The sequence below is a fragment of the Pelmatolapia mariae genome, linkage group LG8, assembly GCF_036321145.2.
Source record: "Pelmatolapia mariae isolate MD_Pm_ZW linkage group LG8, Pm_UMD_F_2, whole genome shotgun sequence".
NCBI lineage: Eukaryota > Metazoa > Chordata > Actinopteri > Cichliformes > Cichlidae > Pelmatolapia > Pelmatolapia mariae.
In genome coordinates this window covers 13409342-13536432 of record NC_086234.1, presented here as the reverse complement: position 1 = coordinate 13536432, position 127091 = coordinate 13409342, and the positions used below count along the sequence as shown (strand labels likewise).

At 42.8% G+C, this 127091-nt stretch overlaps 1 protein-coding gene across 37 annotated transcripts; it reads right to left on the bottom strand.

Annotated features, from left to right (window-relative positions):
- Positions 1-29586: 29586 nt before the first annotated feature.
- On the bottom strand, positions 29587-118557 carry tcf7l2 (transcription factor 7 like 2). 37 transcript variants are annotated; one of them, XR_010094789.1, is made up of 17 exons: positions 117862-118557; positions 117596-117662; positions 117271-117395; positions 87234-87335; positions 80744-80803; positions 47355-47487; positions 44810-44912; positions 43780-43866; positions 39303-39443; positions 39055-39217; positions 38730-38837; positions 37027-37090; positions 36196-36246; positions 34906-34978; positions 34295-34367; positions 33715-33775; positions 31793-31895 (listed from the first exon to the last, which is right to left on the bottom strand). XR_010094789.1 is itself a non-coding variant. In XM_063482955.1 (16 exons), the coding sequence occupies exons 1-15, from the start codon at positions 118048-118050 to the stop codon at positions 34325-34327; spliced, it is 1509 nt and encodes a 502-aa protein (XP_063339025.1). In that variant the 5' UTR covers positions 118051-118556; the 3' UTR covers positions 31786-31895; positions 34295-34324. The 37 variants fall into 37 exon arrangements, 36 of the variants coding, with proteins under 36 accessions (XP_063339006.1, XP_063339007.1, XP_063339010.1 ...); XM_063482955.1 differs by lacking the exon at positions 33715-33775 and having other exon boundaries at positions 31786-31895; positions 117862-118556; XM_063482954.1 differs by lacking the exon at positions 34295-34367 and having other exon boundaries at positions 117862-118556.
- Between the last annotated feature and the right edge of the window lie 8534 nt (positions 118558-127091).

Here is a 127091-nt window from a genome sequence, read left to right as displayed (position 1 = left end):
GAACAGGGAAGAGTTGGCTACCCTAGAAGATAAAGGTATGTCAGCCCTTCTTGATGTTCAGGACATCAGAAGCAAGGTACAAATGGATAAAAAATTCCTGGATCAAACTGGGCAGGAACAGCACCCAGAGGGAGGTAGAAGCATTAAGGTTGGTACTGCAAGAAAAAAAGAGAATGCAATGCATGACCTGATGAGGAATAACCTTCGTGCCTGTTACTCCAACACAACCAAACAGATATAAGGCCAAATAAGGAAGTCCAGACAAAAAGATAGGCTCACATCTGGCCAGTCAAATTAAAAAATTGGCCCAGTAAAGACTATCCAGAGTCAGAGATACTGTAATTCGTGCCAGACTCGCTTGTAGTTTTGATAGAATACACAAAAAAAGTTGTTTTGAAAGCTTGATATTTACTGCCCTAAAAATTTACGATGTTATTCCACCGTCCTTGCTGTAATTGTCATTTTCTAACGTCTCCCTGCTCAGTGGAATTTATACCTCATTTCTGAGTAACGGCTTAGCAGACGTTCTGACGTCTTTCATAACTGACCTTAAAATTCTTTCTTTCCTTTGGCTGCAGGTATTGTGACAGAGCTAGAAAAGGTGTGATAAATTGTTTTCACATCGCCGCTAAATAACAAATCCAACGCTTCTCATGAGATCCTTTTCTTTCGTTTATAGCGCACTTTTTTATCTGTATTTTCTGATGTGTGCGATCAACATTCCTCACTTCCCCTCTTAGCCCCTCTCGTCTGTTAGATACACTCAAGACCAAAGGTAGAAATTAACTAGTTATTTCATCTCTTATTTTCCTTGAAAAGCTATATTGAGTGTAACACAACCTTTTTTTTCCGCCTACTTCTCCGTGATTCATTTAAAAGCACTTTTCTATCATCTCATTCAGCTCTGACTGAAGCCAGCCTTGCGACACTATTCAAAAGGGCCACTTCCTGAAGTTGCAGTGATTGTACTTGAGTAAAATATTGCTGCACTCTCTCCACCTCTGTTCAGCAGTTTGATATGTGGTGGTAGCGAGAGGCCAAGATCCTCTATGACAAGCAGGAGGCACATTTCGAGAAGCAGAAAGGAGGGCTGCAGGGTGAAGAGGCTACAGCTGTCATAGCTCATCTTAATGGCATACTGGAGTGTGCGCAGACATATGCACGTCGCCACGCGAAAAACCTACACACACACAGACACACACCTACAAATACGGGGTAAATGAGGAAGCTTTGGATGTATGGGTCGGCCTCGCGCGCATAGAAACTGCAGTCTCTCGTTCTCACACGTATACAAAAATATGCAGGAAATGAGGAGGGGAGGCTTTGGAGGTACATGCACAAGTACCCATGCGTGTGAATGCATACTCCTGCAGACATTCAGATGGAATCACGTAAACACACGTTTGCTGGATACGTACACAGATGTACACGCTCTTGCGCGACATGAATATGTATTCCGTTCGCATTAAGGAGCAAAAACACAGCCATACACACGGATGACACATACTGTATAGCGCACAGACACACCTTCACACAGCCAGCATTGCCTGTGACAGATGTTGGCAGGAATATTGCCAGGAAGAAAGCTCTTTCATTTCTTTTTATTCTCTCTGTATTTTGGCATGCCTATCTCTGTACACACAGTGTGGCCATGTCACCGAAGCTGTTTCTTTTTCTCTTCCAGTTCCTCTGTGCACGTTTCTTTTCTCTTCTTTTTCCCCTCTCTCGCTCTCTCCTCCATGTTATCATCATGAATTTGAAGTCACTTGTGCCAAGAGAGATTAGAAGAGAAACGGACAAAGCGAGGGGGACATTAGCAAAGATATTTTTGTCAGTAATGAGCTAACTCTTTGTTATGCGCTGGGCTAAGGAGGTCTAATGATGACGTTTGTACCAAGAGGAAGAAACTGAGTCTCCAGAGTCCACACACACACACACGCGCGCGCCTGAAATCATGGGCTTTGGTGAAACTCTTAGCTCTATTCAATTATGCAGATGAGCCCATTGGGCGAGTGTTGGTCGTCACTTTAATGATGACGTGGGTAAACAGACAGCTTCCTTTTCTGTCTTTAAGAGTCCCAGCCCACCCCCACTGCAAGCCCCTTATTGCTTATTTTGCACCCGCAAGAAAGTTAATTGTCTTAGTCTTTAAAGGGGTATCAGCTGTCATGCCACTGACAAAGACATAAAGAGAAGGGAAGACAGAAGAATGTGAAGAAAAGAGAGTTAAGAGAGGTTTATTTTTTTGCCTTCCAGGCTGATGGCTAAGAATCTCCTAAGATGCAATCATGAGATTTTGATGCAGGATGAGACATGATCAACCTCTCCAGGCAAAACCTCTTTGGAGATTTTTCTCTGTTCTCCCCAGTGGCCACCGGGTGGCAGAAGAGCACAAGGAACGCAGAGCTCTTTGAAACTGCTCGTCTTCTCACACCACAGAGGAATAGAAGAAGCTTTTCCCCCTATGAGGAAACCAACTGCAAAAATAAAAAATAAACTACCCCAGCAGCCCAAAATTATTGTTAAAGTTACAGATATGGTTCATGATCACATGGCTGCAGCTGTACACATGCAAGCGCATTAAAAGGCAAACCCTTTATTCTTCTTAAAAGGGCTCTTTGTGAAAAACGAGTTGGTGAATTGCTATAATGAACTAAAGTAAAGGCAGAGTCAAGTAAAAGTGTTGGAGGACTGAGATGATGAAAGGCATAATTTAAAGAATTTGCAATATTCAATAACAATTCAGTGCATTAAGGCGAAAACAAAAAATAGACTGGCTTGCTCATAGCAGGTGAGGATAAAAGTTATCTAAACTATCTCACATTTCCATTAATTTTTCAACTACCAAGTGTTTGTTTTTTAAACAAACACATTGCACATGGTGTTTTATTTGACTCTGTGCAGTTATGTGCACGATTTGCATCTGAGATCTAGTTAAATGTCTTTAGATTCAGCCATATTTGTCTTACACATTTATCTAAAAAGAAACTGCCTGAATATTAACGCTTAGAAACATAACAGTTAAAGGCACAATTTGATGACACTGACAACATGTAACTTGTTCCCTTTCAGATAGTGTAGATATAGTGTAACATTGTGGATGCATCCGCGTGAGTATTTGTGTGAAGTGTGTGTGTGTGTGTGTGTGTGTGTGTGTGTGTGTGTGTGTGTGTGTGTGTGTGTTTCCAGGAACAAATGCAAAGGAGAGACATTAAAGAATGGTTACATATTGCATAATAATTGTGTCTGACTGATGCATTGTCTTGATTTCTTAAATTTTCATCCTCGCCTTTAGGTAGGCACTGATCAGCCAGCATATCAAAGTGAGAACATTATTTGGAAAACATCTTCTTCTATAGTGATTCTTTGTCTTTCTACTGATTGCACACTAGATGCCCTGAGCGCTTGTGACTGAAGACAAATTAACTTGGGAATGATTGTCACATCAAAGTCTCTCTCCATGCTATTCATTTAAGACTCTGGGCATCGAGACCAAAGTTGTGTCCTCAAAGTGAGGAGGGAAAGAAAAAATAACTGGCGTTGGTAGTGGCTTCATATTTTTTTTTTTTTTTGCTTGTTCCAATTGTTTGCCCACTTGTATTTTTCCAGTCTGCCCACAGGAACTATGGCCGCTGAATACCAACGGTCACCACAATTCACCCCTTTTAGACGTTAAGTAGTCAAAGATGAAGGCCGTGCATTTTTCCCTACAAAGGCGCGCTGTATGACGGTGTTGTCAGCCTTTGTGCTCGCCAGTACAGAGGATTCTGGGTAGAATAAACTCCTTGAAAACTGTCCTCATGTTGTACTTTGGTGTAGTGTCAGATCAGGCACAAGCAGGGATTATTTTGCAGCTCAAAAATACCTCCTTTCTCTCTGGTCGTTTGCATCTGTTACTTTGGACATTAAATTTTACACTACTCTTAGGTGGTAGATGTGAAGCCATACACAACACCCAGATTTGCATCACACACATACTATCCCCCCACACATTGAAAACAAGCCTCTAGGGAACAAATACTAAGTGAAAACATGTAGGTAAGCTAGACAAACTGCAGGAGAGTTGTGGCCATTGTGAGCCTTTATTGGACGCCATCTTCTTGTGATGTGACAGGGGGTCCATGCCTCATCTCTACACCGTGCATCTCAGCACACTCAGCGGGGGCCTCGCGCTCCCCTTCTCCCTGGTGCCACTGCCAGCCGTCTCTGCCGAGGTGGTGTGCTAATCATTTAAACAGCCCAATCAAAGGCAATGCGATGTTTCACACAAGGGAGAAAAAAGGAAGGGAGGAAAGTGATTATTAGTGTTTGGGAGAGGCAGCCAGAGTGATTGAGCTGAAGGGGGACTTTGATTGTAGGGCCTCTTGTTGTTTTTTCCGAATGGCATTGGGTTTAGCCACCAGGCTTCAGGAATCTGGTGAGCTGTCAGCGAATGATGGTTAACTTTTGTTTTAATTTTAATTTTATTTTTTTTAATATACCAAAAGCCACGCACAAAAGAGATTCGGTCTTAACAATTTATTGTACTAAGAAAGTCACAGAGTCCGTTCTTTTGAAGGGAAGAAATTAGGTTTGGTCTTTTTAGGATTTTGTGTTTAAATTTTATTTTTTTCATTGTTTTTGTTTTTATCCGGCACCGGTTTAGAAGAAAAGTCCAAATTTTGGAGGGTAGAATTTGAAAAGAAAAAAGAAAGTGACTTTGAAAATCACTTCTAACGAGTAGTTAAAATAGTTAATGCTGGGATTTCGGTTTGTTGTTAGGCTACATTCAAATCAGTATCTGGGATGAGAACATCCGCACGTGCACGCGTGCACACACAAAGACACACACACACACACAGAGGCAGCACAGTAGAGATGAATCACCTTGGCTTGTCAAGAGGTTGGTTAATAGACACATTTGATGTCACTCAAAGCCCACTGGTGTTGAAAGGGTTTTGTTAGTGTGTTGATATCACCTCCTGTGCATAAAGCTCCACTTAAAACAATAAATAGCAATGAGTGCATCCAAAGCCCCTGCAGTTTAGACTATATTCCTTTGATACTGGATACCTATTACTGTTGGCTTTATCTAATGGATTGGATTCCCACACCTCATCCCTCCAGTGTTTCAAAGCACTGAAACCTTCAAATGTAATGTGTTATCAGCACATTAGCTGCTCTAAAACCACTATCAGTGGCTAATGTTTCTGCAGGGGACAGTGTAACACAGTTTGAAAAACAGCAGCGACCTATCAACTCTGCTTACTGCCCTCACTGATTTCATACCATGCACTTTTTTCCCCCCCTAGCTTTTTTTTTTTTGGACACTCAGATTAATTAAAGAGTGCATCTCTTTTTCTGCCAGAAAATATTAATCCATCTTAAATTTGTTATGTGTGTTGGACAATCTTTGCAAATTTTTTTTTTCTTCCTTTTTCTAAGAAAACTGCAGGATCCTCATCCCACGAAACGCACGTTCTGATCGGAGAAACCAAATGAAGTCCCTAAACAGCAGTTTGACACACATAACAGATTCCTCACATAGTTTGAATTTCACATGCTTTTTTTTCTTTTTCTGCTGGCCCTGCTCTTTAGTTTATTACCTGCCTGTCCCTCTGAAAAGAAATACAATCCAGCAGTATTAAGATGGTCATACCAACTTCTCACTTTGACAGTTCATCAATTAGTAGCTGGGTAGTTGTAACAAAAAACAAATAAATAAAAGAAAATACACATTTTGGAAGCCGGCAGCTTTAAGAATTCACATCTGCAGTGTCCATTCCCCAGGACAGTTTCCAAAAACTTTCACCGGAAAGCATCTGGATTAACTGGAGGAGCAGCAGTAACTGTTTTTATGGTCGGTCCTGTCTCCTCTCCTTCCATATCTTTGATTGATCAGATGGTCATACATTGGCTTAAGTGCTAGCTATAATTACTGCTTGGTTTGACAATCGGTTGCTCAACTCCAATTTCCAGGAATTTAAATTCGCTTTAGTGTTTCTTCTGTTCTTGGCCTTCAGTGAATCTGATTATTTGTTTAAAAAGTGGTTTAATTGGAATATATTTTAATTGAAAGGTGACATATCAGATAAAAACAATAGCAGCTTTGGCAATAATCAAATTTGAGTTAAAAGCCTGTTAGCATTTTAGCATAAAAATGCTCAACACAGGTTCTTTTTCCACTAAAATATCAGTACTTTCTGTATGTCTAAATATGGCACAGGTCTTACCAAATTCAAATATGAAGTTATTCTCTGAGAAAATCCCAAAAAACAATCCAAAGATAGACGTCGGAGCAGATTTGTAGTTGTCTTTTAAAATAACGTTGAACAAACAAGGCTGTCAGTTTGTGCAAACTGCTATACACAAGTGTTCTCTTTTCATCCGACGTGTCACACCAGATCATAGTTTAACATCATATTAGTCGGAAGCATGCTCACTTTTAGTTTCTGCTCCGGATTCCAGCTATTTAAACTCTGGGCCCATTTAAACTGTGTCAGCTGTTAATGACCGTCTAACGCCGTGTCATCCGCTGGTCTCAAACACATTTAAGTACACAGCACGCAGATTAAATTGTTCACCACCTGTAATTTTCCCCGAAGGGAGGCAAATGTTTCACATGTTGTCTGATTTTGTCGCGGTTTACCACAAATATGTTTCACTGAGACGCCGGAGCAGGTCTCAGTTTGGCTCTCGACTGTATGTATCTATATGTCCCTCCTCTTTATGTCTAAAAGAGGAGAGGTGGAAAACAGCTCTGCGCCCTCCAAGTTTAGCACCACTCTGTACTTTTGGTTAGGCCTGAGTGGGCCCTCTGATTTACTTTGAAATGCTCCAATTAAAATAAAGGCTAATTGTTAGTTTGTGCCTTCTTTTTTCCTCAGACAGGAAAATCCTCTCTCTCCTCTCTATAGGGCGTCACATCCCAAATTACGCATTGTGTACGTCTGAATGTGTGCATTATATACATATATATATTTATCCCTGTGCTAGAATTGTCATTAGGCGGTATGGAGTACATGTCAGTTCTTGCATGATAGCAGGGTTAGTTCTGCTGTGTGTATGTGTCTAGTGAACTGCATATAGAAAATGTCTGCGATTGTGCTGCAGCAAAGCAGGCGTGCATCTCCGGCAGCAGCCACCAAACAGCTCCTGAAGGGGCAGTCAGGCTGCAGCTGTTTGTTTATTTAGCTCTAACTTGTAATTACGTCTCCGACAGACGGCACCACGTAGAAAAGACATATTTGGCCCCACTCAGCAGCCAGTCGTCAAAGGGCGGTCGCTGTCCCGTTTGATTACAGTTGTGCATTGTAGCCGTGCCATCCCGATGGCTTTGGGAGAAAAGAACCACAATATCACTTAAGAGGCAATTGTAAGTGACTCCACTGTTCTGAATGTGTTAATATGACGTATTATTTCACATGACAGAACAACACTTTCATTTTAAATGGGTATCTGTTAAGTTTAAACTAAAGCGCACAGCAGAAGCGCACCAGAGTAAATGTGGTTGCAGGCTAGGTTGACGTATTATTCTGTGTTTTCAAAATGCCAGCACAGGTCCAGCAATTTGAAAATGCTTTGTCCGGGTCAAGGATGATTTCTGCTTATCATGCAAACTATATGGAAATGTCCCCCTGGTAGCACGGATGCTTGCTGCGCTTCTTCATTTGGCATTCATAAGCAGTTGTGACGACCTCATCAGTTAGATGGAGCTGACTCCAAGACGGAGACAACAAAACCGCAGACCTCAAAATGAGAGGAGCAGGAAGACAGAGACTCCACTTCACAGGAAGCGTGCAAACTGAACCGAATTCTCCCTCCCTCTCTCTCTCTCTCCCTCTCTGTCTCTCCTCCTTTCTTCCCTCCCTTTTTCTTCACTCGCTAGTTTAAAGTTGTCCTGGCTTTTATTTTGAGAAATATTAATTTGGTAGAAGAGTGGTGTCGTATCTGAAACACAACACAGAGAAAGAAAAAAGAGAGAGGGAGAGTGAGAAAAAAGGGGGGAAAGAGGGGAGGGGGGGGGGGGAAAAAGAGGCGCAATGCGTGCACATTTCTCTCGCTTGACGTTTTGCTGAAGTTTGTACGCCACTTGAGCCCGCCGTTTCCCTCGCTAATGATACCAGCGGAGCCTCTCTGGGGAATGGCGTCCGTCGTGCGCCTGGCTTTCACATTTCCAGCACCAGGTATTTTGGGATACGAAAGCGGGGACTATGAGGCACATCATTCCAAGAGCTCATCTGGTTCTTTCTCTCTGTCTCCCTCACTCTCTCCTGCTTCCTCTCTCCTCTCCAATCGGCTTCACTCCTCTCCTCTTTCTTGTTGTTGTTGTACTTCTGCATACGCAGACATTCTCTGTCTCACTGTAGTTCTCTGTCTTTCTTTCTTCCTCCCTCCCTTTCTCTTTCCCTCTTACTTTTTGATTTGGTAAGGATGATTTCAAGTGTGGAGGGGAGGAAAAAATGCATGCACAGGAGAGGGAAGAAATCTTTTTATTAACTTATTCATTGTATGTGAAATCAAGAGGATTTTTCCTTTCTCCCCTCCGCTCCCTCTCCCCCTTCCTCTTGGTTAAGGCAAATGAATGTTTAAAGAGGTAATTTACTGGGCCCTGGCAGGATCTACATTGTGTATTACACAAACAGGCAGCAACAAAAGGAAATTCTAATCTAGACAGTAACACGACTGCACAGAGGATCCTCGGCGGGGGGTCTAGATGAATTATACAACAATCTGTGTTCTCCCTCGTTTAATTTAAAGGTCTGTTTTCAAGGCTATCACAGCTCCCACTTCAGAGGAGAGACTTGGCCCACTGAGGTCAAGCCTATATTGACAAATATCAAGAGGCAAGAAAGGAGTGCCCAAAACGCAGATATGAATAAGTAAAGGCAAACAGATAAGCAAATGTAAATCTATAAGGCAGAGGGGAGGCAAACAGACAGGCATGCACACAACGTCTGCCTCCCAGACGAGGCATGTGAAAGCACTCGTTTATAAATGGGGGGGAAAAATTGTTTGTTTGATGGCGCTGCTTGGCTGTCAGGGTCTCTTAGTTTTCATGTGGATTTACTGTAAGGAAGGTGTCATCGCTGATGGTCTGCAGCGCTCGGAGGCCGATCGCCTCCCCTGCCTGCCTCCGTGCATTAATTTGTGGAGATGCTGCTTCCAGAGATGGACTGAGGCAATATCGTGAATTTTGGTTACATAATAGCCATGTGATCGTGCCAGGTACCTCATGGTTCTTTTATTTTTAACCTCCACTGATGTAGTTTCAAGTAACTCTGAATGATGTCCGCCTAAATCTTTGAACTAAAATATCCTTAGAAGAACAGCCCCCCTGCTGGACATATTTTCCTCTCTCTTTCTCCTCCTCAACCGTCTCTTTTTCCTTTCTCGCGTTTCAAAAACAGCGCCAGGTGGTGACAAAATTGCCCAACCACCCAGTGTCACCTCGTGTCGCCACTGATTTTCCTCATAGGTCAGTGGGAGCCACGTACGGCAACCTCCCCCTGCCCTCTCCCAGTCCATCATACCTTGGACAATCAACAGGTCACAACCCCCTAACCCTTCCCCGTGGCTCACCACCAGCCTCCTTCTGACAGGATGAGTTTGACCTTTGACCCCCCGAGCAGACAGCTCAATCTGCTTTTTATGGCACCAGTCATAGCGAAGAAAAGAGACCACAGCCACATCAGATGGTCCCAGGGAAATAAACACTGGCAGCTTCCTTCTTTTTCATTGTAACCCTTTCTCAGTCACATGCACTCAGTGTTAGGCTTTGAATTAACAGCGTGACATTGCAAAGCACTTTGGGCATTTACACGTTGTCCTTACATATTATTCGCTTCCTTTATTTTCCCAGCTCATCATCAGTGTTCTTTAATAGTCTGAAGCTTGTGGAGCTTTTATTTTTGCGTGCTCGTACCTCGAAAGTCATAACCCAGTGCTGAAGAATGTGATCTGATTGAGGAGGCATTTAAAAAAAGAAGAACTCTGATGCAAATTTGGCCCCTAGTTCACAGCAGAGCTGCCAGTGATGTTTGCTCCCTTACGTCCTCTGTGCTCCACCGCTGATTTAACCTCCAGGGATGAGCAGCCAGTGATCACAACGCTCAGAGGAAGTTAGCGGCCTCCACTCTCCAGAGGCCAGCACTTCCTCTTGATTTCGCCTGTTCTGTCGAGAAAGAAAAGGAAGGTAAAGATAAAAAAAACACCCCTGCTAAGCCGTGTGTGTGGGCTTCACACAACTCTAAAACTGCGTCATCAGCACAAAAGATGAAACTCTGAGTATGTGTGTGTCTTTGCGCGAGTGCATGTGTGTGCATGTGTGTATTTTAGGCAAGGTGCCTGCCCTGGAGCTAGATAATGTGAACAGAAGCAGATGGGGAAACTTAAACGCACACCCACTAGGGTATAGCAGAGCTGGCACAAAGTGAGAAGAGGTCTTAGAACATCTCCCAGCCCGAGTGGATGCCAACACTCTCGCTATCACTGAGACTGGATGACAAAGAGAGTGAAAAAGAGAGTGAGAAAGCGAGTAAGTGAGAAATAGAGGATTTGTGGGGTGTGTGTGTGTCTGTGTGTTTTCTACAGTACCTCTACTTTTTGTTCTTTTTGCATATTTGTTCTTTTTGCATATTTATTCCTTTTACGAAACTACTGGCCCTCTGTCCTTCTGTTTCGTGTCTCATCTGCTGCGCACCAACACTAGGTGTGTCGCACTTTGAGGATGCCTTTCTGCATTCCACATATTTTGCGTATCGTTTTATAACATTTAAAATAAAATGAATTAAAAAGTGGACGTGCTTCAAGGCCACAATCGTTTGCAGGACGGAAACAAAAAAAGGCAAAAGGAAAGACACATAAAGGGTGTCCCATGTTTGTTTACAGTGCCACGAAATTCTGGATCAAAGGAACTTACGTTTTATAATCGCTGATACTCAGGCGCTTGATTGATTAACCCCACATGAGAGAAGTAATAAGATTTCAAACAGTCCATCATTGCAAACATAAGTGCACCAAACACTTGGGCCTTGCAGGAATTCACCATCTGCCTTGTAGATATTAGCAATTAATATGCAATAAAAACCCTCCCATGCAAACCCGATGAGGAATAAATGTGTCAGTGAAGAAATGCATTCAAAAAGAAACATGCAGGCTTAGTTATATTTAAGGTTATGGACTTGATAGATCAACATCCATTAAGTTTTCATCATTCCAGCATCCACAAGGGTTTACAGACACTCAGAAAACACTACTAAGGGTTTAATATTAGTAAATACAAGTTTGTTATTTCTCTGAAGATTCTGAGTGTCTTTACGTAGGATTTTAAAAAAATCACAGCTGGTACTGCAGTAGATAAAGATTACAACATAACAGTGCTGATTTTTTTTCCTCTTTTTTTTCTGCACAATTTTTTAAAAATCATGACATCCAGACTCTAAAAAGGGAGACCTCCTAAATCACTCCGACTCCGCCTGTTTGACAATCACGCAAGAAGCACTTGTGCCAAACCTTAGTCATGCGTCACATTTCGCAAACCATCTAACTCACTTGGGACCAATCTGCTTAGGCTCATAAATCAGCTCTGGATCTCCGCATAAGCCAGTTGGGGAAGGCCAGGGTGAAAAACGGGGCCAATGATTCTTCCCCGCCGCAATGAGATGCACATGTTGCTGCCTGGTGGGTGGGAGCTGGAAAGGTCAGAGGGGGTGTGTAGGTTAATAATGAGGTGAACTTGATCTTCTCCAGTCCCAGAGAAGACCAGTCACTCTTTCCCCCCAGAGGGGAGCAAGACCATTATCTCAGCAATGTAAGAAGAGGAAAGTGATGAGGGAGAGAGTGGTAGTGGTTCTAAACTGCTGGGTCAGATCATGGTGGTGAGATTACAGATAAATGGTTTATTAGTATTGATAGCAACGGTAGTAAAAATCCTAGTTGTACTGGCAATATTAAGAGGAAGACGTTAAGGTGGACTATACATATGCTGATCAGTGATCAGTGCTAAAAGTGGCCAGTGTTTCAAATAATGAGGTCAGCACACGGAAATCTACAAGTGAAGACTATTTTGGACTACATTGACTCATGGAAAGCTGCTCATTCAACAGTATGTACACATTATGGTGCCAGAACTTGCCTTTTCTTTCCAACACCTCATTACAAACCCTTTTTAATACTTGACACGCTTAACAAGCATTACAGTGGACTCAAATGTCGCACAACCAGCAGCTGTATAAGGGCTGTCTGCACACACTTGCTGTAAATAAAAATGTTGTATATATATCTTTAAAACTTATAACTATATCAAGCTCATACTGGATTTATACTGAATTTATTGTCAGGGATACAGATTGCACCTGACAATTCAAGTTTAAACCATCTTAATCAGGACATTATGTGCTCCTTAATTATTTCGTGCTTGCTGTTGATTTTTCTGCCATGCATGGTAAAATCAGAAGCCAGCTGAGCATAGTGCTAAGTAGGATTTAGGAAACTAGATCCTGATCCCCTCGGGCACACTGTTCCAAAGCTTAATGGTCCTGACAGAAAAGACTTTTAACGCTCTTGACCTCAAGTCTAGACTTTGGAATGACCAAAAAGGTCTCAGAGTTCCTCTTGCACGTGTCAGTCATTAAAACATTAAACGGGAGCAACTCAGGTGCAGCTATTCTTATCCCCTTCATTAGATAAAACTAAAAATATGTGAATATGCATCACTGAGCCACAGTATTAAAATGATCTTGATGTCTTGGACCATTTAATCGCAATGCATTGTAGCACCTTTGGTCATTAATGTGGACTTTGACACCTACCACTTGTCTAAAAAGCATGAAGCTGTTCCATCAGTAGGACAGTGTACCCTGTATTTTCTCAAGAACTGCTCAAAGAAGGCTGGAGGAATAAGACAAAGAGGCCAAGTGGTTGTACCAGCCTCCAAGCTCTCCAGATCCCAGTCAGATCAATAAGCCACAGTATACACCTAAACAAGTCGGACATACCCAATCCCCACCAACCAAGCAACCCACAAAACCCAAAGGGTCCCAGTGCTATACAATGACAGGTCCGGTGTCTACCTCCTACAGCTCAGAGCTGTTACACTTCAGTCACAATAGAGTAAAAAAAGGACAAAACCTCCCTGTAACTAAGAAAAATGGGTGGTTGCCCGATATTTACACAGAATTTTTTTTGCAGTCAGAGAGTGAATGCAAGTAGTTGCAGTAGCTAAGTGGTCGCCCAAAGGTTGAGCATGCAACACCCTCAACTTCTGGGCAACCACTTTTAGTTGTAAGGTGATTTCACAGGTCGCCTGGTAGGAGGCAAAAAGATGAGGTCCAACTTACACTAGCAGATTTATAAATGCAGACAGATTGCTAACACGTTCCAATCAGCCTGTGTCAGCCCGCATTGATGAGCGCAACTTAATACAATCATTTGGAAACTGGTTGCCAACTGGTTGCATTCTGGTTATATTTTTATATAAAACCAAGGTTGCCAGGCTCCTGTGTCATTTTGTAGTTAACTTTTTAACTAATTATGTTAATGTGAAAGTTCTGTTTGATGTGGATTTCTTTGTATGTAGATGGCGACAGATTTAGAATTTACTCTGACAGATTTTCTGAGAGATTTTCACCAATAAATCAGCTAATCACTGTATTATTACAAATCTCCAAATTGCCAACTTGACCCCATTCAGTCTCCATCTTATTGTAATTTTATTGCCGTCTTGATGCACCAAAGTTGCTTTGAAGACTGCAGCTGATTGTGTGGTTGCAGACTTGGTCCTTATCTTCAAAGCAAACATTTCAGAGGCAACAAGATAGCAACTTGATTACACACGGTCACACCAATTTTGATTGTGCAACACTCTCCAGCCTCTGACTTTAGCATTAGGGAGAATTACAGAATATTTAGTATGTGAGGATAAACCAAGATCCAGGTGGTAGCTTTGATGGAGTGTATAAGAGTTTCATGACAACTTGTGTAACATTTTTTGGGAATATTTTAAGATTGAATTTTGGCTTGTTCAGACGTAAGCTGCATTAATGAGCTTGTTCCAACTGAATGCTTAAAAAAAGTTTAGGGAATTGTGCCACTGGGTAAAAAGCTGTTTATAGTAGATAACGAAAAGTTAGCACTAAACACTTAAGGGGCTCTTTGGGAAATTTAGCAGGGATAACATCTGCTGGTAAGTTAGAGGATCTTATTTGAGATAGAATATTTTTAAGAGCTAGAGCAGCATTGAGGTCAAAACTGCCCAACAGCTGTGAAGTTACAGATAGCAGGTCAACAAGCGAACGAAAGAGCATGCACAGTATAGGCTATTTGGGGGGGGGGGGGGGGAATCACTCGTCTGTATTCTGTTAACAAGGTTTGACTGCTGAGGAAATAAAGGCATGCTTTATAAGAATTTCACTTTAACACCTCGGGAATTTGCTGGAGTAAATGATGGTGTATTTCATGAATTGTGTCTAATTTAAATTAAACAGACAGGAAGTCTTCGTTAATGTAGATAAGACACCATAAGAGCTTTTCTGTACTCTGTTAATGCCATTTGATGCCCTTCACGATAGGTCTGCCAGTTTTTCTCTTTCTTGAGAAGACACACATTGAAATGTGCGCACACACACACACACACACACACACACACACAGAAACGCATATTCCACCCCCTTGTACCAACGTCCACGTTTGATTGATGAGGAAATAGATGGCAAATTGCAGTGTCCATCCTGATGGATGACATCATTTGGCCCGATGTGCTGATCACGTATGCCAAACCAGGGGCTCGCTCACCCCTCCACCCTTCCTCCACTCCCCTTTGCTTACAATTGATCAGTGGGAGTTTTGTACACCAGCTTCCTTTGAATTTAATGCATGAGGAGGGAGAGAAGTTGACGTGGCTCTTTACTGCCCGTCCCGGTCCCTCGGCTCCCCTCCCTCCTTTTCCACTCCTCCATCCATCTTTATCTAGAGGGGTCCAAGACATGACAGATCCAGTGGCACTCTGTTTGTTTACCCTCATATGCAGACAATCAGTCTGTGTTAAATGGCCCTTCTGCTTTTAGATGGATTATTGTTTACACAAGTTCAATTATAGGGGGGTGTCTAAATGGAGACTTATTGAAGGGGACATGAAGAAAGATGGGCAGCGATTTTCAGCCCTTGATTTCTTCTGTCAATGTTTTTTCTCGTCATCAAACCAGAGTGTTTCAGTTCTTGTCAGTGTGTTTGCCAAAGAATTTTGTAAATGCCTGTTCAAACAATGATGGTCAGCTTTAGAGGTAAATATTCAAATTGATCTGTAAAGCCTTGACTTTTACAGGATGATGTGATGCACGTTATAATGTGTAAAATAAGTCTGGAAAAGACCTGTGACTGGGGTGAGAGTGGTTGTCAAATCTCAGGAGAGCCGTGCATATTCCTCAATCAAAATTCCTACACGTGTAAACAGCTTTGCCGAGCCTTGTTCTCCCAGAAGCTTATTTTCTGGAAGTCATCCAAGCGCCACCTCATATTCAAATGGGCTGACAGGTGAAAAAGAGTCAGTGGAGGGGGCGGGGGTGGAGATGTCTTGATTGATGGGCCAATGGCGCGCAGTGGCGTCTGAGTTTATGAGCCAGAGCAAATCTGAATATTGAGAACACGGCCATCGTGTCATACTGGACATATTAAGAATTATTTGACAATGCATTATGTTGGAGATCTGTCACGCAAAAAAGATGAGCATGCCCTCCCTGTGCGGCTGAAATTACAACCTGCGGTGCAGTGAGGAGTGGCTCCTACTTTGTCAATTCTCTATGGACCACTGTAGGACCCACTGACCGCGGCCCTTCTCACTTATTCACAGTTAGTAACTGCCAAAATAAATAATAAAGAACATCAGTATGCATGGATTCTGCTGTCGTTTTGTGTCTCCGATTTATATTGTTGACTGAGACCTTAACTTTGCATGTTTTTCCCCTATAAACACAACTTTTGAACCTTAGTTATGGCACTGTACAGTCTTGAGTCACCCCACATTTCTTTAAAGAAATTTATTGAAAGATTTGCTTGGAAATACAGGATATAAGTCAAAAACAGAGTTTGTTCAATTCTAATTTGAAAGTTCACGTTTTGTATAACCACCTTTATTCTTCAACACAGCCTAAACGCTCTTAGGCAAGCTTTCTTATAATTTCTTTAATTAGACTTCAGGAATAGCTCTCCCGGCCACTTCAAGGACATTTAAAGCTCTTCTTTGGATGTCTCTTGTTCCGTTTTCTGTCAACACGATCCCAAACTGGATTCATCACTCCACGACACCTGTTGCCGCTGATTTTCGGTCCAGTTCTTGTGTGGTATTTGGCATACATCTATATTTTCCCTTTGTTTCCCTTGTTTAAGAATGACTCCTTGACAGACAGCCTTCCATTGAGACCATTTCTGATGAGGATCCAATAAACAGTAGATGGATCAACTAATGGGCCAGATGTGTCTCTCAGGTCCTGTGTCAGGTCTTTGCTGGATTTTTTCTTCAATTTCTTAAACACATGACCTTCAGATACTGTTCATCTCCTATAGATAGTTTTTTGGGCCTGTCACCTTTGTCTTCCATATCAATCTATCGATCGATACAAAGGGGAAGTGGTTCTTTGTTAAGTTGTCTAGAGACAACATTGGCTCATCCCTTGAGTTAGGTGTCTTTTTGTGCTCGAATGATTCATAGATCAAAAAACACATTCCTCTGACAATGGGCAGGTACAAGGACTGGACAGAAAACGAGTGAAAAAACAATCAATGGTTAAAGAAAAAATTTGAACGACTTTCAGAGAACTATTCACCAACACACTTTAAAGAATAACAAGAAAGTTTGTCTCCTTAGAAGCAAAATATGAAGAAATGAGGGGTGGCACAAGGCTTTTGCACAGTATTATAGCAGAGTTCCTATAAGCCTGCACATAGAGGCAAAAAATGTGTGCGTCTTGAGTTATTCCCAATAGGCCACATGCAAACATTTGGTCAGAAAGCCATTGTCATTGCATTTTACTCATTAGTATGTTTTTTTCTGGTGTGCAGGGTACAAACAAGAACAAAAAGCACTAAAAGTCTGAATTAGGAGTGAGTTGGGATGGATGTTGAGGGACTCCTATTGTATCCTATCAGACAAACCTACAAGGTTAAAATGACAGCCACTTTAAAATGTAAAGCCTGCGAGCCCTGGCCACTGTCAGTACGCTGGAGCTAGATCGAGTTGGTTACAGCAGAAACTGTTATGTGATCCAAATCTAAGAAAAACCTTTCATATTATGATGACTTGTTTACTCCAGTCGATGTTCTCATGAGTTCACAGCCCTCAAATGTACTGTGGTTTACTGTTACATGGAAATTATTTAGCCTGTAAGTACTCCATTCCAAGGGTGTTTCCTCTGGGACACAACATAGTGCTAACAAATGTCTTCCACCTTGGATCAGGATTGTCCTTCCTGGCTCTGTACTGTGGCTAATCTTAGCTCTCTAAACCACATGTGACCATTTTCTTTTTACCATAAAGGAATCTTCATCTGGTTATACGAGACGCGGCTGCAGTGGTGCAATGCGATCGTGTTCGTGCGCGCGCAGCGTGTGTAGACGTGTGTGGTTTTCTCATTACAAGGTGTCAAATTGTTTTTATTTGGCCGTTTAATGAGAGAAATGAACCCCGAGGCTGTGTGTGTCCACTACAGGAAAAAAATAAAACCTCCTGAGCCGCATCTCACATCGGTTTGTTTTCCCAGCGTTTGTCTTGCTGCTTTGCTCGGACTGAACATGACAAGAGTCCGCTGTAATAACTTCAAGGTTTTAATCGGATATTAATTTAGATGTGAGCCATGTTCCTCCAAATGGTGGAGGAAACAAATCATTGGCCCTTTAATAATAATCAATGCCTATCCCCCCGCCCAGCACCACCCCTCCATTTTCCCTGTGCATCATCTGGTGAGCTGTTTGTGTGTGTGTATGTGTATATGGTATGGTGTGTGGTGTTTCTAGGTGTACTCTGTGAGCCGTGTTTTTTTCCTGTGGGGGTCTCTTTGGCTGACCCCGCGACCTCTCTTTCTCTGAGGACAGCCAGCTAAGAACCAAGCAACATATCAAAGAGTGGGGGGGCACAGCCAGGCCACTGGGTTTCTGGCAAAATCATCTCAATAAATAAATATCACAAGACACCGCTGGAGGGAAAAGCTTTGATGTGGGGGGGTTGAGCCCCACTCTCTCTTTTCTCTCTCACTCTTTTGCAACCTCAATACAGGCGCTTCTCCTCTGGTGTCTTCTCTCACCGCCAAACCTTCACCACTTGCTCTGACAAAATGGCTCATGTGTGCTCCTCTATACTCATCTCAGCAGCACCAAACGTTCAGGGGCTTGTAGTTTCTCTCTCTGAGGAGGTGAGAGTTGGAGAACAACAGTTTTCTTATCAATAGATGCAGGGCGCTGGACTGGTTATGAGTAGCTGGCACCAAAAAGTGTTCGAGAAAAGCCTTTATTTTCCTCCACGATGTTGAGCCACGCAGGTGAAGTTTGCGCTTTGAAAAGAGGTTTCGGTTCTGTTTTAATCGTTTCCACAAGGCACAATAAGAAAGGAACCGCGCTGTGAATCATCCTTTTGATTTTTCATGTTGCTATCTGAACAATAAAGCACGCCGTGCCCAATTCTCAGTAAATAAGAAGTGATATACAGCTGCATTGTGATTTCATGAGAGAATAACCCTTTTCTTCCTTAATATGCACCAAAGCTTTATCTGTTATTTCCCTAAAATAAGAGTTCTCAATGGGCCTCTGAAATGTTTTATTAGGCCCACTTTTTAAACCGCTTATCCAGTTGAGGCTTGCACTCCCTGGTACTCCCCGTACAGGTTAGCCATCAGGGGGGCTAACTCAGAGAGACAGCCATTCATACTCACATTCACACCTACAGCTAATTAACCTAAAATGCCTGTTTTTGTCTCCCTTCACTGAACCTGGTTCTGTCAGAGGTTTCTTCCTGTTAAAAGGGAGTTTTTCCTTCCCACTGTTGCCAAGTTTTGCTCGTTTTCTCTGTTTTATTGTTATTTATGGTCTTTGCCTGACAATATAAAGTGCCTTGAGCTGACTAATATTGTGATTTGTTGCTATATAAATGAAACTGAATTGAATTTTGGGGATGTGAGAGGACGCTGGAGTACCTGAAGTACCCTTGTTTCTGTGAGGGCACAGCGCTAACCACTGTTCCACCCTGGATCTCGTGATGATGCATCAGCTCAGAGACGGAGGAAGCTCGGTTAGCGTTAATTTGTTTTTCCATCCATAGTAGCAGACTAAACCTTCCAATTTTTGAAAATATAACTGGTGTCGCGAAATATAACAGGCAGCACGAACACGACTGAATTGCCGTTCTCTAAACGGACAGATTACAAATGGCAAATAAAAGTTTTGATTTGACGCATCTTTCCGCACTCAGTCATCAGAATCGAGACTCCTGCTCTTACTTCTTAATCCATACAAATGAACTGTATTCTGTTCTTACGTTTAAGAAGTCACACAACACTTCTGTCACTGTGTTCACTTCTGAAAAACATAATAGCTGAATAAAACGTCCTGATGTAAGTGTCCTAAATTTCTTCAAGGCAGTTGCAACTCTTTTGCTGGCTGTTGCCTCAGTCTGTCACTAGACACAGAATGTGTTTTTTATGGGGTCACCCTTAGGGATGAATCACAATGTCTGTTTTATGGGGGAGTAAATACACACTGGGCAGTATAAACTATTATGTTTCTTCTTTGCAGGATTGCCTCATGCCTGCGTCTCTGCACACACACACACACATGCCGAACTTGAGTGCTGAGCATTCAAAATAGCTGACTGCTCTAAAACAAATGCGGTGCACTCTTCAGCAAAAGATGTGAAAAAGTCTGTAATGTCAAACACGGTCTGCAGTGAGTGGTTGAACACAGAGCTGACAGCAGCAGTGTCAGGTATTTTGTGTGATCTAAAATGAAAATACAGCAGTAAAACAAGTGGTCTTGTGGGGTTCTGGTCAGTTTTTTTGCCTTTCTCTTTTTCCTCACATTGTATTTCTGCAAAGGAACATTAGTCCTCAACACCACCGACATCATTTCATTCTCATACTTGGTAGTGCTCATCTTTAATCCACTTCAGATGATGTATATCACTCTGAATCAGTCTACAAAATACTAAGCAAAGTTGGAGTTACATGATAGTATGACTTTTTTTTTGCGTGTGTGTATTTGTGTGTAATTAGAAACTCAAACATTTACGTGTTTCATGCATTTGATATAATCTATCACAGTGAAGTGCACTAAGAGAAAAGTAGAATTAAGAAAATGTCTATTTAGAGTTACATATGAATTATTGTCATTTGACATATAATAGCATATTTCAAAATGATCAGGTTGCTGTCTTGGCGCGGTCCTTATCGGTCTCGTGTCCCTGCTATTTTCTCATCCAGTGGTGCAATGAATAAAAGACCACATGACAAGAGGATAACATAACAACGAGGTAAAAGTGGGTGGAGGAGGTGTGAGCGGATCGCCCGGAGGGGGGAAATGTAGGTACATTAAGCTCAGCAATTGGTCAATAATCCCTTCCTCTCGCTATTGAGAGGAATGCGGATTTGAGTGTTTGTGTGTGCGCGCTAATACATCAAGCACTATAGGGGTTAAACTGCGTGTCTCTGGGGAGCGTGTTATTGACTGTTGACCAGCCCAAATTAATTTTCAACAAGCCTCTTCAGGGGAACAATGGAGATGGATTACTATTGCAGAGGGAGGGCCTTGTGTGCTTTTGCTTCACTAAGTGGATGTCTGGCCTCTTAATGTGCCTCCACCTCGGCCAAACTTACAATCCGCTGCTTCTGTTGCGAGTCGTCGTGATTACATCCCGTGCGCGTCCTCTTTAGAGTTTAACATAAAGGTGTGTTGACAGAAGAGCTTCTTTTTTGCCCCAAATTATTTTTTCCGGTGACGCTGAGTGCAGTCATTATTTCCAAAGTCTGCTCCTCGTATGGATTTAAACGTGCCTGTGTAGTCGATGTGCCTCGGCTGAGGAAGTCAAGCAGCCGAGTTAAACAAGAGGCCTCATTGTTAATTTGAGCATCCTGGCTTATTAATTTGGTTTTGATCTATCGGAGGCGGCTGGGTGTCATCCCATCGCTTGTTTTCCCTCTCCCACTTTGAATGGTACAAGTGACAAAAGGCCTCCCACACACAGTAGCTGGCGCAGTGTGATCACTGCATGCTGAGACACAGGGAGGTGTCAGCACTAATCTCCTTTAAAATGGCTCTCTTGTCTTACATCCGATGCTCACAGCATATCCTCGGCACTGTAATTGTGTCTACTCGATGAGACTTGCCGTCCCACTTTTACGCCACTTTTGTTCATACAGGGAGCGCGCGCCACTGAAGTTGTGATACATTGCACTTGACTGAGGAGTCGAAATTCAGTGGAATGTTTTTACCTGCTATTCTCAGCCATGTCTTGTGCTTTCTAATCTTCCATCACTAAAAGAGGTAATAAGAAGTAATATGCAGTACAAAAACACAATCTACTCCCATTGTCAGCCTTGGGATAAAACCAACTTCTTAAGTATATACTCTGTGGAAAGCTATTGAGACTGTTGAATTTCGCAAGGGTGTAGGAGTGCCTCTTCTCCCGGGCTCATATTCAGGACCTTGCAGGGAGATCCGGAGTGGGATTTGAGGTTTTATTTTAAGGAGCACTCACATTTTTTCCTTGCAACTAAAAAAAGCAGAGAGACTGGTGCCACTTTTAACTGATTAGGGTGATGTTTTACATCCAGTGCACGCAGTGCATCACTCTCATTGTCATTGTTAAACTGGGGCTCTTATCTCTTGTTTCTTTTTTTTTCTCCCTTTTTTTGTGCACGGTCATTCACAGACTACTTTGTTTTCTGCACACAGTACAATCAGATTTTAACTGCAATTAATTTATCGACAAGCCATTGTTAAATCGTGATGCACCTCCATTAGCTCAGTGTGTTTTGTTTTGATAGAACAAAAAGTTTCCCGTTTTAATAGCTGTGCACGGCATCCTCGCCTTAAAGGTCGATCTCTTTGTTATTAAGCAGGTTACGTTGGGGTTAGCTGAACGGCACTGCCTCTCACGGAGACGGGATAAACTGTGGAGGACAGGTAGACGCAAACCACTATTAATTCAAAAGTAATCAAGGGAAATGTAACCTGGAATTTCCCCTGGAATTTTCTATTCCCTTATCCCAAAGCAGCAGTGTTACTGCTGTATTCTCCGAGTATGACAAAAGGCCCACGGCTGAGGTAGTTTTCCCAAGGTCGCTGCATGTGATGGTGAGGAGCGTAGCTGACTTGATACATCTGGACTTCATTACAAGAGACTGGAACATGCAAAAGTATCATTCCCGCTCTATCTGCTAAGGGAGACGGAGCAGACGCAGATTCCAACTTAGCAGGGGTTGTCTTCCATCCTTCCTCATGTTTTAAGGCTTCGCCTTCCGTCTTCCTCTCATTTTCCCTTTTGTTATTCGAATAACTTCATCTTTATCTCTTCGAGCGCCTCTGAAGTGCTGTGTGTTTATGCAAAATCCATGTTTGGCGTACTTGTCGAGACTGAAGTGAAGATTGAAGTGCACGTCAGTACTTTAACTTGAAGCCTGCCTTACTTGGATGATTCTCCCCCTTGTTTCCCCTTTCACTTTGCTGAGAAAGTTTCTTCTTCCTCTCCCATGTCTCGTTGTTGCCCCGGAAAAGTCAGAGCTAAGTCAGAGCTCTCCCTGTCTCGCCCCCAGGACAGAGAGCACCTAGCCACATGCCTTGTAGGCTCGCCAGGAGCTCAGCGCCTCTGAACTGACTGATTGCCACTCGGAAAAAAAAAACTCCCACATTGTTGCCGTTCTGCCATTTGCTGCCACACGCACAAACACGAAGCACATCAAAGGAGCATATTCACTTACCCCCACTCTACATCCTCATCAAGCCATATACCCCATTCCCCGAATGCACCCCTCCTCCTCCTCATGCCTTCCCTCCCTCCCTCCTTACTCTGCCTCTCTCTTTACCCATTGTAAATTTTGCAAATTACTTCAAACAGACTAATTTTCATTGCGTATCAGAAGCAGTGCACTGGACCATGTGGCTAAGAGGAAAAATCAATGCGGCCCTAAGTGGGAGATCAAACTCAATATGTAGGTTTGGACTGAGCCATAGTGTCTTTATTACACCAAATAAATCTATCTCTGTTGTGTGTGTGAAAAGCCCACATGGGCACAAAGCTGAGGAGGCTTTGTTTGTTTCCTTGGCTTGAGATGTGCATAGAATGAAATGTCCTCTCTGCAAGTAAGCAAATTTTCATTTATCCTGAGCTGCCTTAGTTCTTTGCTCACCTCGTCCAAAAAAGGTGAAGGCTGAGGTACTTGTGCTGTTTTATGCCATGCCTAACGTGGAATATAAGTTCGGCTTTTCATGTCTAAATATACAACGCACAATGCCACGTGTGACAGCAAACCTCCTCACCTTGGCCATTATCCGTCTCATAAGCTGACAGCTTGCCTTTATGATTTAGTAATTAAAGTTCATGCAAAGAAGTCTAAAGCTGTGCGTGTGTGTCTGCTATTCCCGTCCTTGTCACATCCTATCCTCGTAGGTATTTATTGAAATAGAAAAAGCTGCTCCTTCCATGCGAATGACACAAGTAACCACATTTCTGTCTTCATTTGATATGTCATTGCTGGACCTTGTACCATATCAAGAAACAACAGGGATCCATTATTGATATCTAGCAGCTAAAGTTGCATCACCTTGAGAGTTCCAAAGGTGAAAAACAGCGTAGCACAACTGGGGTATTTTTTTTATTATTATTTTTATTATTATTATTTCTTTATTTATTTCTGTTTCCCTCTAGTGAGATGTCACTTCAAAAACAACCCGACCAAGGAATGTTATTATGCTGAGAGAATGTCAGCCAGTTACAATAGGCTGCTTAATGAGGTAGTGTGGCAAACTTTCAGGCAGGCCATAATATGAATTATTTGTCATTGGCTCTGTGTGTGTATGTGTGTGTCTTTGGAAAGGGCCCAGTGTAAAGTGGGATGAAGGCAAGCCTTGATGGAGAGATGTGGCACTAGCCTGGGGGCTCGCTCCACTGTGAGGGTAGTTAGCTTACTGCACACCGCCATCATTAGGGACTAGGGCACTTGTGCTTGGGAAGGTGAAACACAAGCCTGCACTCAGACAGCAGCGAGTACACGTAACACCTGTAAATATGCCGCGCTTCTTCTCTGCAACTCCGCCTGTCTCACACTCGGTCTCGAGGTGTTTCTACTTGAGTCCTCCCCCCTTGTAAGAAGCTCTTTGTAACAAACACCTGGGAGAGATCAAGCTGTAAGTAAACTTTAAAAGTCGATTAGGAAATATAAAGGCAACGTAATGAATAAGCACAATATCAATCAGTCAGGGTTCCTAGTCAATACAAAGTGAACTAATGGTGACTTTTAAGCACAGCTGGATTTTTAAGCACATGCTCTCAGCAGACAAATGATAAGCTGTTCCGATCCAATATTTTGATCACCTGAGTTGAGCAGAAACAAGCACAACTTGTTTGAAAGTTGTGAGTTGAAATGACTTTTAATCAAGTAGTTTCCCCTCTGCTACAGACACATCTATTTTCCTGACGTTTAGTAAGCCATAATGTGCAAAAGTTTTGTGTTTTTGCATAATAAACGAGCCTTGTTTTCAGTCAGTCAAATGCAGATCTGGGAAACTGTGGCACACCTGTGACTCGGCTCGTTGTGTTGTCACTCGTAGATGTGAGGATGCTGTAAAACAACAGAAAGTATAAGATGCATCCAAATCGATTCCTCTGTTGCTGCTCGATTCTGTGACCTTTGGTTTTATCGTTCGATGTCGCAGAATTAATTTTTTAAAGGAGGATCACAAGATTACAAGAAAGAATTTATTTTTCTCTCCTGGAACAACTGTGCTCTCCCCCATTTTTCTTTTTTTTCTCTTTTTTTTGGGGGGGGGGGGGGGTTCCGTCACAATCTATTTGTTGTGCGATACACACATTAACACCTTTATGCATCTAGAGTCTTTGTGATTCAACTTGGCCTTGCTGCTGGCACACTGTGGGATAGTCCTTTAGGAAAAGAACCAAATCGTACCAAATCTTCCCTCACGTGTTGGCCCCTGTTTATTTTTTATTTGATGAAAGAGATTCTTTCATATTGTGAGAAAGAGGAAAAAAATCTATTGAAATACTCACCTTTCATGCGCATCATTTTATTCTTCAAGGTTATCGGACAGTTGTCAGCGAATAAAGAGTGGGCTGATTCTTGCTAAACAGTTTGGGGATGGAAGATGATGTTGAGTCTACGCATGACTCAGTGTGTGTTAGGATTTTATGAAAACAAGTTGGTCTCAGCATCAAAAGCTAAAGACATAGACAAAGGATTACTAACATTTCTCTCTCTTTTTTTTTTATCAAGTTGCTTGTACAAAAAAAGAAGGAAAAAAATCAACAATGTGCAGAAAAAGACAGTCAGAATCAGCTTTATTGGCCAAGTATGTGTACACATACACTACAAGGAATTGGGTTCTTTCTCTCAAACAGCATGTCTAATATATATATAAAAAAAAAAAATTATATCTTATTTTTAAAAAAAATAAAAACGGTATTCCATAAAATCTTTGGCCTTCTAGGGCAGATCCTTCACTTTGCACCTTTCAAATGTTTCTGACTCTGACTTTGACAGTGCGTTTTGTTTTGTTTTTTTTCAGTAATTAAACACCTCTTACATCTACCCTTTTTTCTTCAACCCACTGTTTAAGAATACCAAAAAAATGTTTGTCTGATAACACACAGACTGTACTGCAGCACTTCACCTACACTATAGAGTGCAAACTTGTAATAAGTATTGACCTGACCTCAGAATCCTTTATTTGTGTGGGGGGGTTTTTCTCGACAGTCCTGCAAAAATCAATAAATTTCAGTTCATCCTCGTGACTTAAATCTAAACTCCATGAGATACGGTCAAGTACACGGGGCCGCTGGCTCGGTATTCCTATTCCCAAACAATTCCTCAAGTGCTTTTTGAACCTATGAAATTTGACGTCTTTCTTCAGGGAGCAGTATACTCAAGTGCATGAGGAATGAATGAAGGTTTGTTCCTACCCGATGAAGGTCACAACAAGGGCCACAATGCACTGGCATTGGTTTCAATGTGTTCTTTTGAACTAACTATGCAATTCAGGCTTTTTAAATTTTGTATGCCTCTAGAGCACAGGTGTCGAACTCCAGGCCTTGAGGGCCAGTGTCCTGCAGATTTTACATGCGTCCTTGATCCAACACAGCTAAATTACCTCCTCAACATGTCTTGGAGTTCTCCGGAGTCTTATCTAAAACCTCTCCTTTCACAGATGGCAGTGGCTGTACGTCTGCACAGGGAAAGTGAACACTGACACCCACCCACCCCTGCGGCCCCTCATCTTTTAACTTTGTATTGAACCTAACTGAGATGAAAAATAGATTATGATCATGAAGTACGACATTCATCCCCTAATATAAAGCTATATGAAAACATGTGCCATTTAATCTTAATAAAAGAGACTAGTTGTTTATGCTATGCTGCAGCCATATCTGCAACCTTTCAGTTTTGTCTTGTTGCCACGATGAGGGTCAGGGGAATACATCCAAAACAATATGTCTTTGTATGTTGTTTGTTGTAACATAGGGGACATATTTAATGTTTTGCAGTGTTTTCTGATTTGTATGCTTGCCTGCGGCGATGGCCTTCAACATTGTTCCTCCATGCCACACTCACATCAAAACACTTAATTTCTCTACTCAGGTACACAAAGCCTCTCCTCCTTCTCAAAATGCAATAGAACCATCACAGACACGTCCATGTTATACGTAGCTCGCCGGTTCAGGGTTCAAGGGTATATACTGCACAAATGCATTAAATGTGCAGACATTCAAAGGGAACGAAGAAAAATTCCTGCATTTCCTTGATCGCAAGTGAACCCTTTCTTTTCCAGCTCTTCTTCGCCTGGCTTTCAGTCTGCATTACAGCTTTAGTACTTTTGTGCTGTTTGCTCGGCTACTTTGTATATTCATGCAAACTTGGAATGAATAAGAAATCAGTGGTAAGCTCCTCAGTGTAAGGAGTGGGGAAAAAAAACACAATCACGTACAGAGAAACTCTTCCTTGTGAAGTGGTTGTTGATAACTTGAGAATGCCTCATAAATGAAGACCAACCCTGCCCAAAAAACACTGCATGTACTACAGAAACTTTGTACACAGCTTTCCTCACACAGGAACACAACTTCACTGGAACAGATGAAATCCTGCAGTGGTGATGTTTAATGGATGATATGGCAAGAAAATGTCTAAAAGCCAATGCGATAAATGACTGCTATGATCAAACATCTGTAAACCTCTGTATTGAAACTGTGTTGAAATGCTGAATGTGTTCAGGGACCACCCTATGTTAATCTGCGTTAATGTCCCAATACTTCATTGTGGAGCACACATCCAACCCCAGTATAACATACAAGCTCCTTTTGTCACCAAGAAAAAGTCTTTTTTAAATGTTCTTCTACATGTCAGTGATTCTGCAGCTCCAGAGGTCCCACTGCCCTCAGCTCATCCTGAACTCTGGCCTCCATGTTAGACAGAGGCTAGGGAATGGAAAATTTCCCTATGGGAATAAGAGAAGTTTCACCTTATCATTAATTTAGCACAAGAGGTCCATTTGCATGAGACAGGAATGACTGAATGTGTTCAGGCAATGTGGGAAAAGGAGATTCTTCTTATGAAGTGTTAAGATTGGAGCACAGTAGTTCTTGCCTTTCTTACCAGACTACTTCTGCAGTCCTCTCACACATTTGTGCTGTCCTGTACTTTTTAAACTTATGCACAAAGTACTCTACTTTCAACTCTGTTCGATACTTGAAATAAAAAAGCATAGTTGGTAACGCAGGCAGGAATACAGAGAAGCTTGGAGTTAAATGGTAATAGAACGTGAACCTAGATCAATGTCAGCTGTTCAAATCTGTAGTGTCCATATACTGAGCAATAACAAATTGATTAACTTAGCCTGGGATTAATGAAAGGTCCTGAACACTAGAAGAATATCCTCTTATCTGTTTGAATGCATGACCTTGTACAGATGTGTCATTTTTTTCCCCCTTTAGCAGCAGCTGTTGTGTCTGGGATGCAGTCTGGTCAGTATTAATGCTTGGATACGAGGGAGAGCTACCCTGACCTCTCTGTGCAAAGAGTTCAAGGCAAAATCAGATTTTCTTTTAAAATTATTCTGAAAAATGGGAACAACTATTATTAAAAATATGTACTGGTAAACACATTGCAGGTAAGGGAGACACGACAGAGTGCATAATTATTATTATTACCTTTAGCAGCTTATAGTAGCAGCCATACAAACATCTAGAAAATGCAAAACATACAACATAAAATAAAAAATATATAGCATAATACAGAATTTACACAAACATGTAATGCAAATCTTTAGCACCGTCTAACACAGGGTTGTCCAACATAAGGCCCGGGGTCCTAAAATCAGGCAGGCAAAGACTATAGACCGGCCCACTAAATGGCGGTGAGGATGTAGATTTTGAACTTTAAACGGTTTAAACTTAAAACATTTGTGCTAAAAATTGTTAAAAAAAAAAAAAAAGAAGAAAGAAAGAAAGGGGGGAAAACTACAGGACACTACCAGAAACTTTCCTGTCATTTTACACATTGTTCATGTTGAACAACAAAGACTTGCAATTTTTTTTTCTTACCTCTGGGATTAAATGTTTAGTTTAACGTCTTCACACTGACAGAAACGTGAGTTTCACTGGTCCGGTCCACGTAAGATCAAAGTGGGCTGTATGTGGCCCTCACTGTAAAGAGTTTGACGTCTGTGCTCTAAAACATCCACCAGTATCCTTCATGACATTCTTTCCTATGCTTTTAAATCCACCAGTAGATGCAGGTATCTGTCAGGACTGTAAGCACATCAAAAAGCGATCACATAGCGGAGCATTACTGTTAGTAGTGGGACAGAGAAGGGTTCAAAGGTTAGTTGGAAGTTGACCTGCTTTGTAGAGAAAAATAAACCAGTGCTGTTTTTTGTGATTGGTCACTGATGCGCCCATCAAATCATAATATCCAGCTCTAAACATGTTTTATCTTGTGTGTTTTCTGATTGCGCGAGATGTACTGCCCTGCAAACAGTGAGTATAAAGATGGCTTATAATTTAAAAGAAAAAAAAAAAAGACTTGTTATAGGAGGTGCAGTTCAAATTATCTAAGTGATGTTACTCCTTCTCACTATGAAAAGTTTTGCAGAAGTTAATCATAACTATTTTAGTAGAATAAGAAACACCTCTGCTGTTAATTTGTATAGCAAATAATAATAATAAAAAAAACAAGTAGCCCCCAAAAACACACTTGGATGTATATTTCTATTTTATAATTACGATATGATGATTCTCAAGATTTTATTTGAATAAAATGCTACATTTTTTGGCAGATTTCCTTCTAAGACCCACATCCTGAGACGCTGGGTTCGGGGATTTTCAGAATAAAAGCGAAACACAGATGCGCACATACTAAGTTGCTTTTATTAATACAGAACTGCATGCTACAGAGACTGTACAGCATAAACATTTATTCATTACAAAAAACATGGTTTTAGAACCATTTAAAATAACAGGAAAAAACAAACAAAAAAATATAAGAGCATAAAATAGAACAGGAACATCACAGCCGTTAAGGAAACATTCAAACTATTTATCATTAGCATCTTAATAAACCAGAGAAGAAATCGACAGATTACAGTCGCGTCATGTCAACTACAATGGCACCGAGTGGATGATTCTCTTGTAGCTTTTTTTACAGCCTCTTGCAACATCAACATGCCTATTTTTTCTATCTACCTATATGTAGTAGTGTACTTAAAAGTGGCAGTTTGTGTATTTTTTTGTATTTAATAGTTTTTTTATGAACTTCCTAATATACATAATTTGGCCCTGGTGGGTTTATACAGTATGATGTCCGTCTTTTTATTAAGTTTAAATTTTAATATTTGACAATTTGCTACCAAACACATTTGTTATAGCAACATTTATACTACATACATAGCAATCTATGTAACGTCACAGCAAAAAATGGTATCGAAATGAAAACAAAACAAAACAAAACAAACAAACAACAACAAAACAAAACAAAACAAAAAGAGATCCCTACAGCATGGTCGGGGTGGGGGGTGGGAGCAGAGGAAAAATTATCACAAAATTTTGGCACGGAAAATCTGTACACGAATCTACAGTCCGAGAGATGTGACTGTGCAATAAAAAAGAAGGGCTTCTGACACTTTTCCAACTACTGAACACGCGGTACCCACTGTCTCGTGTTTCAAGTTTTCTTTTCTTCTTTTTTTTTCCTGTAAAATGGCTTATAGACGCATTTCTTGAAATGAAGTTGTGCATACATCTGTTCATGAGATCTACACAGTACACTGAGCGGAATCCAGGTTTTTCGGAGAGGAAAGATAACAAAAAGATTTGCCTTTTTAAAACCTCCTTGTAAAAATGGATCGTTCATATAGTTGCTTACCTTAAGAAAAAATATTTGTACAATGTATTCAGAAAGAAAAAAAAGAGACACATACAAGATACAACAAGCAATCTCTAAAGCAATAAATACTACTGGTCCTAGCGTTGTGACATTTTGAATTTAATAACCCACAACCCTCCCACCCGACCTCCCCTCAAGCCCACCCAAACTTGCCTGACTCCACCCCAAAGGTAAACAACAAAGAAAAAAAAGACAACGCAGTGGAAGAATGCATATTTAACACAGTAATCCCCTCCCGCCCCTTTATTCTGTACATTTAAACAAGAACAAGTAACATCACAATTAAAGTTGTTCCTCAGAGAGGTGTCACCGCTAGCCTCATGCCCTCCAAGAGTTTTGAACAGATGTCGAATGATTGGTTCGCGAGCTCGTATTTAATACAAATAAAGAAGGAGAACCAACTCTTTCAAGAAAAGGGCTCGTTGAATAATCTAGCCTACCTTTTTTATATCCGTCTTTTTAAACATTTGGATGCTGAACTAGATAATTTCTGTTTTGCGCTGTTTTAAAACTACAAAAAAGACAAAAACAAAATTCATAAAAATTTTGGCAGATTCACAAAGCTATACTACAGCTCATTGTATCATTTCTTTATAATAATTAGATTTGTCTGATAATGACGGGTCAAATATTGACCAATGAACTTTAATAAAAACATAACCTAAAATTCCAAAGCCTTATGGCACAGAAACAGAAAGAGAAAAGAACCGAGGGCGAGTGAAACGGAGCAGAGAGAGGGCCTAGAAAGATGTTTGTGTGAGTGTGTGTGTGCAGAGCTAAAAAAAACAAACAGAGGAGGAGAATAGGATAGACTATTCTATAGACTTGGTCACTAGCGACAGAGGCTGAGGGGCTGTGGAGGAGAGGAGCGAGTGGGAATGACACAGCGATGCCGAGGGCCGGGCCATCGAGGACGCCACAGAGGAGCCCGGCTGCCGCGAGGACGAGACGTCACTGTGCTCCAGAGCTCCGTTGTGGGAGGAGGCGGCGGGCGTTTTGCTAGCTGCTGCGGCAGAGTTTTCCAGCTGAACCAAAGATGGCGGTGGAGGCCCAGCCAGGAGGTGCGGGTGGTGGAGTGGCTGGTGGGCCGGTTTCATAGTCAGTGAGAGAGGTTGCATTTGTTCAGTCTGAGATTTGGACTCTTTTGAGGAGGGGGAAGGAACCACTGAGGAGGGGGAGGATGGGGGGGAGTCTAGTAAGCTTCCGTCCGTAGAGGGAGGACTGGCACAGCTGCCTTCACCTTGGATGTAGCGAATGCACTTTTTTTTTCTCCTAAAGGACAAGGTGAGAGAAAGAGAGCGTCTCTCAGTGTCACAGCTCCACACTGAATATCATCTTAGCACTGTTGCTGACTTAAATGCACCTTTCCCTTCAGAAATTTGTGGGGAGAGGGTTTATTAAAAAGAAACAATACTCGATGGATAATGTTTGGAGGTGCATTTAAGCAACTTTGTAAAGGAGGAAGGTGGTAGAAATGATAGTCAGTTTCTAAGTCATTAGGCAGGACAGACACTGAAGAAAGATCGCCTGGACAGGAAGCAGAAAGGGAATGAGAAGCACGCACACAGAGATGAGGACGATGAAGAATGAAAGAGATGAGCTGTGGTCGCGTTTGCTCTCTGGATGTAACGCTCTCCTTTTCTTACAGGAAGAACTGCAGTCTGTTGTCTCTAGCACAACTGTTACTGGACCCAGCTCACTGCTCTACTTCTATCAGACTCTACTCTCTCTCTCTTCTCCTGAGGGAACAGAGTTTGGATATGAGGCGAAAAAGTCAACAGGATCCAAACTGCCCTGCATCTGCCCCACAGACACAAGTGTGTGTGTGTGTGCATGAGGGGGGTCAAAGCACCATGTTTGCATTCCTGCCTGGGGTTGGGACCCTCCCCCTGCCTGCCGCGTCCCGAGGCCAGGCCCGTTGCGCTCGCAGAACCCGGTGAACGAAACACAGGAGGGAGGGGGGGCGATCAGGAGAGCAGGGGATTGTTGCATTTTTCTGTGGTGACTCTGCTGTGAAGGCTGTGCTTCAGATTTGGTTAAGGGGGAATCTCTGCCCACCTCATCTTTACCCTGACCCTGACAGTGACCCCTCTCTCTCTTTCTCTCTCTCAGCTCTCTATTTTATCACAAGAATGCCCAAAGGCCGCGGAGTACCAGTATTTAAGACTTACAGGGATGTCGAGTAAGAAAAAATAAATAAAAATAGACCAAAAACTGGAACATGTAACGCTGACTTACTGTTTAATTAAACCTTTATTTCTGTTAACTCTGATCTACATAAACGCAAACGGAGAGCAGATCACTGAGGATGAAAAGAAGGAGGGACATCGACAGATTACATATAAAAGCCCACAATCGCATGCTGGGTGGGGGGGAAAAAAGGCATGCATTTCTGATGAAGTCAACACAGTGCAAGCTCACAACACCAGGACAGCAGAAAAGAGTGAGGATGAGGCTGTTAAGTACATCCTGTGCCGATACTGTAGCTTTTTTGGACGGCGCGGCAAATCGATCGGGCGTAAAAAGGTATCGTTTTGCTACTACATGCGCGCCCCGCTCTCGATAACTGTCTGTCAAACTGCAACAAATGAGCTAATATCCATTTTTTAACAGACATATTGATTTATGGTATGTGCCTGTGTATGATATTGATTTCTCTGTCTCGGGGGAAATTATAGCAGATGCATCTTTTAGGAAATGGAGCCCAGAGAGAACTTTTAACCTCTCTGCTCTTAAAATGAAGGCTGATTTACTGCACTTTTCAGTCTCCTGATCTCATGATGTGCTATTATTAGAAATAAACCCATGTTTCTGATAATGTGTGTGTCAGCTGTAAAGCTGGAAGCTAACGGTTACGACCCCCCCCCCCCAAAAAAAATAAAATAAAATACAGAAAAATGACCTTTTGGTGTTAATCTTGCTACAAAATTTTGGCTTTTTTTTTTAAAGCCCGTCTGTGTTTTAGAAACAGTGAAAATGAAAACATAAACAGACAATGTGCTGCGATGAAATGTGTCGAGAAAGAGTGGGGCAAGGTGTGGTGCAAGCCAGACACAAAGAAGGGTATTACTTAGCAGAAACAAATACCTACCATGAAAATATTCCCAATTCAAAGACTGCTTGTGTCAGAACAGAAAGACAACAGGTAGGGACTAAGTAAGGGTTATCGAAGAGGAGTTTGGAGGAAGAAGAGGTGGAGAAGGAGGAGGAAGAGGGCACAGAAAAGAGTGTCACTGAGCAGGCCCTCAGAGAAAGCAGGGCTAAATTTGTAAGCATAACAGTGTTATTCAAAAAGAGTGCCAATTAGGACATACATGACATTTAGGATGGGAGGGAATTATCCACTGCCTGGAGAGAAAATGGATTTCAATCGTAGCAGCTTAGACGGTCAGAAATGTTCTGCTAAATCGCATTAGGAGCCATGATCTTTCAACATGTGTTTGGATAAAATATTTGGAAGTCTTATTTAGAAATCCATTTTCTGACACTTGGCTTGAACTGACTTTAGAGGAGTAGGAAACTTCTCAGTTAGGAAAAGGGGAGCTGAGAAGTTTTCCATCTGTTACCACAGTGATGGAAACGTGTTTTTAGCAAGACATCTGAGCCAGTAATCAAGGAGAAGATGCTCATTGTGGATGTCTTTCCTCCCATTGCTACTACAGGAGTTATACCTGCATGGTTTGCACCATAAACTCAGCTGGTCAAGCCCGAACAAGGCACGACACTTCTTTGGGGTATTTGCATCTGTTAGCCAAAGAGGTAGACACAAACACACACACAGAGACAAAAAGAAAAAAAAAAAGAAAGAAAAAAGAAAATGGACACGTCATTGCACAGACAAAAACATGTAGCCAGGGCTTAGATTTAGGCTGGCAACACTGGGATGTCCTCCATATTGACCAAGCCATCAGGCTCCAGAACCTCCAAGCCCCGACCTGCCAGTTTAGGACTTCTGATTAATCTCAGTAAGGCTCATTGTAACTGTGCATCCTGCAACTTTGCAACTTGAACACATACACACAGACACCACTCATACAAGCACTCGTACGCAAAACCTTTTTCCCCAAACAGGAGGTAAAAAATCAAATAGGGTGAACCCAGAGATAGACCGGCAGGGTGTGGCTGGAGGAAGCTGAGAGGTCATAATAGCCTGGCGGGACAGACGGGGGAGGGAAGCGAAGAGAAAGGAAAAGCAGCAGCATAAAAGAGAGGAGGAAGTCCCAGCGTAGAGTGACCCAGCCTTCACCTGGCCCTGGCCAGTGCAAGCACACACCATACACACCTGCACGGGCCACACCAGTTATTCTGTTGGTCGAGCCCAAAGCGCGCTCGACACTTCTTAGGAGCGCTCAGGTCTGATGCCGCAACAAGGAAGGGAAGCCAGCAGAGAGGAGCAATAGAACCAAAACCAATAAAAAAAAAATAAGGAACAGAAATTAAAAAGAGGAGAGAAATAAGGAGAAAAAACAGTGAATCTATGAAGCTTGGCAGTGGCTCATTTTGCAAGAAATCAAAACCCCGCACCCAAAAGAAAAAGAAAAAATAATTCCCCTTAAAGCCATTATCAAGTGTGCCTTTAAAGATAGGGCTGAACTCGATTAGTAAGTTTCAAACACAAGTAAAAATCAAAATGCATGCAAATTATCAAATCAGGATGTTAACAGTGGAAACTTTTCAGTGGCATAATCTAAATTCTGGCTGGAGTTAAAGCTGAAGATAAAGACCAATTTGACTGAGAGGGGTATAAATGGAGCGAATGCAGGTTGGATTAATTTACGGTTAGATGCTATCAGCGCACTACGGTTTCAAAGAGACGAGGTCAAAGTGGCAGAACTAGGAAGAAGTAGCAGATTGCTGGAGCAGCACAGTCGTGAGTTAGCCCTAGCCAGGGGAAGGATTAAAAAGGCTGGAATCTGAAGAGGGAATCTACTCTTTAGACCTGGCATCAAACAGTTGATTATTTTCCATCAGCATTGGCGGTCTGTTGTGGAACAGCTGCCAGTCACTTGCTAGCTCTACCCAGTAATCAAGTCATTATCAGAAATAGAGCTGAGTGACAGCAAAACGCTGTGGTGGAAGCGTTTGAGTCCAGGCTTTGTCTGAGCAGAGACTTATTCGACAGAGGCTAGGCCAAACTCATGCTGGCCTATAGGAAAGGCAAAAGTGCTCCTACTGAAGCATATAGATTAAGGAGGTTTACCCTGACATTACAGCCTTCAGGTCATACTTCATAATGATAATCTAGCTTTATATATAAATATATATATATATATATCACCAGGTCCTCAAGCATACTGCTTAGTAATTTGAGCTAAATAGCAACAGTAAATGAGTGTAAAATGAATTAAATATAAGCTACCCTTAAGTCAAATAAACAATGGCAACATTTTTGAAGAAAAGAAAGCAGCAAACAAAGCAAAAAGAGCATATTTCAAAATATAGGATTTAAGCTTAAACCTGCCTCACTGCACATTTATGAATGGATAGATATAGATATATAAATGTATACATAAATTTAAAAGGAAGGAAAATAAAACAGTTAGTGATTTAATACTCAAAATGACATTAGCACCTGTAATCGGAGGGAGTGAAAGGCAAGGGTTTGGAAAATATTCTCTGCGTTCTGGAAAAAAAAAAGAACAGATAGAGAGGCCTTCAAGAAGAAATCCGTCACCAAAACGAGCGCAAAATACATGAGAACAAGTCGGCATTGCTCCTTACATCATCAGAATTAAAAAGAATAATGAATGAATGAATGAAAATCACAGGTTTAGCAAACCTCCTTAATTTTTAAGATATAGGTGATTTGTTTTGTTTTGTTTTTTTCCTCAAGTTGGTATAAAAGCATGCAAGGAAGCAGGCGATGGGAAGGGGAGGTAGGCCCAACAAGCACACGCATGCACAGTCACACGCAAACACGCACGCGGTACAGTCGTGCAGTCCGTCTGCAGGGCACAGGCAAGTATATATAAAACACGCACACAACACTGTCAAAGTTAATGGCTCTCACGATGCTTAAACCTCACATTCTCGTAACATATCACAATACCAGAAGGCTAAGGGCCAGGGGAGGGGAGGGGGGGGGGTGAGAAGGACTGTGGGGGGTCATGCATATTCAGTCGCTATTAGCTAGGGAGAGCAAGGGAAACTGGAAAAAGGAGGGAGGGGTGGGGTTTACAAGCAATTCTACTATTTAAATATTGCATTGGGTAGCAACTATACCAAAAAAAAATTAAAAAATAAAGAGAGAAAAAGCCAGGCAATATAACTCACATACACACAGAATAAAAAAAAAAAAACATAACACAAAAAAACTAGCTACACTTTTATCTTGCAAGATGTCACATCTGCCTGACACATGATGGGGCTCTTCTAATATGAGAGATAATTGCAGCTCACTTACCATTGCTCTCTGCTTGCTGCTTTTCCCTTTTTCTCTTCTTCCTTTTCCCCTGTTGGTTAGCCGCCAAAAAATAGAAAGAAAAAAATAGACACAGACAGGAACCTTAGTTATTATATTGCAGAATGCCCAAAACATGAAACAGAGAATAGCACTCATCTTCGTGTTTACTTATTTATTCATTCATTCTTTCTCTGCCTTTTTTCTGTCTTTGCCCTCCGGTTTGCAGCAGCCACTGCAGGCCAAGACCAGAATGCTCCCTCCTCTCTCTCCCTTTTTGGCTCTTTTCTTCTTGTTCTCTAATCTTTTGTTTCATTTTCCTCTGTTTTGTGAATGCCTAGGCATCTCGACGCACTTCTTATTTGGAAGACGGATTTCTCAAGGCTGCTCTTGGGCGACTGCAGTGGTCAGACTGATCCCAAGATGAGAATCGGGTATGTGTGGGTCAGAGCGAACTATCCAGGCTACAAAACATTTCACACTTTAAAATCTCAGCTTTAATTTGAGTAGTTTTACAATGACATAGCAAGAGCTATGTGGGATATACTGCACTTCTTGGGCAGCTATGTGTTGCTCACGTGGCTCAAAGCTCACCGAGCATTACCGAGCATTGTAGTTCAAGGTGGTTTGAGGTATCCATGTAAAGTGGCATTTAAGGTACTTGTCTTTCCAAAATCACATGTGTATATTTTGAAAACGCATGTGCACAGAGGTAAAACTCGCCAACAACCAACTACAACTCTTTCAGATTGGAGGACCAATTTATAGCCCCTATTAGACAAGCAGGTGTGAATGAGCACCCTGGTCACGTTTTTATGAGGTAAGATTTACTTGCTCATGAACTTTAAATGTGAGCAAGTAATGTTTGAATGCTGAGGATGCTTTCCAGGATGTACCCGCCAGCAATCATGATGGTGAACCCCTCGGTAATCCACAAAAACACATGCAAAAAGAAACAGGTTGAGTTGTGCAACCAAGTTCTGTGGAATAATGACAAAATATCAACCTGGCCAGTGGCATTTACTGATGATTTCACTGCAGATAGAAGCAACTGGAGGTATACAAAAGCATTTTGTGTGGTAGGATTCTCCGAAATGCCTCTAAACCCGTTCAGAATGGCAAAACTAAACATTTACCCAAAGCAACCCCAGAGCAATTCAGGGGGAAGAAGTTAAACACCCTGGAACGGCCAGGTCAGTAATCTGATCTTAATCAGATTGGGCTTAATTCCACTTTCTGAAGACCAGAAAGGCAAAGAGGCATGGCAGCAGTCATGAGGTGAAGGCTGCAGCAGTAAAGGGCAGGGAGAGCACCACTGGGGAAGCTACAAAGCATCTGCTGATGTCTATGGACCAGGGACCTCGGGCATTTAGAGACTGCACAATATTTTAAATATAATGTAGTTTGACTTCACATATGTCTGTAAATGACCTTTGTTCCCTTTGGGGGCCTGTGTTTTAAATGCTTTCTATACTGATAAACCCACTGAAATTAATACTAAGACTTGGTACTTTGCATCCTTTATTTATTCCTTACTGGACTGTTGTCATTATCTATAGCATGATAAGGTGGATTTAAGACCAGAGCATTTTTGTCCTAGATCTACATGAACAGAAAAAAAGCAAAAATAAATGGCCTTGAATATGTGACCTAGTGAAAGGGGGGGAAAGAAGAGGCTAATACGACTTGTAAACTTAAAAACTTACATAGTTGTCTCGTGCTGACCAGCCTGGGTACAGCTGCATGTGGAGCTGTCGTTCTTTCCTGGCCAGCTCGTAGTACTTGGCCTGCTCCTCCCGCGATAGGGCGTGCCACTGCAAAATGAAAAACCAGGCACAGAAAGAAGAGATTTTCACCCAGAACAGATAAAAATAGAAGAATGTGTGCATGTTGTGTACTTTCTGTAAATCCCGAAGTATGTCATCATTAACTACGACTCTTTTCTTCCATCCCATCAGGCCCTTTACAGCCATGTTATGATTGAAATCAGCATGGCTGAATGTCTTGTGCGAATAAGCTGGTAGGACTTACCCTTCGCCCCAGGATCTGGTTGATGGCAGCACTTTCCTTGAGTGTGCACTCAGCCACCACTTTGGCCCGCATCTCCTTCATATAGAGCATGAAGGCATTCAGAGGTTTCTTTATGTGGACCTCTTTCTTTTTCTCTTCTACCTTTTTACCGTCTGTCTGTTTCCTGTGATGGGGCAGAGAGCAGTGAGATGAGCAGAGTCTATCTCCAAGTGGTCACCAAAAGTCAGTATAGGAGAAAGTTTACTCACGAGCTGTCGAGAGAGCTGATGTCACTGTGCGAGGATTCCTGCTTGACGTTGGGTGTTACGATGGCTGGGTGAGGGATGCCCGTGGTGTGCAAACTGTGGTGAGGGGGCACCATGTGTGGGGGGAACCTAGAGGACAGAAGACTGTGTAAATCGTCAGAATGAACACAGGTGAAATGGGAAGATGGAGCACATGTACACACAAGACTACACATGTCAAAGCACATCATGTATTTTCAGTTTCTTTCACAGAAAGCCACACAGTAAATACAAATATTCACATGAAAATTTCCTAAGCTGAAAATGTATTAATAAACATTTAAGATAGACTTATCTACTCAAAATGACAGAGTTTACTCAGTCACTAAAGCTTAAAAAATAGTAAAAAGGTCATTTTCTGTTGCTTAATTAAGGATGAATGTTAAACAAAAATGAACTACTACAAATCCACACTACACCAAGTCCATTTTTTGAGGGGACACTGGATCCTTTATATGGTAGTTTTATCATGCGTCTCTAACTCTACTGGGACAAACATAAAAAAAATAAACATCGTGCTGAATTCAGTAAGACATAAAACCAGTAACTGATGTTTTACTGAAGCCACAGCTCAATGTGAGACAATCAAAAAAATTTTGTAACGCCTCTTGCTGGTCAACAGAAAGAACACAGGTTTAAAGGAAAAGCTTAGCTAATTTAGCTTAGCTAACAGCTTAGCTTGCTGTTAGCTAACATTTTATATGTTAGCTAAAAATAATCTTTGTTTATCAATACTGTTAACTAGTGTTGTGCAATTAATTTTCCCAATGGCTCACTAAGAAACTGGGACTGTTGTTGAGGGCCACATTGACACATTTTGACACATTGACACATTTTATCTCTTAAAAGCTTATTAGCCGCAGCTTTAGCTAGTCTTGTCCACTTTTTTTCTTAATTTCCAATGGTATGTTAAGCTATCAATTTAATTTGTTCGTCTAGGATTTGAGGGCTCCTCAAACTCCTGTTTTCATAGTTTAATGCCTTCGATAGCTGAGAACTTCTCAGCGCGCACATGTCATTGCCATCTATAACAAATGACATATACAATAGGTGTGCACATGGTTTCCAAATACAATTCTACTGGCAATTACTATTTCCATCATTCAGCTGTAGATAACAAAAGGCGATCAAAGATTTCAGTTTATTGCATTTTGGCAGTTAAACGGATATGAAAATGCCAGATTTGGGAGAGGTAAAGCTTGAAGTGTTATCTCTTATCAAGGAATTCTGCAAACTAGATGAAAATGTTCTATCATACACTCCGGTATTGGGTCTGTATTTATTTCCTCCCATTCGTTTCTGCCTATTCAGCACTGTCAGCAGCACTGACATTTTTATCTTCATCCCTCTGCACTCCTATCATCATTTCATCATCTCCAACTGTGCTACATATCGAGGCCAAAAACTCTTATTTATAAAAATCGCTCGCACCGGCTAGAACAGCCATAAGACTCTGCTGTTCTGTATGCACCAGTGTATGTATGACAATAATTATTTGTGTGCGATTATTTGAACATGTACGTTCATGTGTATGTTTACAGCATGGTGCCTTAGTTCCACGTGACCACACACAAATTCAAGAGAAGAGAGGATGATGAAGGAGAAGAAAAAGGAGAAATAATTCTTTTTTTAAAGCAGCTCATTATCCAGCAGTGTCTGGCTGCATGGCTCCGAGCCAGAATATAATGATGAGGATAAACTCGCCAGGAACAACTAGTTTCTGTTGGAGGCCATCTCAGGGGAGTGCCAGTGCTCCCCCTCAAACTCTTTCCCTCTTTTTCTCCTTTCCCCTCTTCTCCCTTCATCACTGACACATTGGTGTTTGTGCCATGTCATCCGATGATGGGGAGCTCGGCAGCAGTGGCTGCATATCGCCCATCATTAAGGCTGCTGCATTTTCTTCACTCACCCCGTTTCCTCTCTCCCTGTTCACCCCTCCCTCCTTCTCTCTCTGTGCACTTGTTAAAATTTCCTCTGTTCCAAGATCTATTTTTCTCTACTCTCTTCTTCTTCTCTACTCCTCCCTGTCCCCTCACCACCTCCACGCTCCTTCGTTTCCTCTCTCCACCCCTCCTCCTGCTGCCACCGCACGGCCCAGGTTATGGTTTAAACATGACGGCCATCCCTTTGAAGCATGGGGGCATCATCATCACCATCATCGGGCTCATCAGCAGCAAGCAGCGCCTTGGACCAATTTAGCCAACACAGAGAGGGAGATGCATTGGAGACCCCACCCATCCACCCACCCCAACCCCGGGGCTCCTATGTCTCAATCTCAAAGGTAAGAATGGCTGGTGGGAAAGGGAGGGGGGGGGGGGGGGGGGGGGGGGGGGGGGGTCACCGGCGCAGCAAGCCCAGTGTCAGCCAGTGCCATTTAATTGCCAGTGTGAAGCGATAGCCCCCGTGCCTGTTTAATGTATAATGATCCGGCCGGTGCGCTTCTCCCGTTAACCAGGAAAAGAGAGGGAGTGGGATGACGGGGGAACATATCAAAGGGCAGGCTTAAGCACAAGGGGCAAGGGGGCCTTCACATCCACCCACCTGTCACACATACATTCACACGCACACAGACAATATGGGGGACCTGCACTGGCTCCAACCCTATTATCAAAATAATGTCTTTCATTTGCTCCGCTGACTGTCTCTACTCTCCTTGGCTCTTTTTCCTCCCTTCCTACAAGAATGTATTTTTTAACAGGACCTAGGTGTAAGGTGCTCATTGGGGGGGGGGGGGGACTACGAGGTACCGGATTCATTCCTTGAATCCTAATTCAGTTCGGGCTAAGGCACCCGGGACTGATATGAAGCAGCGCTCTCCTGCAAAGACCTAACTCCCGACAAGAGTACAAGCCAGGATGTCTTTTCTCTCAGATTTTCCACAGCCAGCCTGCACGCTACAAATCGTTTGAGCTATCACAGCAGTGCGGCCTGATCTTTAAACAAAACCAACAAGCTGAAGAAGGCTGTGATGAAGGGATTCTGCTATGCTGCTGACACAATTAGACAAATTGTTACTAGATTTTGTCAGCTAGTACATTTTTTTCCCCTCATTTTGAGGGGGGTGATGTACTAAACCCTTCCATTCACCAGAGAACTCCCAGAGCCCTCCATCTATTCAGTTATACTAATTCAATTAGGGGCCTCATCACAGGGCATTAGCTCTTCCCCATGGCCAGTCCCCCCCCACACCCCAGCCAGTATATTCAATTAGCCGCACTGGAAATAAGATGATCACAATGTAGAGGCTGTCATTAAGGGACCAAATTAGCAGTCACTTAAAGCCCAAGTTGGCTGGGTACTGTTGCCAGATGCCAATGTCTGGATAGACCCACCATCTGACCCTTTGCACTTGAGACTTGCTGGGGATGGGCTGTGAGGGGCCCAATCTGACTCTAATGCAGACATCGTTCCAACGAGAAAGCAAAATTGGTGCAAGACAGAATTTAAAAAAAACAGATGCAAAAAAACCTGAAGTAAACCGTGTAGGTTAGCCTATAAATGAAGCTACCCTTTATTCTCAGGGTTATGCTTCACAAAACATAATTCCCTCTTGAAACTGCTCCCTTCCTGCATCTACATGATCCATCAATGTCACAGAGGTCTAAACAAGCCGCCCTCAGGAGCTGCTTTTCCAATCAGGCTGTAATTAAACTAAAGCTTGGCTTCATCCCTAGACTCCAAACCAGCGCCGTCCAAAGTCCCCTGCTGCAGGGGCATGTAGAGTGAGGAGGGAGGAGCAGTGGGAGTGGAGAGAGTGGGAGGCTGTTTGTTTTTCTGTCTTGGTGCTTTTTTGACTCATCCAGACCCACAAATCATGGGGTTTTCAGGCATCCTAAATTAATTACGGTCACTTCCCACACAATAGAGAAGACGTGCGTTCCTCAGGGGAACAATAAGTAGCTAAATGCTGACTGACAAATAGACACACATATGTATAAAAGATGGCAACGAGTACACACACACAATGCCCTCCCATGGGTGCACTAATGTCCAGAGCAGCAGATGAACTGGACCAAAGCACTGGCCGAGTGTCAGACCCCAGCTTATATTACGTAGTCCTCTTCAAAGTGTTGCTGTTTGTTTATCTGTCTGCCTGCTTAAACTCACAGCAAGGACATGCCCCATCTCATTTCACATCAGCCTGACATGCAGCGGGGGTAAATGTTCTTCAGGGGCCTCATTAGAAAATGATAAATATAATTAATATTTGAGCATGCTAGCTGAAGCCCCACACTGGAGAATTGGCCTTTTGAACAGAGATGGGGGAGTGCGAGCGCTCCTTAAGGGAGAAGTTTCTGCTCACATGAGCGCACCCGTGTGTGTGTGTGTGTGTGTGTGCTGCTTGCGCATTGCCCTCACAGCCAACACAAACACACACCAGTGAAGGTACAAGCAAATGAGAACAAGCATGCGTGTGTTTAGCTCTTAGGGCTTAACTCACCTTGACATGGATGCGTTGACAGTGAGCGCAGTTGGGTAGGGGTGTCTAAAACCCCCTGTTGTGATTGGATAAACAGGTTGACCTTGCCTAAGAAGAGGGAAGAAAAGAAGAAAGACAGAAAGGTAAAGGAACAGAGTTGATGGAAGAGGAGAAGCTAAAGCCCTCTGTCTCTCACTTCTCCCCACCGTGGGCCTCTTTATTCTCATTTGATCAGGACAAAAATCTAGGGGATTGCAGAGCGCAGATCAAAGGGAGGAAAACTCTGAACAATTTGAATGCCACAAATCTTGATAGCAATGGCTAATTAAATTTCATAACCCTTCGCTCTGTGTCGACAGAGTGGGGCCCCGTTCCTCCCCAAGCTGGAACTAGGTGTTTTGTTGTGATAATTAAAGACGAAGCGCGGGTCTCTTTAATGGAGCCATCACACTAATTGAGGTCTACACATCCAAAGACAAACAATAATGAATGTAAATTTATACCAAAATAAAGTGCAGCAAATCAAAGGGCGCCATGGCTGCGCTCAAGGCCTCTCTCGGTATTTAGATCGCGGTGAGAAAACATTAAATTAACAGAGCTTAATTTGTAGCCTTTTGTCATATTAACAAGTGTTGACAAGAGTTACCAGGGGAGAGCCCCTATGTGGAATTGTGGGTAAAATACGGGCAATCACAGTTCATTAATCTAATTGAACCATACACAGACATGCAAAATAGTATTTGACACAAAATAGCAAGTTGAGGTTGGTGAGGGCTTAAAGGAGCTGCTGCTCTGGTTAAGCAGCGAGTGTGGAAGTTGGAGGGCCAGCGAGAGACAGAGAAAGCTTTTAAAGCTGTGTCCATAAATCCATAAATGAAATGTATGAAAGGTAATATCCACTTTTCTTGTTTACAGCGCCACTCTTTAATGGTTTAGCTTGATCCGCACCTTTATGCTTAGCAATCATCACAGCATGAAGATGTTTCTAGCCTTTCCGCACAACTTACAGGAGAATAAAGATGAAAGAGAAGTAAAAAAAGGATTTGCTTACTGTGGTACTAACCATCCTAGCGGATGGGGGATCTGGCCGACAGTGCCAGGTGACAGTGGGTAATAAGGAGATATATCTGGAGGATGTGGAGGCCTTGGAATTCCTGTGGAAGAAGAAAAAGTAGAAAAAGAGGATGACAGGAGGAGAGAGGAGGTGGACAGGACGAGACGATGACAGAGAGAGGAGAACCAAAATCTTTGTCAGTGCTGGGATCTTTTCTTTGTTCAGTTTCACATATGAACGGGGCAGACATCACAGGAGTGCAGATGGGAGGAAGAGGAGGAGGAAGAGGGCTTGTTGCATCGAATGTACACAGTGCTAAATCACATTTCCTGATCAAAGGCCTTTGAGGCGGCACAGCGGCACAGTGTGTTGGAAGAGGCAGAGGGGAAGAGAGGTGAGGAGAAAACACCAACACGATTCTTGTCACATTTGTCTGGTGACTCAGAAGATTAATGATATAAAATGACTGAGGTTTAGAAGTTAACAAAACATAGTATCATAATTAAAGCTTTCTATCTGATCAAAGAGCTGCCAATATGGGGCTAGCAGTTGAATCTGCCCGCTGATTTACACTGACAGTCCTCGCTGTATGGGTGTAGTTATTACATACATGAATAAACAAAGCAGTTAAGAGCTTCCTTTTTTTCAAATTCACCTCAATATTTCTGGATTTAAATCAGATTAATAGTCAATTAGCTTTGCATTCGATGCTACCAGAAGTACAACGCAGTGACGATCAAACCCCAATATCCGATCATCAGTCTCCATTCGTTGAAGCGATCCTCAGATTTAGCATAAAACAAGCAGCAAATTTTGTTTTTCACCCACCGACGGTGACAAAGATGTCCAATTTAAGGACAGCTCTTTTTGAGGGCATCGCCGAGCAATCACAGCATCCACGGTGTTGCCTTTACTCTCTGTGGCAGCTGACAGGCGAAGGAGCTGCATCGACAAGCTGCCCCGAACGAATGCCTTGAAAAGGTCTCGTACACAGCCAGCTGTAAAAATAACTTTCTCTCTCATGACAAACTTGAAACAGGGAACACTAGACAAGTGTAAAAGCGTGGCAGGGAGGGGTTTATGTGCAGCAGACCAGGAACTGGGGGACATTTTTTATTTCTTTCTTTTTTTGGCTGGCTGATGTGCGTTTCTTCCACACAGCTTGCTTTTGCCCATCCAGCTGATGCTTCAGGTATTTTGGCCTGTGGTAACAAAGCCAACGTAAACCCAGATGAATCTTCATAGATTAAAGACGTTGGCTTCTGCTGGTGTTTGTTCCCAACTGATTTAGCTCCACCAGGATCTGACTCTTGAGGAATTATGGTACGTATGGACTCTTCTTTCCAAAGCAGGAAACTTTTCTTGGGAGTACAGTTATAACAAAAGCGAGTTCTATAAAAAAAAAAAAAAAGAAAGCCTGTGGAAAATTATCCCATCGCCACCCAGCGCTCAAGACCTAATATAGCTCATTAATTAATTAAACACTGTGCCCAATTAAGCAGCCCCATTAAGCACTACATTAAACAGCAGCTGGCACATTATTTCCCCTTTGTAAGGGCCATCATAATAAGGGAACATTATTACCTAAAACACTAAGTGAATCCACCAGAGACCTCTGAAAAGCATGAAATTATTCAGCACACTGAAAATGCATTAACCTGAAAGGACGGGCTGAATGACAGTTAGCAAAATTAAGTGCTGGGTCAAGATGCTCGTGGAAATGAATGAAATTGCCTTAAAAAAAAAAGTGTGCTGAATGAATGTAGGAGACTGAATTGTGGGTATAAACATGGACGCTGACTGCAGGATCAACAGGCTATAAAGCAGGCGTGGAGAAAACCTGTAAAAGTCTGTGTAAATCTTTCATACTGAGGAGTTTTGTGCACTTAGTTGAAAACTGTGTGCTTGCTGGTCTTTAAACGTAAAGCGCTCCCACTACAGTGGCAGTATTATTTTGAGCATTGACAATTAGAGCGGTGGCTGTTTACTGAATTCCACGTTTAACGAGAAGTTTACGAGGCACTCTGCAAGGTTGTTGTTCTAAAATGTAAGGCCCTTTTTTTTTTACCGCCCTCAATCAAAACCAAACGATTTTAGTGAGCATGATAGCTGAATCAATCAGAAACAGATTAGAGCAGCAGTTTTCAATAAGAAGCACTTGAGCTGACCTTGTCCTACATTAAGTATCTTGTAAACAGTGCTAGTCATGTTTATGAAGTCATCAAATGAGCAATTAATGGAATAAATAAGCTTTTTTTTTTGTTTCATTCCTTTTCACATTACCTGCATTGAAAGTGTGACAAGAACACGACTACATACTGTTCAAAGAGCTGTGGTTCCTTATCAAAGAAGAGAAGCTTATGTGTTTTTTCACCCCTTGAGACTTATTCTTAATTTGTTCGGAACATAATTGGGTTTTCGGGAGGTTCATCCTGACGCTTTTGGAAAACAAGTGCACTTAATTCTGAAGGTGTTTTGAGCAGAAATCAAACACGCCCGTCTCCGCACGCCAGTTAAACTGTGAAAACGCTCCGGACCGTACCTGTTTTGGGATCCACGTCTGTCTGTAGGTGAGGTGGGGGGTTCCCCGGTGTGAAGTGTTCATTGCTGTAGGTGATCAGAGGCGTGAGAGGGTGCACATGGTGGGGGTGCTGTACCACTGGAACCTTATTAGACTGAGAGACAAGAGAGAGGAGGAGGATACAGAGAAAGATAGATGGACAGCGATAAAGAAAGAGGAAAGGAGGGGAGAGAGAAAAAAAAAAGAGGCGAGGATGTTAATATTTGGGATGTGAGTTAAAGATTGCAGGCGCCTGCCATAGAGTTACAACTTGAAAGTTCTCCAAAGAAGAGCTATCAAATTCTGGGTATACTCAAGGCGCCAAACCACCAAACCACAGTGAAAATAGCATGGTTTGTAATTAAAAACACTTCTGTGGTGTCACTCTGGAATTCGGTAACACAATCTAAGAGGCTTGTGGGGTTGCCTGTTCACATTTGAGTTTGATGTGTGATGAGGCACTTTTAACCACGGTTGTAAGTGAAGTAATCGATCATCTGTAAACCACAAAAATCAAGGGAGTGCGCGCGTATATCCACAGTCATTAGCAGCTCTCCGCTCAGCTCTCGAGCCTCCTTCTGCTATCCCCTTCCCTCTATCTATTCCCCCAGGGCCCCGGTTCACGGAGGGTATGGGTGTATTGTAATAAAAGGGTTAGGAGAGAAGAGGTGGGGCCGTAAATCCATTTCTGCATTTTTGCCAAATTAGTTTTAGCTATGTAATCTTCTCTTTGTGCTTCTAAGTGGCGCAGGCCCCCTTTTTTTTTTCAATTACCCAAAGATTACAGTTGAGCTTTAGGGGTGTGCTGCCGTGGGCCCCGGAGCTCAGCCCCCCTCTCATCAGGCCAGGGCTGGGGACAGACTAATACACACAGTCCCCAACCACAAGATAACCAGATTAGAGCTCTGCTGTAGATTAGGCTGGTGGCAGAGGGTGCTCTCGCCTCTTTACCCACACATCCTTATCCTGCCCTCAGCAGTCAAAGAAGCAGCACTAATCAGGCTTATCATAACATGGATGATATGTTCAGGGGGAGAGGAGTGAGACACCAAGCTGCTTGCGTGCGTATGTGTGTGTTCAGTCTGCTCTCTCGTAGGCCACACACCCTCATTAGTGACTTTAACCCATGCAAGAAAGAAAGAAAAAAAAAAAAGCTCCACTGTGGCACATTTCCAAAAGACTTTGAAAAACATTAATGGGACTAGATGTTGGCAGGGGAGGAGGAGGAGTGTGTGTGTGGGGGGGATACATGCATAAGATACTCAGCTGCCCAGTGCTCATTGACAATACAAATGCAAAGCTACGGGCCCAGGGCAAGACAAATGTGAGCAGAGATTAATGCTGCAAACTAATCATCCGCCCAGTCTGTTTGAGGCTGAAGTTAATATCGTGTCTGTGTGAGAGCCCGATGCACCAACAGCCCATTCAGAGTCCCGTGCTAAATTTTCACTGGGTAGTTAAAGCTGTCTATCTGCATGGTCGGTACAAGCATGGCCATCTAGACCTCTATTCTATAATGGCAATGCTGGGGGAGTGGGAAGAGAGTGTGTGGAAGAGGGGTGGGGGGCATTCCCTATTGCCGTGGTCCCAATGAAAGATTAATGAACCCCAGCAGAACTCCAGGGAGGCAGAGAGAGACTCCTGGGACTCATTCACAGCCCTGAGCTGAAAAGGCTAGGGAGGGGAAAAGGGAGAGAGGGTTTGGGGCGGGTGTGTGTGTTTGTGTGTCAGGGTTGGAGGGGTGGATAGATGGAATGGGATTCGTTAAAAAGAAACACAAACGAAGGCACTCATTGTTGCTTAGGGAATCCTTATCTGATCTGCACACCCAGAATAGAGGGATGAAAAAAAAGGTGGAAAAAACAATCGTGATAGAGGTTACGGCAGCTGCTGAATGTGGCCGATGAGTCGGCAGCTGAATGCTAGTAGATGGCCTCGGTCTCTCCCTCTCTCCCTCTTTTTGTCCCCCCATCTCCACCACCTCATCGCTCACCTCCTAACCTCCTCCTTCACGTCTCTCCGCTCCTCCCTCGGGTAATGATGTGAAAGAATGTTGTCAATTCTTCAACTCTCTGCACTGAAAAAGCTTTAGTGGCCATTTAAATGAGTTCTTTTGTCCAGGGACCCCGGCCATTGAGAAGACAGTTCAAAATGCCCATCCACTGAGTCCACATTTAGACAGAGGGTGTTAGAGAGGGTGTGTATGGGACTAAGAGGGAGGGAGAGAAGTAGAGGGCAGACGATTTACATCACAGTCACTTGTGGTATAAGAGTGTCCTCATTTTTTTTTCCTGAAAAGCTCAGAGTGATGCAAATAGCAGTAGGCTGAACTGCCTGCTAGAGGTGGAAAAACGTGAAGGCAGAAAAAGGACACTAACATAAACTCAAGTTTTGGTGTTTGTTGCAAGACTTTAAAGGTAGGTCCTTTAAAAGAAGCCTTTACAGTTTGAGGACTCAAGAATTGGTCAAACTAGCCCCCACTGTGTTATCTACATCCTGCTTACATCAATCAGTCAGCTGATATCGACCTTCTTCCATCAGCTAATACGCACACTCTGCATTTTTTGCGATCATCATAATCACTTCACTTCCTGCTGACGTCAAGTCAGTACCCGGTGGTCCCTTGCGGAAAAGAGGCCCAGCACCTGCCCTGTGGCCCACTGTGGGACAATGCAAGGCCCAGGACTCGTCTAACAGGCTGCTGGGTGCTTCAGCCGCACAGGGCCCACACAGGGAAACAAAAAGCAGGCGACGTGGGAGGCTTTACTCTCCCTGCTCCACAAAAGCCAGGGGTAAAAGGAAAAGAACATTTCCTGCCCCTACACCCCCGCTGACTCGCATCCTTCCCACCACCTATGTCGTGAAAATAAACAAATATAGCAGGAGACGGACGTGCCGCTCTGCAGATGTGACGAGCTGATTCGCGAGCTCGAGAAAGAGATTTCGCATTCAAAACAGCCTGAAGTAAAATTTAAGGGCACCCTCTTGTGCGAACATCAGTGAGCACGTTTACTCTTTCCACATCCAGGACACAGATATGGCACCTGCTGCTGAAATCCACCCAGCAGACACAAACAGAAGCAGCAGTTGTTGGCGTTTGATTGTGTTATTAATATCGCCTTGGCTCTTTTTTTATTCTGATCCGCTCCTCTTTCTTCCAGATGTGAGGTTAAAATGCTCACAGGAAGCCTGCATGTTTTAATAGGGTCATAATCAGCCTCTTCCTGCAAATTCAATCCATCTCAGCAAGTGCATAAATAAAAACTATATGTAATATATATAGTAGCTGGTAACTTCCATCAGTGAAAAGCCTTTCAGATGTCAGACCTCTTGGAAGGGAGAAGGGGTACAGGAGAAATCAGGGGGGGAATAAAGTGACAGCAGGACAGAGTAAGACAAAGGGAGGGGGACAGAGAGGTGGAGGCCAGACAGGAAAAAGCTGTTGGCCTTGCATTTCCGCCTGGTGGGACCTCGCAGGGCCAATTTGAGCCCTAAATGTGAAGGTGGCGACCTTGTGGGCCCAGTGGGTGGCTGGGCAGGGGGCTAGAGCCTCTGTCTCCCTGCTTCATGTCATGATATGATGAGTTGTCACAACAGCTTGCGGGGCGCTAATGAGCTGTAGTGAGGCCGGGGCAGGGAAGGGAGACCGGGAAGAGAGGGGTGAGGGATGTGGGGATGACAGTGGCGTGATGGATTGGGGTCCTCCAAATTCCAAAGCAAGCAGGAAAAGCTGCCAGAGCACACTGCCTCTCCCAGAACATGCAAGTGGCCGGAATCCAAATCACATGGAGTGACACCACACAGAAAACAACACAACAGCAATAGTGGGAAGCTGGGAGGGGGGGATGTGTGTGTGCGCATGATTTGATATAAAGCAAAACAAAAAAAAACAAAAAAAGAAACAAAGTACAAACGGTGCTGCCACTAATCTAATCATCTGGTATCAATCGATGCTGTCCTGCTGAAATCTGTTTACACAGAATTAGTTTTCCTTTGGGAGGCATAGAGTGCCCCCTCCAGGCTACAGATATTAATCTCTAAGCAAACGCCATATCATACCAATGAATGTTCAAACACACACACACACACACACGCTAGTCCTCGTAACACTCAGCCAAATCAATCCTCAGATTCAAGCAGACAATCTAAAGGAATACTTAGAGATTAGCAGCGATGGAATATGAAATGCTCTGACAAATTACAGGCTTATCAAAGCCATGACCTTCCAGCATAACATGCTGATTAAAACTCTGCTACATTTCAAAAATAATAATTTTTTGGTTAATCAGAAGAAGAAGCAGGAGAAGAAGAAGAAGAAAACTCCTCAAAATATTAAGAACCTGGGGATTGTAAGGGGAGGGGGGGGGTGATTTAAAAAGCAGATATGGAGGTGTTGATCAGTTTTCTCTTGCAGAGAAGATGCGTCTCCGAGGGCAAGAGGCTCCCGAGACCACAGTATATTTAAAAGTTAATCTATTCACTTTGCTGCAGTGACATGCTGACTGCTTGATCAGAGCGCTGAACAAAAATATTATGTGGGCCAGAGCCTTTGCTCCCCTTCCTCCTGCTCTCTTCACTAACACTCAAGTCATTCGTCATCATTTATTTTTTTCCTTCTGCTTCCCATCTTTGATAGTCGGCACATCAAATAGAATCGCAGAAAGGACATGTTCTGATATGTCACAGATAAATAAAACTGCGCACAAATAGCTTAAATATGAAGTGGTATTTTGGTAGAGCTGTTGTATTCTGTGAAGACAAATCATCCTCTTAGACACACGTGTGTTCAAGCTTTTTTCCCCCTCTTCCTTTTCAGTGTAAACAGCCTCTTGAACTCACATACCTGAGTTAAAGGAGGCTTCTCTGAGAGGTGATATTGTATGACGGCGTTAAGAGCCAGACTGAACTGTGCCTTTTGAAATGCAATCAGTCCCTAAGAATTTCATCAGAAAGCCGAGCAATTAGAATCTGAATTGAATGGCAACATTAACAAAAGAATATGTTAATCTGTGAGGTTGCCCCAAATCTTATTTTACATTTCACAGCTAAGACATGAGTTTGATCAAATATTATCAAGTCAATAATTCTCCTCTTGAGAGAATCACGTCTATTGCCTTTTTAATTAATTTAAGCACATTGTTTATAACGTTTATTATGTGGGCTTTAAAGTTATGCTCATAAGTGTGTGGCAAAAAACAAATGAATAAATAAATAAATAAAAATATTTGGGATACTGGTCTTGGATCAAGCTCAGGCATGCACATACACAAGCACACAAACACGCACAAGTTTTCAACGTCAGAGTATTTCTAACAGGCTTTTTTTTTTAAAAATCAAGTGACCACCACTCTGTCAGCCACCCTCCCCGCACCCCCCAAAAAACCCCACTCCCCTCCTCCCTTTCCCCTCACCTATCTACAACCGGCCTGCACCACAACAGCAACCTGTCAAAACAATGTTAAAACCCTTCAGTGGTAAGAAAAAGCAGAGACAGTGAAGAAGCAGGGGAGCAGCGCTGCGTTACTCACCCAGCTGCTCAGATTGAGGTGCCAGCAGCCCACCTGCTGGAGGAGAGAGAGCCCGGGGCCTAGGACTCCTGCCTTGGCTCCCGTCTCCTCCGGCCCGGCTGGAGCTCCATCCCGCGGGTACATGACCCCCTCGGTCCCACCCCCACCCCCACCCCTGCCTTCTCCTCCTCCTCCTCCTCCTTCTTCTTCCACCTGCCCCCCCCCCAGCTCCTCCTTCCCCGTCTACGCCGGGAAAAAGCCCTCTCGCTTTCCTTGGCCGCTCCTCTCCTTCACTTCTTCTCTTCCTCCTTTGTCTGTTCCTGTCTTGACTCCTTCCTCCACTGTGTGCGAGTGTATTGCCGGGCATGTGTGGCGCGAGTGTGCATGTGTGTTTATCGTCCCCCCTCGCTTTGCGTTTGGTGCCGCAGCCAGCTGACCATTGTTCCCTCAGGTTTTTGACATTAGAGTGCGTGTGTCTCCTGACGTGTCTAGAGCAGGCTCAGGGTCTGAGGCCTAGTTTCCCCCCCATAAACACAGTCACCAAATCCTCTCCACCCATCCACCCACCCACCCACATCTGCCTGCTCAAAAAAAAAGGAGGAAAAAAAAGAGGAACGAAAATCCCCCAAAATCCTTCACTCTAACCACAGAAGCACTTGCTCTTTGCGGCCAGCAGTCTCCTCTTCTTTGTCAGAGAAAGTTTTGATGCCGGTGACAAGAAGTATAAGAAGTGAAAGCCAGAATGTGGACAGAGAGAAGGAAAAATTACTCTGAGCAGTTGTTCAGCACTGCAGTAGTCTTCCCACTAGCTATACTCCAGAAAAAAATACTCACGAACACACACACACACATACATATACACACAAAATCAGTTATTACCCAAATCCCTGCTGTACGTTGGGTCTGTGTATGTGTTTCTTAAGAGTGTGTGTGTGTATGTGTGTGGGCTCTGCTGTGCCTCCAGGATGCCCAGAGACGAACTGGCATCTTGAAAAGCTTTGGCTACAAGGTAAAGCGAGCAAAGCGAGAGATGGAGACAAAGAGGAGAGAGAGAGAGCAGGAGAGAGAGAGAGATAGAAAGTGGAAAAAAAAAGGAACAAGACACAACAACATCCACAAAGGGAGGGCAGGCTCAGCAAAGTGTGGCCAACAGTCACTTTATCTGTGTGATGCTGACAGTCCCCTCTTCATGCCCACTTTCCAGGGGAGAAACCAAGGAGAGGGAGAGAAAGTCTTCACTCTGACACAGACGTGGCACCTTTCGTTGCAATCTTTCTCTTTTTTTTGGTTCCTGTCCTCCACCCCGCTCTACTTTTTTTCCCTCTAAACAATACCTTAGAGTGGAGAACAATTCTTCTTTTAACCCCCCCTCCTCCCTCCTTCCAACTCAATTCAAGGTTCATGTGAACAAGGCCTCGAGCCCCTCCTCACTGCCCTCTCTTCCCTGTTCTCCTTTTTCTCTGCAACTATTTCACCTTCAAGACCATTATTCTTCTGAATACTGAAACCAAACAATAAGCTTTGTGTGGTCAAGATTTTTTTTCCCCCCGAGCAATTCAAAAGATGTGCCATCCACTGCAGAAATAGACGAGATTCATTTAAAAGGGAAATCCTTCAAACGAGACTTTTCATTTATTATTTAAAAAAAGAAAATAAAAACGTTCCAGAATTTTGCAATGCTGTTTGTTCGCTTTATTTATTTAGTTTTGGGTGTAGCAATAAAATAAATAAATAAATGAAATATCCAACAATATTTTGTTCATCCTAACATGACTGAGAAAAAAAGAGAAGGATGAAATATAAAAAAAATGTTTAATAAACTGAGAGGAAACAAAAAAATGCTACATGATGAGTAAATTTTTTTTTCATTGCAACAAATTAATTATTTAAAGTAATAAGTCAAACTGTCCAACTTTTTAAAGAGATTTTAAATTTTGCATTCTATGATAATAATAATTAGGCTTGCCTTTCTTTAATTATCTTACCACCTGAACCTGAATAAGAACCATGACAAATTAAATATTTATAGAATAAATGTCACATTTATTCTATTTTTTTAACATGACCTAAATAAGAATATCAATAAAAAAATTAAAAATAAAGTTTAACTACAGAGAGAAAATTTAGGAAATGTAGAAACAAGCAATAATTTCTTTTTTGGAAGTGAGGTCAGAGAAATGAAAACACGAATGTTTCTCATTACAGCATTTTAAAAGCTGGCAACAGAAACAACTGCAAAGTTTTTTTTTTTTGTTTTATTCTTAATACAACAGAGACTTTGTTTTCCTCAAAATACGCTCTCGCTTTCTTTTCCTCCTGCACTCGCTCAGCCTCTCTGCCGCTGTTAGGACCCTGCTCTTCCCTTGGCCTGCAGCAGGCAGTCCTGAGGCCCTTAAAGCCAAAACAAAGCCCTGGGAATGTCCTTTACACAACTTGAACAATAGCGCCGGGACTCCAGCTTGACAAGTAAAAGAGCTCCGACAAGGCGGTGGCTAATTGCCTGCCCTCCCTCCATTCAGCCGCTCCGCCACACTCCTGCCATCTCCTTTTGTCCCATGTGCACTTTCTTAAGTAAACTGCCAGTTTGCCAGCAAGTGATGGACAGCTCCCAATCATCCAGCCACAATGGCATCCACGCCACAACACAAGAGAGCACAGGGAGGATAAAAAAAACTTTAAAAAAAACCCTTTTTTTAAATTCGACAGTCTAAGATGTTCGCACGAGACTGAAAAGTGTGCGAGGGGAAAAAAGAAAAGAAAAAGAATGACGGACAAAAAGTTTTACAAAACAAGGAAATGAAACAACCTATGACCTTAGCAGTTCATTGTTTTCTCTGATAAATCACGACAATCGGAGCCAAAATGCACGAGCACCAACTTCAAAGCCCTCAGCAATTACTATAATAATTACAGTATAATTATGATATTTCCAAAAAATTCTATTTGAGTAAAAAAAAATTGAAATTCTTTTAAACACACAAAATCCAAATGAAATATTGACTCTGATTTTTTTTTTTATATATTACCAGAAGAACAAGAACAGCAGATGTGAGCGGCGATCAGATTTACTTAAATTAAAACGTCAATAAAATATATATTTTAAAACTGATTCGATACGAATAACAGCATGCATGAATTAAAACGTAAAATAGCAGCATTTTATTTTTTAAAGCACACAATAAATAAGAATCGTATTTGGTTTGATGTGTTAGAATAATGCACCCCTGTCAGGCTGTCAGGACAAAGCAATCAAACAGTGCCTTTCATTATCCAAATTGTCAATCTGTCACTTAGCAACATAAGTGTTATAAATTGCCAAACGGAGCACAGAAAAATATCCACGGATAGATTCAATCAAAACATGATATTTAAAGTCAAACAAGCACCAGAAAATTAAGCACAGCTGTAATTAAAATGTTGAAAAGTCTTACCATTTAAAAGAGCTGTATTTGAGATGCTGCTCGGTTCCTGGTTAAAACAAGCATGCTGGCACTCATGGTAGTGCACAGACTCCAAGCAGACTCCCACCACCATGTCAGCCACTAATCCACTGGGGGGCAGCACCTCATCTACGGCAGCCCCTCGCTAAAGCCCGATGGGTTAAGCCGATAAGACAGCGGCCGGAGGACCGGGCGACAGCCAAGGTAATGCTGGAGCGACTTTAGGACGGCAGCCCTTCGGGTCCCAGAGCGGGGGGAAGGACCGCGAGCAAGCAGCCAGAGCTGGCTGTTCACTCTCAGCCACCTCACGCATTCAAATGCACACTCAGAGGCTGCGCTGCTCTTCTCCGCGTCTGTCCGGGACTCCCTCTTTACCCCTTGCCCATCTTCATATCCCCCCTAATAAGCTCTTTTGTGTCCATCTCTCTTTCTTTGATAAGTTGAAAGAACAACAAAAAGAGGGCGAGAAAGAAAAGCTTTCATTCAGCTTGCTTGGCAGACATAAAGGTAGTGGAGTGCCGTCTATAGGAGTTGCCCTAACTTGGCTAAACTCAAGCAGCGGGGTGTCTCTCGTCATGTCATTAATCCCCAAAACTAGCCACGCTCCATTCACTGCTAGTCACACTAAATTAAATGCAAAATCAAAAACACAAACGCCGGGCAGAAGAAGTGTCAGAAAAAGGGGAAAAAAAGGCTAGAGAAAGCTTTCCGATCCAGGGCAAAGGGTGTGTGGTGTTGCAGCCACGTTGCCCCTAAGTCCTGCCCGTCGGTAGCCCCAATTTTTGATGTAGGAAGCCCCAGGAAGAAAAAAAAAAACAGTCTCACAAAAGACAAAAAAAACAGACATTTATCACCAAAAGAGCCTGTCACTGTAGTACAGCTTTTGCACCTCCAACTCTCCTGCCTGAACTCTCTTAAGACAACTGAGGCGGGAAAAGGAGCCCCAACTCCAAAGTCAAACCTGCCAGACAACAAGGCAACAACAGCAGTTAAAACAATACCCAAAAATACAAATAAATGGATACAAGCTGTGGACGGTTTTCAGGAGAGCTGGCAATAGTAAATTCAACCCGGCCAACTGGTGGCTTGAAGAGAGGAAGCCCACTCTTAAAGCCGTGATCCGACCATCCGCTATACCACCGCTGTGAGCCTTTTAACCACAGCAGAAAAAAAATTACTATTGATCTTCAAATGGCGATAATTGAAAAGATCAAAAAGATTAAACAAAAAGAAAAAGAGAGAAAAATCAAGAATGTGCTGACTTACCATGTTGTGCTCCTTTTTTGTTGCAAGATTTTGTTTAAATAAAAAAAATATTTGCTCAAAGATGCAGCATTGGAGGTGTCAAATTTTTGTAGCCGTCTCTTGATCGTATTACTTCCACAGTCCTGGTTTCCAATGCGTCTGAACTTTTTCCCTTTCTCTTTTATTTTGTTTGTGGTACCTAGCCTTTTTTTCCCCCTGCTTAAGACTTTAAAAGCCTTCAGCTCAGTAAAGCAGCACAAATTATCTTGCCACCTTGCTCAGCTCTGATGCTTTGGCCGCTAACTTTGGAAGGCCCTTTACTACTGCATCAAAATTAGCATTGTCAAAGCAGTTAATGAATATTAATATTGTATTTGTCATTGGAGCTGGCCCATTGCTGAACTCCAAGTCATCCATCAGGGACAAGATTAAGCACACAATTATTTCTGACTGACAGGGACCAAATCTGGAAGATTTTTTTTTTCCCCTCCAACAATTTAAAGAAAAAGACACAACATCATCTTAAGGTACCTCCCATGAGACGAGACAAGATTAATACACTTTTAATGAAGCAAGATTTCATGGTGCACGAACAGCAGGAACCTCGAGAAAAAAAAGGAGAGAGGAATATAGAAATATTTCGGCTCAATTTCTACAATCTTTTAAGCACTGGATTTATAAATTACAACTAATTTCGATGACAGGAGACAAAATTTTACCTCAAAGATTTATATTTTTTTGGAGTGAAAAACATTTGTTCTCTCAGGTATCTTTATTAATACATAAAAGCTGGATTTCACCTTTTTTTTCTTTTGATCATAGAAAAAAATAAGACGTGCATGCGCTTCAGAGTGAGCGTCGCTGGAGATAAATTTAACATGAAACAATAATTAAAACCCGGGACCTCCGGCTCTCTCGGAGAGCCCGGCGGATCGCCGACCGCTGAGGACCACACAGGCAGCCTGCATCAGCACCACCCGCTGCACCAGCTCCATCCCGGAGCTTTCTCCCCTGCTTCGCCGCCCGCTTTCCACTGAAACGGCATCACAACCAGCAACTACGGCTCCCGGCACAATTTTCCAAACCTTCATCGAATGTGTGACAATTCTTATTATTATCTGAATAATGATAATGATAATAATAATGCTGGTTTCATTTCTCCAATGAAAATCCTCATCGGAATTGTTTAGTAAATTTAAAGCTCTCGTTGAAATATTTACCTCAACAAATATCACTGCTACTAACACGTGTCTAGAAAAATTAAGCAGATGACGCATCATCTTCTTTACTCCTCTGTATCCAAAGTACCTTTTGCATGATTTAAAAAAAAAAAAAAACACTTTTCTTAGTATTGTAAATTTTGAACGACACCATGCCCAGCTTTCCCAGCAGCATCCTTCCTTTCCCCACGATTATCTGATTACTCTTCTCTTTTCAATCATTTCAATCGGGGGAACGAACAAATTCTTACCGGGTCCAATTAAAACTTATTTTCTGTTACTTTCTGTCGTCTGAAGAACACAACCCTAAAATAAAGCGAAAAGGCACAGACGCAGTCGCACAAAAAAATGGCAGATGTGGGGCACTAATGCCAGCAGCCCAGTGAATTGGTGTGAGTGTAGGGGTCAAGCTGCGGGCTCACCTTGGAGCGCCGAGCCCCTGCCGACCACCCTGCCGGCTACCTAATACCATTAGTAACCCTTAGATGAACATACTAAATTGGCCTTTTGTTCTCCAGGAGCCGATCCGGCCTCACCAACTCACTGGTATCACGGCACCGAATGCAGATGGTGCTGGTTTTCTCTGAGATGAATAGCGCGCTTAAGAAAGCGCTGCTTCATCCCGAATCGCCCGATCTCTAAAAGCCGTCGGCGCGGCATTATCTTATTTTATTGTATTTTTTAAATGATGTCGCCTTTAAAAAATTGGAAATAATTCTTTAGATTTTTCTTTTTTACCAGTTTATTTACTTTTAAATCTGAAATCTAACTAAATGTGTGTCATACATATAATTCCGTATAAAAATGTGAAACTCTTAATTTGCAAGATCTTTCAATGTTTGATTTCACCAGCTAAAAATTGTAAATGTAATAAAATTAGGAAGCTAACCTAGTTTAAAAAAAAATCTAATTAATTGTGGGTTTAAATAATTATCTCAATTAAAAACGTATCGCTAAAAATATCAAAGAATCAAAATTTCAAATGTGCATCACACTAATAAATCATTTCTAATTAAAAACATAAGAAATTTAGATGTTAAACATACATCTCTTTAAATTCAAATAAGTGCAAGGAAGGGAATGACTCAAATTTAAATTACAATTAATAAAACAATCTTTTTCATTGTTGTGACACGGGCACAGACACTGATTAAGTGTTCACACAAGGCCGTCTATGAAAACAGGCACCAAACGCTGCGAATTAATTCAAGTTGAGAGCCTAAAACAGGTCCAATCTAGGTGAGGAGGAGAGAAGGGAAGGGAGAGACGAAAGTGAGCAGAGCAGCCAGCTCTGTGGCCCAGCGTGATCACATCAGCGCTAGTATCAAATTAACTCTCTGACTTTGAAATTTATTGATCTGCTATTAAGACACTAGTGAACTTGATGAAGTGAGTGCTGTAGGTGACTCTGGGACTTCAAAGTCTTGCACCAGCCACATAAAACAAGCCACTTTGATCCCCGCTCCGCTACTCGGATCTGGAGAGGGGGCTTCAGAGGAACCCCCAATTCTACTCTCCTCTCTTCTCCCACTCATCCCGGGCCCGGGCTGCGGCTCTCTCTTTCCCTTTCCACATCTGTTGATGCCCCAAGAACCGGCAAAGCACCGCTGGCACACAGTGTTCAATCGCACCAATCGAGAACGCAGTAGTGCACAGTGGTGCAGACAGATGTTTTTTCTGATTCACCGAGAAATCATAATAAAGCAACACAGACACACACACACGAACACCAAAAAATGCAATACGATGTCAAAACAACAACTAGACTAAGGCGGCCATCTAAGCGCAATGGCATTAAAATTCAGTGTCGATAAGAAGGGGATTCTTCATGCCAAATACGGCATGTAATAAGGTCGACGATGAGAGAGACAATGCAGAGTGGAAGATAGCAGTACTATTGTGTGGTGAATACATCCCCCTCTTCGCTTAAGGCAAGTCTTCCCACTACATTAAATATTGTGTGCTGCCAATCACACCTGCCTTTTTTTTCATTTTGTGCCACTGGGTGGAGGTAGTAGTTAATGTTTTCAACATGCACTCTTATCACTACAATATACCGAAGCAGACACAAACCACAGCCGGCCCACAGAACACCACCTCCTCTCCACAAACTAAAAACATTACAGGACAAAATACAGGAAATAAATACAGAAAAAAAGCAACAACTAAATAAAATCCTATTTGTTTCCTCTCATCATTTTGCAACAAAACTTAAGTTTGCCCTCCACTGAGCTGCTAACTTAGCGGGACCGAGTAAAATAAATATTAACGGCTAAATTAATCATCGGCAGGACAGTGTTTGCACTCAGGCTCCAGTGCTCAAAGGCAGGGGTGTGTATGTGTGCGCTTGCGCGCGAGTGTGTCTGCACTTGGAGTGCCGGGGCTAAGCTGCGTCTGTTTAATTAAGAGGGGTAAAACAGATGACAAATGCGAGACAGTTAAACATTTAATGTGTGCTTATCTCCCCCCTCATTTATTTAGTTGGGAGAGATTCAGAGTGGGTGGCGTTTAAGAGTGATGTGCCGGTGAAACGCTGGCGGAATTAGAACGCAGCCCCGTGCGCCGCGAGAAGTCAGCAAGCAGCACGCAGCCATTTCCTGACAATTGTTTTGACGTTTTGCAACTTAATTCTGTTTGATGGGAAAGAAAGGGATTAGGTAATAAATCAAATAAACACAAATATGGATTCTGCTACATGCTACACAGCTGTTTCTGAAAAGCAAAAAAAAAAAAAAAAGGAGGACAATGTAAATGACAGCGTCACTCTAATATGGATAAAGTATTTTTAGCATCATTGCCTAAATTGTCAAAACAAACCATGCAATTAAAAATGCAACTATATCAAAGGCCTAGTTTCTCCTTCATTTCACCTGACAAAGACTTAATTTTTTTTTTCTGGTTGATCCCCATTGTGTATCTCGTACTGATGCACATTGCCTAGAGTCAATGTCAAATCCCAGCTCCAAAAGTCCCGCAAAAAATACAGAACGAACAGTGCCCGCGGCACACACATTCCTTTTACTCAACCCACTTGCAATATCTCACCCAAAGTCATCGTTTCCACTGTGACAACGTTAAACTGAAAAACAAAAAAAATATTACATATCTAGAATATATACTTTACCTATACTGTGTGCGTGTATCTCATGTAATATAATATATATACTGTTTATCACAGTATGTTAAAGAAGGGAAGACAGAAAAAGAGAAAGAGATAAAATGGGGTGGAAGGGGTGGTGGTGGGAGAGAGAATGGAAAGCTAAAAAAGCACAAAAAAAAGAGAGAGAGAGTGAGAGAGAAAAAGAAGAAAAGGAGGAGGAGGTGGAGGAGAAAAAAAGCACTGTGCCAAAAGCATATATAAGAGAAACCTTCACCAATTAGTGGGGAGAAACGGGAGAGGGAGCTGCCGCGGCGTCGGCACTCAAAGAGCCAGGCCTCGCGGCGAAGCTGTCATGTCGGCAGGATTGATCAACAGGCCTGCTATTTCTAATGGCATGTTGTCATGAAGCTGCAGCCATGGGGAGCCACCTGCCTCAGTCCTCGCACAGCACTCCGTGTGTATGTGTGTGTGTGTGCGCGCGGTGTGTATGCATGTGTGTTTATGTGCATGAAAGATGGTTTTGGGGGGTATTTCAGCAGCCATGCCTATTCTGTGCCCATATATCTTTTACTAACAATTTGAAAACAGCCTGGAATCCTCCTCCCACTCTCTGGCAGTCTACCTTGCCTACCCCTGAAGGTGGAAGAAATGTGCCATCTTGGATCTTTCTTTATTCTCACACACAGCAAAGCCAAGCTGAGGTAAAATCCAAAACAATGGAAGACCACAACGATAAAAAAATAACAATAATAAAAATAATAATCATAACAATAATAGATTAAATTCGTCTTTTGAATCTTCATAGGGAATAATTACTGTCCGACAAATATATTCCTCAGTTGTACAGTATGAAACACGACACTACAAGTAAAGCTATCCTGTCTTTGATTAAAGCTCGTTTCCGTTTCATAAAAAAAACAAGAAAACCCAACAACAATCTGTCTAAGAATAACCAGACAATGGAAGTTCGCTTGTAAAATGCCGACCCAGAAAAAGCACAATCAAAAAACGAGAAAATTACTTTGTTGAAAAACGTCACGTTATCCCCGTTTTCAAACTGCTTCGCCGGCCCAAACAAGCCCGCACTCGCTAACAATAAAAAAGTCAAATAAAAGTTACAGAACTTGAGAGTTCAAGGTAGCGCGGGCTACTTGGAGTGCGTGTCACGTACAGTTAACCTTTTTATCGGGCATGCCTGTGGTCTCATCAGTCGATGAAATTCTTTGCCCGCGGCGGTGGCTTAGCCGAGGGACATGGACCAATAGAAAAATATTTCATTGTGTTAGCATTTCAAATGGCGAGTGGAGGGTGGAGAGGAGGGCATTTGGAGGGGCGGTGGGGGAAGTCGCTCGAACCGATCGTTGCCAGCGGAATTAATTGCCTATTCTGAGAATAATGTCCCTTAACCACGATTCTCGGAGGGCCGAACGCTAGCAGAGGCCACTTTTTTTTTTTTTTTTGTTTGGTGTCTTCAAAAAGACGAGCGCTTAGGGGTACTGGCCGTATTAGGGGTTTAGCTCAGTCCCCTTCAGGCTGGGAAAAATAATCAGAAGCACTGAACCAAACTCAAGTAATCCGTACTCCAATTAAAAACGGCGAACCCATTACACCGAACATTAGCGCATCGACAAATAAAAACCTTAAAATTACGGCTAAATTGATTAAACTTTGCCAAATTCTGACAAATATTTGGAGTATTAGCGCAAATTCACTTTAGGAGAGACAACACGAGAAATAAACCTTCTCCGTTCGGCTTTCAGCCAGTGCTCGATAAATGGCTCAAGATGGCGCGACCCCAGTGGTGCTTCTATCCTTTTATTTAAGGGGATTTAAGTTCAGGCTCGGCTACACATTGGCCAAGCATATGCAATGACCCTAACTGATATTGGTGCATCTTTTAGCCACATCTTAATCTAACCTTTATAAAGCTGTGCAGCTTTTCAGACTCAAAACAGCATTAAGAACTAGCATTGTTTGGTGCGAGGAAAGAACAGCCCTGGGAGACGACGCCACAGAAAAGCTGGGGCAAGGAGCCCTCTGGAAAAGCAGCTGCTTATGCACTCCAATCAGTAGGAAAACAAAACCAAAACCCAACGGCTACGAAGGGAGGGGAAAAATTTATTTATTTTCTTCTTTTTTTTTTGAAGACGGACGGGGCATCCAAAATGCTACCTCCCTCCACATCGACCTCTACGGGCCCATTCGCGCTCGGTGTCAATTTCATCCCTCGGCAGATGGACGGGCGAATTCGCAGCAGTCCCCATTACACGCCTCTCCTTCGCTCATTGTGAATTCAGTCAACGAAGTCAATCTTATTAACTTCCGCGCCGGTTCACTCATGACATTTTCTTCAATTTTCTCGCCAACATCAAAAACATCAATTAGCAGCTCGAAAATGGGAAGGAGCGAATGACAGAGTCCGATAACGCAGCCTTATTTGAAGCCGAGGGTAAATCTATTCTCCAGTTTTGAATGTGTTCATTACAATTGCGTTTTCAAAGAAGACCTCCAAATAGCAAAGAAATTAAATTTATCTCCTAGAAATGTCCAGAAATTGTTTTTTTTTCTTCCCTTTCTTTTTTTTTTAATCCTGTGTCTATCTCTCAGCCTCAGTGGGTGACACAAAGCATTGTGGTGCTACATTTTCTTTTTCTCATTAGAACAGATCACAACTCCCACAGAAGTTGAAACCCTATACTGTAACCTCTAGACTAACCCGTAGAAATTACTTTAAAAGGAGTCCAACATTTCTTTGGGAAGAAAAAAGAAGGCGATAAAGTAGCCTGCCCATGACCTACGGTTCCAACAAAAATACTAGACGATAAATGCAGTATCTATTTTTTACCCTACAAGGGGAGCTATTATCAGATTAAAGGAATAAAACGCTTTACGGGGAAAAAACGCTAGGGCTTTTCTTTTGTATTTATCAGTTCTCGAAATCAATCATCACACGAGCATTTATCATTTAATTTACACGGCACCATTTAAAATGTGCTATTACATTTTGTTTGTCCTGCAGCAACATTGTCACACGAATTCTGCAGTTACATTCATCTATGCCAAAAATATTATAAAATTAGATTTTAAATTATTTTTGATATATCCAGGACTATTTTTAAATAAATCTTAAAATCGCTGTTTATTAATAAAACAATTTTTATCATGAAATTTAAGAATGCACCATCTAAATATTAACAATAATAATAATAATAAATTAAAGAATATTTTTTTAATAAAATAGCATAATTAGGTAAGTAACATTTGCATTTTTTATAAGCTATATTTTAAAATAGACTTACACTGAATAAATGTAATAAATTTCGATTAAAAAAAACAAACGATAAAACAAACAAATCACAACCATTTTATCCACAGCCTCATTGATCATTTCCTGCTACTCCACAGCACAGTTACATCAAAATGTGAAATACAAACCTACACATTAATGAAGAAGCTCTCTCATGGCTCAACTCCTCTGCCTCCCATCACTGATGAACATGTAACTCAATAAACCTCGGCCGGTAACCTTTAAGTAAAAGGCTATTTTTTTGCCGATATCCAAACATTGTCAGACGGCTTCCTCATGCTTGAGTTACATCTCCGAGGGGGTGAACAAAAGCAACTTTAGTGGCTGTGGAAAGACACTCGCAATGCGAGGGGGGGAGCGGGCCGGTCGCTTACGGAGATGTGCGTATCACGTTCCTCCGGCCCATTGATTTCTGATCTTTTGACATTATTTAGTAGCTTTTTATTTTCTTGCCCGTCTTTTATTCCATGTCATAAAAGACATAAATGTCCAAACAAGTGATGTTGGGAATATCTACTATCTGTCAGAAGAGTAGGCTTTTCCCGGCATTAAAGCGACCGAATGCTCTGACGCAGTGCCGAGAATCGGCGGGATGAAAATATCACTCTTTGTAATGGAGGCTAATCAGATTTCGGATGCCGTTTGCCTTCTAGCTAAAAGGAGATGGAAACGCTTGGAGCAATAGGGCTGTAACCAATACACTTAAGAGTTCATCGCAATCCTGACCTCGACACAAAAGGCCTTGCGTTTGTTTCCTCACACTTAAACTGGTATGTATGGCCAAGAAAAACGAGACGCGGAGTCAAAATTTTAATTTATTCCAAATGTCATTTTAATCTTTATTTCTGTTCTAAATAGACATGGCTGAAGCGGCGAAGCCGGCATGCTAAACGCAGAGGAAAACGAGGCGATGCATCTGTAACACGGCTGTCGGCTGAATGTTGAACACACAGTAGTGATCAGTTCCATTAAGCGGGGATTTGATCATCTCCCCCGTGCGCTTTCACAGCCCGGCTTCAGATTAGATCACTGTGAAAATGGTCAAATGGTGTGTTTATCTCTCTGTAATTATTTTGATGCAGATGACAGAGATTGGTTGTTTGCATGTGGTTAGATGAGTGTGCACAGTGTGAGCCAAGGCATGCACACACACTCTCAGGCAGGCACGCGAGCGTGGAAAGAGCTGAATGGGTACTCTCAATGCCATTAACCCATTAGATAATTTCAACAAAGACCTGAGAATAATGTTTTATGTGCAAGGGGGGAAAAAAATTAATGTTCTTGCGGGGTAACACAAATGGACTTTCAATGAGATTGAAAGCGAAATCCTCGGACAACAATGGAGTGTGTTGAGCTAAGCTTAGACATGTAACCGCTGTGGTAAAAACACTATCTTACCTTGACAGAAGTAAAAAATATTTTGTTGCGCCCCTAAAACCAAATCAAAGCAGACTACGTGCTTTCATAGGAACACATCTTGCAGAAAAACAGCAGGAAAATGTGTAATATTGTCAGTCAGTAATGATGTTATGTCTAAAGTTTCAGTTCTCTCTTGGCACCAGCATAATTGAGGCACAGCTGATCTCCACTGTGTGAAGAGGACGTTTTTGTCCTCCCAGCCTCCGCTGCACTCAGGATGCCCCCTCTACCTTGCTGTGACCTTGAGCGAAACAGCCTTAATCCTGAAGGGTAATTTTAAGATCTATTGCACACTTCCGAGGCTGATAATTACATTCAGATTTTTTATGAGATCATGAGCGTGATCTTTCGGCTCGCCCTATAATCACCTCTATTTTCACTTCACTCAACTTAGGCTGTGTCACTAGATTACCGGCCCTTCGTATCTACCTTTCCAATTACTTTTAAGAGTTTTGGATGGACAAATTTGTGCTTTCATGTCCCGTGTTAGCAGATGAGTTGCTGCTTCTGGCCATGAAAGGAGAGTTTTTAATGAGCTGAGGTAAGGTTAATTGGTTCACTAAGATCCTCTGAGTCATGTGCCTCTATATGAAATGAAGTCCATTTCGTGGAGTTTCCCCCGGACGTGTTTAATAACAAACACTTCAGCCCAATTTTCATGTTCCAGGGCGCAGGGAGAAATACAGTGAAGCTTGGCGAAGGTCTGTGTGGAGGGTTTGGAGGTTGGTTGTTTTTAGTTGTGTTACTTGCCTATACTATTAACGCCATCGGTGTTTATGTTTCTTCTGAAACCAGTGTGTAACTTCACGAATGTAATTATTGCTGTGTATTTCACAGATACTGAAAAGCTGAGTACAAGCAAAATATTATTCTGCGGCTTCTTTTTTAAAAAAATCTGAAATCATATGAGGCTGCACACTGTACTTATTCACTGTGGTTGCTTGTCACATAGACCACAGTTGGGTTTCGCTTGGTTTTCTGTTCTCCAACAGTGTGTAAGAAGAGCTTTCATCTGTCGTCTAAGCTAATTCTGCATTTATCTATGAGGTAAATGGTAAATCCCTAATATTCTTAACACAATGTTTACTGAGGCAATGCACGCTTGCACATCTCAATATTTGCAACCATAAACTGCAAACAGTCTCAAACTCTGGCATTCAGCCTTGACTGTGGTTAAGAAAAAACACTCAACTTTTTGCATCTGTCAGGCTTGCACCAATGCCAGTGTTTAAAATAAACAACTTTGGGAAAACTATGGTTTTTGATTCGTTTATTGGGTTTTTGTTGTTATTTATTTGATCTTTTGCGCCAGAAGAAAGACAATCTTTAAGCATTTAGCCAGCGTATAATTGATAAGACACAAGAATATGCTACTGATAAATATAATGCTACTTGGCAGTGAATGGGTTCAGTGTCAGCATCCCTGGCATGTACATATATCGAGTTTACCCTCAAAGTATGCAGCAGTTTCAATTTGGACTCCCCTTTCCCACTCAAACTGAGTTCCAGCTGCGTGCTTTTCTATCAGGTTTTTCACTCTAGTATGCAGGCCAGCTCAGAACATGATCGCTCCCATATGTGTTTGCTCATCACGGGACAATGAAACTGCATGAAGCTTCTGCTATTGTTATAACTTCCCAAACCATAAGGGTAAATTTGCAGCAGCTCGCCTTCACTTCAGGGCAAGGGAACCGCTGCACACACATCACACCGTTTCACTAATCTTCTGCAAATGACTGGACCTTTCACTTGCTATTAGAAACTACATGATCTGAATCTGCCCAGACTAAAAGACCTTGTAATCAACCCTGGTGTAAATGTGTTAAGTTCAGTGTCTCGTTGAGGGGGGTTCAATGGTCCTGACAGTGTAATTACGGGTTGCTGCCACAACGCAGCGGCCAGCACACTCAGCGCTAATTCAATCCATCTTCATTTCCAAGAGCAACGCCCCTACCATTGATGGATAGTTATCATTAGAGAGTGACAAAGCACTGAAACAACTGAGGCGTGAGCAGCAAAGCGCATGTGTGCGTTTGTGTGCACACCGGCAGTGGAAGAGGTGTCCTCTCAGATACACACTGCTGCCCCAGACAGCAGGATTATATATTACAACAGTATGAATACAGAGAGATGGGATGGTGAAGAACTTTGGGTCAGGGAGCAGGGTTGCATCCTTCACACCCACGCACACACACACACACACACACACAAATAAATACACAGAATACCCGCACAGAGTATGTGTACGTGTTCACAAACACGCACAAACAGTTTGGCTCGCTGTGACCCCGACACACAGAGAGGCTATGGCTCAACTCACCAGCCTTTTATAGCATGCTGCTCACACTGCTCAGACTCACACACACACACTCATACAGGTCTGGGCACCGTCTGCAGCCAAACACTAAACCACAGGCTGTGATTGAGGCAGACTGGCCTGCTCCTCTATATTTTCAGTCTATATATTCAGTCCACCCTGGGCTGTATATCTTAATTATGTGCTCTACCTCTTTTCCTAAAAGAAGCGGTGATGGAGTCTGCCAGTCAGGCACTGGAGCAGCAGCAGGCCACTGAAATGAGGCCCTTCCAGTCTTTATGGGGCCTCCAGCTCAGCCACTGCATCATTACACGACTTTTAAGCTCTGGACAAAAACACAGTGGATGCCTTGTTCCCCGTGTCTTTCCTGGCGTAACGCTGCATAATAGAAGCGATCCTGTTTATGGCATTTTTTCGTCTCAAGCTGCACGCCTTCAAAACAAACTGGAACTCCGAAACTTTTCGGGAAGACTAACAGGCTGTGAAAGGCTGTAATGAGTAAATAGCTCAAAGGGTAGAAGGGGAACAAATAGCCAGAAGGATTTTAGCGCTGTGCTGTGCTCACTGATTTGTCTTTTCTCTCCTCGCGGGTTGCAGCTTTAAGGTCGCTGCCGTCTAATACACACACACACGCGCGCGGGCACAGTCACAGGTTAGGCTTTGCCGTTTCAATGACTCAATCGCATCTGGAGCTCTCCATCGATTGTGGTCAGTGACCCAGCAAAGGCCCATGTGGCGAGCGCCTTGCTCCACCTCTCCGAATCAGACCACATTCAGAAAGGAAATCAGTATCATGGCCGCCCCTGTCCATTAACCAGGAGGTGGTGCTACCGGGATGTAGAGCACTACTTCATCTTTTTGCTTACATAGCTGAAAGGCAGACAGGGATTTGTTTGGTAGGGGTTTTCATAATAGCGGGGATTTAAAAGGCTTTTCTGACACCTGGAGTTGTAGACACTTCCTCAAAGACACAGACGTACTCTGTTTTACTGTCGGTGTCGATTTAGCGGCAGAGAGCGCTGAGAGGTTCACAGTCAGGTGACGCTGCCTACTTGAATGCATAAGATTCTCAGACTTGTGATCTCTTGTTCAGTTGGCTCACCGAGAGGAATGAATGGCTTGCTGCATAGCTCCAAACTCGCATTCACACACACCCACGCAATTAAATCTGATGCTTACTCATGCACATTGCTAATGTGCCATTAAACGCTCACATGCGCTGTGCATTTTATGCAGCGAGCTTTGGCGATCGGTACGCATAACATGGAGGCATGAGCTCAGCGGCCAACGTGCAGCCGCAGACTGGCTGGCCTGCTTGCAGACCCTGCAGTTTGTTTAGCAACACTCCTTTTGACGACGCCCGAAGGGTGCAATTAAGCCCAATTAGAGCCTGTCGGTTTTATTAAGAGGCGCAGACTGGCCAGGCTCGGGGGCAGTGAGGGGTAGAAGGGAGGAGGAGGAGGAGAGGGAGGAGGAGTATGCAGCACCAAGCTATCACTGCTCTTGAGAAACTAGGCAAGCACCACTGAGGGGAAAATGGTGTAAATACACTGTATGCCAACTAAACAGGACAGCTGTGGCAATTATGACTAACCCACGTTGGACTTTTAAAAAAAAGCCAAGCACCCGATCAAGTCCGCTTCTGCAGGTAACCTCTGTTCAAATGCAGAGAGATTACCATTGTGATGGCGCACAAACGCCGCTTAGAAGCGCAATTTTGTGATCAGAGAACCTGCAAGGATCAATGGATGACAAAACCAACTCATCTATAAATACTCACTGGCTACAGTGAATGCAGACATGTGTGGATGCAGATGTCACAAAGCATTTTCGGAAGGGGGTTGGGGGGGTGGCTGTGTAGTTATGCGATTCTGCCCTGATACATTAGTGTGGCAGTGAAAAGAGCAATACAGCTGGCTTGGAACAAAAACTGCAGCATCGCTTTCATCAGCAAATCAAAAAAAAAAAAAGAAGAAGAAGAAGAACGCAAATGAATGTATCATTTTCTCCCCCCTCACAATTCCTTTTCCGTCGACCCCTCGACAGAGATGTTTACAGATAGCTATCATTCCCCCTCTTTTTCACATTTGTGCTTGGACATGTTTCAAAAGACCGGGCCTTTTCATCTCCCCTCTCGCTGTGAGGAAATTTGCTCCTTAATGGCTTTCAAAACAGGAAGCGCAGACAATAAAAAAAAAAGGAGAAGTGAGAAGAACGCTTCGCTCCCCGGTCACCCCCCCACCCACCCCTCCTCCTTCAGTCGACGCATCCTTTGCGGAGCTGAGTGCTGCGGCACACTGCTGCTGTGCCAAGGTGCCAACTGTGCCAGTCACACTGACCTCCATCTGCAGGCAACTTGATACCATCTCTTCAACCGCCGCGTACTCCCGCTGAATGGGTTTGCTCAGTCACAGTGAAGTCTGAATGGCATTCAAGGCTCAGGCTTGGAATTGTGTTTCAAGTTTGTGTGCTATTGTATTCTTTGTTCACAGCTGCTGTGTTACAAAAAAAAATCCTTTATCACTAAACTGAATACTAAAACGGTTGTACTGGAGGAATGCACACAGGAATACATTACTGCCAATGTGCAAATCATTCCACTATCAGGCAAATTAGAGACTATTTTTTTTTAAATTTATTTATTTATTTATTTTAAAACAAGTCTTTATCAATGACCCTCGGAAGAGTGAGGCTGAACTGCTACGGACCGGCTCAAATTACTACTTAAAGATGGTCTCTTGCCAAGTGCTAGCCTTACTATTTTTAATAGTATATGTAGGTGTCTGTTTACTCATGTTGTATTCATAATTCCGCCTCCTGCAGGGCATCCGTGTCCACTGAGTGCCCTTGAACATGCCATGAGTAGTCTTTCTGCGCCTCAACTAAAAAGAAACCTGAAAGACAGCTACACACGCTTCCGCACAGTTGGATAAAACAAACCTTAACCACACAACTCAACCTCACCAAAGAACTGGCTTTTTTTCAAAAGATGTTCAGAAGAGTGTTTTTTTTCTTCTTTTTTTTATCTCCTCGTCTTTGCTTTTTCTCTCCCTGGGAAAAACAAATGCATCATTTTTCAGTTTAAAAAAAAAATAAAAAAAGAAAGAATCTTTACTCCCTCCTCTCCCTCCCATTGTGCCATTTCCGTGTATGGAAGTGTTCCCTCCCATTGATTTTCTCCCAGCCAAGGCCCTACCCAACACAAGCTGTTTCCTTGCTGGTGTCATCTCCTTGTGACTTTCTCCTTTTAACTGTGCTTTACTCTTGGCATAATATACAACTGCCAAACTGGTGATAGGGAGGGAAGAGCAATGGGAGGAAAAGCCGATAAATGCACTCAAAAGTTTTGGCTATTGATTTCTTTTTGAAGCAGATAGGGAATAAAGAAAACTGTTCAAAGCTACAGAGAGGCCCTTTTTTTTGATCACCACTACAGTCGAGCCAGTTGGTAATGTTGTTGGTAGTAAGGCATTGTGTGTGCAATGTTTGCTTTGTTGTGCATTGTGTTACAGTTCAGCCAGAAGGCTTATTAAATGCAGAGGCCAGCATGCAGTGTTATCACTGATGGATGCAATCATAGAGAAAAAGGTTTTAATTCCAATGGAGAATGTCAAAGTGAGCACACAAAACACTGCAGCTGTGTGAGGAAACACAAAAAGTTTGTAAGTTTATAGCAAGGGAAGGAAAGGCAGGACTGAAATGGAGGAACAGTGGAGAAAAAGAGGGACTGGAATATCCATGGCATCCATCTACTTAAGACAGGATACCGCAATCAAATGTGGCACATTAGCATGTGCAAAAATCCAGATATGGAGGGCAAAGCTAAGCAGGAACACTTTCCAGCAGAAGCCTCTGCTCCACTACTCAGCCAGCCCTCTGTGATGTGTGCCTGTGTCCACTGGGGGCTACAATTAGTCCATCAAACTCATTCAAGTCGGGGATCCACACCGCCTCTCCAATACCCCTTTCTGATTCTCCAAAGCCTGCGCTCCTCCAAAGAGACAGGCAACTTGTAAGACTAGGGGAGGTAGCCTTTGATGTGCCAGGTTTTGCCTAGGCCTCCCTTTTTGCTCATATCAAGGCTGAGGAGATATAACAATTAAAATGGCGGGACAGGCTGACGTCGCGGCACGTGCTTGCACAGGCATGCGCCCACCTGTGCGCCTAGGACACTGGCCTTTGCAAGCAGAGGGAGCACCTCAGCCGTAGAACTGCTGGAGCAATGAGAAGTCACATGCAAGTTCAGATATGCTCTTTATGCCAGTGCTATAAATCTGTCTTGTGGCTTCTCCTGGCTTCAGATTGGCTGCTCCCCCCACCTCGTTTCCGTCTGTGTCTGTCAGTTAGGCGCTTTTTTCCCCTGTAGCAACATTTCACAACCTTTTTTTGGCCTGTAGCAGCTTAAACTAATCGAGAATTTTCATTATTTATGAACTATTTAAGTAATTTATAAAGCAAAAACATCCTCCATGTTGTTGTTGTTGGATTTTTCTTTTCATCTTCAGTTTAAGAATCTGCAGTCTTTCTGTTTTGCATTAATTAAAACTGAATAGCTTGGGTAAACAGGTAATCTGGAGGTGCCATCCTGGGCTATGGGAAGTTCTGGTGGAGATTTTTCTGACATAACATATTTTATAGAAATTGAAGTGTTTTTTAAAAAAATGTTTCATTTCATAGGCTTTTATTTTAAGTGTAGCCTTTCAAAATCACCCCCGACTTGTCATCTGCGTGTCAAAAAGACAGAATGTGTCCAGAACCCAAAATGAACAAACTCAGAGCCTGTGGTTCAGGACGAGCTGCTGCGTTTCGTTGTGTAAGACCCAGCTTCACTTCTGTCTTTGCTCCAGTGGGGCTCGGTGGCAGACAGCCAGGTAATTACACAGCACTGACTACCAGCTCGAAGAGAAAGGCCCAATACCACACACACATACACAAAAACACTTATTTGCATGCCCAAAGTATACAGCTCACACAGTCCCACCTGCACACACACACATAATCTGTCTTGCATTCTCTCTCTCTCTTCCCTCACACACACACACATGCACACCGTCCCTGCCAAATACAAAGACTACATTATGTCAAGGAGGATTACAATGACTCCAACCTGACCCGGCTCTGCAGCCGCTCTACCTCTGGCATGAGTCTCCCTGAATTTACTGTTTGGGGCTAAAAGACTGTCCAAAGTTTAAACAGGTGTATACTTATGCAGATGCAACAAGGCTCAAACATGTGGTCTGCATTAGCTGCTGCAGTGAAGCCAAAGCTGGAGCAGGAACCGAGCCCAACTTGTCACTTGGGGTTGGTGATCTATTCACTTTCCATGAATTCGGGAAGTGGACACTTCCTCAAATTCCAATATAAATGAATAAACGAGACGCTAGAAACATATGCTTATTTAATCTCCGGCATAATTCAGAATTGTGAGTGGACTGCTTTAATTATTTCCGAATTGCTGTAATTGAATTCATGCATGGGAGTAATGGGTTTAGCACTGCTCAAGTAAAGAAATAATAAGACAATCAACCACACTGAGCGCTTTTATCGGTTTTATTTAACTGCTTTAATCCTCGGCGTTGAACCCGGAGGTGCACAGAGATCGCAGCGTGACGTCACGGTTTCACAAAGCAGCGTAACGGAGTCATAACAAACTCTGCAACAGTCTGAAGCCTTAAAACCACTTGAAAAAGCAGATATTCTTAATCATCATCAGGGCTGCAACTACACTAATCCCAACAGGCTTGCCACTTCCTTTGAGTTAGACTTCAAAAATGAAAATATTAAGACTAAAGTGATATCTCACTGCAGTGAAATGTTTGTTTTTATTATCACATATTTCAAAAAAACTTCACATGAAGCTGTGAAGTCAATGAATCTATGGCCAGGGAGCAGCAACAACACGAGTTAGCCATTTCAATCTGACAAAAAGCACAAAAGATTCAAGGAGTGAGTCGGCATAAAGGCAAGTAAATTGCACCAGCAAAACAAAAGGGAAGTCATGCTTCAAGGAAGCAGGAGGTATTCTCTCTCCCTTGTTGGTTATTCCACACTATTTTTTTTTCCAAAGAAAGAATCTTGTTTAAAAAAAAAAAAAAAAGGAAAGAAGGCATGGATTCCAGTGAATGCCAGTGAGAATCAAGCAAGCTATTCATGCTGCCAGTTGATTTAGGCACGCCTCGCTACACACCAATCAGCCCAGCCCCGGCCTCGCCAGCCACTCACTTGTCTGCCATTCCAACACAAGATGGAGACAGTGCCAAAAGTTCCAATTAAAATATCCATTTGTGATGTCTGTGCAAGAAAAAAAAAAGAAAAAGAAAACAAGGACCGGGCTTTTTCGATAGCGTAGGAGAAAATACAACAAAAGCTGCCAAAATTCTGTGGACAAGCCACATACTTAAGAGTTTTCTGTCTACACAAACTAAATAAGTACGAAGAGTGTGTATGTAGGCAGAATGTGTGTGTGAGGGAGACAGGGAGAGAGACGGACTGAGCGTGTGCGTGCACGGGAGTACGAGCGCCTTGTTATGGAGGAACAGAGCATGTTGCAGATAAGAGGGCGATGCTGTTCAAAGAAAAAGGCAGGCCGGTAAAGTGCGCACCGATTCGACATCATCGCCTTACTGTCCCTTAATGAGCCTGGAGAGGAAGTCTGGTGTCCACAGAATGGGCTCCTGTCTCACTCCAATCACGCTGCCGGGCTTTTTATTCAAATCTCACACACAACTGTCACACAGCCATTCTGGCCGCGCTGTTTATCTTACTCCAGGAGGATGTTAACAAGACAAATGAATGAATAAATACACAAATAATGCGTTTAGGTAATGTTAATAATGTATGAATTGGAAGCTGCTTTTTGACAGTAGCGCTGCACTAAGGATTCTTCCCAACTTTGGTGACAAGCTTGTTTATTCTTTTCCCAGCATGCACTTCTCTGCATCTTTCGAAAGGCACCGTCTAGCCAGTGCTGGGCGTCTATAGCACATCTCGCTGATGAGAAAAAGCGGTCTGACACATTAGTTTAGACTTCTCTCCCATGAAAAGCAGCCAATACCCTGAGTATTGAGCCATCTCTCACTTCATCCAAAAACCTCCAGGATGATGATCCTCCTTAATCTCCCACAATGCAGCTCTCCTTTTCACCCCATCACCATTCCCTCCTGCTATTACTTGACTGATTCCAGTGACGTCTTTAACGGGCCGTTCAATTAGAGCAGACGTTTCAGAACGGGTGGATAAATAAATACAAAAGCGTGCTCACACCTGCATAGGTATGCAAAAAGCAGTCGTATCACAGCGTCACCTGCCTCAAAGAAGTGTCCCAAACTTCGAGGACTATTAGAACAAACAAAAACAAAAACAACAAAAAAAAGGAAAAACAGGAGCAGAGGGGGAAAAATAAAAAAAAACACTCAAAGAAACTGACTGAGTAGGAAAATAAGCATCACATCAAATTCCCTCCCCGGGCCGAGACAAAAGCGAGGCCTGGTACTCAGACACTGTCGACTGCGCGCACTTGGAAGACGGAGGGAAAAAAATAACAACCCGCACATCAAAACCAGAGCCAAACAAATCCAAGAAAAGTTCAGATAGGTCTTCATTGGAACCGCAGAGAGGAACAAATCAAATAAATTGGGGGTTAGTCTCGTTCAGGCTGCCCCGACAAACCAGAAAACACGGTTTAGAATATATGAGGAAGGTGACGGAGGACGATGCTAAATGACTCAGAAAGCAGATACCCCGTGTTTACCCCTGCAAACTCCAAAAGAAAAGCCCCCTCTCCTGTTATAACGCGGGTGGGAGAGAGAAAACTGAATTCGAGGCAGCTTAAGTGCTCTCTGGAATCACTCAGCATTCCACCGTCTCCGACACATACACATTCACCGAGTCGAAATTTGACTGCGACAGTGTATTCATCCATAACTGTAAATTGTTCTTTGGGGAATTTGGCGGGGCTTCGTACACCCCACAACCCCTTCCCATCTTTCCCCGCTACAGTCCCTGTATCCTTGGCCTTTCCAGAAAGCTGTCTCCATCACTCTCAATCACAAGCTGCTTGCTCATATGTAAAGAACAGACAGTTGCCAAAGCAATTGTGGGATCACTCCGTGCTAAATCATTATAAAACCAGAAATATCTGTGAGGCCACAACAGTGATCCGGGGCTTATAAAGACGAAGGCAACAATAACTCATTGCCTATGTCCTTGAAGCACCTTCTGTAGTTGGATTATTGATTGCTTTCTGATTACTGTTTGCATTTATTAAATCTTTTAAGTACATGTTGCTTGTCTCAGATGCCTTCTATCTTTCTGCCCTATAGGCCACAACTTATGTGCATCAGCACTGCTAATAAAGGGTTTAAATATCTGGGGGGGAAAAAACTGGCAAAACTTCCAAAGTTTTTACATTTTACTTCAAGACTTCAGTAAGAAAATTAAATCGTATATGTTTAGGAGACAAGAAAATACACCTACCACTGCTTTTATTATTATAATTTCTAAATTTAATTTCCAGTGCCATATTGTTTTATTTGCAGGCTCTACTACAGTAACTTTGCATGATTAAGGCTTTATACTGCCTTGGTCCGGCACCTCGGCTAATCCACAGCCCTAAAGCGCCAGAGCTGGCTGTCTGAGATGACCATATTAAGGATAAATGATCTCATTGACATCACTGACAGATAAGAGTGGAAAAAACTGTCTAAAACCCACCCTCTGGAGCAGTCTGAAGGCCATACGCTACCCTCACAATTTGAAAATTTGGCCGTTTTAAATACAAGCGTCCATCATTCTGACAGCATGAGAGAATATAAGGAAAAGGACAGTAGGTCCAGGTTCTAGTTACCAGTTTTCTCTTAAGTGTACGTCCAAGTATTTGATATTAAACAGTAATATATACTAAACACCATGCCTGTGCTGACTAAAGGATCAGACAAACAGCTGCTCCCCAACTTTGCTATTTGCCCCTGTTGTAGTCTGGTTGTTGTTGTAAACTGACAGTTTCCTACATAAAGAAAAAGCCTGACTTCTCTTTGTTGTGGCTCAAAAAAAAGGCATGCTCCTCTGAAAAGTGATTTTTTTCTCAACTACAGAAGGCTGTCATTTTGAAAGAAGCACAATACTGCAAACACACCTTCACTAGTTGTGTGTGTATATATATATATATATATAGAGAGAGAGAGAGAGAAATATATAAATATATATATTCAACCGCCCGCTTTTTTAAAACTAAACAAAGGGCAGTGATACCTGCACAACATGCATGCTACAAAGAATTTGTGTATGTGTGTGCATGTGCTAACAATCAAGAGCCAAAAAACACTAAATTCTGCAGGCCACCCCTGGGATATATTCTCTAAATCTCTTCACCCCATTCTCTAAAGTTCACTTCCAAACTTCCTGGAAAAAAGGAGCAGAATTTTCTGAGGAAACACAAAGAGGGTTAGTGAGAGTAATAACAGCACGGAGTAATAACATTTTGTTTAATCCCGCACAATTCTGCCTCGTACCAGAGTGAGAACAACAAACCGGCGGGGGAGGTGAGGCGGTGCGGCGAAAAGAAATTGCCACTCCTGCAGATGGACCCGTGTTAGCAGCAACAGTAAGAGGTAGGAGTTTGTCTGCAAGAGAAACGCCACAAACTCCTGAAAAGTTGCCATGAGCCACTGCTACCCTCCCACTGCCTCTTCCCTCCTCTTTGTGGCTCGGCTGAAACCTCAGGCCCTTCCTTACTACTGCCGGGAGGGGGAAAAAAAATGAGGTCAAGGATCGCCTTACTCAGGCCTGCCTCCCCTATGGTCACCCCCTCTTCACCACCCCCCTCCCCACCCGCCCCGCTCACTTAAAACCTCATTCCATCACTGTGGCCAAATCCGCCTCGTCCGACTCTCACTCCGCCTCCACCGCTCCGAGTTTCATTTCTTCCCTCCCCTCTTCTTTGCTACCACCCACCCTGCGCACTCAACCCGGCGCTAATTGGTAAATCTGTTGAACCATGTCATCCCTAACAATGAGACACCTGGAGCTCTGTCAAAACAAGTTTCCCTGTGAAACGGCCTCCAGTGTTAATACAGTAGCGTACCGAGACGCTGAGTCTGTTGTCACTCGCGAGGCTGACCACAGAAATGCAACCAGGGATCGTCCTATCTGAGGACATGTCTCAAACGCGAGCACACCCCGACTGCCGAGATGTGAGGAGTGGTTCGTCATAAATTAAGATTATTCATTAATATTACTCCTGAACCTTGACCCTGTTTCTTTGTGCAAATAAACTCTGACTTGATTGTCATGTTTTTCCAAAGCCTACTTAGTTAGGGGCTTTCGATCCACTCCTTGAAAGCCTGAAAGTCAGAGCTCTGGGTTAAATAGACTCAAACTCCTGAATGCACTCACATAAAAGTTATACCATAACCTGACTATCTATCATCTAAATAAGTCACACCTTAGACACAAGGACACTACGCACACACACTCGTGTAGACAAAGATTTGTTTGTAAGACACGAGCACACACACACACACACACACAGAAAAAGACAGACAGGCACACCCAACAGTGATCCTTACAGACCTTGTCAAACAAGTTCTAGCAAAGGCACTTGTACAAGAGGGGAGGGGGGGAGAATCACGTTGACGTCGACGGAGGAATGTAAACCACATTAACAGCTGATTTCCCTTCGGCCTGTTTTAAAGGGACTATGTTTGGGGGTTTTTCCCTCCTAACAACAAAGGCTGCACATGGTGTGCAAAATCAACAAGCAATTGATTAGTCAAACAATTCAAGTAAGCAATCCAGAGAGCCACGGACGTCTCAGAGGAGATTAAGACGTCTCTGATGGGCTTCGTAATGCCAGCCTCTTTCTGACTTCCCAATGCCCGACTGAAGCAAATCAAAACAAGGCTTAGCGATGTCCTCAGAATGTCAGCACTGCAGTAGAAACAGGACTAACTTTACAAGTTGTAACCAACGAGTTACTGCTCTATGATAAAATCTGGATCCAAATGCCAGGAATAAGGAAAACTCTCAATATTCAAAACAAGTGCACAGACAGTGGCAGAGTTAAGGGTGGCCAGGGGTACCCACTGCCCTCACTGTCTATAACATTTAGCCAACCCACACAAGCAGAAATGAAGCCGGTAAAGGAGTTTTGCATATACAAATAGAACTGCAATTTCATCCATTTGTTCATATTTTCAACTCCAATAACCTTATAAAAATTCTTTGAAACAGCAATAATAACAATAAACAGTATGCAGTCCTTTCAGATATATTTGGCATCTCAATATAAGGGTAGTCTCAACCTGGCTACCCCCATAAAAAAGGTCTTACCCTGCCACACTGCACATCTAAAAAGGATGTTACCCATTAAAACATGCATTATTTTTTTCTTACTCCTCTTTTTAAAAAATGTTATCACTAGAAAGATCTGGAAAGTAAAAACAGTCACATGCAAAGACATTTTCAAAGCTGAATAAAGCTGAACATAAAAAGAAAAAGAAAAGAAAATCCAAGAAGTTAAATGGATATAAAAGAATGAAGCCTGAGCACCGTCCCTCCGGTACCATCACCTGGATGAAGGCATTTTAGACATTCAAAAAGCACATTAGCATTACAGCAGCAGCACTGAATTAGCGCAATAAACAGCAAAGCATAATCATCATCATCATCATCATCATCATCATCACCAGGATTTCATTTTTCATTCTTATTTTTGTTGCTGTTGTTTTAAATCATCAATTATCAGCTGTTAATTTGTGTGTGGAATCAACCAAAAATAAAATCCAAGAAGATATTTTTGGAATTCAAAGGTCTCTCACCAAATGAAATTGGTGAAGGCTCAGATCTGACTGTCCAGGGAATTCCCAGCGGAAGGGCCCCTGTAAGGCAAAGATGGACGTTCCCAAGTCACACAATTATATCAGCTCTCCATCTCTCATCTATTCTTTCTCTCACTCGTACACTCTCACACACACACGAACACACAGATATCTGCACTCAATCCCAGCCGGCCAGGTTTTATGCAGAAAGCAACGTGTTCTCCCTGGAAATAACTCATCCCCCTGGCCTTTTAGTTATTTAAGCAACTGCCTCATCTCTGCTGGCTCAGCTTTCTCCTGGGTGCGCGCTCGGCCCCGTTATGACTAATTTTACTCGGAGAGAATGGGAGAACACTGGCTCGGCACGGGGTTACGCGGTTGTCAGTACTGGCTGGCTGGTTGTTCAAACAGTATTTCACTTTGGTAGAACATTTCATCTCCTCAGCATGCGCACCTTCACATATGTTCAGCAGCAGTCAGCTGATCTAGGGACTTAGCGTCGCCACCATTTTGGCAAAAGCTCAAAATATTTTAACTGCAAACAGGCGACAGGATGAAAGGTGTCACCAGTCGTGCTTTTACTGATGGCAGAACAAATTACGCCTGAAATAAAATGATGGCGACTTTGAGTCCCCAGAGCAGAATTTTCAGGTGTTTTTACCTCTCTGATATAGGCTTTAAAATTGTGAACTACATTACTAGGTTTTCAAATACCGATTTTTTTCTTTAAGAGGCATTCAGAGGTTAAACTGGCACATTTAAAAAGGACAGGAGGAGAAGAAAATAAGGGCTGGAGATAAAGAGCCAAGAGGGCGAGACACTTAACTATGTCTTTAAATTTAATACGCACACTTGACAAAATAAATTAAATATTTAACAATTTGTATTCTCACTGGGTGGCCTGTTAACAAGTTATCAGGTGTTTTAACACATTAAGGTGTTATGTTCCAAATCCAAGGAGCAAGGAGACTCTTCGGGCTTTGTTGTGGTGTTGTTGCTGACTAAGCCAACACTGAGTGGATTGTCTGTGGGAACAAGCCACCGTCCAGACTGCTGGACAGATACAATGACTGAGGTGCTCTCATTTTCATTGTCACAGTTCCCGGGCCTGACGCCATGTCTCAACTGCCTCAGATTTTGGCCCGAGCCGATGATGTAAGCGTGACCCCTTGAACAAACTCCTTGTCTGGAGAAGACGGCGAGTGACAGCGGACAGTCACAGCTGTCTCTAATCTGAGAGCTGGATGGCACCGCCAAGAAGAACTAGCCTATGTAGATGAAATCTTCAGTGGTGTTACATGATAAGTTGGATTTACATATTGGTGTATAGAATGACAAAATGCAGTATTAGTATTAGTAAACTCAACTAAGAAAATACTTGCACATAAAAGAATCAGATGAAAATAACTTGTTATGTTTGAGATGTGCAGTGAAGGACAAGGATGGATGCACGTGAACAAAAAGAAGACAAAAGGTGGGGTGGAGTAGAAGAGGTTATTTAGAAAAGGGCTTAAATGCAGAAGGAAAAAGCAGCTTAAGGCTGACATAAGCCAGGATAGAGAAAGTGCGCTGGGTAAAGCCTATGGACAGTTTGTGGGTGGTGGCTGCTGACCACAGGGTCGCTAATTAACAAGAGAGAAGGCTAGGCCTCCCGGAGGCCTGGACGATTGTCTGGACAGCCCAGGTGCATGGCCCATTCAGACCACAGGAAGCTCCCTTTATCCCTCTTCCCTCAAAATGGACAGAGAAGTGGTCAAGGAGGGTGAATGTGATCCTGTCTCTTTCTAATGCTGACCTCGAGTAGCAGTCGCACGACTATAATAGGAATCCACAGAGGCACTGTGGTCTGTCTTTTCTGAATGCATGGCTAAAGCTGCTTTTTCCCCCCAACCTAATATCAAAAATATGTCACTTTGTATTATTTTCTTCCCAGCCTCCTTCTAGTATAGAACTGGTGAGAGCGAATGGGAGTAAAATACGCATGTTCAACAGTTGCAAAAGCTCAGGTGGGAGGTCTTACAAGCCGTAAAAATGCCCAGATTCCATCACTTCCTCCACACTAATTACCATACACTTGGAGCGAGTGCCCTTCTTCTCTTCATCCCTGAGCCCATGCTTCACTTCCTCTGACACACACACACGCACACAATGGCACACAGCGAGGTGCAGTCGGGAAATGGTTAACACTCCAGCCGTCCCCTGCTGCCAGTGAAAGCCCACAAAACAATGGAGACATTGTTCGTCCAGGACTAGACTCTAGACTCTAGGGTTGTGTACGCGTGTGCATGATTGTGCACGTGGATGTCAGAAAGTAGACTGTGTGCGTATGCTCTTAACATGGACATGCCCACCCACCATTCCCAGAATAGCAAATTAGGAAATGTGATTCAATTAGAATGGCATATCTTGGTTTCTTGGTACTGGATTAACTAAAATTGAGAAAAAAGAAGAAAAAAACTTTCTGAAAGTTGATAAATGATGCCATGACATTACCAACAAGAGCCTGGATTTCAGCTACAGCAATACTGTTGATGCCATCAACACATGCTGTGTAAGAGGTGGATTTCCAAAACAATCTCATGTTGTGACATGTTGTGTTACCGGTTAACGCAATAATCCCTATCTAAATAAAAGTGTAAGACTGATTAAGTCACGCATATTTACTCCAAAACCTATCAACCAGCTTCAGGCTACTTCCTCTAGCCAAGTGTGCACAAAGAGTCTTCAAGACCACAGTGTCAAATTAAACCCTCACAATAAAAAGGCAAGTTGACAAAGTAAGGACTGTTTATGATCTTTCCCTCAGGAGCTGTGTGAGGCATAAAAATGTTTCTTGGAGTCTCTCCCTCTAGAAATACACATCAATAGGCAGATAAATATTGAATAACTTTCAACCAATGGCATGAAAGTTCAGCAGCGGCAGGTTTTGAGGCTGCCTGCGGGGTGGTCAGGCACTTCAAAAAGTCCTGCGTGCCCCCCTTTGAGGGCATGGTAAACAGGGGCATACACCGTGCCCTCAGAAAGACCAGCCGGCGTGAGGTCACTTCCTCTTTTTCTTGGCTGATCCTCCAGTGCTCCACCTCGAATGAGCCTTCCAGACAGAAATGACACCATCTGTCTGCATCTCTGTCCCTGCCCATCTCTCTGTGCCTTAACTCTCTCAGAGGCTTTATCTGCAGGCATCGATGTCTTTCCTTCTTTCTCCGTCTTTATATTGTTGTTTTAACTGTCTCTGGGTCACTCGGGCTTCAGATTGCTGTTATCGACAGGCCAATCAAGAGGTTCTTATCACTGTCGAAGCAGCCTGCTAGCGCTCCAGGCAGGAAGAGTCCAGGTGCTTGAATGTTTCTTTGCATTTGTAAACAAAAAGAAGCTACCGTTTACAGCCCAATTGATTGATAAGGGGATCACGTACTAGATCGTGCAGACCTACATCTTGTAGATGTAAAAAAAGAAGACGAAGAAGAAGGAGGGAAAAAAAGGCTTGACCGATGAGTGACACCTGTGGGAGTCCGCGTGGGGTTATCATTGGAATTCACTACGCTGTACACAGTTATCTGTCTTTTCTATATGTATGACAGCCGATATGATGCAAACCAGGGAAACATTCAATCACACTTCCTTCTCAGTCAGAGGTGGATGCTGGAGCAGGATGGAAGGAGTGGCAACAATACAAGCTGCAGTTCACATTCAATTTCATCACTTGTACTAACAGCCAGTTGTGTGCCTATGCAGCCATGCTGCAATGCCTCTGATCTTACCAGCCTGTGTACTCTATCAAACAGATCACACTGGGGTTGGGCAATATGACCACAGATATTACAATATATTCTCCCATATTGATCACTGTCAGTACTAATCACACTAAGAGTTTAAGAGCGCTCTCACTATTGCAATGTGATATTTCTTTGGCTCTCTGCTTACAAGTAAAGCCCAAAGAAAGCAAAAAGCACACCAAAAGGTTTATTTAGGATTCAGATGAGGTTTTAATTATCAAATCCAACTCACAGCCCTGTAAAAACCCATTTAGGAGATTGAATTGGAAAAAGGTTGCTTAGGTTCACTATTATTTTTGGCCAGAAATCACCTATTCTGTCCCAAACTAAATTGTATCCATGCTCAAAGCCCATCTGTGCCCACACTAGGCTTAACTGTTCCTTTTTACTAGGGGTTATGTTGGATGAACATATGTACATGTTGCTCTGCAAACTAGATGACCTACAGTGTCCAATGTTTATCTGTGGTACTGGCTAAATGTAAGAGCTAAATGTTTATAATAAGGATTTATTTTCCGCCCACCAGCTTAAAAGAAAACGAGATAACGACAAAATAAAATACGGTCTGTTTCAGAATGTCACAACTGCAGCATCCCTATTTTTAACATAACTTTATTCGTCTTTATTTGTTTTAAAGCAGCAATTTTCTGTTACATTTAATCCCACTTTACTGCCTTAAAGTGTCATTTGGCATAAAATGATCCAGGATTTTATTAAACTTGGGAGAAAACTGATCTGGCCACGGTTTCGCTTCTCTTCATGCATTTTGCTTTTACATCTCCCTGATCTATTACTTATGACCAATTTATGTCTTTATGTCTCTTATCTTTTGGTGTAACTCAATAGGTACGGTCTCTACTTTTCACTGTTGCGAGCTTATTTCTTCCATCAGTCTGGTTGTCCATCTTTCTTGTTTCATGTTTGTTTTTGCCCCATAGCCAATTTCTGTTTTCTGAGCTGGTGTTGCCTTTTTGTTCCAAGCCTATTACTGTTTCATGCTTGACTGACTGTGTGGCGTTGTAATGGAGCTTACTCTATGTCTTCTAAAAATCAGATGTTTACATTTATAAAATGTGCTTTAATTGCAATTATAGATCATTTTAGCAGCCAACTGAGGTCTCTAATTAAAGCAGTTTATTACAGAAGAAAAGCAGCATGACGTCACCCCCAGAGTCTCCAAAGTTAGAGCTGCAGCGCTTTTTCTTGTCCTTAAACTTCTTCATGCGGGGAAGAAACGTGAATTGTGCTGCACGAGTTGATGCGTATGTGAGGTGGTATTTACAGCCATATGACTCATAGCAGGATAAAACCTCAAGTATTTACCTGCAGCGTTTGCTGCCTACGACCAGTTTAATGACTTCAGAGAAGTTGGGACTCTTTTTCTCAGCGTCTCCGAAAATAACAGAGTAAGAAGAGGCCCCCTGAACTCTTTGGTATAAAAATAACACTAGCATCGCGGGCGAAGATAAGGAGGGCCTTAGCTGGGCTTGTTTTGTTCAGAATAACGCTGTCATCACTGGCTCTTTGTCTTGAAGACCACTTTTGACAGGGTTTCTGTTTTAAATAAAAAGCCTTGTCAAGTCCTGCTATTTTTAAGCTATGTTGTGCTTAACTTAAATAGCCAAAAACACTAAAGAGGCTTTGGTTTGCCAACTTTTCAGCAAGCGTTCGAGCACGTATTTACTACACGCCATAAATGTAAGTGAACTGATCAAATGTCATATGTGACTCAGAGGGACACCGTGTCTTGACAGTGTAATCTGCGTGACAAAAATCCTTACTAAGTTTGGCGTGAGCTCCAGAGTCATGATGACAACTGTGCAGCAAACACAAAAAAAAAAAGGGGGGGGGGTTACTTTGTAGCCATTACCACAGGAGATATTATATTCACGAGGATACAAACTTGGAAGGTTTCTCCTTCTCAAATTTTCATTTTCATAACAGTTAATGCACTCCAAACAAAAGTAACAACTGTGCCAATAACGGCCCAGGGCGTTGATGGCCACCTCACTAATTCTGCTCAATCCCTACTCTCATTGATTTTCTTGGCTCGCTAACCCTGTGACCACATACGTACACCTCCCCATGTTCAACCTCTCCGCTGACCTCCTGAAAACTTTAAGCCTTTGGCTAACTATGAAGTTCATATTCAACTGTTCAATCTAGAACTGCTAGCCTCTTAGATATTGACATGCCTGGGATAGATGCTCTGTTATGTGCATGTACTGAATATGCCCCTATGGCTGTCCAGCCAACTCTCCTGCCAGAGTACTCCTCCAACTACATGGGTAGGGTAATCAATGCTGAAGGAACGCCCACGCTTCTCTCAAAGGCGGTGTATTAGCAGCCCAGCGTTAGCCTATTCTTATGAAAAAGTTGTCAACACGAGACCAGTTTTTCCACCATCAGCCAGCTCAGCCTGGCCCGGGAGTTATCATTTTTCCCTGAGATTACAGCACCTGCCACAGCGGCCGCCCCTGATCGCACTTGCAAAACCTCTGCTTTCTGGGACCCACGAAACTGCCCTTGTCAAAGCGTGCACCCGCACAAAAAAGAAAAAGTTGCTATAAAACTGACTGGGTGGTTAGTGACTGTGTTTAAGGGTAAATGCAAACAGCTATGCGTATTCAAGTCCAAGGGTTTGTTTCTGTTCAGCACCGTCAGTCGTGAATGAGGGAAGAAAGAGATAAAGGACCGAGCGGCGTATTACTTACAACGATGTGTGCCGGTGAAGGGGACCTGGCATCTTTAAGTGCTTGTCTACTTTGAAGACTTCCTGGTTGAACATCTAGCAGGGGCCATTTCATCTGTAGGTACTGAATGGCAGAAAGGAAACAGAATGGAAAGAAAGAAACAAAACATGTTAACAATGCAGAAAGCAAAAACCAAAAGACCAAATTAAAAAAAAGACAAAAAAAAAGGGGGAGACGACATTTCTTGACAAGTGTATGGATGTGGAAACTTAAAAACATGGAAACGCAAATAAAGATCTAAAGGCGGATGGTAGAAGGTGGTGAGGATGGGTCAAGCATGCACATGAGAGTCCGCAGCAGCAGCAGCGGCAGCAGCATGAAGAAGCTGTGCAAAACCAAATCATATCAGAAACACATAGCACACATGTGGTAACCAGGCTCTGTCGCAGGTTTAGAGCTCTACTTATCTTTAATTTTTTTTTAATGTTAACTAAGCAGCAGACACGTGATTCAGTGACACATTTTTGGAGTTAAGGTCGAGTTAGGGCTGGCACTGTACGCAGCTTATGGCTTTAAGATGACCTAATGTCATAAATGTGACTGTTGTCAGACATTTTATTAGAACCCATAAAGCGGATAGAGCATGGCGTCTCACCACCACGCTCGTCTAAGGCTAAACCTCTTGACTGCACTCATAAATGATTGACTTGGCCTCTATCAGAAGTCAGTCTGTCTCTTTCTCCCACCCTCTCTCTCTCTCTCTTTGACACACACGCACACAGATAAGCAGAAACACAGGTCAAGAGAAACATCTGTCTGGGTAATAAACTTGGTGGCATCCTTTGTAATTTGATGACATCGGTTACGTTGACCTTAAAAAATACTAGCTCATACCTGTTGGCAAAATGACCGGGAAAATTTCTGGGCATGTGCATATTTAGTCATAATAAAACATTGCAAATGCTCAAACATGCAAGAGCAGTACGAAATTTATAAATTCTTGCTGACCACACAGTAAACTGTGGCTTGCTCAGCCACCAACTGCCTGGTGTTGACTCTGCTTATCAATGTCACAGCCACCTAGCTCGAGGGAAAGAGGTCACAGCAACTGTTTCAGCTGTGAAGGAAGGGACAACAGGGGCTCTACGCAGCATAATAACAACGTGTATTTCAGTTACATTCGAATATTTGCTTCATATCTGCTTCAATTCCGTTGAGGAATCACTGGGGTTGGGACTAACTAACACCAAAGAGGAGTAACAGCCCTATGCTGTCACTTCAGTGCCACGGACACTCTTAAATCACACTTCTTCCCAGTCTCTTCTCCATATTTATATATAATTATTACACCCATGATCACATGTTGGCACATGATGACAAAAAGTTTGCATTATCTGTTCCTCGAGGACAATCTATGCAGAGCGGAGGAGATCGAGCTTAATTGTGTGGTAGCGCTCGCACAGCGACGAAGGTACGCATCCGTTTTCTTTGTGTTGCCATCTCGCAGAAGTGACGGCTCAGGCACGTCTGAGGATATGTGTGTGCGCATGTGTGCGAGAGTGTGCCGGTGCTGGTGAGAGTGAGCGTGTCGCGACCCTTCCTGAGACTGTGTCTAAATCAGTGGTAATTAGCGAAGGGTTCACTGTGGGGTGTCTGCCAGTGATAGACGCTGGAGGGAGTTATTGACTCCATGTCCTCGGTTATAGCCTGTACTAGGGAAAAAAAACAGTTTGCTGCCTGGTCTTTCTCCACAGCTAACACTCATTTATGACCCAAAGATGGCTTTTACTGCTAAAAAGCTGGGTTTGTTTATGCTTGTTTGTATGTCCTCAGAGTGGAAAAGGGAATGGTTGTAAAAACTCCAGAGCCGAAGTCTTGTGGGCTTTTTATGCACCCCCTACACTGGGTATTAATTGCCATGAAGGGGAGAGAGTAGGAGAGAAGGGTGGTGTTGTAACAGTAAAAAAAAGAAAAACTTAAAAAAAGGCAAGGAGTAGAAGGAGGAGAGTGACGGGGCTGCTGTCATGTATGAGGTAATTCAAGACAGCGTCCAGTGGTGCCAGAGGGGCGAGAGGACAGGGCAGTGGTGGAGAAATTGGAGGAATTGTGAATCCAGTCATGGGAAAGTCCTGCCATCGCGTGCGCATGTGTACACGTGCTCACACATTCGAATTTTCAAACACAGCTGCAGCCAGGGGAGGTTAAAACAAGGGGACATTCTGAGGAGGTGGGTAAAGACCGTGAAGGTGACACTCCAGAGTGGGGTGATGGGGTAGTGAGACACCAAAAGTCTAGCAGGGAGAGAGGGAGGGTGCTGGGAGTGCATGCCCTGACAAGTGGCTCCACTTCAGCTCTGCTGTTGCAAATGTTCTCACACACTAATCTCTCCTGCAGATTTTATAAGCATGCCGAGGAAAACGGAGCCTTGGCAGGAACCAGACTTTCCGACCACCCCCTTCTTGGCCTCCTGCCTCCCTCTCCTTCTCTCTCTTTCTCTCTGCGCAGGCCCGTCTGCCCTGCTAACGGACACGCTGCCTGGGCTTGAGTAGGCCGTGACCTCTGACCCCCTCTCTGCTACTCCAAGCCCCTCCCTGTTCCCAACTCTGCGACCTGAAAACTCTCCTGCTATGAGGGGGCCCCCCGTGTAACTCAAGAGCCATTCCAATGTGACAAATTGCTCCATTCCAGGATAACTCTCTCCTCTCGTCTGTCTCTCCTCCCCTCCCTCCCTCCCACACATACAAACACTAGCCAGCCCCCCTTTGACGGACCCCCACCCTGTAAGAGCCATCCTAGCCGTTGTGCTCCTGCTCTGGGTTATGCAGCATACGGCTTCTCCTTCTCCTCTCTCCCTTTCAGTCTTCCCACCCAATATCCCTCTTGTTCTCTCCCCACTACCCTGCACCCCTCCTCAGCTGGCCAGCCCCACAATGGGATCTGAATGACTCAATTGTCTCTGATGAAGTGAAAGACAAGGGAGTCCTCTAAATCCTAACAGAAGGATGAACTCACTCTCGCTTGTCCCGATATTCCCGTCGTCTGCTGCTTTCCTAAGCACAAGGAGGCAATTGGTGATTGGCAATGGGGAGTGGGAGGGTGGGGCTGGGGGGTGTTGGCAAGGGCTACAATTTACAATTAATGTCATTACTGTTTATTACGTAAGCTTTTTTTTTTTTTTTTTTTTAAATGCTATCAATTTATAGGTTTAGTCTATAAAAGATTCCAGAGCACAGGAACATTTAATTACCAGAACTTTTCAGAGTCCAAGAACCTTGAAATTGGCTGATGTCTGACTCTCTGAAACTCCAATACCAAACACAGCATAAGATTTAGACCTGCCACAGAGTCAAAGTGGGGTTCAGTCTCAATGCCAGCCCACATCAGCTGACAGCTCAGATGACACCCTTCAAATCCAATATGTAAATCACACATAGAACATTTTTAAGCTCTATTACGCTGCATATCTGCAAGCCTCTTTGCAACCCACCTAATCCGCAACTCCTTTTTTTATACCCTTTCTGTCTCAAACAAAGTCAACTCTGTTGTCTCGATGACTCCTGTATTCTGTATTGTTGCAGCTGTCTCTCTCTTTCCTACCGCATATGTGTAAGTGTAGGTAAAAACAGTCATGCTGCCAAATATAAATTGCACTAAACAGAAATAACAATTTCTTTTTGAATACACATGACCTGACCTGACCTGAAATATCCTTACCTCCGAGGAAGCACCCCCCCCGTTTACAATGATTAATTCTATAACCTTTTACTTGTTTTAGCTATATTTTGTTACTATACTATATCTGAGTAGGTGTTTCCTACTTGCACGTTGAACCACTCACCCAAGTCTGTGACTGACTGCAACTACACCCAGGTTTGACATGTTATGAGCTACAGAGTGTTAACCCAGATCTGACTGTCATCGAAGGGAAAACAAGCTAGGGCCCTGGTACCGTGTCACAGCTCATGGTAGTGGGGAAGGAAGCAGCCTAGAGACAAATGAACGGGCATCCTGAGCTCACACCAGCTTCCACCACTGTCATTACCAATTCAACAAGCTGGCACAGAAGCAATTTGGCCTCAAACACCACTCCCCAGTACCCACAGCAGACACCCAAATCCTCCTGAAAATAAACCTTTTTTTCTTTACTACAGCCCATCAAAATTTGACAAACGCCAATATAAGATATCGACAAAGAAGAAGAGGAAGTCTTAATCATCATTTTTTTAGTGTGAACAAGCAGGATTTTTCTGTCTGTTTCTCGTCAACAACCAGCTTCTTCTCTATAAAGCCCCCCTCCATCTGATGTTTTTATCACATGCCACTGCACGGCTTGTTCGTTTTGTTTTGGATTAAGAGCAGAGGGCTCCAGACCAATCAAACAAACAGAGGTCCTTATGTGCTAATGTGGCTCCCAAACGCTGGTCTACTTTCCAGATGGGGAACAGGAGACAAACGGGGGATCCATCGAGCATTTCAGCCATGTGAGTAATGTAAAAGATAGAAAGGCAGCAGCCTGGGTTTTAGTGTCAGCATATGGATGCTGGGTGTTGCTCTAGAGTCCAGCAGATATTCAGACCATCTGTGGCCACCTCATTTCACAAATATGACAGCTTTACACAGACATCAGGGGGGGAACATATACAGATAACAGATATACATGACTCCCCACCTCCAATCCCAACGTACTGTACATGCTTATTCACTGATTCACACCTGAAAAACAAAGCTCACCCATATTTGAACATGCCACGCTCGACTGGGCCAGCAGCTCCTCGGGGAGGGCGCTCAGAGATGGGATTGACAGCTTGCAGATTACACCAATCAGACCCCTTACTATAAAGAGCTTTATTTAAGTCTGAAATGATCAAGGCTAGTAAGAGGAGCCCATTCAAAGCTGCACGGAGTAAACTGCACCGAGCTTAAAAGATTAGTCCATCCAGTTTGACTACAATTTTATCCCTTTAAAAACGAGAGCTGAGCATATTGTCTTGATCTGTTGCGGATAATGCTGGCAGTCTTTGTCCTCACTCACAGGTGCAGGAGAAGAAGCAAACGCACGCTTATTCACACGTAATTTATTAAGGGGGAGAAAGTGAATCTCTGTAACAGAGAGGAAAAGCTTAAAGGAGACTCTTTGAAATCTTTTTGGTTACAAAACAAACAAAAAAAACCCACTTTGTTACATGATCCATTGTTGTGTCTGCTTCTGCATACAGCACATGTCTTTTCAGGAGGAACGTGTTTATTGTAAAGAGAGCCTGCGCAAGAGTTCCTTGACAAAACTGAGAGAAAGTTAGCCAACACAAGAGGGTCCATCATGGCTGCTTTGGTTCTACTAATGCACATTTTATGAGTAAATATTAAAGAAAAAAAAAAAAAGCACCCCACCTGATCTGATAGCCAGAGGCATTTTGCAACCAGGAAAATAAAAGTGAAATGTGGGAAGGCCTGGGGTTTGTGTGCCCTGGGGCGGGAAGGGGTCCGCTGGGCCCATATTTACTCCAAAGCCAGAACCGCTTGGGGGTTCCACTGGCCCTGACAGCATAGGGGCTGCTGACCTGATCCAAAACCTCCCCTCTCCTCTCCTCACCTCCTACCCCTACCCCCTTTGCCAACAATCTCCACCTAAACCTCAAACTCCCCTCCTCTTTCTCTCTCTCACTCGCTTTCTTTCTTGCAGAAAAACTCGCCCTGACACTTTCATATAAGCCTTTTTTCCCACAAGGGTAGAATGTGCACATGACCTCTCCTGCCTCTCTACCCAGCTCAGACTTTGCTCACCGTTTACAATGAAGCTGTAGAAACGAGAAACTACTACTGTTCTGAATTAGTTCAGAAAGCACTGTAGTCTATGATGGAAAAGGGGGAGCATTTCTCAGCTTTTAACACTCTTTTTTTTTTGTCCATGAACGCTTCTTCTTCGTCTTTTTTTTTCTTTTTATCAGGTCTGTCCTGGAAGTTTGTTTCACTCTTTTTAAACACCGGGTCACACGATAAGTATGGCTATGCTCCATCACTGTTTGCTTAGCAGGTGTGGACAAACGTGCTGTTCAAACACCAGCTGACTGACCAGAGTTTCAAAGGATTGCACAAGCCACAGAAGACATATTTTTCCAAGTGGAAAAAACAAGGAGAAGACATAAGAAAAAGACTAGAAAATATAGTTACATTCACTTCATTCAATTAATTAGATGGGGAAAGTGTGCCACGAACACTACCTGGATGAAACTATAAAGTTCTCAAAGGAAGTGTGAGGATGATATGACAGCATTCTAAAATACGCCAACTTCTCAGCTCGTCTCAGAAAGTAAACACCGTTCCATTTCTGACTTTTGCACCCCCTCCCCCCCTGGTTAACACTGTCCTGTGTCATTAAGAGTATCTCTTGGCTGCTCTATAAATAGTGGCATGAAGGGTGAAGGCCAGCAGGAGATGGCTAGTCTTCCATCGGGCCAGTTAATGAACAGGCACTCTGGCACCTTTAGCATCCAGCTCTGCGACAGAATGCCTTTTCTTTCAGGTGTTCCTCCTGCTGCTCATCTTTCTCAGTGACTCTTCCACTTCTTTTTGTTTCCTTTGCTTGGACACAAATAGGCTCTAGGGTGCTTTCAATGACTTCCAGACTCACTGGGGTAACAAACTGTTATGAGCCTGGAAGCTCTGATTATTTCAGTGGTAGTAAATGAATCTTAATTGATTTATTTTACTTTCTCCTATTAGGGTTGTTAAATTAATCAATTAACAGAGTGGGATATTCAGGCAGACTAGAAAGAACTGATATCTTCTAGCGTTCACACCGTAGAAGCTGAAGAATACCTTAATGCTCAGTTTAGGCAGTATACGTCAAGCATGTTTTTTTTGTACCTCAAAAGCAAACGACGGGCGCCCTATCAGATCAACACGATGAACAAGTCCCTCCACATTAGCCAACAGTGTAATGAGATATCAGATGTACAAAGTCAAAGGTAACTGGAATTACAGGTTTGTGTTCTCCTGAAAGCTGAAGATCAAATAATCTTGGATGTCTGATGAAACCAACTAGCAAAGCAGCAAAAAAAAAATGAAACTAACAAACACGTAAGTGGGGAAAACTGGATTTCCTTGAATGGCTTCTTGAGGCTGGATCCAAGCTCCGAAGACTCCAAAGTTAAGATGCTCAACTTTACAGCAAAAACATACAGGTTCCAGAGTGTAGTGGTTAACATATTTGGTTGGCAAGCAAACTGGCTTGTTTCCCTTTCTGGGGCCCTAGACTGTTAGGTTGTTAGGTCGTCTAGGTATTAGAAGTGGGAATCACCAGACAGCCCACGATACAATATTATCACAATACTTCACTCCTGATACGACATTATTGGGATTTTTAACATTAAGCTGAGTTTTGTATTACATTAGGGCTGCCACGATTAGTCGACTAGTCACGATTACGTCGACTATCAAAATCGTCGACGACTGATTTAATAGTCGACGCGTCGTTTGAAGCTTTGTAAGATCACAAAAGACGCAGGAATAAGTAGCAGGATTTAAGAGTGTAATAACGGACTGAAACAGAAGATGGCAGCACTGCATGTACAAGGATGCCAGCTGCCATTAAACCCCGAAGAAGAAGAAGTAGCTCTGTCCCAGAATTCATAGCGCAGCCCAGCTCAGTTTCCAACAATGGCGGCAGCTAGTTAGTTTTAATATTACTCTTATTATTCTTTCTGGGTCACAAAATAAACGTTTAACATATTTTTAGGCGAGAAAGTAACTGTGTAAACCTCAAATATCTGCTCAGTTTATCAAGACACCACATATTTTCAAAAGCGCTCCGACGTTTTCGGAGACGTCTGTTACCCACTAGCTCGATAGCGAGCCGGGGGAAAGGCTCACTAGAGCCTGTGAGAACACCGGACTCCCGGCAAATCGTTTTCAAACCCACCGCCGTCTTTCGCTACTCAGGTTAAACATACATAAGTCACTTAGATAACTTAAAAATGTTATTGTTTGGCTTTTTTTAGTATTTTAATTGTTCCTGAGTAAATCGGTTTGGCTGAGATTAAAGTTATAGTTTTTACACAGCTGAATAAACGTCAAGCAGACAGCTGATTATCAGAAGTGTGAGATGCTCGAGAATATACTCCGGTGTCCCGTTATATTTTAGATAGCAAGGAGTTTATTAAACTTCACCGAAACAATCTGCAAATTTCATTAAAATTTAATAAACTATCATCTTGTCTTTATTTTTAGTTAGCACATACCTTACACACTTAAAGCTGTAAGTTAATGATAGTTATATAAGAGCAGATGTGTGCTGGTGCAATAAGCTGTACGTTTTACGTCCAATGGATGCATGATCTGATTAGTCGACTAATCGCAAAAATAATCGGTGACTAGTCGACTATCAAAATAATCGTTTGTGGCAGCCCTATATTACATATATTGCTGTTTATCACCTTTTTTCAATTTTAAATAATTTCTTCAAAGCTTAACTTCTTGTTAAAAAATAACAACAACTAAACAATCCCACTTTGTCATTTATCAAGCATACCAACACTATCACTCAACCCTGCCAGAATGTTGCCATAAGATGGAGTCAGTCTGCTATCAGTCTACAACTGAATTGTTGAAATCTGTGAAAATCACACATTTGTAGCTGTTTAAAAGGACAGAAATTCATATTTTAGTATTGCACTTTTATTCTAAAAGAATATAACAAGAATACAACCAGCTGGCAGCCAGCTGAGTTGAGTCCCCTTGAGTTGTGCTCGCTGACAAAAACTCAATCAGACAGATGGCAACAGTCTTTCTGTCCTTAGTATTCCCATAGTGTTTTAATTTATTTTAAGAAATATAGATATTTGGTGTCTCTGTATCGATACAATATCGCCACATAAATTTATTCCCCACACTTACAAGATATATTCACATCAGGCTCCAGCAGACCAAGAAGCCGAGATTCATACAAACTGGACTTCACAAGCCAACAAGTGACGGGACAAAAGCTAAATGTGTCTTTTACGACAGGTGAAATGTCTTTAACTTCAAAACAGTCCAGTTACCAAAACACAGCTCTGTGAATAAACCTAAGACAACATAACCTCGCTGAAACCCATGTAAACACCCAGTGTAAATATTAACGTAGTCTAGATAGTTCCAGTAACCGGGATTTCTTTGTAACTTATTTAGCATCATTTTCTAATAGTAATCCGTTGAAGACCCTTGAAGATCAGTGGCAGGAGGGGCCAATGGTCCGACAAAACAAAGCGGGCCTTGCCAGTTGAAGTCTCATACGCGCTGACCTACTCAGAAGCTGCGTGGAGGTGAACGGGCATGTCTGCAGGCCTGGGTGTGTCTGAGCCCCTTACGCAAGGCCAGGGCAGGAGCTAGGAGAAGAAGAGGTTGGGCAACTCATATGTTACCTTTGCAGGAAGCAGGCTTAAGGTTGCAGAGGGGAGAGTTAAAAAGGTGAACAGCAGCTGAGCTCTGCTACGGGAGAAAAGTAAGCTGATTGCAGCGCCCACGTTCTGCTGGAGAATGCTGTATTTGGTATTGTGCTGGAGGAGAGCTGAACGCTGCCCTTGATGTTGGGTGTCTGGTTTTGTTCTTCGAGAGTTCACTATGAATTAGTTAAACGGCAGACTGGATATAGGGAAGCTATGAAACATGCCTCAGAGGGAGAGAGTGTGTACACTCTCAGGCTTCACAAAGACTTCCGATATTCTGAAAACACTACACGCTATCACACAATTCCACCTACGCGCGTTCATCAATCACAAAGCATTATGTTGAAGGCATCACACGCACATACCAACAGGCAATTAATCCTCACAAAAGAATCATCTGAAACTAACAAACATTTAGTCTGTTTCATGTCTCTTTCACACTTGCGCACCTTGAAGCGGTTCAGCCTCCATATTCATGAGACATACTCCCTCAGCAGAGCTAAAGCCCAGGATTTTAAGGTTTCAACTCAAATCTCAAATATGGTTTCAGGTTATAGATTTGTAACCCAAACAAGCGGGGAAAATCATTAGCTTTCATCTAATCTATTTTAGGTTCAATTAGCTTTAATCAAACTTATTATTGCTGTTGAAACACAGTATTTACTATGATATTGTGCACTGAAGACAGGGAAGAAAAAAAATTGCACACGAGCAATTACATGCACGCACACACAGTGGGGTACTGCCGCTTTGCCACGGTGGCTTAATGAATAAATAAGTAATAAGGACTTGGTTATTGGAGCTCATTAAAATGGGGGATGCTTCCGAGACAATAAGACTTGAAGAGGGTCAGGGGAGGCGGTTGTGTGACTAGGGCTAGTGTCACACACCCCCCTTGCCACCTCCGTACACCCCATCCCTCAATGACCTGACCACATGGCCCCAAACGCTCACCTCCAAATCAACTCTGTCAGCCAACCTTACCCTCAGCATTCCCACCTTCGCTGACACGCAACAGCGCATACATCTTCTAGGATGTGCACACACACACCAAAACATACACACCTCTCTCATGGTTAATTACCACTTAGCTCAATCACGTGGTGATCTGTCCATAAGAGCCCCCTCCACCTTCCTCCCCCGCAACACAAACAGCAGCACACATGCCAATTATTGATGAATCTTTAATATGGCGCTTTGCAAAGTCTCCATCTCATTTCCTACCACTGAGCCGATGATTACGCTTTGAGTAGAGGCTTTAGCATCCAAAAAATGCATAAAACAGAGCAAGAATAAATTAGCTTAATGCAATATCATTGCAGGCCTGAGATAAAGTGGTCTGAGCCATTTAGAGAAGAAAGCAAACTTTAAATTTTTTGGGGGTGGGCTCATCCTGTCTTGCATCTCTGACTGTATATAAACCCCTGGACACACACTCTCTCACACACACACAAACACAAAAATCCCACACCACGATAACATGTCAATAATGAGCTGAGGCCATCTATTGATCAGCTTAATTTTGCATCTATTAGCTAGGGAACGGCTTGCTCCGGGGGCGAGGGAAGCCAGGCGCTAACACGCACCGACAGGCTGGATGGAGATCATTACAACTGATGTTCACACACACGCTGTGATTGACATGGAGATAAGGCAGGAGAGAGCCCAGGCTCGCACGCCTCCCCGCACACTAAGCTAATGATACACCAAATGTGTGCTTGGTGTGTGTGTGTGTGTGTGCAGGAGCATGATAGAGAAAGCATCTATCTAGAAAGAGAGTTGGAGCACAGGGGGAAAAAAAGAGAAAAAGAGGAGAGGGAAAGCAGGCCACACGCCTTTGCTAATTGGCACAGTCAGACAACGAAGCTCATAAAGGACGAAAAAGCATTTAGTGAAGCATCTCAGCTTTCTAGATCGCCTTTATCAAGTCTGTGTCATTTAAATACAGTTGCAAACAGCACAGCAAAAGCCCGCTTTTGACCTGGAAGGCCACGGCCTCGTCTGATTCTTCCTTAATTTACAGAGTTTGCATAAGAAACTCGGTTAAGACGTTCATTATGAAAATCGTTTGTTTTTTCTGTGAACGGCTGATTGCAAGCTTCACATGTCAACACTGCAAGGGAGAAAAACAAAACAAACAAAAGAAAGAAGCAGAAAACAGGCCTTTCTCCTCCTCTGAGCTAATTCTGGCACTCTCTTTTTCTCCAAATCAGAAAGAAAAAGTGAGGTAGAGCATAAGGGTCAGGTTATAACCTCTCAGAACAAGTTTTCAAGGCGTGCTGTTGGAAATCAAATGTGTTTAAAGTCATCCCTGGCAGACGCATGCAAAGGCAGGGCAAAAAGAAACAGCTGTAAGACGAAAAGGGAGATAAAAAAATAAGCAAAATGCCCGGCTGTTCTCCCATGTCCTGAGAGCAAGCCAGTGGTGGATGCAGAAACTGCACAAAATGGGCAACTTTGACAACCACTGTCCAATGTTTATAAGTTGCAGGGGAGTGGTTTTCAAAGCTATCCAAAGGCAGTTTGCACTGACCCTAAATCCAGCTTAAGGATGCATCCATTCAAAAGAGGGTGTGCAGAAAACAATACGGTATGTTGCCCTCATCCTGCTGCTTAACCTAGCAGCAAAGAGCCCAGCTCGGCATTGACGCAACAAGGTGCAATACAGGGATGCTGCTGCTGCATGTTACCCACACAAACAGTGGGAGAAACCGAGAGGAAAAAGAAGGGCCAGGCGCTGTAAAAGCGCCTTTTACCTCGGCGTCAAAAAGGAAACATCTGAATGTTTGTGTACAGCCTCTCTACAGCTGAGTTTTTTTGTTTTCTTTATAGGGTTGAGATCTTGTTTTATGTCAGATTCTCATTCTATGGAGGTGAGGTCAGAGGCACTAAAATAAAAAAATAAAAATAAATAAATAAATAAAAAAAACCCTTGGCTACAAACTGTGTGTTTTTGTCAGCTGAGGGATACAGCGAAGGGATCGAGGGAGCGGTGGGAGGAGGGAGGTGAAGCGGGAGGAGAGGGGAGGAGGAGGAGGAGAGAGGGAAAAAAAAGCCCTCAGCCAAGCCATCAAGTTGAACATTGAACTTCACAGTAGTAGCTGCCTTTCTATGCCTCTCCTTTTGATGTTACCTCCAAAGCAAAGGATCAAAGGCTTGGAGTGTGGCGTGGGGAAGTCCCAAGCTCTTAGCCTGCCAGCCTGTTATATATGCAAAAGTCTACGCCAAAAGAGAGAGAGAGAGTGGGGCAGAGAGAGCAGGAGAGGGTGCTCGGGAAAGAGGAAGCTTGCATGGAATTTGGTTAAATAGCGCGTTTTGTGTCTAATGAATGACAAGGGGGTGACGCAATCAGACAGCGAGCTACAAAATGACGTAGAGCGGGATGGAACTCGCGCGTGCACAAGTTTTAGAGATGCTTCACGCTCGCAGGGCTGGGCATAAAGGCTTGGAGTGGGACGCCGTGGAGCGAGTGGCGCTGGCAGTGTCCTCCCACCCCCATCCACGGGTTCCTCCTCCACCCTCAACCGGCAACACGGTACAAAAATTACCCTCAACACACACATGCGTGTACGCACACAGACACAGACAGACACTTCCACCCTGCACCAACCACCAACTCCTCTCCAACATCAAGGGGGTGAGAGACTGTGTCGTCTTGACATAAATATACAGTGTGCTGTTAAAGCGAAGACTACAGTAAACACAGCGTGCATGAAATCCTGGTTGTGTCTCACTGGAGCAGAGACACTCACACAACACACTACCAAACAAACACACACACACACACACACACACACACACACACACATACACACACGCGCGATTGTGGGCTCAGCTGGGCCAAAGAGTCGAGCAGAGGTGTGCTAAAATTGACAAATCTCTACGAGACAAACACAGTACACACACACTCACTCACACACACCCTTTCCCCAAGGCTGTAGGATTAAGAGGTCCAGCTGGCTGACAGCAAGCCCTTCCTTCCCACGTATCCCGTCGATCTCAACCAACTCCCCCCACCCACCCACCTCCACCTCCACCCCCACCCCCTTCCCTTATCTACAGCCCCTCCCACACCTCCATACCCAGGTCTGACAGCCAACCAGGCCACAGAGCATGCCAAGCAGATACACCTGAATTTGACACTGATCACATCAGTCATACTTCAGAGCAAAAAAGTATTTAAAGACATGGAAAATCCTCAAGATAAATGTGAATGTTGGCCAGGAGAAGGCCTACATATCACTGGCACCATCAAAGGGGGTCTGCCAATCCATCTAGTCTTCCTGTCAGTGATACTGGTTGCATCCTTCAAGATACAGATTCCTAGAGAGCCAAGGCATCGATGGAGGCGGAGCAGGGGAAAATTAGCCTAGCGGAAGAGGAGGAGGATGATATATAACACATAACGAGCCCTGTTAATGAGGAAATAAGGGAAAGTGAAGGAGAGAGATTGGGCGGAAAAATAGCAGAAGCTGCCATGTCCATTTACGTAAGTGTGGAAGAAAATACGCCGCATGCTGCAGGGTGTTGTTCGACTCGCATATCATTTTGTGAGCACAGACATATGTGAATATGCAGAAAAAATGCATTCAGTGCTCCATAATTAGAGCTAGGATTGAGTTAATTCATTCAGTTTAGCAAGTGTTTCAACGCTAGCATGAGACAGGAGAGATCCAAAAGGGAAGTGAAGGATGATACGTCATTATTTGAGTTAAAAACATCTCAAGCGTTTCTGATCTTCAGTTCCTGGATACTAATGAGCCAAAAGCATTGATGATTAGCTGGAACCAGGCAGCAATGTCAGATATAATAAAAATGCCAAATGCAAACAGCAGCCATAACATGCAAATGGGATTAATAGTCCGACTGAGCTTTAACTTCCAAACCACCTGTCATTCACTTTTATATCTATGGCCAATTTAACCCCAGATGGGCCCACAATGGGAAGTAAGATAATATGAGAACCAAACACTGATTTCTTTACCATCCTTGTTACTTATGGCCAAAGGTGACTGATGGGTCTTATACAGAAAAAAACTTGGGGCAAGTTTGGGTTAAGACCAAGCTATAGTGGCTATATTTCATTCGCAATCGCAACCCGAGGCTTTAAAAGCGAGCATTTGCCCCGATGGACAACTAATGAGAACAGAGAGAAAATCTATCCAGCAATTCACCATGATACCATCGACAAGTGCAAAACGCTACCGCAGATTGGGTTGGGTGGGGTATAGGAGGAGATAAAAAAAATAAAAACAGACAGGCAGTGGTGTAAGGAAAGAATAAGAATTAGGGAGTGAGAAATGGAGAAAGAAGGGAGCAAGAAACAGAGGGGAGGAAAAAAATTCACAATGATGACACGTAAGTGCAAAGAGCGATTAAGGATTTACTTTCAAAAGGACTCCCATTGATCTTTTTTGATAGACCTGCAATAAATCAAACCGGATTGACTCGCATGAGAACCAAGCCTAATCCTTTAGTCAGATCCAGGAGAACTCCAACCAAACCAGCTGTTAATTTAGGCTTTACAAGATAAAGCGGGAGAAATCCAACCTGATGTACCCTAGGGCAGAGGCTTACATCATCTCTGTAAAGCAATCAACTTATTGCCAGTTTGGAGAGGTAATCAGAGCACATACTGAGAGAGGGGAGGGGAGGGGTAGTGGAAAAAGAGAAAAGGGAGATGGCTGAAGAGGTTAGGGAGAAAACAGAAGAAGAAGAATGTAAGAAACAGAAAATAAGAATCGAGTTCAGTTTAAAAATGCTGCTCTTTTTTTTAGAAAAAAAATTAAAAACTGATTTTTTTTTCCTCCCCCCTGCATGCCGGGCAGATACACAGGTCTTCAGACTGAAACTTATCTTTGAAACCAAAAACATGTTTACACACAGTACAACTCCAATTATCTCCAGAGGGTGAAGATGAAACGGAGAGAGCCTCGCTTAGCTGCAAACAGGAGCTCTCTGGGTTGACAGCAGGGACTGGAGGACGGATACAGTTCCCCCCCATCCTCCACACCACCCTGTAATTTCCCTGGAGGCCAGCCCAGACCTTGTCCCCATCCCCAGTGGCCAGTCCCACCTCAGCTGGGTCCCACCAGCCATGCTGTGGCTGCACCATAGCACAACCATAGTAATTAAAACGGTTATTTTTGTTTGGGGGAACAAGAGAGACTTTTTTTTTTTCCAGATCTGAGCGGAAGTATTGCAAGACACCATCCAGCCCACACTGACTAAACCATGCCGATGTCTCTTTCAGTTGCGCATTCGGTGTTTATGTATATGTCTATGAGTATACTGAATGTCATCAGGGATCTACAGGAGTTTTAGTTCCTCTTCTTAACTGGGCGTGTGACACCGCGATGCAGGATGCAGAGGATAAAACCACACAAGCACCCTTTTGCAGTATGCACACTGACACAAAGACTCATTAGTTCGCCATCTCCCCTGTCTTTAATGTCCTGTTTACAACGCAAATCAACCAGATCAGCGCTGAAATCCAATCACGGGGCTTTGCAGGGCCCTTCACGTCGGCCTCACAAGAAAGCTGAGGAGAAGCAGGCCTTGTAGTCTCTGGACACTGTCCAAAGGAAACCAAACCTCAGGAGTCCAAACAAAACCACACATAAAATCAGAGTTAAAACAGCAGTCTCTATTCAGCCCATCCTGACCCCACAAGCACACACAGAAACACACACACACGCACTTTTCTGACCCCTGCTTTTCTATCCTCTCCTGGTTACACTGTATGCACACAGGGATCATGCTGACTTCAACAAGGCTCCTGTAGAATTGCAAAATTGACTGAGGCTTGGGCTTCGACACACGCAGGACGCAGCCATGTAAAGGCTGCCGCTTAAGCTCAACTCACATCAACCTGTGCTATCTTTAGCAGCTGGGCTAAACTTTTAAAACCGCACAACTCTCTCTCCCTCCCACCCTCACCAACAGCTTCCCTCTGACTTCAAATAAGACAGCCTGGCTCTTTGGCAGTGGCTCGCCCGCTGGCACCTCCCTCCATGGCCGCAAGGTCACACGTTTAATTACACAGAAAGTAGTAATCTCACCAGACAGATGGCAAGCAGGCCGCCTCTCAATTACTTTATGCCCAATTGAATGATTACTGATGTTATTTGCGAAAATGTGGCACGCAGAAAAACACTACAAAAAGTAGATTTGTAGTACAAGCGGGAAGAGGGGTCGGGGGTGAGGTTACAGGGTCGTGGCCGTGTTAGGACAGAGGCTGATGTGCCTCTTGCCAAGCAACTGCAACTGAGATAATAATAATAATACTAAAAAATATATATAAGGCGTGAAGAATACAAGCACGGCTGTGTTAGCTTTTGGGGAGGGGAAAAAGCAACAAAAAACCCAAGTTTAATACGACAGCGATCAGTGCCACAAAAAACAGACGCTTATTTTTCTCGAAACCAAAACTGGTACAGAACATTGGCCTATGTGGAAACAGTCAGCTCCCAGCAGCCCAGTGGAGGAAACCGCATGACAAGGCCAATTTAAAACGTGAACAAAGTGTCTGTCTCTTAAAACAGAGCCAAGAAAGAAAGAGCTGGGTTTTCTTCATTTCTTTCCCCCTTTAGGACTACCATTTTGTCATTGGGGAGAATCCCATTGGGCTCAAGTTCTTTCCTTATGAAAAAAAACAAAATAAAACCCCTGACCGGCAAGTGTGAGCTGTCTCATCTCAGCATCCAACCCGTGTTCCCCGTTGATGCCTCACTCATCATCACTTAGCTCCTCCTGCCAATAGCTTCTGCGAACAATTAGAGGTTAACTTTCCCAGCGTCTGAGACCGCAGAATCTCAATTTCTGGCCAGGAAGCTCCAATAACTGAGCTACCTAGCCAAGAATCAAGATTCCCCTCAAGTTCAGGTCTCAGTTTTACCCCTTATTCAACACTTACTGTTAGCAGTGAGGCCTCTCTCAGCCTGTTTATGATTTAACACGACCGCAGAGCTAAATAACAGCAAATTAACTGTGCTGACTGGCCTCATTAATGTCATGCATAAAATGCTTTCACTGAGATCATTTCTGAATGTGCAATGGTAACCACTGATGTAAACTCGGTTGCCAAACTTTGGTTCTGGGCCAAAAAAGGTATGGCTTCTGGCCGGCATGATCATAAATTCTCCAGCCTAGTTGGGGTAACTCCCGCTTACGCCTGTGGGTGTCAGATTAAACCAAAACTATTTGTCTCATGCCAGGAGACTACATAATTTACAGCTGAGCATTTAATTCTAAATTTAACATAGCATACAAGGACAGACTGGCTCATTGGCTTAAATAACGTCACCCCAAGCCATGTAGCATTAAACGTACAAGCACTGGTAGTGAAGAAATTTGCCCTGTTGGTGACTGTAATAAGTCTGGAAGTTTCCACTAACTAGGAACATTTGTGTTGAGAGGCACTGTTGTAAAATGATCTGCAGGAGCATATAGAAAACTTCCACGTTTTTTTTTTTATTATTATTATTCCTGAGTCAGGGTGAGGAATTCCACTGGCCTATAGATGGCAACCAGCAGTTGTTCTCCCATGAGGACGGGGGAGGAAGGCATCTGGGAAGAAGCGAGCAGGCGGATCAGGGGAAAACGATGACTACATCTGCATATTTACAGCACAGGATTTTGAGTTTTCAGGACTCAAAGTCATCTCAAAAGCAAGTGCAGAAAATGAGAAGAAAGGGTCCGTGAAACTTCCCCCAGAAGGCTCAGAGGACTTACAGTGATGACTCCCAGGCACATCCACAACCCCAAGATAGCCCGAGACGACGGGGGGAGGCTTCCAGTTGCCGTGCTCGGGAAAGAAGCTGCACCACTGTACCACAACACTACAACAATCCTCGCATTGCTATAGGAAGTCAAGAGACATTTACAGAAGGGGCTGAGGAGCGGGGGATTTTTCATGATGGTAGCCAGTATGTGCAACTCAAAATTTATACCCCAAATACCCACTGCATGTCTTTCGGTGTTAGATTATCATCAAGAGCAATGCAACAGACATGTTTGAAGGAAGTGATAATTTGACCTACAAATTATTTAATTACTTTAAACAGTGTTGGCTGCAGAAAGTGAACAGAGAAGCCTATACACCATGCATACATCAAACTTTAAGCCACAGTACTGCAGGGAGGCATGCCCATTTCACCCCCCACTGATCTGGAATTCTAGCCTGATGCGATCTCCCAATGGCCCACACTTGACCGTGGGCCTTGCAGTCTTTTCCCAGCTGCTGTATGGCAGGCATGGGCCGCAGTGGTGGCACCTGTCTTTGACAAGCCCCGGCATTCACACTAACTCTGGTTTCCCGAGGCCGGCTGCCTGGCAGTCAGGTGACATATGCTAACGCACACTTTCCCTGACACCGAGTGCACACACATACACTCTGGCAATCCAAATCTACTAACCCAAGAGGCACTTAAGTGTGATCCCAACCACTTAAAAAGCATCTGCATCATAGTGAGAGAGGTCTTAGCCTCACATGTCTCTCTGTCTGATAGCTAACCCTGCCCTGATTCAGGCTGCGGCTTGAAGCCGTAAACCAAAGCTTCCCTCAACGCCTCTCACCCGCCCGGCGAGGCTCTAACCACTGTTTTTGCATACCACTCAGCTTGTGTAACCGTTGAGTGGTTTTGTTCCACCAAGACAATGGCTGCGTAACAGACTAAGCAGAGTAAAGACGTCTAATGTCAATGCACTGGAAGAGTTGATAAACAGAAGTCGGTCTACGCGGCGCAAGAAGCACAGACGAAATAAAAATGTAAGCACTGGGAGACTAAAGTGCCTCCAGGATAAAATAATAACAGTAACACGGATGAGACTGCCAGCGGCTGAGGCAAACACTGCACAGGCCAAAAGCAAAGATTTCTCAGGTGAACCGGTTGCAGTCTAGATAAACAATGTAATTATAACTCATTTTGAAAGTAAAGAGTTGAGAGAGAGTTTCAAAGTCAGCAGGGATCAAAATGAACAGAGCCCTCTAACGCTTTAGTCTGCTCTTCCTTCATTATCTTTAACTAAAATTAAAGTGTTTGCAAAAGTGTTTGCAAAGGCACTATTAATAAACTAAAAAAAAAAAACAGAAACTAGGCGACAACACTGGTCACAAGCGTTTACACTTCTATATAAAAATCAGTCGTTTAACTTGTAGGACGCGAGGGTTGCTGACAGCACCTGATTGAGCTCGTGGTATGGCAAAGCATGCCGGTACTCACTCTGCTGCCCAGCAGACCAAAGCAACATTTCCCCACCTCATTTGCAAAGCAATCCCGCTTCCCTCCCACTCAGTGCATCTTTTTGTCATTTCCATGTCCAGGCTCCACTGGCTTTGTCTGGAGGAAAGCATGGAACCAGGTCTCAAGGAGACTGCTCTGCTACCAAAAAGCCCCCCCTCCCCAAAAAAGAAAGAAAATACACCCAACCCACTGAGCCAGCATACACTCACCTCTCCCCCCGCCTGACTAATGTGCCCTGACACTCGTACATCACCCGTAAATTGGCCAAATGAATTAAGCACGGCCCCTGCTTAGCTTTACGGGCTTTAAATGGATTTTCTCCTCTCCAGGTCTGTCCAGTAATTGCATTTATCCATCTTGTTGAAGCCAGGTTTACACACTCACAAAGATCATGCCAATCCCCGGATGCATTTTCCGCTCTGATGGCAAGAGTGTGAGAGATTTGTCATTGGATCATAACAGGTAATTCAAACAACAATTAGCTGACAATTCCACCGTATGTCAATGGCTGGCTCCCTGCTTGGATAGGACCTTGGTTGAAGCGATGAGGTTCCCCTCTATCGCTTCATCTGTCTGAATATCTCTTCTTGTTGCCATTCTCAGTGTGATAAATGCTCCCTTATAACGCTTTTTATCTATTATCCAAGCCTCCAGGTTAAAACAGCAAACACCCACAGCAGGGAAGAAAGTACTGGCTATGAGTGTTCATTGTTCACACACACACACATTCAGAGAGAAAGAAGTAAGTGTTAAGGCAGAGCTGTGAACACCGGCATCAACGGGGGTCATCTCCACACTTGTGGATGTTTGAACAGAAGTGTATCAGCCATTGGAGGGGGGCCCCAACGGACAATTCAGCTATGTAAACATGCTGCAACTTCCTTCCCTCCAGTCCTCTAGGCCTGCACTGAGACAAGCCACTGTTTAAACAGCACACACAGCATTCCTGTGCCTGGGCCCAGGCCAGCTGCTGCATCCTCACTGCAGGCCTGCCTGCCTGCCTGAGCAGAGACAGATACAGGCCTTACAACAGCAAGGGTCATCCACAACAGACAAAGGGCTTTTATAAAACATGCAAAACAGGTTGCATCTTCCAGAAATGCTCCCCATGCTGCTGAATGCTGTAGTCCTAGCTGACCACCCTGAGAGCTAAAATCATAACATCACCGAGCCAGACCTTAACCATTTGACGCCATCTGTAATGATAAAGCAGGAAATTTATCTTTATTGGTACACGAAATATGCAAAGTGTGGCTGCCAATAAAGATAGAGGAGGCAGTAAAGTGAAGATAAAACACCTCCTGGTTCTAAAGTACACTGTGACGTGCATCACATGACACAAAGGCCAAACCTGCTTAGTAATGCCTGCCTCTAATCTCAACTTTCATTATGGCTGAACTGGTGGTTTCAGGTTCAAAGTTAATCTATAAAATGAACCTTTGGTTTGCATGCCAATGGACAGTAAACTAAAACTAGGTTCCATCTAAGAATAAAATGAATAGTTCTCGAAATAATCGCAGCACAGTAAAGGTCCACTTTAGCGGAACAATTTTACCCACAGAGTAATAATATGCAAAAGTCATATATATGGCTATCCAAATAGTTAGAGGCATATCTTGCCTTACTTGTTGATCCATCAATGAATTGTGGACCTTAGTTGAGCTTTAGTGGGATCAAAATAAAAAAATAAACTTCTGGAATAACTTGATTTTGAGTCATTCGTGCAGAACTATGTACATTTAAGTTATGGGAATAGATTTAATATTTAACACAGAGACCAGGCGTCATTCAGTGTTGGTTTTATTATAGGAAGACTGTGATAATTACTTCCCTATTGTGTCAGTGCCTCCACTGGATACCATCAAGAGTTGCCAACCAAATCCGCTCAATCAAAACTGTGATTTCAGGGGGACGAGACTGCATTGTTTTCTACCTCCACAGCGGCGTCTTGCCTATCTGCTGTTCATTCGGTTCCCCGCTCTCTTGTCCGTTCATCAGTCCATCCCCTCTGGCTGGACAGAGAGGGCCACACATCTCACCTCGGGACAGTTGTCCAAACAAGCCTCTCCATTCACTATGACCCCTCGAGGGAGGAAGACAATTGACAATTCACTTCCACGAGTCAATTTGTGCACTTTTGGAATTGACCCTGAACACTGGTGACACACTGGCCTCTCACTGGAGCCCGGATGAATACATAATACTGAGAATGCCAGGGAAGGGATGGGAGGGGGGATTTATTTTTTAAAAGGTGAAGCCATTAAGAAAATAAAGGGAAAAAAAGATGCCATATAGAAATTAAAAATCCATCTTATTATTTAAAAATCGGTCAAAGATGTAATTAATTTAGCAAAAGCAGAAGTTTATATATATATGTGCACTTCCAAATATCATTACCTGCACAATGACTGGCAATTCAGTGCCCATGTGCAGGCCATGTGTGGATGTGACAAGCTGTTCTCATGAAATGTTATCTAGTGCTGTACGCAAGCCAACAGCTGTCTCTTTAAAAGAGGCGTATTATTATTGTGTGTAAATAGGTTTCTAACAGCTGGTTAAAGAGCTAACATGGGAATTTACTCTTAATCTGTTTTCCACTGGAATTGCTTCATCAACTAGCTAAAAAAAAAAAGAAAGAAAAAGACTCTAACGTTGCTCCACATCGCAGGGTATGGAGGTTACATTTTATTAGCCTTGTGCATTTTAAAATAATCTTGCCAACAATTTTTTTTTTCACAAATCCCGCCATAATCCGCAGATTAGTAGATGCATTTATTTCGCTCGCACTTTTAAACCCTCCCTCACCTTTTGCGGGGAGTTATGAATCCAACACCTCCTGACGACAAAACAAGCAGACGATCACCTCATTAGCGCTCTTGCTTCGCTTCCAAAACACACACACACACACATAATCACACACACACATGCGCTCCTTGGAGCTTATCCCGCTACAATTAAAAGTTTAATTAGTAGATTAAAAATACATTGACTGGAGTTTTATCACCTTAAACTCCTCTATTATGTGTTTAGCACACACAAGTGCCTCCTTCCCATCTGAGCCATTTTGAACAGATTATCTGCATACTGAAATTCCCTTGACTATATTAAGGCTGCAGATACAAACTGGGTAGAAAAACAACCATCTGCATAATATATTGCGCGTGGCTGGATGAACACTGGACAAAGACTTTTGTATAATTAATGTTTAATATCTAGATGTGAATATTTAAATAACACTGCCACCACTTTTGTGAGGAAAAAGTGAGGAAAGTATTTTAAAAAAAGATACTGGAATGAATGAATGAAATTCTTCTTCTGTGGTACATTCCAGGACATTGTACCACATCCATAAAAGGCTGGTGTACCACAGGTGTTCACTGCACACTGGCACGGCTAGTCATTATCTAGCCCAACATGATCATTAGGAGCTGTGATGGCAGTTTGGCACCTCCTCCCTGCATTCACACACACACAAGCTGGAATTAAAAAAAAAAAAAAACTCCAATGGATACTCAAGCACTCCCTATCAGAAAGAAAAATGGGGTGAGAGGGGAAGCTCCTTCGTCAACGAAAAGCATGTCAGCGCCAGTGCACTTTGACCCCTCCCAAACACATGCCGCAATCCAAACAGAAGGTCGACAGCAACCAGAATTCCTCCCAGCGTCACGGCGGCCTTCTCACCCAGAGCTTTTAAGGCAAATATTTTCTGATGACGACGGGGAAGCACGAAGGGAAAACGTGGAGTGGAGGGTGGGCCGAGAGAGAGGGCGGCGGGGCGGGAAGGGGGTTTATTCAGAGACGCGAACCACGCACATGAACACATGCCTGTTCGTCAGGCGTGAATGAAAACTGAAACTCTCCTGTTCCAATCTGTGTTCCTCTCTTTCCCCCCCCCCCCTTTTTTTTCATTCCTCCAAACGGGAAGATAAATGTGAAGCCGAGGGGCACTATTGTTTGGACATCTAGCCAGGAACTGTCGCTGCTCTCATTGCCCTGGCATTAACAGCAATTATGCGCTCTATTCAGACAGCTTTTGTGCGGCCGACCCCCAGGCCCCCCCACCGTCCCAATTCGCTCACACACACACACACACACACACACACACACACACACACACACACACACACACAGGCAGAGGCCTAACACACATTTCCCGCTTTTCTCTGAGCCCCCCCTCCCCTCCCACTCAGCTACTGGTGAACTCATTTGACTACTGGAGCACTCTGGTCCCATTATGAATGAACTTAGAGGAAAAGGAATATGACAAACAATCTGTGGCTTCCTTCTTAGACGCACATACACAGCATCCACCGCCTTGTTAAAAAGTGACATTTCCAGTGTTTTTTTGTAATTACGACGCTTTTAAAAAATTAAAAAATAAAAATACCAATTCTAGGTAATCATCTCTTGAAAGCAGCTAATCCTAGCCCTACCCATAACCTTCATATCTAAAAAGATGCGATCAATAGTCATTTAACCTTATCTTCTTTTGCTGGATGCAGCAAAGTAACACTGCCAAGAAAATTTCCAGCAACCACTTTAAATTATCTTATCGCCACTTCCATATAAGTTCACAAGTTCATTCCATCCTAGGAACACCTGCATTTGTACCCTGCTGCTCTTCAGTAATTTAAAATTCATAAAGAGACAGTAAAGTTTTTTTGTTTTTTCTTTGCTTTTTTTTTTTTTTTTAAAGGAACTTGGCGTATACTGTTGTTAACATATTCCAACAGTCCAAATATTTTTGTAAGAGGAAGAAGTAAAATGGGAAAATATTGGCTTCCCAAGCATATATCTCCACACTGCTTTTGATATTAAGCATGAACTTGCCCACAATGCTGTGGATGTGCAAGATGAGTTCACCGGGCTACATTAAGCTAAAATAAGGTAACATAAACAGATAAGAGATTTTAAGTGTGGCTACACGGACACACACACACAATAATTTAATTTCCATGTCTGAGGGAGCCCCAAGCCCTGTGGGCCAAGAGTGGAGCTAGCCTATATTTAAACAGATGACACAAGTTTCATTCCAGATGTACAGTAGTATCTTTGTGTTCAGCTCTATAGAAATGCACTGGAGAAAGAGGTGGGGCTGGATGGGTGGGGGTAAACTGGGAGAGGAAGGGGGTTACACCAGGGGGCTGGGGTAAGAGGGACCCCAGTGCACAGCTGCTTAACTAATGCCTTTTTTTTTTCTTTGCTCAGACACAGAAAAGCAGAGTGTTGGTGGTTCACTGACGGAAACTAGGATAAATGGATTAATTCACTTTTAAGAATAAAAAGCAAAAATAAACATATACATATATATATCCAGATTGAACCGAGACGTAATGATTAACAGACATAATATGTCACATCCAAGGCAAAATTAGGCTTCAGATTAGCTGTTATTACATTAAAAGCAATAAAGTCGATGATTTAATTAAAAAAAAAAGAAAAAAAAAGGTTCAGCTCCAAACCAGACTTTACTGCAGCTGCTACACCCAAACCCAGCTCACACTGCCACCAGGGAACCACTACTCCCTTCGCACTAGTTTAAAATCTGATTAGAAACACACCCCACAAACTGACTGATTTTTTTTTTTCCTCCTGCCTCTGTGGTGTTTCAAGCGGAGTGACAGATCGACGAGCGCGTAAGCTCTCACGCGGCTCAGCCTGCCAACATCATCAGCATTAGACAATTAAGCCCCGCTAGCAGGGAGAATTTTTTTTATATTTTATATATAAAAAGGTAAATATTTACTGCACAAATCTTTTCCATTCATTCACCAGTCACTAACAAAACCTTACTGTACTCCCTCTCTCTCGCTCTCTTTCTGAGTCCTCAGCACCACCACCAATCCCCCCACCCCACCCCACCCCTACATCTGCGATTCATTGACTTTACAATTTACCACATGTCGAGATGGGAGAGGTCGAGCCTCCATTTGAATCACGGCACAAATATGCGAGTGATTTATTGTTTTAAAAACCCCGGGCCGATTTAGTGCAACTCCACTTTTTCTGAGCATTACTCCTATTGGCAGACCATGAACAATTACAGTTCGGACTAATTAAGCTCTGAGAATGTGCTGTGCACCGCTAATGTCTAGCAGACCCCAATTTTAGTTTAATGGTGCCAAACTTTGCTTCCCAGCCACCCCCCGCCTCCCCCTTTTCTCTAACTTAACTCCTCAAATCCAAAGCAGATTGTACTTTTTTTTTTATGAGTGTTTATTGAGTCGAAGAAAAATAAGGACCTTTTTTCTTTTCCCCCTCTCCTTGCCTAGGATGAGAGAAGCAGCGGAGAGAGAGTGAGAGGAAAAGAGGGAGTAGATGCAGAAGAGGAAGAGAGAGATGGGGGAGAGTGAGTGAGAGAGCGAGCGGGAGCCGCTTCCGCCATACTTTGTAAACAAAAGTGATTTGCAAGACAAAAGGAGCGCAACCTTCCAACTAAATTCGGAGTGCATTTTGCAGCTTGAGGCACAAAATGCGGCCACGTCGTGCCACCAAACCCCCCACGGACACCAATTAGGCCCTATTAACATGTAAAGCCAATTTGATAAGGTGTGGGCCCTATCCCTTAAATCCGCATTAAACTATCTTCCCCCTTGTCACGGCCCAAAAAAAATAAAATCCATTTTACAACAGCCGAACACACATAATCCATATGATATACCATTGTTATGCTTATGCTGCTGCCATGTTTAGGAAAGATACTGTCTGTGTCATTTATAACAGATAACAGGCCACAGCAATGTGTGCACGTGAGCACAAAGGAGGTGGTGTGCACTTATGCGTGTTGATTATAATAATCTCACCAGAAAATCCTCCACCATTTCTTCCTTAAAAATAAAATAAAAAAAGACAAAAGACTGAGTCGGCCCCCGTATCAAAGTGGATTTATGTTTTTTTTATTAAAAAATAGGTGAATGTGCGGCAACATGAGCAGTCCTGGCGTGACTAGACGAATGAAACAAAAGAGGAAAAAAAAGGGGAGAAAACTATTGTTTCAACCACACAAAGCCTTTTCACCGCCCTGTTGTAGAATCATCACGGGTTCTCGGAGCGTCTTTCTTATTTTCCTCCCTTCCCACTCTAAACACAGTATTGGATGCACAGTGTTGTGTCTTCATCCCCCGTTTTGCTCCCCACCCCGTGCACTTTCTCGTTCTTTTTTAAACTGCTCGTAATTATACGTCGAAACTCAAAACCTCCGCCAAAAGTCTCCAGGCCTGGAGAATTATGGGGCCAGGGGTGGCGTCAAATATCTTAACATTCATAAGTCCGCGAGGCAGTAAATAAAGCCAGTGGATTTACGGCCCAGCAGCCCCAATGCAGGGGAGCTGGCCGCCCAGATCCCATTCTCCCTCCCTCAGCCTCTGCATCCACAGACCTGTTGAGGTGTAGATGTTAGCCCACAGCACCGGGAGTTAACCCGCCGCCTTTTTTTAAAAAGCCTAGTGTTAGCATTGGCAGGAAACAAAAGGTAGGGAGGAAGAAAGGGAGAGAGCAAAGGGAACAGGGGGAAAGGAGATAGAAAACCCAGGGTGAACTAGCCAGGCCACTTCTGCAATTCAACCTGCACCGAGTGATCCAGTAGGCCTTTGTGTGAGGTTTAGGGAGGAGGGAGACGGCAGGGAAAGGAGAGGAGGAGACGAGGGCAGGAAGGCTTTTAAAGCCCGGGCACAGCGTCATGTCAAATTGCTAAATGATACTAAATTGTGAGCCTCCTTGGGCTTAGGTGGTAGGAAAAACAAATTTTCACTGGTTATGACTCCCAGAGGTCAGACAAACTATCGTAATAGCCACATGCAAGAAATCTTTTTTTTCCCCCTCCTTAAGTCATGCAAACACTAAATAAGTGAAGCAAGTTAAGACGTCCAGGGAGATCAGAATCACCGCCAGCTGATGGGAAACATTTAAACCCATCAGAATTTAGCCTGTAAGACTTCCAATCAATTGTATTAATTTAAATAATTTTAAAAAAGGCAAAAGGAAAAACCAGCATCGCAGCATCACCAAAACCGAGTGGAGAAAAAGAAAAGGCGAAGGTAAAAGCAGCGAGAATCAAAGCCTTTCATGCCATGAAGGAGAAAGTCTCATTCTAATGATACTAGCAGTCATATTCAGTGCCTTACATGACATGTTAGGGAGCAAGACAGCTAATCAATGTCCAGGTGAATTATTTATGCCAGCTTTAAGTCTAATAGATTTATATTACAGCGACCGCTGACTTCAAAGCGCTAATGGCTGGACACACAGCGCGCTGCAGACAAGAGGGGGCCGAGGCAGTACAGTAGGAAGACCACCATAAGTCAAAAACCACGTCCAGGTGCATCAGTAGGTTAAGCTGTAATAAAGGTTTCCTAATCATCTGCAAACGAGCACCTCCTTCTTTTAGATTTTGTAATGACTTTTCCTTAAATAAGGGAAAGCGGCACAGAGAGGAAAACAACAGATAAAAAAATAAAAAAAATAAATCTGGGAGCATATATTTTAAAAAAAAATTAAAAATCTTTCCTTTCCTCAATTATGTCCGAGAATAGTATTTCAAGGGCATCATTAAGAGGGCAAAGGTCAATACCGTCTCGCCGCAGCATCCTCCAGCCATACCACAGTTTACTGCTTTTCTAACTGCTGCATAAGCACAAGGAAACGAGCGCTCCACACACAGTAGTGTGTGACAGCAAACTACAAAACTCTGCCATCGAAACAAGGAAGTGCTTCACTTCAAATCATGCGTGTTGTTGTGAATGTGTGTTTGTGTCAGTGCTGATGAGAATAATGAGTGACTAATTCCACATACCAGCCAGCAGCGTTAACAAGGCTGGCTGACTAAGAGAGAATGAATGGCAAAATGTTCTCCTATGTGCAAAAGAAGCACGCACGCAAAGAGAGAACCTGTGTAAGAAGCAAAAGAAATATTTCACGTGAAACCATGGGTGATCATGTTGAACTCAAAAGCAGAATTTGTGTCAAACACAAAAGAAGGCATTGTGTGTCAGATGTGCGTTGATTTCCAAGGTGTGCGGAGAACACACAAAAAAAGAGGTAACAAATATCAGTTTCGTTAGGAAGAGCTGAGGTGGTGGTGGTGGCGGTGGGGGGGGTGTTGGAGGGTCACATTTCCTAATGCCTGGTCTTTGCCTTAACCTTGTAAAATGAGATGACAGGTCCTAAAGCGCAGACTTGTAATTGCAACCGTTTAAAATAGGGGGGCAAAGAAAAAGGAAAAAAAAAAACACCCATGGTTGAGAAAATTATGCTGCTTAAGGATTGCCATCGCCCAGTGGGACCGGCGAGGTGCTGAGCAAATGAGTAAGTGGGCATAATTACAGCATGGCTGATTGTGTTTAAATAAATAACATGAATTTATTTATAAATATGGGTTTACTGCATGGCACATGTTTGCCATGGATTCCTCGCTGGGAGCAAAGGCAGTGCACATGCAAAACAGCCCAGTCTCGCACAATTCCTATCAGTAAATCACACCATACATACAAACATATAGAAATATATATATATGTCTGTATATGTATATATACACACACATTTGAAAGAATAATTAGAAACAGTAAAAAATTAAATTAAAAAGAAAAAAATGCACTGCTTGATGTTTCAGGGGGGGGAAAGCTATCACGCATGCATCTTTTACATAGTGTCTTTACAGGTTTTGACACATGCAAATCACTCTGTAAAAAAAAAACAACCCAATTTGCATATTGATTTTATTTGTGTGGTTTTACACTGCTTTCCCCTGCTTACAGTGTGTCAGAAAAGCCGCTATATAAAGGCCTGAATGCTCATGCATGGTGTTGCATTTAGAAAAAAGGGCATTTTTGATGAGGCCGTGCAAACACAAGCCAACTGCATTATTCAGGAGAGTAAAAACATGCACTTGTAAGCCTGGAGAATACGCAGACCCTTAGTAGTAATAATGATAATAACAACAATAATAATGTCATAATCATTATTAAATTATAACAAGGAGAATAAATTTTTCACAGGGGCTTGTGCATTTGATTTAAAAGTTGCTAAAAATATTGGTAAAAAATGCCATGCACGTGAAGCTGACATATAACAATAACTTACTTATTTCTGTTTTTCCTTTTCTCCTTTTATTTTAACCCACTTGCAGCTCTTTAGCACTGTTAGCATGCTAGCTTCTGACCAGGGCAAACGGGCTGGGAGCCGCGTGCGGGCACGCATGCACGCATGCATGCCATTGTACTGTACACTTCACGGGGAGTTTGCAAAACTTGGCTCTGCATTTTTATCGGCTGCACTTCAGGGTGACAACACTCCGCGTCTGCCTTTGCCTCGGTGCCTAACCCGGGGAGTCAGTGTGTGTGTGTGTGTGTGTGACGAGTGTGTGTGCACATACAAGCTGTAAATAAATGAACTTACTGTGCGTGCTGTTGGAGAAAGTGATCCATTGGGAAGGTAGGGGCTTGTGAGATCGGGGATCATTATAAATGGATAGCCCGGGTACGGTGGGCTCTTGAACAGCCCTCCATCTTGCCTTTTCGCAGCTAACATGGCGAGGGGGGGAAGAGGGGGTTGTGGGAAAGAAGAAAACTTTTTTTTATAAAGTGGCCTTGAGAACTTTTTTTTTTTTTGCAAAAAAAATTGCAATTGAATAATAAAAGGCGGAGGCACAGGCACATATAATGTCATGTTGTAGGTAGAAATAAAATAAAAAACAAGAGTGAACAATAAAGCAGAAACTCACCCTCCTCTAAACTTTCCCTTGTTTTGTCTCTGAAAGTTTCAGATCTAGGCGCAGGCCGTCTTTCCGCCTTGAAATGCAATGAAACACAAGGATTGCGTTAAAGTTAGCACAGCGGACGGTGAAGGGCGATAGTTAACTTTCTTTTCAAGTCCACCCGCTGTTACAGTGTTAGTAAATGTAGGCCCCTAAACTTAAAAACAGCGCCGGGGGGACGATCGATCCCCGATTTTTTTTCTCTAACATGCGAAGAAACAGACTGAACTCACCTCTGAATCCGACGAGCTGTTCTGATTTGTTTCCGACTCGTTTACAAGAGAAGATTTGACATCTGCTAAATCCCTTTCTGCCGAGGAGTTCTCCGAAATTTTCTCTTCCTGCTCCCCTTCGTCTTTGAAGGAAATCATTTCATCGTTTGCGCCCAGATCGTCCCCTCCACCGCCGTTGAGCTGCGGCATTTTTCCCGAGCAAAAATCTTTTCTCTTTTCTTTTTTTTTTAAGAGACAAGGGGGCACAAAAAAAACCAAAAAAAAAAGTTTTTTAAAAAAACCCTTGATCTCGGTGATCTAGAAAAGTCCGAGTTTAAGTTTGGGGTCTGTATTGGCGTTTTCCAAAGCTCTGGCGGTTGGTACAAAACTAAAAAAGAAGGGAATCTTGGCAGAAAAAGGAAGCCGGAGAAGGAGCCGAGCCGCTCGGATTGAGTGAGTTGAAGTTGGTCGGAGTGGTTTTCAGTTCAAAGGCGGCGCTGATTGACAGATAGAGAGGGATGGAAATAGAGAGAGTCTGGATTCAGGATTATTGACAGGGAGAAACACACAAGAAACTAATGAGATTCAAACAGGGAGGGACTTGAAGTGACGTTTTCATAAATAGGAGGAAAAAAAGGAGAGAGAAAGGGAGGGAGGGGGAGAGAGAGAGAGTGAGCGATGGAGGCTGGAGGAAGCCGGCGGACGACTGCGGTGAAAAAAGCATGTGAGGAGGAAAAAGGCAGTTTGGGAGCAGGACAGTGATGGTAAAATAGGAGGAAGATAGGAGTTGCTTGCAAATGTGGATTAAACGCACATATGGGCGGTCTCCCAGAGGGGGGAGGAAGAAAAAATGAAAAAAAAAAAATGAAAAGAGGGTACTTCCTCAGGCTGTTTGCAACCAGTTTGACTCCTCTGTTCCCGACCAGTCTGCCACACTAGGGCCAAATAAAGTTAAGATTATAGCTGAAATTAAAGTTTTATTTTTTTATCCCCCCCAATCCTGTCCTTTCACATTCAGATTCTCTAACCTACTTTTGGATCTGTCCTTAGTTTGCATACTAACTACTAGAGGCCCATCAAGGCAGAATAAAAGCTATTACTCCGACCTTGTTTTCCTATTTTATCTGCTTTGTCAGGTCCTTAGATCTATTTTTCATCATATTAGATAATGTTTCCTCAGATCTATTTTTTGGGATGGAGGGTGTTATTGCATCCTGCTTTCTTGACAGGTGTGATGTCCTTTGGGACTAACCTGAATTCCTCACTGGCAGCACAGACTGACTACATATATTTATTTATTTATTTATTTATTTTTCTCTCTCTCTCTCTCTCTCTCTTCTCTTTTAGCACCCAGGCTGGACACAAACAACTGATGCAGATTTAGATGCTCCAATTCTGTGTTTTATTTAGCAGAAAATCAACCACAGACAGCTATATAATACTGCAGACTATACATATGCATATATTAGGAAGAAAGTTGCGAGAACTGCTTATAATTTGACTATATACATATTTTTTTTTATTTTATAGATTTTATCATCTAAAAGCCATTGCATAAAATTATTATAAAAAATGTTTTTAAAAAAAGAGAAAAATGTTTACCCGTTTTCTCAAAATAAAACGGATTCATTAAGGGTATGTGTTAAATAACAAAAGAAATTATATTATATTATATATATATATATCTATATATATGCATATTGGTAAATGAGTAGGAGGGGGGAGGTGAACCTCATCAGGCAGGAAATGCATTTTCTCTTACAGCCAATATTTGATAGAGTAATCACACAAACACACACACGCACAAAAAAAAATTTAAATATAGCTGCAAGAAACAGAGCTGCATCATACATCCAGGTGACACTTACACTCTGTTGCAACATGGCTCCTTTCAGGCAAAAATAAAGCAGTATGAGATCAAAAAAAAAAACAAGCCACAGAATTGCTGATTAAAAAAATATTGTTTCATGTCATCACGCTCTAAGACGCATAAAAACAAATATTATGACGCTAATTCCTCTGTATCTGCTCTCAGCAGTGTTGTCAAACAGAACTGATGGGGAATTATGTGCACAGCGTAGCACCACTGTGCTGTGAATCTGCCTGCCTGACTCACCTAAACCAGGCAGCACCATGAAAGCAGACGATTCCGCTCGGTGATCACTGATGTGCCTTATCTGGATGCGGTGAAAGCTGTGATTGTGTTAGCTGGCTGCAGCCCAGCCAGCAATGTTAGGGGGCGAGGAGGAAAAGGGGAAGGCATTGCCGTCTCTGGTTCTCATCCAGTGTGTCTGTGTTTAGGCAGCCGGTGGAAGAAGAAGAGGCACCCTGCCGCTCGGGGCCCTCCAAACCCGAGCCCACACAGACCAGACCAAAGCAGAGGAGATCCAAGCTGGCCTCTCCCCGGATTGCCTCAGCAGGTACCTGAGAGTTTACTGGGGGCTGGCAGCATGTTATCATGCATGCCGTGGGGACACCTGCCTCTGATGCCGCCCTGGTGATTCTAATCTACAGGACCCTTTAATATCATAATGATAGGCTATGCTGCTGCCGCCGCTGCCTTGAATGATGGAGCGGGAGCACGCTCAGTGTCTGTCGCTGTTATTTATTTTGTTACCGGCATGTTCACCTCTGCATCCTTGTGGTTGTCATTCAGTACAGATGCAGACTGCCTCATCCTCCTTTGGCTGAGCGCCTGGAGGAAGTCAGAAGCATCACCTGTGCCTGATCACATGATCGCACTCTGACCTTTTTTCTTTCTTTTTTTTTTTTGAACTGGCACTTTTGGAAATGAAACTTGGCCCAGATTTAATCACACTAATGTTCCCTCACACACATTTAATATAATTAAATGTCAAATTAAAAGTATATAATGCATGCTTTGATCATTTTGCTTTTGCTTTACAGGAACAAAACACGACATTGCTTTGAAATATACATGCATGCAGCAATATTTGCAACACACACACAAGAAGCTTTTTACGTAGTAGTCCACATTTTGCTTTTAATTTGCTCCTTTGCTTTCAAATAGTGGCTTGAATAATTAAATGGCCTACCCAGTCAAAACAGTCTTTGGTGAAAAGAGCTTTCATGAAGAGGAGTTACTGTTTACTATAATCTCATAATTCTTCTCAATCCCCACCACCACCCTGCACATATGCTTCATGTTTGTGTAAAGCAAATAGAAGCTGCACAAGTAAAAACTGACATGTGTTTAGGCTGTACTGGTTTATGTACAGCCTGCACAGACAAAAATATCCCATAGGTTTTGTGTACACAGGTACGCGGCTAAATAAAGTTTGTCTACAGCTGTTCCCAGTCTTAAAAACACAACAGGAGGAGGGTTAAAAAGATTCAGAGTCCTCGAATCCTCAGACATCACAGCAAATAGTCGCCTACTTTCGAGCAACATGCAGCGAACATGCTCTGCGTTGTCAAACGGTTAATTTCCCGTCATGCATCTGCGTTGCCACTAAAAGGTCTCTCGTTGCTGATTAACATATTACCGCTGGACATTTTCCTCCTTTTTTTCCTGCACAAAAAAGCGGGCTGTTTTATGGTAACTTATTTATTCCTGCAACGAGGTTTGTTTACTTGTTAATAAGCCAGACTTAACATTTAACTTCATGTGCATTTGCAAATTTCCTCTATTGTTGAGAAAGATGCTGCGGAGCATTTTTTTGGCATTTGGCTCACATGAATTCTATCACCGGGATAATACTGCAGTTAGCCGTAATTACATCTATACTAATAGTCCTCATTGGGGTTTTTTTTTTCTTTTTAAAGAATGGACAGGATGGAGAAATAGATGTCTGTTTTACCTGATTATGAAAACCATGTCTAATGCTGTATATTATTTTAGGCTAAAAGCCAAATCACACAACAAATATCTAGTTTGCGCTTGCATTTGTGTGCAAATGGTTGAGCCCGCTTTCTTGAACACTCTTCCTCTCATTGTGCTCGCCAGATTGAGTGCATCGCTGTTGTCTAAGCATTTCTGTGTCTTTTAATTACTCACTGGATGGATTGGGGGGTTTATATTCTATACATCAAAACGTGGCAAATGATGAGGAAAGAGCTGCTTTCTTGAAAACGAAGTCATTTCATGTGCACAATGTATATACAGTCGATATATACATTTATATATTTATTTATTTATTTTCACTCTTATTGTAAATGTACAAAAGGAGTTTCTCTGCTCCCTTGCCCCTCAGCACTCTAATCATTTGACACAATAGGACAATTTATTAGAAAAAAAAAGCTTTGTATACAGGAATTCCATTCATAAATCTTTCAGAAATTAATTTAAGAAGGAAAATGCTCAGAGAGTTATATTGACCAAAGCTTTAAGGGCTGAGGGTTATGTCTTTTTCACAGAGAGGACCTGTTATCAATGTAGAAAGAAGAAATCCAGTGTGTCTGCTCACTGAAGGTCACTGATGTCTCAGGGACGTGTTTTGCAGGAACATATTAATATAAAAAGCACAATGTTTGTTTGTTTTTGTTTTTTTTAATGCATTCAATTTCTGTCTGTGTTTATAACCCACATTACAAATCTCAGTGATGACAGCACAGAATAAGAATAATAGCATAATGAATTTGCCTGTGACTCTGCACTCATCCAAATCAATATTACCCCCACGAGAGTAATAAAAGAAACAGCTCGGCGAGCCTCTCATTAGGTTAAAAGTTTGTGAAGGTCAAACCTCAGGATGCAAAGTTTCATTTTATTTTTGCCAGGAAAAAAAAATTGGACGAGGAGTTAGCTTGCAAACAGACTGGACACGTGTGATGAATGTAGGCACACTGCTTTTCATATTACTGGAGGAACCGGAATCAAGCAGGAGCTGAGCGTCTCCAGAACTCATCCGTGCAGCCAGCATCATGGGAACCATATTAGGCCAGCTACGTGAGCTGTCTCCTGTCGCCTCCAAAACAAACAGCCGAGCGATTTTCAGAAATGGACGAGATAGCCATTAATCAAGGTCCGAGGCAGGGCCTGAACTCTCTAAACATGGAATCCACCTGGGAGACAAGCTAACTTATGTACTGTGCTGCACACACACACACGCACACACTGTTCACCTGTCCATCAGAGCAGCATCTTGCAGAGAGGAGCAAGCCAAGCCACTGCTGGCTGGTAAATGTTACTTAAAGGTCAGTGGTGTTTGAGCCAATCGGTTGGTGGTTAAGTAATATTTTCAGACTGGCTTTAGGTAGCCGAAGAAGATGTTTATAGGCTGATTCAGGTGACTCATGTCATTCATGTTTTTCCTAATGGATCTTCTGTGAATTCAATTTATATGTAATGCAAATCAAACATGTAGCAGCCTTTGTCACACAGAAATCACTGACAGTCTGCATAAAGGAATCACAGATGGGTAAAGCCCACTGGCATTCTTCTTAAAAGTACGGCCCTCCCTACATAAGCACTCAGGCGGCAAAATCCTGATGAATTTGAGGTGTTCACCTTGTCAGCTGGCGAGCTACTAAAGCAAAAGTCAGACAACAAATTTAACCTATGACCTTCATGTTTTTCACCACTAAAGAAAAAGTAAAAGAGGACAAATGTGGAGAAAGTATCTCCCTGCTGAGTCCTGCTTTATCCCTCTGAAGAAAACCAGGACTCCCTCTTCTTTAATGGTATTGTAAGCAGGACCGTTGACATCTCTGCGCTTTTAATGAGGAGAAACTCTTTCTGATTCTTGGTTAAGAGAGGGAGAGTCTCATAGAAGGTGCTTCCTCAAACAGGAAGCAGAGGGCCTTATTGTAAGAGGAGGAAAAAGAGGGAACTGTGCCTTCTTCATGTTCCTGACAATGGGACGTTAATTAAAATCACAGTAAGGGCAAGTTGACCTTTTTTGTGGGTTATGTAAATGATGGAAACAGGTGCCTTTGTGTGACTGCGTGCGAGTTTTCAGCAAACTTTTGTTGTCTTGTGTATGCATGCTATTTTTAAGATATCCAAGGGACTTATGCTCATTGAAGACAAAGTTTTGGTAGCACATTATCTAAACGTCTTTGCGGTAAACCAACCCACAGAGAGGAATTTGAGATGTTATTTCAAACATAAAGAGCGCCCATTTGAACTTGACATTACTGCTCATTTGCAGAGTTATGAAGAAGCGACGGGTTTTCTTTCAATGCTATAAATTCTTGGAAAAAGCTTGAGTACAGAGAACCAATTGCATCTTTAACGTGCGCAGTTATTAACGAGCGACACAATGGAGACGTGACCTTGTGTGAAATGAGTCGCCTCTCGGTATAAATCAGAGCCGCGGCGTGTTCATTTGGCTATGTTTTCATTAACAGAGTGGAAGATGAGCCGCTTAATGAGACATCAGTCTGCGTTCTTTGTGCAATACAAGTCAAAAGAAAGCTAAACATCATCCAAGGTTAAGTTGTGAGCAGGTTATAGCTGATGCGAAGGCTCATATCTTGGTGGTCACATATTGCTCTCGGTATCTACACACACAAAACAAGAGAACCACAAGAATATCATGTAGATCTGAGCCAAAATCTGTTTGTCGTGTATACAAACCCCTTTTGTTTACTTGAGGTTGCATTTGCTTTGTAAAATATATGTTCTAAAATCCAGTCTTTATTAGACTGTTTAAAACTGTGAGTAATGATAAGTAGAGGGTGGGAAGCTTTTGTACAAACCATTACAATTTTAACTAGTCTCTATGTAATTACACTGGACTCCTTTGTGCCCTATTTAACACCAGAACACACATTTTACATCTCATTCCTCCAGATTCTTACCTGAAATTACTTGACATGTTGTTTTTCATATCTTTATCAGTTAAATAAAACACCTTACTTTACCTCAGTGTGTCCTTTGTTTTATACTTGTATATATACATTTGTATTTATTTGACTCCGACTCAGAGTTCCTGTGTTCCCAGACCCAGTGTATGTGTGCAAATGGCAAATAAAAGATTTGATCTTCTCTTTATCTTGACTTCAGTATTAGTCTAACTCATAAGAATCATTCTTTTAATTTAAATCTTATACACCTAAATAACACTTTAGAGCCTTATATTATGTGTGCCTGTTCCTAAAGACATAAGCCAGACAACTGCATTAAGTATTTAGGTCATTACTAAGTAGCATAATGTCAAACTATTTTTTTAATCCTGTATTAAAAATCACCCCTAAGTATAAGCATCTGAGCAATTAAAGTAAAAGCACTCATTATGCAAAGTTTTCAATGGTTTTCCATATTATAATGTTAATATTTGGACTTAATAAACTGATCATTACCATATATTGTGTTTGTCTCTAGAAATTATTGTTGTCATGTATATTTTGTAAAGTAAACTTTCATAAAATTGCATTAAAGTCTCATTTATCCATCCATTTTTTAACTGATTATCCAGCTAGAGTTGTAGGGCAGCTGGATCCTATCCCAGTCGTCGGAGACAGGTTACACCTGAGGAAACCGGAGCGCCTGAGGAAAAACCATGCAGCCACCAGCTCCACACAGAGAGTGCCCCAGCTGTCCAGCAGGTTCAAATCAAGAAACCGTCTTAATTTGAGGCGGCAGCGCTAACCACTGCACCATCACGCTGTCATAAAATATCTTAATATAGATTATACATACAGTACTGTGCAAAAGTCATGAATCACCCATTAGTTTTTTGGGTTTTTTTTATACAGTATCTTGCATATAAGGAGCCAGACTTTCTACATAGTTCTCCAGGCTTTCTTAAAGTTTTTCAAACTTTTTCTTTGGACATTGGCTGCTTTTCACTCATTTTAGTCCAGTCCTTGTACCTGATCACTTTCAGAGAGATGTTATTTTCTTTGTTTGTTTAGCCATTTAGCCATAACCTTGACACAATAATTCTTATTTTATATAATTTATAATTATAATTTAGATCAGCAGTCCCCAACCCCCGGGCCACGGACCGGTACCGGTTCGTGAGTCACTTGGTACCGGGCCGTGAGAGTTGAGCCTCGGGTGTGAAATTTATGGTTTTCAGGATTTTTATCATTAACTCGGTTTCCCTGGGTCTTTTCTCGTGTTGTAGTTGTGTGTCTTATTTTGAAAGAAATATTTACGCGTTACCATAGCGACCAGAGAGCGTTAAGGGCCAGAGGGGAGGATGTCACTCTCAGTGTTGTTGGCGCATTTCAGGAGGATGCTGCTAATAAAGTTACACAATTACACAGTGAATTCGCATTTATTATTATATTTACAAAAGAACACAGTTTTTGTCTTGGTTGTATCATTTGATTTTGGATCTTCTGTGAATCGCGACACCTTAAAGGCCGGTCCGTGAAAATATTATCTGACATGTTGTGCAAAATTTGAAGAGAAAATCGACCAAAGATCTGACATGTTACCCTTGAGTTGATCCATCTACTACTCTCCAAAGCCTCATTAGTAATGGTCTCAGTGGAAGGGTGGCTGTCATAAAGCTTTTTTTAAGGAAGAGAAAAAGGGAGGAAAAGCTGAGTTATGCCAAATTACACAAGAGGTGGACTGAAAACCAGTGGCAATAGGTCTTATGGAGTGATTAGGTCAAATCATTCTCAATATGTACAAGGTCACTGGAAATCTCCTGAGAGGGCCAGAAAACTGAATGTCTAAAGCCAAGTGTTGGGAATCTTGTCGAATTTGATAGAATTGTGAACACGGATGCTTTTGCTTTGACCTTAAAATCTACCATGTATGTACCATCCTAATAGTGTTTGATTGACACCAGCTTCATTTTTCAGCATGACAATGATCCCAAACACAGTAAAAGCAGAAAAGCATAGCTGCATAGAAAAACACACTGTGGAACACTAAGAGTCATGGATTGGCCTCGAACCTTAACATTACTGAAGCAGACAGAAAACAGAACTAAAGACAGCCAACGTCCAAAGAAGAGCTTTGAATATCCTTAAGAAGTCTGGAGAACTATTCCTGAAGACTGAAGAAAAGAAATTAGAAGAAAGTTTGCCTAAGAGAGTTCAAGCTGTGCTGAAGAATAAAGGTGGTCATACCAATATTGATTTTCAAGCTTGTTAGAATTGTACAAACTGTTTTTCCTTTATATACTGTATTTACACATTTCAGCAAATCCCTGCATGTATTTCCCATTTTCTTAGTAAAATATAAAGAAATGAGGGGCAGCTCAAGACTTTTCCACAGTACTATGCTTCAAAGTACAGTACTGAGAGTTGAGAGTTAAAGCAGGGACTAATCTGGTTCTAAGTTTTTAACACATTTAAGTAAAATCTAAACCTCTAAAGCCAAT

Bases quoted from the DNA above. Each gene is read 5' to 3' on its own strand.
- tcf7l2 (XM_063482936.1), bottom strand. From the start codon at position 118,050: ATGCCGCAGCTCAACGGCGGTGGAGGGGACGATCTGGGCGCAAACGAT. The intron at 39,444-43,779 runs GTGAGTTAAGCC...CGATTTACACAG, and splicing joins GTCAACGCATCCATGTCAAG to TCTTCTGTCCTCTAGGTTCC. The intron at 34,979-36,195 runs GTGCTAATGTCA...TTGCGGCATCAG, and splicing joins TTCACTCCCTCCGATTACAG to ACCTGAGCGCTCCTAAGAAG.